General features: G+C 39.1%; 2 protein-coding genes and 3 non-coding genes across 5 annotated transcripts; 1 reads left to right on the top strand and 4 right to left on the bottom strand.

Annotated features, from left to right (window-relative positions):
- The first annotated feature begins 36,077 nt into the window (after positions 1 to 36,077).
- Positions 36,078 to 94,854, top strand: LOC124169336 (probable ATP-dependent RNA helicase DDX31). The gene is made up of 13 exons (XM_046547918.1): positions 36,078 to 36,238; positions 36,598 to 36,966; positions 37,058 to 37,207; positions 39,656 to 39,772; positions 40,638 to 40,858; positions 45,052 to 45,367; positions 45,487 to 45,693; positions 49,307 to 49,366; positions 81,003 to 81,193; positions 84,659 to 84,734; positions 86,543 to 86,642; positions 89,162 to 89,381; positions 93,755 to 94,854. The coding sequence occupies exons 1-13, from the start codon at positions 36,170 to 36,172 to the stop codon at positions 93,897 to 93,899; spliced, it is 2,241 nt and encodes a 746-aa protein (XP_046403874.1). The 5' UTR covers positions 36,078 to 36,169; the 3' UTR covers positions 93,900 to 94,854.
- Trnar-ucu lies at positions 51,430 to 51,502 on the bottom strand. Its single transcript has one exon. It is a non-coding gene; the product is annotated as a tRNA-Arg (tRNA).
- On the bottom strand, positions 53,846 to 53,918 carry Trnar-ucu. Its single transcript has one exon. It is a non-coding gene; the product is annotated as a tRNA-Arg (tRNA).
- Trnar-ucu lies at positions 58,107 to 58,179 on the bottom strand. Its single transcript has one exon. It is a non-coding gene; the product is annotated as a tRNA-Arg (tRNA).
- A 15,815-nt stretch (positions 94,855 to 110,669) lies between the features above and the next one.
- On the bottom strand, positions 110,670 to 115,110 carry LOC124168742. The gene is made up of 3 exons (XM_046547010.1): positions 114,236 to 115,110; positions 111,849 to 114,120; positions 110,670 to 111,279 (listed from the first exon to the last, which is right to left on the bottom strand). The coding sequence occupies exons 2-3, from the start codon at positions 113,906 to 113,908 to the stop codon at positions 110,670 to 110,672; spliced, it is 2,670 nt and encodes an 889-aa protein (XP_046402966.1). The 5' UTR covers positions 113,909 to 114,120; positions 114,236 to 115,110.
- Positions 115,111 to 144,179: the final 29,069 nt, after the last annotated feature.

The raw sequence follows: 144,179 nt of genomic DNA on the forward strand, positions 1-144,179 counted from the left end.
AAAAGTTAAAAAATACGATACAAAGGGAATGCTATAACGAAGTTCTGCCTGGCATTTACTTAAGTCCTTTAATATAATGAGTCCTTTTAAAAGTGATAAAACATTTATTTTCCATGGTTGACTTTCTTACTTCATAATTCATTGAACACGTGTTACTTGTTGCCATTTATACTACCCTTTTTTGGTTTACAATTAAATTTCACACGGAGTCAAGTTAGTGAGCTACTTACTAATGTATAACATGGAGTAAATTGTGGAATTTTTTTTAGGGAGAAAGTATGTACTAGGGATGAATGTAGATAATAACACTGATACAGGTAAATTTTGAATTTTTGTTCTTTTATCTACGTCTACATACTACCCCGCAAGCCGCCTAAAAGGCGTGTGGTAGGGGCTGTTAGGAAACCAGCTGTTTACACATAAAAAGGAAGTGCTCTAAGGAAATTACGGATAGTATTTATTAAAGTCCTTTATAGTGTTCGGGGGAAAAACGAATTCCGTTCGGCAAAACATCTCTGTTAATTTATCGTTTCTGTTGAATTTGGAAATCTATAACAATCTTAACCTCACCTAATTATTCTTCCAAATTTTCTGCAAATTAACTCTGATTGAAGGAATATTGTCATAATACCAAAGCTTTGGCCAGAGAGAATAAAACTGTATGAAAAGTACCAATGACTGTATTTCAATATGGACTCAGTTTGCGTCTTCATTGTAGGTTTTCCTCACGATTTTGTCTTTCATTCCAATTTTATTCGATAGATAGATCAATTTTTATCCTTATTTGTCAAATCGATTGTAAAAAACTTCAATATCACTTGGCAATATGGTTTTTCTTTATTCTTCACATCTCAATTTGGCTTCCACCCCAATAATCATTTGTTTTTTTCCTGTCACCAAAGAACCAACTCAACCAAAAAACACTAAAGCATCAAAAATCAACTAAAACAAGTGAACTTCAGAAAATGTTACGGAATGATAACGTGTATAGAAAAATTTATGAAAGTGATGTGAGTTATTCAAAGTACAGTAGATTCCGGTTAATTGGGACATATCAGGACTTCTGTACTTTGCCCCAATTAGGCGAACTCACTTGTATGTGGGCATAAAAATCATTTTAAAGAATTATAACAATTTAGTTGGATAGTAGTAGTTTATAACTGGATTGTAAATTTGGTCCTTGATAAATAAAAGATGAAAAATGACCGCATATAATAACACTTCGCGGGCATAGAACTGGTCATGCCGTCCACTTTTCTTCCTCCTTGAGTCGCATTTCACGGCATAAAGAGAACCATGGGCGAGAATGAAAAAATGGCATGGCTAGGGGACCAGCGTCGCGAAGGCCAAAAAATAATGGCGACCCTCTTCAAAATCATGTGGAATCCAGCATCTTAGCGCCTCTACGGATTCTTTTCCCTGGCTGGCGTCTCAATGACGCTCTGGGCGGGCGCTCTGAAGGGGGAGGGAGGGGTGTTCGATGGGGCATCTATTTCTTCGCCAAACAGCTCTGATAAAAAAATAAAATAGAAGTCGATCGGTTGGGTGTGGTAACAAGGGCTCCTCTTGTCCACGCTACTTTATGGGTCGGCGCTTTTTATTTGCGGTCAGAAAGAGGGGAGGAGTGGAGAGAGAGACGTGACCAAATATTAAAGCAAAGCGAAGGGGAAGGACACCCCTATTTCAGCGCCGTCACAAGACCCGTGGCTAATCCCTTACCATTCACCCTTGTATGTATGTGTAGGGGGTTGAAGAAAAGACTCCAAAAGGTCCTTATCGCATTCTCTCTCTCTCTCTCCTAGTCCCAGCTTTTCATATACGGCTCGGAGCAGGGAGTGAATTTTGATATCATCGCCCCCTTTAACCGCCGACACCATAACCTTTCCACTCTCTTGATCCAGCTAGTGCACTTACAACAATGGCCTCCGCCATTTTCACCCTCCGTGCCCCTTTTCCGAAGGCTTAAATCCCAACCCCTCCCCTCCCAGTCCCTCCCATTGTTGTGCGCGGGCACTTTTTTTGATCCGGATTCGTCGGACCCTCGCGTTCACAATGAGGAGCTCTGCCCCGCAGTGGTATATGGATGTGTCCCCCGCATCGTGTGAGATACTGGCCCAGGCATCCAATTTTGCGTGTGTGTGTGTTTTTGACGGTGGCTTTTGTGTGAGAGAAAAATACTGAAATACGTGCGCCAACTACGTACAATGTTGGAAGAGGAGGCCGCGTCTTAAATAAATGACCCCCATTATGACCTCCGAAGGTCAAAAAATCAACAATTCTGATAAATGAACTGCAAAACTGACTTAAGCACCCTTTAAAACCTACTGTTAGACACGTTGGTTGTCACGATGGCCCAACGTTTACCTCTATGACCTTTGACCTCAGTATTGGTCTTGGAGGTCAAATAGTGGATAATACGAGTATTTGGATATTACCAATGACTTGGGGACCCTTGAAAACCCATGGATCGACACCTTTGATGGTATCCTATTCTTTTTGCCACCCTTATGACCTTTACTGTGACCTTACTGGGTCAACGGTTGAGTTTTCGTGAACAAAAGTTTTATTTTCGGTTTCCTCGTGTCCGAAAACCTAAGGATTGACATCTTGATCAATGGATTTCAGACTTTTTTCTATCTCTATTTTTTTAACATTGAAACCCCACTAGGCAAATTCAAAATTTTGGTTTGGGCCCACATTGTGAGGTCAAAAGGTCCAAAATTGTAAAATTTTGCTTACACTCAACAAAACTTAGGACATTTCCCCATAAGTATACCAATTTTCACGAATATTGCTCGAGGGGAGGTTACTAAAATTAGAGGTCAAAAATGACACACGACCCTTGGGACAGTCTGTATAATCCAAAAGAATGTTCTTCAGTCTGCAAGGTTACCTAAGCGATTCTAAACACGAAATGAATCACGTGCGATGAAGGAGAATTATTTCTTCTACGACTTCATCTACATGTTACCCCGCAAGCAATTCAATCGGCGTAAGGCGGTGGGTGTTAGCACATGGGCCGCCAAAAATACGATACAGAATAAAAATAATTTTTTATAAAAACAGCGTTTTTATTGCAAAGGAAAAAGATTACAAAGAAATTTTTGTTCAATCAATTAAAAAAAACTTTTATAAACATTTGCCGGAAGAGTTGCCTTTGCTTTCTTATTGCACGTGTGTACAATGATTTTACCTATCAAGCCACCAAAAAGCATAGCAGTTTTTTTTCAAGATTTTTTGCTTTTTGACTATTTTCACTGGACGTATACAAAAAGAGTCACCGCTCAAAAGGACATATGCTAGGCATCTAGTAGATTTTTTAAACATCCAAGACATTGAGGACATTTCCAAGACTCCTAGAAGATATTTAATATATCAAAGACAGTGAAGATATTTTCTAGACATCTGGTAGATATTTTAAATACCCAAGACATTGAAGATATTTTCTAGACATCTGGTAGATAATCAACAGATTTAGGCGTTACTTGGTGGAACGATGAGATATTCATGGTTAAATAAAAAAAAAAAACACAATAGAATACACAGTGGAATAGTAGTGTTTTTTTTTTTTATTTAACCATGAATATCTGGTAGATATTTTAAATACCCAAGACATTGAAGATATTTTCTAGACATCTAGTAGATATATAAATAAAAAGAAGATCGTAGCACTTTTCCACAAAATTTTTACTGCGTACAACGCGTTTCGACTCACTGAGCCATCATGTGGTATAAGACACTGAAAAACATTTGAAAATCGCCTTTATACCCTTGAGAAAGGGGGTTGGGGAGGATTTGACATCTTTGAAGAAGGGGGTGGGAAAAGACGTACAGGGTGGAGACAGTGGGAAAAGTTACAACTACGGGATGTGGGGAACCCACGTTGGAGGGAGGACTCTAGTCGTAACAGTCTAAAAAATGTTTTCATGACTCTCAGTCACTCTCGTTCATTTAAAGGATCGCTGCGCTGCCATTATATTTTGGTGGCCATTTATCGATTTAATTAATTTTAAAGTCTGAATAACAATCGAGATACAGTTAAAATCAAACTCAAAGTGTTAGAACATTGCCCCTTTCATCTGGTTCTGAGTTATCGTGTAAAAATCAGCTTGACAGCGAATCGGAAAGTGGGTTAAAATTGAGTGGCAAGATTTGACCCGGACCCAACGAAAAGCAACTATGCGAGTTCATAAAAGCCCTATAAAAAGGAAATAATCGAACTAAAAGTTTCACCTAGGATTTATTTAAGTCCATATTTGTTCGGCAGAAAAATGTATTCCCAAACATATCCGTACGACAAAACATCTCACTTAATTTATCGTTTTTGTTGGACTTGGAAATCTATTGGGGTTCTTGAAGTAAAATCTGATGTATTGGGGTTCTTATATACGATTTTATCTCCGCATTGCTCTTAAAGATAATACTCAAGCAATCTAAGCCTGTAGCGTAGCCTCCGAGTCTCTAGCAGTTCCCAGACTAATTCTCTTAACATCTTTGTTACGCTTTCAGTACGCCCATAGCAGTTTTTGGCGAACCGCGCTGCTTTCCTTTGTATTTTTTCCTTGTGTTTACACCTTTCCTTTGTTTCGGCCCGAAGGATGACGCACGAATAGGAATATATTGCGCTATACACTATCTCTCATCCATTTATCCATTAACGTGGGCTCAGACGGTTTCCAAATTCGCTAATTTCCGTAGTAAGTGTGCTTAAACATAGGTTCACCGTATTTCCTTTCCTTTCGGTGTGATAAGTTCATTAACGCATTGGGGACGTTGATTAATTCAAATATCGCTTCGCGTTATTTTAATCGAGTTCACTTCAAAACAGTTTTTTTTAAATTCGAAAGCTCATTTTAAATTAATGCTGACGTACATGAAACGAAAAGTTTCATTATTTTTTAAATCAAATGAACTTAAATTCGAAGTAAAAATTGGATTTTCAAAACAAATTCCTGTTAATATATGCTCGGATTGTCGTGCCTCAATTGATTTGGCTGTTCCTCTTGCCTCTGACAATTATTCACGCGTAAATTTCAGGTAATGTTATTTTTATGATCGCGTAAATGTGATTATGAAGTGGATGAGGATATTTCCTACGTAATGACATGTTTTCGGCGACCCGTTCATAGCCGATTAAAAATGTAATACAGAAGCTAATGTCAGTTCTCAATCAGAAATTTAAAATATCTACTGGGTAAGTTCAACAGATTCAGACTTCAATTGGTGGAAGTTAGATATATTTAAATAAATAAAAGATAGTAGTACGTGTCCACAAATATTTTTACTGCGTACAACGCGTTTCGCCTCACTGAGCCATCATCTGGTACAAGACACTGCAAAACATTTGAAAATCACCTTTATACCCTTGGGAAAAGGGGTTGGGGAGGATTTGACATCTTTGAAGAAGGAAGTGGGAACATTTTACTGTTTTGACTATAGAGTCATCCTTGCAACGTGTGTTCCCCACATCCCGTAGTTGTATATTTTCCCACTGTCTCCACTCTGTACGCCTGTTCCCACCCCCTTCTTCAAACATGTCAAATCCTCCCCAACCCCCTTTCTCAAGGGTATAAAGGAGATTTTCATATGTTTTGCAGTGTCTTGTACCAGATGATGGCTCAGTGAGTCGAAACGCGTTGTACGCAGTAAAACATTTTGTGGAAAAGTGATACGATCTTTTATTTATTCATATATCTACTAGATGTCTAGAAAATATCTACAATGTCTTGGGTATTTAAAATATCTACCAGATGTCTAGAAAATATCTTCACTGTCTTGGATATATTAAATATGTTCTAGGAGTCTTGGAAATGTCCTCAATGTGTTGGATGTTTTAAAAATCTACTAGATGTTTAGCATATGTCCTTTTGAGCGGTGACTCTTTTTGTATACGTCCAGTGAAAATAGTCAAAAAGCAAAAAATCTTGAAAAAAAACTGCTATGCTTTTTGGTGGCTTGATAGGTAAAATCATTGTACACACGTACAATAAGAAAGCAAAGGCAACTCTTCCGGTAAATGTTTATAAAAGCGATTTAAAGTTACGATAGCTTGTTTTTTTTAAACATCTACCATAGATTCCCAGAATATGTCTGTTCTATGAAAGTATGGCTATTGCTTAGCCTTCAAAAATATCGGAATTTCAGATACTGAAAGTAATTCAACAAAACGATTACTAAAATAAATGATGCACATTTCAAAAAACAAAAATATTTGTGGTGAAAGGACAGACATCGACAATTTAAACAAAACATATTATTATGTAATTGATCAAAATCGATAGGTAACTATGAACTGTGCCAGCTTAGTTACCATCAATACACAAAGAAGAAAAAAATAAATAAATGGCAATAATAAAGCTTTAATTATGTATCAATATTGTATATTATGGTATTATATTATGATCTCATTTTTTCATTCACAGCCCCGAGGAAGGTTTTTAAATAAACCGAAACGTTGGCAAAAAACTTTTTGCATTATTTGACCTATACTCCAGGAATTTTTGATCATTAATTATAAGAGGTCAAGACAAGAGAAAAAAGAAAATCAATAAACAAATGGATTTTAATGGAATAAAAGGTAAGTCAAAATTCTAATCTCTCCTTTTTATAATTAATTTACACCTAATTTTTTTTGCTATCGTAATAAATATTGCTATAACCATTTACATATCACAGTTATATACTCATTCATATAAATATCATTCATTCATAACCCTGATGATTTTGAATTCTTCGCTAAGCAGGGCCCCCATCGTGAGCCCCTGGCGAGGGCCCACAATCACCCCAGACCGCCCCTGAATTCAATATTCGTCGTGAAAAAGGTATTGAACATCGTTAATCGGAGGAATGTCTAAGGGAACAACGAGATCGCTACATTTGTGCATACGTGAGATCACACCAGTCGCTGTGGCAACCACTACTCCCAACCCAGAAAGTGGTCCACAAAGCTCTCCCCCCCCCCCTATCCCAGCTATCACCATGATGGTGCCATTCTCTGAAACCCCCAGATGAGCTCGACAAGGAAACCGCATCAAAACCCTCGCAAAGGGATCCGAGGGTATCTCAAATGGAACGTGGTATGGGTGAGGCGGCCATTTCGTCGTCTCCCGTTGTTTGAAGGCGCAAACGTGAGACTGGAGCACTTCTAAATGGAGGCGTCGAGACGGAGATACCGCCACGGTCGCAATTTCGGCCCCTTTCACAAACACAAAGCAAGCCAGCCAGCCAGCCATCATCCTTCTCTCCTCCTTTACCCCCCCCCTCTCCTTGCGCAATTAAAAGCTAAGCAAGCGTCCCTGCTTTTGCGGTCGTCTCGCAGCGCCAACGGCGACCAACCCCCGCAACACAAGCCGACTTCCTCCTTTCAAAGCATCTCTCTCTCGGGGGTGGAGGGGGGGGGGGATGGGGTTGGGCGTGGCGGTGCGCAGTCGCTCCTGTCGCCGCTTTGGAAGCGAAAAGCTCGTCCCATTCTCTCTCTCGTCCAACTCCAGCATCATGCGCAAGAATCGACGCTCTTCGCTCAAGTCCTCAACGCTTGGTGATTATGGGCTTGGAAAACATGCCGTGGGCTGAGTTTTTATGGTAGTTATTATTATTATTATTAAATTGTTACAGGTAGGCCATTGGCCTGGCGGTACCATGTACATATGATGCAAAAACAATAGAAAACATAATAAGAAGCCCTTAGTCCTTACTTCTTCAACCGCTTCCTAAAAAAAATGTAAATTTTTCGGGAAGGACTCAAATAGTTTTGCTGGTAGATCGTTCCAGTCCCTTGTGGTCCTATTCAAGAAGGAGAACTGCTTCGCATTTGTCCTTTGTGATCGGCACTTCATCTTGAACTGATGATCTTTATTTCCAACAAAGCTGGGTTTTGAAATGTCCTTCCCAAATTCTTTCCATGCTTTTTCCCCACTCATTATTAAACATGCCACATAGCCTGCTTCTTTTCCTCCTCTCTTGTAAATACTCCCAGAACTCTGAGCATTTCTGAAACACTTTGCGTTTTTTATGCTTTCCCAACACATACCTAGTAGCTTTTCTCTGCACCTTCTCCAATTTCTTCACCTCTCCTTTAAAATGCGGGTCCAAGACAAGAGATGCGTGCACTAAAGTTGGTCATACTAGGGTTGTATTGGCCATTTCTTTGGTGGCCCTGGTTAGAGCGACATTGGCTACAGTGGCGCAGCAAGGGGGGGGTGTGGTTTGTGATGAAACCCACCACAGAGCTGAGAGAAATATTTAAGTTTAATCCATTTTATTTTATTGGATTTGGATTACTTATAGAATGGTGTTAGGATTAATCAAATATCCCTCAGAAAGCATTAAAACTCGCCATTTTGAACCATTGATCTTAAAATTTTTCTGGAGGAGGGCCATATATAGAGATCGCCATTCAAAAATCTAAGATCGTGAAATGCGTATTCCGGGAGTAACAATCTTTCGATTTAGGCTATAAAAAAATAATTGGAAACCACCATATTGTTTTCTTTTGCAAATATTTTAAATTTGAGCTTAATAAAAGAAGCATAGAATATGATAATAATATCCTATGCATTATCAGTCCTTCTGAGAAATATGTGGTTCATCAGAAGATTCACTGTCCTATGGATATCTCATATGTGCCATGAAAATAAACATTTACATAAATGATAATACAAATATCAAGATAAATTATTATATTTGTTCTATTATAAAAAACAGATTAAAAATAATTTAATAATTTACACCACAACAACGGCCAACATATAAAAAGTACTCAATTGGAAAAAATGAAAAAATAGAATTTTGACATTTCAATCACATTATTCATCAAAGAACATCATCTCAAGCCTACACCACGTATCCAAGTCCAATGGAAACGATATAATGACAGACATTTCGTGTAATTGATTAGTTTTAGAAATGCGATTTTCCCCTTAGCAAAAAAGGACTCAACAAATACTATGAATACACCCTGAAGCACCAAAACCCCTCGCAACGCGCAAATATATTTTTTCTTTTCCAGGTTAACAGATGTAAACGGCTTTCTTCGTGAAATAGCGTATTTTTTTGGGCACTCTCCTTACATTTATCAACCGACTTAATCCTATCGAGACTTATAGACGCGATAAGAAAGAGAGATGTTTTGCGAACGGATTGATATGGGAATTCGTTTTTTCCCCGAACCATAAAGGACTTCAATAAACGCTAGTCCCAACTTCGTTAGAGCACTTCATTTTTTTAAAGCTGTAAACGGCTGGTGTCCTAACACCCCCTGCCACACGCCCTTTAGGGGGCTTGCGGGGTATTACGTAGATGTATACTTTCAACCCCCTATCGGAGAGGTACGGTACAGGTCCACTGAAGTGTTGACATTATTACTCCTGGAGTACGTATTTCACGGAGTACGTATTTAATTTTAGATTTTTAAATGACGATATCTATTTTCGCGATTAAATAAAAAGGGAAAAATTTTCAAGCACGCGAAAACGTGACGGGTAAGTATGAATGCTAGGAAGAGCCCGTGTGACGTCATTTTGGTTTCGGCTGCCGCTGTGTGAGGCCACCTTGGTGCGATGCTATGAGCGTCGCTACGATGCAGGCTGCTAGAAGGTAGCGCTTGGCTACGCTATCAAACGAAGGAAACTTTCCGACTGTAGGCAGATTTAATAGGTGGAGGAGGGAAAATGGTCAAATAGATAAGCGAATCCTACGAATTCAAGTCTAATTCATGCGAGGAGATATAAAAGGATCTTAGTTCATCGAACGATACCCCGTTGGTTAAGAAAAAAATATTTTTTCGCAGGATGTTTATTCCTCCCATGATCGTGCCTCGCTGGAGACGTTTTTGTCAGGCCATGGAGCGGACCTTCCACGCCACCGTGCGACTCCGCAGATTGATAAGGATGATCCAGTCTCCTCCCCGACCACCCTCTCCCGCTCATCCCTTTGAAGATGCGGTTTCCCTCAGATGTCTGTCTCTCTTGGGCTCCAGAGCGTTCTCTACCTTGACGCCGCGTCCCCTCTTTCGAATGAAAGTTCCTTCGACGTAGTCTCTTGGGGGCGAATGCCAACCCCACACAGCACACGAGACTCACTCTCCTGCTTTTTTAGCCCACCGACACATGTATATTTTTCCTCGCAGGTAGGTAGATTTGGTAAATTTTCCCCAAAGGTGGAAAGATTGAGGTGAAAAAATTGAATTTTGATCGGTGCCGCGTATATATTTTTTGGGATTTTCCCGATTCCCCAATACGCATTTTGATTAAGAAGAGGTTGGAGATGCTACAGGGTGGTAGGATATCTACATTTTGGTTGAATTTCTTGGAGATTGCTCTTTGAAAATGGTAAATTTGAAGTGAAAGGGATTCCGTAAGAAAAAATCAGCGCCAGAGGATTGGATCGTTTTGTGATGGTTACCTTTTTGCGGCGCGCCGCGGCGTATGGACACGTGCCTGTTGCCGTAAAATCACACGAGTGTTCTGACGAATAATTCTCGGGTTCTCAGCCAGGTTAATGCTTTTATATAAGCCGACGTTTCGGGAGACGACTTGTCTCCCATCCTCAAGGCTGTGTTACTTAAAGTTCAGTGTGAAATTGGACTTGCATAAAGTAACACAGCCTTGAGGATGGGAGACAAGTCGTCTCCCGAAACGTCGGCTTATATAAAAGCATTAACCTGGCTGAGAACCCGAGAAATATTCGTCAGAAGTATTCACTCGGAAAAATTAAAATCGTTTATCGCACGAGTGTTCTCCATTTGATACTGTGACCTTTTTTTGGGAGGAGATCAACATTGCGTCAATGCAATGACTGAGTTACCACTAAATTCATATTTCTTGAAACTTCAATCGTCATCTTCTAGGTGCCTTAAAATAAGGATCCTGATTTCAATCGTTTACATTTGACGAGTAATGAATTTGATTTTAATTTGAGTTTTTCCAAGATCATGGTTTGAAGGAATAATTCTCGGGCATATATAAATAAAATACCGACAAGAATTCGGCTACACGTTCTAACCCCGAAGATGATTGCAGACTCAGCCTTCGAAACGTTGGGACCAATTAGTCCGCGATTCTTCCGGATTTCCTTCCGCATTTATCCATTTTACCGGACAATATTTCGCCAACGCTCCAATTGTCTTTCTCAGGTCCACTGAAGTGTCGACATTATTACTCCTGGAGTACGTATTTCACGCTTTTAGATTTTTTAATGACGATATCTATTTTTCGCGATTAAATGAAAAGGGAAAATTTTCTAGCGCACGAAAACGTGACGGTTAAGTATGAATGTTGGGAAAAGCCCGTGTGACGTCATTGTGGTTCCGGCTGCCTCCCTGTGAGGCCACCTTGGTGCGAGGCTTTGAGCGCTGATACGATGCAGGCTGCTAGCAGGTATCAGAGTACCGTGTTAGCAGGTAGCGCTTGGCTTAAATAAGTATTATTAATACCCTATCAAACGAAGGAAACTTTCCAACCTTAAGCAATTTTAATAGGTGACTTGCTTTGCTCTAAATCTAGTGATTTGGACCCACATGCACGACTACTATTACTAGCTCATGGATAGCATGAATACACTGCTAGCGAGAAGTTACTCTGAAATGCAAATTGAAGGGAAGAAACAACTATCCGAACTCCTATACTTCATCTGTTAAAGTTAATTTAAGAATGGTGCAATAAATATGCGCATGAATTGTTGTCTGCGTATCTATGCGTAAAATCCTACCTAAAGCCATTAAAAATGCCTGAAGTTTCAAATTTAAAATTCGACGAGCTATTGAATAAGCGGAATTCTAGGGTAAGCTATGCCTATTTTAGATATGGTACTCTTGCAGAAAATTCTTCAGCATGCTGAAATTGGCTCTGTATAAATATTTTTTTCGTTTTAAGGCAGCGTTAACATTTTTTGGAGTAACGGAAGTGTTGAAGGGGATTAGGCTGTTGTTCAAATAACAACGCTGTTCTTTGTCTGGTTTTCCTATATTATTCGCTAGAATAGGGTGGTTTCCTTTTTTTATATTGCCTAAATAGAAAGATTATTACTCCTGGAGTACGTATTTTACGCTTTTAGATTTTTAAATGACGATATCGATTTTTTGCGATAAAATGAAAAGTGAAAATTTTCAAGCGCGCGAAAACGCGATGGCTAAGGGTGAATGCTGGGAAAACCCCGTGTGACGTCATTCTGGTGCCGGCTTCCGCTGTGTGAGGCCACCTTGGTGCGAGGCTATGAGAGCTGCTACGATGCAGGATGCTAGAAGGTAGCGCTTGGCTACCCTATCAAATGAGGGAAACTTTCCGACCATAGACAGTTTTAATAGGTGATTATTAAGAAATGTTTCCCTGAACCCTGTGCCTCATGCATGCATTGGTAATCTCAGACGATGTAAAACTCCTATCTACTCGTATAGTATCTAGGTCTCTGTGACGTCACGTGGAGTGGCATCGCATGGGCGCCAATCTGGCCTTTTTTAAATGAGGTTAAAATTGACCATTGCATGGCCAACTCTAATACAGGCCGGAACATGCAATTTGGCGACAGCGCTTTACGTGACGTCAGGGGTCCTACTGCCTGGGGTCCGGTGGATCGGCCTCTCAGCTGTTGACGTTGTGTGATGGATAAATACGGATGGACATCCGTTCACCCTCCCTAAAGTTAAGATAAAAACTACGGTAGGGTTGAGTTATTCGAGTGGTTGTATTTCGTATTATAACAGCTGTTTATTAAAAGTAATCGTGAGAACTAATAACAAGGCAAGGGATACGAGATTATGCACGGAAATATATTTAAGTACCGCGATCGACGACCCAGAAATTCAGACCAAGAAGGAAATACCGCTTAGATTACCGCTTAACCCATTGGTTGTTTATATAGAATAGCACCCTATAAAATTTATTGACTTAGAAATAAAGAGCGGCTTTAAAATAAACATCATTTCACCTCCCTGAATAACCTAATAAATTAACATGTTAAAAAGTAATGCGTTATTTTATAGCACCTTTCGCCACGGTATTTCAGGAGAGAAAAAAATGTATGACGTTTAACAACATTTATTTAAAATAAAAATCAGATATATACATTTTCCGGTAAACATTTCATATTGAAGAGGTCAAACAACATATCAAACAACCTCACAATGTCACAAGGCATGGCCATCAAAGCATAAATATTACTCCAGAAAGTGGAATAAATAAAAGCTGCCACAGGTTCTTAATTTCAATTTCAGCCGGAAACAACCTCCATAGATCGTGCCATTTGAAGTTTACCGATGAACCGTCACCAGCAACAGCTATCAGTTTCACAGGCACCACATTATCTGATGGAAACATTTGATGAAAAAAACATGATTAGTACAAATGTAAGGGCTAATTAGAAAACTTTATGTGATATAACAAAAAAACTAGTCTTAACATTCTATGTATTAGACAAAAATGTGTAAAAAATATGAAGCCATAAGGAAGATAAATATATTGTCAATCTAATATTTCTAAACACCAAGACCAGTATAATGAAATAATAATGACTTCCGAATTGGAGAAATGTCTCAACAAATAACATTATACTACCGTATAACTCAATACTGATTAAAATCAAATCAAATTTTACAAATGAAAGGAAATTATTGAATTAATCTCGATAATGGTAGCCACACCAGGTTCTTAATAATTGATTATAAGACCAAATTTTCAAAGTTCACTCTAAAGGAAGTTTTAGCTGCAGAGAAAATTATTATGTTGTTCTAAATACCACATATATACATAATTTCACTCAGCACTCATGGATTTTCCAATATACTTACTGTATTGGAAGGCGGCTAGACGTCAATTTACTAAGTCTTTCCAATATGAGAACTTGTATCGTCATTTCCTCGGCAGTTCTTTCATGTTCTCACTAATTCATACAATATTCGTTCATTTCATCTCCAAGAAATAATTCATATTTAATTATTTCCACAGATTTTCATGCTTCACTGATCACAATAAGGAGTTTTACCTGCAATACAAAGATGGATTAGTTCAAAAATACCACGCATATATGATATCACTCACAATCAGTACCCTTGGATTTTCAACATACCTAGAGTATAGTACGGCAGATAAATATCAATTAAGGTACCCTTATCGATACGAGAACAATTATTGACATTTCATCAATGTTCTTTCATGTTCCACTGATTCATAAAATATTTGTTGATCTCATTTCCAATATCTTATCTACTTATGTTCACAGGTTTTCATAGTTCACTGATCACAACAAGAAGTTTTACCTGGAAGGGAAAGATGAATTAGTTCAAAATACCACTTATATATTCCATATCACTTAGTAGCAATTGATTTTCCAATGTACCTTCAGTATTAGAAGGCGGCCAGATGTCAAATTAGCATGTCTTTCGGAAATAAAGATATATATTGTCATTTCATCAGCAGTCTTTTCATGTTCCACTGATTCATACAATATTTCCTGATTTCATTTCTTAGAAGTACAACTCATCTACTTATGTTCACAGATTTTCATGGTTCACTGATCACAATAAGAAGTTTTAAGAAGAGGAGAGGGCCTGAAACACTGTGGGAGTAGCACCAGGGGACAACTTTAGGCGATCTAACTCGTAACTTTTCACTCCACCGTTCTTATTCATGTAAGTTATTCGGTGTAGGATATCCCGCTCAGCAAAATGCTTGACGCAAACTGTTGCGCTTGAAGAAAGATTCCAATCCTTCCGAGGGATATTCTTCAGCCACTTCTGTCTACTGCGTTCATCTTTGGTGAACTGGAACACAGTCACATACCCCTTGTTTTTGGTGGATAGGTAGTTGCTTCTGCAATATGCACACAACAACGCTTGGGCCCCTTTAATGAAAACAATGGAAAGTTGCATTAATAAAGATAGTTTCGCTGATCACAGAAAAAAAGCAGTGCATTCATGATAAGTTTGGAAAATATGAATAACATCAGTACCTGGAGACATATATTAACAGAGTAAACGAGAAGCCATTCGTCGTTCAATAATATACGACGTTATTATAAACACAACTACACATAGTTATTCATAAGGCACACCAAATATAGCAATCACTGTTAACCCGAGAATAATAAAATTGTAAAAACAACGTAGCATTTATATCCCGACAAATACGCCTCGTTTCATTTGTGTACTCTCAAGGTTACTTCGTGGCCGGCCGCCAACAGACGCTATGCTTTGGATGAAATACTGTTGAATATCCACTCACAACTCACTGAGAATATCTTTAAACTATTTTACTTACCGTAAGGCAAAACAAAGTACAGAAAAATAATTCTTGTTCCCCCTTTTAAACCAGTATTGTTGCACTCTCAATTCCCCACCATTTATGGCCGGCCGGCATGTGACCGCGACACTTTTGAAGTAATAAACGTGATTTTCCCCCTCAGCTCCCAAAAATTATCTTAAAACTATTGTACGTACCTTTGGTCAATATGATATCCACAAAAGAAGTCCAGTTCTGCCTTTTTAACAAGAGATTTAATGCTTCTTCGGTTACACGGATACTCTTCACGCATAAGTCGCCATGCTCTCCGATGCTCTCAAACAAACACGATAGGACCCCGGCACAGCGTTGCCAAAATTCCATGTTCCGGCCTGTTTAAAGTTGGCCATGACCATTGCCATTCGTCTAAACTGGGATTTCTAAAACCAAATAATTTGTATATTATGAAACACTAATGGTGGGTAAAGAATCGCAATCAATGCCTTTCGTTTTCTTTGAGGAAGGAAACTACCCTATTGAAATCGCCAAAACACCTGAGAACTTCAATCGTGAAGACGGCTACACTCTCTCCAGCGCGTGGAAACGGGCCTTCAAAGACCTCTACCATTCAGGGCACACCTCCAACAAAAATTGACGCCAAACAGGGTGCACGACCAAAATCCCGCATCGACACTTCAGTGGACATGAAGAAGCCAACTGGATCGTTGGCGAAATATTGTCCAGCAAAATGGATAAACGCGTAAGAAAACCCGGAAGAATCGCTGCCTATCGTCATAATCTCCGCGGAAGCCTACTTGGGAACGTTGGGACCAATTACCCAAAACCACTCCCGGTGGGAAATCAGAGAATTATTTCTTCAAATAATAAGATTGCTTATACAATCGATCAGGTATAAAACGATGTTTATTCGTCGACTTTTACCCTAAATTAGAGAAAAATACTTTTTTAAATAACAATATTTGTTTCTCCCGCAATCGTGCCTGGAATTATTTAGCATTTCAACGAAAAAACAATTTTTTCCGGAGGGGAAAGATTTGCTGGATGCTCTCTATACCTCTCCATTTGGCAAAATTTATCTCTTAATATCAATAAAAACATTAGAATAGATCTGAAGCTAACCCCTGTTCTTTGCTTATTGAAATCTTATCTTCCCCGTTTCGAGAAATCCTTCCCGGCAACCAACAATGAACTCCTGACATCCCTTTGGGATTATACCTAGGGCGGTACGAGACTCTCGACCATTCGAGAGTCTCGGCGGTCGAGACAAGAATTCCGTTTCTCTGCATTGTCGGGACGAGACTCTCGGCGCGGCGAGAGTGTCGCCTGGGTGCTTGGTCAAAATTATATGCTCAATTTAATTTTAAGCCCTGATAATGGTTTGGAAATAAACGGAAACTTCGGCAAAATGTACATTTCAATTTAAAGACCTACACTCCAAGATTCAAATTTTATATTAAATATTGAGGTCAGGAAAAGGAAATATTTTTTTTCTCTCTCTATAATCTCTCGTTGGGAACTCTATTAGCATCATGCAAAATCTTTAAAAAATTGGATGCAGAGGGTAAATCATGAAATAAAATATTTTTATAATTTGAATAAATCCGTAAAAGTCGTAAGGGATACCTTCGTAAACTTTATCAACGAATGATTTCGGTATTCATCGGAAATTCTTACCTTGCCCGATAGTCTCGACCGGTGTCGAGAAATCTCGAAGCGGCGAGACTCTCGACCCAGGCGAGACTCTCGCCGAGCCGAGAGTCTCGTCCCGACAATGTCGAGAAATGGAATTCTCATCTCGACCGCCGAGACGAGACTCTCGCACAGCGCTAGTTATACCCCACCACCATCCGCCAAGCACAAAGTCCCCAAGACTGCCCTTATCCCTTCCCACATTCCCACCCTCACCTAATTGACCTTCGATACTATGCCATGATATAACCGCGAATGACTATCAGCTGAAACCATCCCAAAAGGAAACCCTATACAGCTGGAAACATGAGCTCTAAAAATGCCCGTGAAAATTCAGCGATGCGATCTCTTAATTTATCGTTACTGACGGACGTGGAAATGTAGTGGGGTTCTAATATGATGTTCAAGTGATTGAAAAACGATTGCTCTATGACTCAAATTAAATTTGTTTAAACGTAGCCCATAAAAATCAGGTGAACCCGCTCCGATAGAAGACATGGATCATAAAGGTACTGGTTGTCGGGGTGTTTTGTGACTCAAGATGACATACTGCGTTGAAAACCTGGTTGTTTTAATTTATTTACATGTTTTTGGCAATGAAAAACTTTACAGTCACAATTTGTCTACGAATTCAAGTCTTAAGGCCTGTTCACACGATACATTAACACGTACGAGTTAATGTCTGATTGCATGAATGATTTTTGTGGGCCGGAACGGAACATGTACGAATGCATTGACCAAATTAGAACAGGCTCTATTTTCTGTGCATGCATTTGCATAAGTTGGGTGGCTACACGGTGCATTTTGGCGTTCATTCTCGCGTTCATACATTTAGACATTAATCCGTGCGTGTTAATGTACCGTGTAATCAGGCCTTTAGACAACCGAACAGAGATAAAGCGATCTTTAGTCATCGACCAATACCCTAATAGTGAAGAAAATATATTTTTTATGATAATGTTTATTTATCTCATAATCATGCCTCTAGATCTCCAGTATTTTAAGGATAAGCCACTTTGGTTCCAGTAGGGGAAAGATATAACATCAAAAGCTCCTTCTTTCTACTCAGGCATATTCTCGATCTAATAAATCGATAAAAAGTTATTTAATTTGGAATACTCACGATTTTTTAAGGTTCCTGTTATTTACTTTTGCAATTAAAATGTGATAATTTACATAGTATAACTTAAATTACATTATCATATGTATTATTGTACCGTTATAAACAGTTTAAACATAATTTGATTAATTCACAAGTACATCTGCCATCACAAAAATTGCACAATGGAAATAAAATTATAAAAATATGGAATATTAAAATTTCATTCGCATAAAATAATGAATTCATAGTTCTTGAGAAATGATGCATTAGTCAAAGTTATAAATAATACTTGGCAGTAATATTTTTTTAAAAAATTGGGTGATACATTAGTTAAGAATAAATTATTCATTTTAAATAACCTCCGCTGCTAAATTTCATTAATTTTTTTATATTTTTTTCTTCGAAACATTAGATTAAAGATAAAAGGATGTCAATTGATGAAAAAAAACTAATAGATGAAATATAAACATTTCCGAGAATAATTTTTCGATGGTCGTGCCTTAATTGGATTTTGCATTCTATCGAAAACCCACTTTGGCTGAGAGGGAGAGGATTAAATCCAACATCCCTCCTTGGAATAGCACCCAGAAATGTCTTCAGTCTTCCATTGAGGATGTTGTATTTAATGCAGGATAACCTCTGATAAATTATTATCCTTATTATGTACCCAATTGTGGGGGATGTGACGGGGAGCTGGATTTATGCTTCGTCTCGTCCGAGTGATTTCAATTCCCGCAGGAGGGGGGGATGGCGCTGCTGACATCGTCGTTAAGTCCCCCGGTGTATTTTTCGCAAATGGTCCCTCAACAATGTCGACCTCTCGACCCGAGCCGTGGCGAATCGCCGACCTTAGCACTTCGATTCTCGTGGAGTGAGTGCGATCCATTAGTCCATTTCGTCACGGCCGAATGACAACGCAGCGATTTCACGCCAGACCTCTGGTACTGTTTGAGGGCCCGGGAACAAAAGGGACTGGAGGAGTTGGGGGTCGATCGGTCTTTCTCCTGAGCTGCATGATGCTCTAGATGACTTCTGAGGACGGAGGGAGACAGGCGTTCGTTTCTCGATGCCGTGTGATATTCCGTTCGCGAGGATTGTAGCCGCTACGCGGGTATTGGTTTCACGTCAGTTCTCACGTCTCTATTACTCCTCGATTTTGAAAGCCATGGACACAATCCTCACGCAGCCCTTTCTTTGATCTTGTTTAGTGGAAAGTCAGCTTGAAAGATGGGTGAGATATGAAAAGCTGTGGTAATTTGATAAGAACTACATCTGTGACCAATTTGCCAAGAAGAAACCTATAGTAATGGAATATGAAATAAATTTTAAATATTTTTCAGATTTATCAAATCAAGTGAATCAATGTCAGTCATATGAAGATGTTGGATGTGTCAGGCTTAATTATGTTCCTGTTATGAAAGCAGTTGAACTTCACTGTACGCAGTGGAAACTGTGCTTGGCTGCTCGGTTGATAAAGGCCGATAAGGAGAAAGCAGCTCAGTTCAGATGTGAATTGCAGAGTGTGGAGGAAGATCTTTGGAGACAAGTATTCAATCGAGATGAATTGATATTTGTCCTTCAAATAATCACCAGAGTGAAAAATATGTCAATAACCGCTGATTTGAATTTCCATGACATTTACTGCTGTTATGAAATAATTCGGCATCATGGAATTGAGATTTCCAAAGAAAGTAGTGATGATTATGAGGAACTCAAGAAAGAATGGAACCAGATGCACCTGGCAGCTGCTTATCGCTATCAGTCCTTGGAAGTTACAAAAAAAAGTTTTGCGCAAGCTGCTGTGAAAGAAGTTGAAGATTTTCTGGAAAAGACTTAAAAGTTTGCTACTGCCAACCTAGAGGTCGCGGGTTCGAATGCCGCCTGGGCGGATTAACCACCATCCTGGGCATGGATGCATGTGGTTATCAAACTAGCTTATTGTAAGAGAGGAGTATTTGGTTCTATATTCACTTGTAATAATGACATTATTATTATTATTATTGCCACGGCTGATATTATTATTATTATTATTACGGCCATTGCTATTATTATTATTAATGATAAAATAGTTCTCGGAGTATAGGTCAAATGTATATGATGCAAAAAAGTTGTTAGCCAACGTTTCAGTTTATTTAAAACCATCATGAGGGCTTAGCTTTGCACACAGTTATTGATATATATCAATAAATAAATATGTGCAATATATCAATATATATCAATAAATATGTGCTATATATAATATGTATGTAATATTATAGCCGCATATTATATAAATATATGCAAAGCTAAGCCCTCATGATGGTCAAGATAAGAGGAGAAAAAAATCTAAGAATAATAATAATTATTATTATTACTGTGGTGGTGACAACACATTTGAGTCCGGTTTGAGGATCCTCTTTTGTAATATTCGTGATTATAATGGTGTGTTCCAGTAATGTCCTGTCTGTATATCTTCACTCTGTAGCATAGGTCTACTGATACACGTATCTTTTATAGGTTTAATAGCGCGTAGAGGAAACAAGGCATATACAGCCAATTTCCACGTGACTCCAGTTGGATGATAGGTACGTGAATTGCCACTTATATGAATGGCGAAGGGCCAGATAAGTTTGGATAGGATGTTCCACGGAAAGTTCACGAGGGAATGACAGGGTAAGCCATCAGGCAAGACAACGGCACTATATGTATTAAATTGCTCAGTTGGAATGACCTTTGAGTTATATCAAATTTGGAGCAAATTTAACTTATTTTCAAGATGGCCGCCAGGCGCATTTTCCATTACATGATTATAATAAAAGGCGGTTGTAAATATCTGGAGGGGGCACCACTGGTTTCGAGCGTGGAGCGAAGTGTGTCCGGAATAGTGGTGCTTGGGTAGGACAAGCCACGCCCACTTTTACCAAAGCATTGTCAATCCCATAAGGGTCAATGCTTACTATTTGGTGACATTTTTGGTCATGAATTGATAATACATTGAAATAAACCATGGAACGCACAATGTTAACCTTTGTTACTGACTTTGTTACTGGTAGGCATCGCAAAGTTATGCCTCAAATATCTTTTACAAGGGAAAAAATATTATCGATCACCACGGCTACGTTCTACAACCAGCTCAGCTGAAAATAAAATTTTGCTAAAGTAAACTAGTCATTTACCTGCAATTATACTGGTATTGAATCACATTATAGCCAACGGAAATATAATAATTACAGTAATAAAGTATATTTTCAAGGTTATCCCCACCAGAAAAGTGGCTGACAGAAACTGAGTTATACATTAATTGAAGTATCGCGAATGATAGGGAAAATCCGATGACAATCATCGGCGAAATACTAATGATTATGGTATCATTTTTCACTCGATGTAGCGCATTTTCAGAGCAAAACTTAGCCACCTCAAAATATCAGTCGGAGACCAAGTCCAAAAATTGTCAAACCAAGATGGCGGAATTTTGACCACGCTAAAAAATCGGAAACAGCGCCTCCACATATTCACAACGTCCTTTGGGTGAATTGATGTGCAGTGGCTCAGCGAGGGGGGGGGTTTGGGGATGAACCCCCCTCCCCCCCCCCCCAGAGCGCAGAGAAATTTTTAAGCTTAATCCATTTTACTTAATTGGATTGATATTACTAATAGAATAGGGTAAGGATGAATAAAATATCCCTCAGAAAGCCGTAAAACTCACCATTTTGAACCATTTATCTTAAAATTCAGCAATTTATCAATCTCGCACCTACCGCTTATCCTGGTGGGTTTTCCATATCCCCACACACCCCGGTATTAGTTGTACCTTAACCCCCCCCTAAGCCTTAATTCCTAGCTGCGCCCCTGTTGATGTGGTATGCTAATTGACGATACCAATCACTGTTCAACTCTGCATAATCAAAACAAAGACTTTTCCTATGAGTTGTTTAAAGTAATATTTGGCTATCACAACCTATAATAAATAAACTCCAGATATTTAACTCCTTGATTATAATAGTGTATTCTAACAGTTTGCTTTATGTGTTTCTTCACTATGTGGCCAAGGTCTACTAACATATATAGGTTTAATGGCGCGTAGAGGAGACAAGGCACCTATAGCCACTATTCACTGTGTCTCAAATCGGATGATAGGTAGCAAGTGAACGGCCATTTACGAATGACGAAGGGCCCGATGAGTTGGAGAAGGATGTTCCACGGAAAGTTCACGAGGGAACGAGAGGGTAGGATATCGTGGGAGGATTCAGGGGGGCTCTTAGCGGCAAGGCTCTCCGTAAAAGGGACGAAGAAATTGCCGCAATCCATTGGACACGCCCCGCGTTACTCGCTCCGGCGGACGCCCACAAAAGCGACGAGCCATAGGGCGAGCAAGATTTATCGCCTCCGCATGTAAAGGTTATGCCGAGAACCATAACATCCGTAATGAGGAGGATATGGAGGAGGAGGAGGGGAAAGAAAAAAGAGTAATAGCGGGGTGAAAGAGAGGGGGAAAGCCAGCTCCAGTGGCTCCCTTGGTGCATTACATGGACGACAGAGCAAAGCCTGGGAGACCATGCCCGAGTATCCATAGCAATTGGTTGGAAGCCATTTAAGCTGGATAGCGTAGTGGACCAGTGGGCAGAGTGTTGTAATTATGGCTCTTATATACTTATTTAATGTCGTCCCAAAACTGCACAAGGCCAATAGGGTAGTCACCTTCATCAAAGAAAACGAAAGGCATTGATTGCGATTCGTCACCCACCATTAGTGTATTCATATAATATACAAATTATTTGGTCTTAGAAATCCCAGTTTAGAAGAATGGCAATGTTCAATTTTAACCTTATTTGAAAAAAGGCCATATTGGCGCCCATGCGATGCCACTCCACGTGACATCACAGGGACCTAGTTTCTATACGAGTAGATAGGAGTTTTACATCGTCTGAGATTACCTAAGCATGCATGAGGCACAGAGCTCAGGGAAACATCTCTTAATAATCACATATTAAAACTGCCTATGTTCGGAAAGTTTCCTTCGTTTGATAAAGTATCAATAGTCCTTATTTAAGCCAAGCGCTACCTGCTAGCAGGGTACTCGGCTACCTGCTAGCAGCCTTAATCACAGAGCCACATATATCCTCGCCCCGAGGTCACCTCACTCGGCGCAGGGGGGAACCAGAATGAAGTCACACGGGGTTTTCCCAGCATTCATACTTAGACGTCGCCTTTTCGCGCGCTTAAAAATGTTCACTTTTCATTTAATCGCGAAAAATAGATATTGTAATTTTAAAATATAAAAACGTGAAATTCGCACCCCATGGAGTAATAATCTTTCGATTTAGGCAGTAATAATTATAGGAAACCACCCTATTATGTAGGACTAGTAATAACGCAGAAAACAATTAAAAAATTGTGATCAATACACATCTGAGACCCTTCGGTCAGAAGGCAATCGCTCTAAGCTGCAACCATGGGAGGTCAGGGGTGATTTAGGGCTCTCGGCTGAGGCCCTTGATGGAGCCCTCCTTACCGGGGGAATCGAGGATCCTACCTCGGAAAAGTTTAGGAAATTCCATCCCCGATTTTGACGCTATTATGGATCTTAAAATCTAGGCAAAATTTATTAAAAATTTGCTATATTCAGCAAAGATACTACGAAAAGAGATTATTTCATCGCTTATAAAATTAACAACGTATTTTTGTTCTATTATCTAAATAGTGAATTTGTTCCTTGAAACTGCACTGAAATCTATAAAAACCTCTAAAATATTCTTTTCGAATAACCCTTTCTAAGAAGAGTCAGGTTCTCATTTATCTTCAAACAACTTTATTTCAAAAAAGGCTATTTGGGCTTCCAGCCGGGTGGTCTCCCTCCATCCTGCCGACGTTTCGGAACACGAGTCGGGTTCCATCCTCAGGGCTAATGGAGCCAGCGTCGGCAGAATGGAGGGAGACCACCCGGCTGGAAGCCCGAATAGCCTTTTTCTAATATATTCGCCGGGAAAGCATCAGATTTTACTTCAAATTTATTTCTATTAGTTTTTAATAATCTTTTTACACTGAGTATAATGTAATTAAAGCAACTAATGAAAACTTAGATTATAATGTTAGCAAAAAATAGGGTGGTTTCCTATTATTTTTTTTATTGCCTAAATCGAAAGATTATTATTCCTGGAGTACCCATTTCACGCTTTTATAATTCTAAATTACGATATCTATTTATCGCGATTAAATGAAAAGTGAAAATTTTCAAGCGCGCAAAAACGCGAAGGCTAAGTATGAATGCTAGGAAAACCCCGTGTGACGTCATTCTGGTTCCCGCTTCCGCCCTGTGAGGTGACCTTGGGGCGAGGCTTTGAGCGCTGATACGACGCAGGCTGCTAGCAGGTAGAAGAGTACCCTGCTAGCAGGTAGCGCTTGGCCTACATAAGGATTATTAATATCATACCAAACGAAGGAAACTTTCCGACCTTAGGCAATTTTATTACGTGATTATTAAGAGATTTTTCCCTGAGCTCTGTGCCTCATGCATGCATTGTTAATCTCAGACGGTGTAGAACTCCTATCTACTCGTACAGAGACCAGGTCCCTGTGACGTCACGTAGAGTGGAATCGCATGGGCGCCAATCTGGCCTTTTTCAAATGAGGTTAAAATTGACCATTGCCATTCGTCTAAACCGGTATTTCTAAAACCAAATAATTTGTATCAAGGAAAAAACCCTTTTATGGTTCAAGTAATCTGAGCTTTTTTAAATTACTTTTTATATACGCTTCACGATAGTCTCAATCGTTGTGGGGGACCCCTAAGATAGGGGCCCTCGGGGATCGCCGATCATAAGAGACCGCCCCTGGCTGCAACGCTCCCCTCCAAGGGACTACGAGCACAAAATCAATGGAGTATCACAAAGGAACCCTCTTGATTCGCATGGGATGGACGAAAGTGCTGTTAGCGACAGCTATAAAGGAAAGGCTTATGTCATCTCATCCTCAGACATCGCTCCGTGATATCGCAGCGATGTGAGCGCTGAGAACAGCGATTTTTCCGCTCGCGGGTTAGAGACCCAGGGAGACGGAATAGTGACGGAAGGGAGGTGGATCTTGCATTGTGGGAACACAATCGCGATGAAGAATTCCGTGTGCAATCCATTCCTGCACCATAGTACGATCCTGACTCAGCCCTGAGTACGCAGCCGGATAGAAAGACCATTTAATTTCCCTGAACAATTCGCGCCGCGGAGATATACGTCGATATGTCGTTTCGGGATGTTCTAAGGCTTACTCCGAACTGAATTATCTGTAGATTCATTATCGAAATATATGATTAAATAATAGGCCCCGGTTGGTTTTTAAATTTTTATGGAAATTCAAACAATATGGAGCGAGAGGAATGGGAAAGCCATGAATGTATAAAATATTTTTCGAATCCAAACAGGAGGTGATTGTCGAAGAAGATGACGATTGTGATCCTTTGATAGCACTTGCGTAAGAATATTTCCCTCTAACGTCATACTTCTGGAAACAAACGCCACAGCGCCGAAGTATGCGTAAGAGCGCATCTGTCTACGCACATGATCTAAGGGCTGCTAGGAAAACAGACGAACATCGTTATTATTCTCAGCGCACTCAATGGAGATACCAAAAGATGAGACGGAGAGGAGTATGAGGGTGAAATTATGGGAAGGAACTCACGGCGGGATGCTTTGGGGGTAAGAATCCTTCTCCAAAGTTAGGGGATAGTAAAAATAATTCATTCATTAATTTTCCTGGGAGTTTGAATTCCCTTGGAATTTAGTATCAAATTACAAAGTGCGCATTGACAATAGATGTAAGGGTAACGAAGGAATCATTCAACAATATGAAAAAGAACAGGATTTCTTCGTGTAACGCTAAAGGAATATAAATCGTATCCATAAACAAATGGATAAATTAATTCAGTCAGTAACGATTTAATTAGTCTGCATTCATGAGTCACTAAAAAGTGTGTGACATTCTTTCTCGCTGAGGCATGCGAAGGATCGCATGTGTTTACGCACATGATCTAAGGGCTGTTAGGGAAACAGAAGAACATCGTTATTATTCTCAGCGCACTCAGTGGAGATGCCATAAGATGAGACGGAGAGGAGTATAAGGGGGGGGAATTGTGGGAAGGAGCTCACAGCGGGGTGCTGTGAGGGGTAAGAATCCTTCTGCAAGGGTACGGGAGTGAGGGGAAAAGGGTTTTGCGGACGTGGAGACGAAATAGGCAGCACAATGGAGGGAGGGAGGGAGAGAGAGAGAGAAACCTTTCTTCTCCTCCGAAATCGATTCCCTTTTCCCATAGAAGCAAATCCCCGGATGGACCACTGAGGGCTAAGAGCGGTAAGAAGGGGGTCGAATCTGTCGGATCGGGGGGTTTGAGGGGGGAGGGGGGGCAGGGAGGTTAGAGCGTGGGCCGGAAGGGAGGGGGCAGAGGGTGGGTGGACCCGTGATTCAAACTCCGAGGGAATGGATTGAGAGAAGAATCAAACGAGGGAGGACGTATGCATGCAGAGTCGGCATTCGCGACGACAAACAGTTGCACTCAGCGGCGGAAATTTATTTAAAGGGTGGCACGGGGTGGGAGAGAAAAAGCAAAGGAAAGAGAGGAAAAAAGAGAGCCTCAATAGCTATCAAAAACATTTCCCCATCACTGCCCTCCTCATCCCCTCCAAAAGAAAAAAAAAACCCTCATCCTTCCGACCCCTCTAGTAGGTCCTCTCCCCAGGGTAAGGGGGTGGCGAGACCCCTTGCATAAATCCTGGCCGCTGCGTAGAAAGGCGAGGGTTAGAGGGGAGGGTGTAGGGTGAGCGACTGTGGTCATGAATATAAAGTATCCGGTGGGCCGCCACCACCACCGCCGCCGCCGACGGCAACAGCCCTTCCTCGCAGAACAGCACGTTCCACTTGCCGCGGATCCCCCTGGGAGGAGGAGGAGGAGGAGGGGGCCAAGGGGGATGAGGTGGGAAGGGGTCGGGGGGGATGAAATAAAAGGGAGTGCAGGAGGAGGGGGAGGATGAGGAGTTCAAGTGTGGAGTGCGCAGGGATAATGGAGACGAGTCGAGAGGTAATAGTCGCGATGGATAAACAGTACACGGAGCGGGCGTGTAAACGTGACACATTATCTCTACACACAACACGCTCATATGTAAGACAATGCACACGAAAGATCATGGATAGAGATGCTTGAAAATAGCAAATGCGATAAATGCGATATAGTTGCGATGGAAAAAGATACAGTGTCCGGCGTGATACGGTGGAAATCTTTGATAGTCAGATTATTAAAACCACTTGTCTGTTTCCACACACTTTTATTCACACCGACCATGGTTTGGGCAAAGTTGATAATGGCACAAGTTGCGGAAACCATGGTCGATGTAAATAAAAGTGTGTGGAAACAGACAAGTGGTTTTAATAATCTGAATAGATGCGATGTGCGCAAATGAATGCGACATAGATGCGATGACTGGACTTTTATGATATTTTTACGCAAATTTGCCTTTTCGACGGCACAATTCGTACATTTTGTGCCGAGCGCAGTTTAAATGCTTCGCCGACACTCACCGCTTAAAGGATGTGAGCGACTGGCCAGCTGCTAGTTGGCTGGGACTCTACGTGGCCGCGAACTACAAGTGGGCGCGGGCAAGCTACACCTCCGTCACTATATGTCTTCTCCCTTAATTTATTATTTTTATGTAACGCAATTATTTAAAATATTCTGTATTTTGTTACATAGATGTGTTTCACTACATTTTATCGTCTACCTCATATTGAAAATAAAAAATAGACGCTACAAAATGCGATAAACTGTTATTGAATTTCACGATTTTCACGTATCTCTAATCATGGGTAACCCCAGTTTACATATCATCACCATTGTTAGTCAACATTTTAGGCTTAATAAAATACGGCGAATCAAGCGTATTGGGGTGGGATTTTTCCATATTGAAATAAACCCTTGCTATTTTCCACGATTATATAATTCCTTCCGACCTGGATTTCAATTTTGCTACACCTTGAAGATGACATGCTTAGTAAAAAAATTTATTTTTGGCTTAGATTGCTTAATCAATTGAGAATGGATATTGAATGAAAATTAAAATACGTTTTTCTACATAAAATATTTATTGATAAATATTTTCATCATCATCATCATCATCATCACTGGTCAACAATCCTAGGATTGGTTTGACGCAGCTCTCCTCTCAGTTCTCCTATCAGCTTATCTTTACACACCTACGTATTTCTTCTCTTTCACATCTCTCTTTACTTGTTCCATATATATTTTGTTCGGGGTCTTCCTTTTCCATTCTTGCCTTCCACTTGTCCTTCGACGATTGTCTTCATAAGGCCATCATGTCTCAAGATGTGGCCTATAAGGTTGTTCCGTCTTCTTATTAAGGTTTTCATGAGGCTTCTCTTCTCTCCTACCCTTCTTAGGACTTCCTCGTTACTAACTCGGTCGATCCATTTGATCTTCATCATTCTTCTGTAGCACCACATTTCAAAGGCCTCTATCCTTGCTTTCTCCGCTGCGGTCATTGTCCATGCCTCACTTCCGTATAGGAAGTGCTTTTCCCAGCATTCATACTTAGCCGTCCCGTTTTCGCGCGCTTGAAAATTTTCACTTTCCATTTAACAGCTAAAAATAAATATCGTCATTTAAAAATCTAAAAGCGTGAAATACGTGCTCCAGGGGTAATAATCTTTCGAATTGGGCAATAAAAAATAATAGGACACCACCCTATTCTGTATTTTGTACGAAATTCATGATCTGTTCGCCAATGGCTCCATGAAATCAATCGTCTGTGCTTGTTCCCACAATGGAATACTGAGGAATGAATAGACTGTGTGCCCAAAGGAAGTGAAAATCTCTTCCCTCCCTTATTCCGTCATTTTTTCCGTTCCCCGCATCGAAGGAACATTATAGAACGTAATGGAGACGGCCATAAACCCTCGTCCGATTCCAACTGTATAATATTTTCTATTGCTTTTGTGCCCATGCACTAACCCTTCTACCTCCCATCGACCCTTCTCAATATCCCCACTTACCCTTCCTTTAAGAAGACTCATAATTTCCGCTAGATTGGTGGTTTTCTGTCATTTTTCTTGACGTAGGTGTAACTTAAAACTAAAGCTAAACTTACACGAATTGCCATGAGAAAAAATTCTCCTCGGTAGGGACTCGAATTCCCTCCCAATGGTCAATTGGTCAATGGTCAATTTTAACCTCATTTGAAAAAGGCCAGATTGGCGCCCAACTCCACGTGACGTCAAAGGGACCTATATGCTATACGAGTAGTAATATACAAATTATTTGGTTTTAGAAATCTCAGTTTAGGCGAATGTTAATGGTCAATATTGACCTCGTTTGAAAAAGGCCAGATTGGCGCCCATGCGATGCCATTTTATGCTCGTTTTGGGATCTCTATTTCCATTATTTTTAATGTCTTTTTTATGAAAAAGAAAAATATTCCTGTTTTTTCTCTAAAAATGCATTTTCTCGGTTTCAGAAGACCTTTTCAAAAGAAGGAGTCAAATTTATATTTGCGAAACTTATCGTCAGTTAACTGTTGGAATGTTGAGATAAAACACGAAAGAGTTCTATACCATCATTTCAAAGAAGTGAATGAAAATCGAGTTCACAAAACGAATATTGAATTATTTGCCGAGATACATCTTTGTGGGTAGATATTCTGGCATACGATTTAATGGGTGAAATCTCAGATACAATAGGCAGGATGAGATATTGCTCAATACGTTCCATGAGTTGATAAAATAATGGTAAATGATAAAGTTTACGACTGATTAAGGTCCATAAACAAAAATGGGGTAGTTTCCTTCATCAAAGAAAACAAAAGCCATTGATTGCGATTCGATACCCACCATTAGTGTATTCATAATATACAAATTATTTGGTTTTAGAAATCCCAGTTGAGACGAATGGCATTCGTCAATTTTAACTGCTTTTGAAAAAGGCCAGATTGACGCCCATACGATGTCACTCCACGTGACGTCACAGGGGCCTAGATACTATACGAGTGGTTATGGAGTTTTACATCGCATGAGATTACCAATGCATGCATGAGGCACAGAGCTCTCGGAAACATCTCTTAATAATCACTTATTAAAATTGCCTGTGGTCGGAAAGTTTCATTCGCTTGATAGGGTATGAATAATCCTTATTTAAGCCAAGCGCTACCTGCTAGCAGGGTACTCTGCTACCTGCTAGCAGTCTGTATCGTAGCGGCGCTCATAGTTTCGCACCAAGGTGGTCTCACACGGCGACAGCGGGAACCAGAATGACGTCATACGGGGTTTTCCCAGCATTCATACTAACCTGTCGCGTTTTTGCGCGCTTGAAATTTTTCACTTTTCATTTAATCTCAAAAATGGATATCCACCTTTAAAAATCTAAAAGGGTGAAATACGGACTCCAGGATTAATAATATTTCGATTTAGGCAATTAAAAAGATAGGAAACCACCCTATAATCTCCTCAACCTCCTCCTGAAGTATTACTAATCCCTCCTGAAAGACCCTGAAAAAAACTGTTTTTTTAAACCAACACGTGCAAATAATTAGAATGAAGAGCTCGTTTTGAATTTCCCATACAAGATGGAATATCTTTAATGTGAATTGGCGTGAGAAGTTCGCTTCCAGCATCCCTGGATGTTAATCCGCCGGTAGTCCCTCAAAAAGATTCTAATCACGGATTGCGATTAAAGGAGCCGTTCGCCCCACCAAATCTCCCCCAACCTCTCTCTCTCTTCATTCTCAACCCCATCCATCGGCGTACACTACCAGCAACCCCCCTCTCCAACAAAAATAGGGCTTATTTATTTATTTTCCCCGTTTTTTTCTCTCTCTCCAGCCTTTTCCTCCCCAGTTCCCCACTCGGAGAGGGTTTCCCCGGGTGTCTCCTTTTGTGCAATTGTCGTAATAATGTATCGATCTAATCGGACAAGACGAAATCTCCCTCTTTTTGCCTCCAAAACCAACCCTACACTCTACTCTGCTCCTATTACTCCGCTACAGGAGGATAAAGGGTCTTTCCTCCCACGAGCACCCCTTCAACGTTTCCTGGGCGAAACTCCTTCCTTCCTGCCAACCCCTTGGTTCCCTCATTTCCCTTCCACCAGCAACCCCCCATCCTCTGCTCGCCACGGAGGCTTGGGGAGGAAGAGAAAGAAAAACTCAAAGCCCTCCCCGAGTTAGATCCGCTCCCTTGACGATCGGATTTTAGTGTACGGGAAGCTTTTAGTCCTGCCCGTGTATTTTTATTTATCACACAATAAAAAGGGTCGGAGGAATGCATTGACTGAGCTTCTCGATACGGACTTCGTTTATCCTTTTCCGTTCCCTCAAAATAAAAAAAAATAAAAAAATAAAAAAAAATAAAAAAACCTGGCGAAAAACCCATCCTCCTGGTCCTGGCCACGTGATCTCCATTTCTGTGCCCTCCCTTTGGTGTTATTTTCCTCGGATTCATGTTTGCGCCGAGGACGCGAGGAAAGGCGGGTGAATTCCCTCTATGCATTAAGATTCCATGCTTTCCTGGCGAAAACTGTGGTAAACTCTTCTCGGGATCAGTGGCGGATACATATAGGGGGCGCGCGCCCCCCTTTGCGGTGCTGCCCGCATTGCCGAACATTGCAGAACCACTATAGGGTAGTTTCCTCCATCAAAGAAAACGAAAGGCATTGATTGCGATTCGTTACCCACCATTAATGCATTCATATTACACAAATTATTTGAATTCCCAGTTTAGACGAATGGCAATGGTCAATTTTAACTGCATTTGAAAAAGCCCAGATTGGCGCCCATGCGATACCACTCCACGTGACGTCACAGGGACCTAGTTTCTATACGAGTAGATAGGAGTTTATACGGCGCACAACATACTCGGGCGAGTATGTTGTGCGCCGCTATGATGCTGCTATCAGGTAGCAGAGTACCCTGCTGGCAGGTAGCGCTTGGCTTAAATAAGGATTATTAATACCCTATCAAACGAAGAAAACTTTCCGGCCATAGGCAGTTTTAATAGGTGATTATTAAGAGATGTTTCCCTGAGATCTGTGCCTCATACATGCATTGGTAATCTCAGACAACGTAAAACTCCTATCTACTCGTATAGAAACAAGGTCCCTGTGACGTCACGTGGAGTGGCATTGCATGGGCGCCAATCTGGCCTTTTTCAAATGCGGTTAAAATTGACCATTGCCATTCGTCTAAACTGGGAATTATATAACCAAATAATTTATGTATTATGAATACACTAATGGTGGGTAACGAATCGCAGTCAATGCCTTTCGTTTTCTTTGATGAAGGAAACTACCCTATTGGGTCCCCTCTATACAGTCCCCTCTAAACGAAATATCCTTTTCCGTCCGACGTCGCTCCTTGAAAAAAAAAACAGTGACGAAAACCCCATACTTCCAGCCCTTGCTATGAGATCGCCATTTCCGTGCTCTCCCTATGATGTTATTTTTCCCGGATTCATGTTTTCTCCGAGGATGCAGTGGAAAGTGGTGAAAAGGCGAGCGAATCCTTTCTATGCATTGTCGGAATGATTTTTCACTTTGGGAGGGTTATTCGATCGATCATAACATTGTCTAGGAAAGAGCCGTGAGCCGATTTAAAACGCAGGAAAGATAATCTACGATGCGCTATAATGGCACGTCTAAAAGTGGATCTGTGACAATGAATCATTTCTTAAATCCTTTCGTGGCAATAAATCAAATCCTTCGCCAATATTCGATTGAGAAATGTTAAGTGCAGTGGTAGTGGTGCAGTTGTATTGGTAGAATGTGCTAAGTTAATGGGAGCATTTCTCATGCATTTACAAAGGTTTTTTTTAATACTAAAGGCTCGTGTGATGTCTAAAATGAAGGAATGAAATCTGCTTTTATGAGCTTTAGCAGTAAATGGCAGAAAATTATGGCCATTAAGAATAACTTTGAGGACTTTGGGTAGAATATAGATTCCCTTCAAATCAACTTTTTCACTTTATTTTGGAACAATACAATCGTTTCTTTGTCATCTGCAACTTTACAAATCCCCGTATTCGATATTTTTATGAAACCGATATTTTTTTTACCTCTCATGTAATATTTGAGAGATTAGCGCATGATGGCATGTATTAGGGATCAGTTTCATGTGGCGGATATTTTTTTGGGTTCATACCCCGTGGGCCCAGGTTCAAATCCGGATTGTGGCAGAGATTCTTCTGACTGCCTGATCCCTGATTGAATGCTGTGTGGGGGACATTTCAAGCGCAACACTCCGTCCGTCGGATGGGACGTTAAGCCGTGGTCCCCTTGGCGCCTTTCGTTAAAGTCCGTATGACACTTTCCAATGTATTGGCCAATAAATCGGCGCGCAATATTGTTTAAAATGTTGGGCGTTACGTGCCGCATGTCACGTATTGATATTTACACCATTTTGGCCATAATAGTGCTCTAATGTCCTGCTAGAGAACGCCATTGTATTAAGATGATTTTACGTTGTATAGCATTCGTGTGATTTGTACGCTTCAATCATCAGTGAAACAACTCCTTTCGGCCACATTTTAGAACATTCAATTGAATTTTCGAAAAAAAACCAACAATATTTTACAGCCAAACCCGATGTTTTGCAAAGAGTTTCTTCTTTTGGCCACTAGGAGTCAACAAAACTGACTTCTGATTGGAGATTGGCCGCGAGAAAATAGAACCTGTTCTAAATTCCAAATTGGTTGAGAAATTGTGTCCAATATTGTGAAAAGGATATAGGACTAGAAATTGGTGTGTGTCCGTTGGACCTCAATCCAATATCCAATAGATTGGCCAATGAATTGGGAAGTGTCATACAGGCTTAAGTATTGTTTCAGCCCTGGGCTTTAAAGATCCAATCACTTTACACCACTATTCGTTCTTATTTTTAATGGTTAATGTATTTTCAAAGTCCATCAAGTTGATCGGAGCTCTTTTCGGCTAATAATAGCTGTTAAAGAAAAGGAAAATAGAAATGCCTATTCAAATGACCTCAGCTGTTGTTTTCCTCCTCCTAATGCCATACGATATATTTACGTAGAAGGTATTCGTAATTGCGGGTACTGAGGTATTTAGGCTATTTTCTCTGAAAAAAACTCGGACACTTGCTGAGGGCTATAATGCTCCATTAATTTACGTCACTATTCGCACTTATTTTTAACCAGAAATGTATTTTATAAGCCTATCAAGTCATGGGTGTACCCAGCGAGGGGCAGAAGGGGGCGGCTGCCCCCCCCCCCTCGAAGCAAAAATCGCAAATGTCTTTAAGAAAAATGATATTTTTCTCAAGTAAATAAAGTTAAAAACTAATAAAGAGCTTTTACAGTTTCCTTAAAATATTGATTTCATTCACCTTTTCCATGCTTACATCTTACCTGCAACTTGAACAACCATGGATTGCCCACCACCCCTAGTTTTGATCCTAGGTACGCCCTTGTATCTAGTTGAAGGTGACTCTTTTTGGTGCAGCGATAGTAGATAAAAGAAATAAAAAGAGAAAATATCAAAAATAGGTCATTTCATGGTGAACCGCTATCGTAGACCCTGCGGTTCCATGAGTAAGCTTTTACTGATGTATCTAATTAAAAATATATATTACTTCATTTTCGTTTACTGTATCTAAGTGCAGTATAGTGTATGATATGAATTCATAATGATGGAGTATCATACCCAAGAGTTTCCTTTAACAGGAACTCTGGTATCTGTAATAAAAAGACAGTTAATTGGTTCATCAGTTGTTTCAAGGAAGTTGATCGGGGCTGAGATTTGATTAGCGCCGCGCGCGTAAATTACAACTTGGAGACTACGTGTGTCGTTTGTATAAATGGTTCCAAGTTCCCTGGGACTGTATTTGAGTTCTCTCTTGTACCTGCATCGGATGTAACTCTCATGATGTATTTTCAAAACCATTTTTCAGTCTCACGAATGAAACTTTTGCCTACGAGTTGTTAAGGGTAGGGAAATTGCATACTTTTTATAAACAGTATGCTGATATACTACAGTAAACACTTAGTACCGCAAAATACTTTCTTCCGCTTAAAATTCAGTTTATACACTAGAAAATGACTCCCAAAAGTCTCCCGAGTTTCGCGGGCTAAAAAATACGGATAGCTTGAAGGAGGATTGAATGCTTTCCCGGCGAGTAGGCTGTGTGAAAAACGCGGGATAGCCAACGAGTTATGAACTGGAACGTTTGCTGCAGACGTTTGGACGACAGACTTAGTTATTAGTTCTGACTAAACCCGAAAAACACTCGTTTATTTATCATATTATCGCTGTAAGTACAAGTAATGAAAGACACTCAAGAAGCAAAATGATGTAAGCATTCAAAGAAGAACAGGATGTTTTTTTGAAAACTTATGAATTGGATTAAATCAGGATAAACGTTTAGAAAAAATTGCGTACGGCAAGAAACTTAAACTACTCCAATCTAATTTCACGCAGTTAACTTTATAACTGTACTCAGGTATCCTCAGATATATGCTCAATAAAGGCACGAGATTTAGATTTTTAATTGAATTGAATGGAAAATGTATCATTTAAATACTTTTCAGGGTGCGAAACTTCGCCTCAACCTTGGTGCCTTTCGAGAGGAAATATTTAAAAACCCCGATTCTCAAAGACATATGCAATGCATTACGGCATTTCCCCTGCGAAGACCCATTTCACTCAAGAAACTTCCTATTCTTTATTTCAAACCTCCTCTTACCATTCTTCTTCAAGGAAGTACGTTTAATCTACCCTCCCCCAACTCGGCCACGAACTTCTCTCAAGATTTTCCACTTCCGTTGCATTACAAAAGGCACTTCACAGCTTCCCCCTTTTCCTCTTCATTTCCATTTACGTCTTCGCATGAAACTAATTCAGTTTTCTTGTTCTTTGGCATATCCATTAAGAGAATGTAGCTTGTTTCTTACAAGGTTAGGGAGTGGAGCAGTAAAATATCGCAACTAATTGCGGAAATCCTCCTGCATAGGGTATTTGTCTGCCGCCAAGTTTTGGATTCATCCATTTTCGTTATTCAACTGTCTGCGGTCGATAAGTGAGCAGCGCATCCGCAGCGAACAAAGCCGCATGGGTTTGTTTATTATCGTGCAAACAAACTATTCTTGTTATTTGTTTTAAACAATAGCGAAGAAGATGGATGACGGTGGGACTGATATTTGCCTGAATGTATTTGACGATGACCGAAGTAAAAGTGATTCAATGGTACGCAAAAATATTTGTTGTTTTAATGCTTTGTTCTAATATAATTTTTAATTTTATCTTCATTTTTGTGCTAGTGATTATTTTTGAGTTGCCCCTTCTCGAATGTAGAGTTATTGTTAACATTAAGTTAAGTTTTTTCGACATTCAATTCAGAATAATGGTAAAATGCTGAGATACAAACAATTGATCACGTACAAAATTTTGATGGATGTATTGATTTAATCCTTTTGATGACTTGGACATTGTAATGAATGAAAATGCCTTAAGGAGTTTGAGTTGTGTGATTATTATGTAAGTTTGTGGTTATGTCTACTACGTACTCCAACGTTATTGCTATAAAATTGTGAAATTCTTTACAGAAAGCCACATCCGTCGACAAGGTTCCTAAAAAGCTTGAGAAGAAGAGTAAAGCTACTGGCGGTGTTTCACATCTGTTGCCGTCAAAGAAGTCAATCTTGGCCGAGAAGCCAATCAAAAGAAAAGCAGCGGGAACTCCTGCTTCCCATCATAATGCGAAGCGATTCAAATCCGACGAAAAGATTCGCATCAACAAACCTTTTAGAAATAAAGAAAAGGGCTCACATCCAAGGAAACCTCAAGTGAATGCTGCGAACAAAATTGATCTGGATAGTGGATCTGAAGAGGAACAGAAAAGTGATGAACAGCCGGACAGTGATTCATTGTTTTCCTCGTCCAAATTTTCGGACCTCGAATTGCATCCGCACATGGTAACCAATATTTACTTTGTATCTTTATATTTCATATCTATAAGTAGTATAGTAAGAAAACAATAGATATTTATGTGATGATTTTTTCTAGGCCGCAAACCTCCAGCAAACTCTGGGAATTGAAAAGTTGACCCTGGTGCAAAAACTAGCGATTCCAGTCATTTCAACAGGTCGTGATGCTCTGATCAGGTCCCCAACTGGTAGTGGAAAAACTCTTGCCTATGCTGTTCCTTTAGTTGAAGTAAGTAAATTTTTTTCTCAAAAGCAATGTGTAGTTATACTATTCTCTGGTATTGCTTAAATGTGCTATGTTCATGATTTTAGGTGTTTAGTGATATGGGCCTCCTTCTTTTTAGCCTTAAACATCTTTCATGCTCATGTTGTTGTAGATGATATTTTATTGCCTAGAAAAGTTCTTAAGGTTTAGATTTCTTAAAATTGTCTGTAAACTTGTCACCCAGAAAATACTTCCTGAGGTCCCGTCAATTTAGAAAAAAGGTTAGTGTAGTAATATGAAGGAGAATTAACATCGAGGAATGCAATCGAGGCACTGGGTTTGTAAATAGTGTAATGCAAGCTATATTGTAGGGATCGGTAATGTTGTGAACATCATTTTTATGGAGAAAACGTGCTTGTATTTATGAAGATCTTTTTGTCTGCACATTGCTATTCCTCTTAAAGAAGAATCTAGCCCTCAACTACTCAATCAATAAGAAACACTGGTGGTTTTGGGAACTTGTCAAGATGGGGGGCTGCCTTGTGGTTTACCCTGCCCCAATGACCACTTACACCAATTTACAAATTTGACAAACAGATAATACATGGCAGAAATGTTCACCCGACAAATTTCTACATTTACAATAGAATACATAATAACACAATAAATACAGGTATATTATGAGAAAATGTTTAACACAGTAACGATGTAACAACACATAATTCCCTCAACAATACAGAAAAGTTTCAAAAAAGATATAACATTCATTATACTAAAATAATTTCTTCAAACTTGGTAACAATAAATATCTTGGAAGTAGCTATAATAGAGGTTCCAGGGTCGGCCCTAGTAGGTGCGGGGCTAGGGGCGAACCTTCAGTGCGGGGCCCTTCTCTTAAAAAACCATCACACGACACAGCGGGGCCTGGGGCGGTCAAACAAAACAATAAAAAATAAAATAGGTATGCAATATAAATAAATAATTAGACTAAAAGCGATTATTAGTTTTATAGATTCAAAAATAATAAATGAGATGCTCAAACATTTTGGAGCATACATGCAGTGAAGATAGCCGTAGTTCTATTAATTCATTATCAGCTCTAGTCAATATTATGATAACATCAGTGGCGCCGACTCCATGGGGCCTGAGGGGGCCCGAGCCCCCTCAAAGATTTGTTTGGGGGGGCGGAGCCACCTCAATAATTCAAGAAATAATTAAGTTATATTATGCTTTGTGAAATCACAAAAATATATTGTTAATTTTCACTTCCCATGTTTGACGATAGTTACTTTTTAAAATAAATTCAACAATGTGTTAAAACAAATAATTATAAGGTTAAGCAGTTTAACTGAATCAAGTGTTGTGAATCATGATAGTTTCGGTGCTGCGACACACTTTGAATTGAACCTCTTCCCGGGGCAAGACCTCCGATATGGCCCCCCCCAATATTTTTTATAAGTCGGCGCCCCTGGATAACATGTATATAGTAAAACATTTCCTGAAACTTCAGTAACAATAAATATCCCAGGAATCAGAAAAAAGTGCATAAAAAATAACAAAAAATGGAATAGGTATAAACATGCAGAAATAAATAAATAAATAACTTCTTTAAAACAAAATCAACGGTAAATTATATAGGTTTTAAAATAATAAATAAAGACACTCAAAACATTTTGGAGAATTATGCAATGAGTAGGTAACATTATGTTTCTATTATTAGTTGGTTTGCTAGTTTGCTAGACGCATCATAAAATTGTTAGCAATAAGTACCCAGTTACAGCAATGATATTGTTATTGTCATACTCCTTTTTCTTCTGATTCAAAGTATTATAAATATTATTTACATTAACTAGACTGTGGAAATTGTTCAACTGTCAAAAATACATAACATCTGGAAGCCATTTCACCTAGTGTTAAGATCAGACTCAATTTGGGGGGTATATCCATGCCTGCGAAATATATGTATTGCTTTAGCTCTCATGGAATTGATTAGGATGAAATGATGCTTTCTACCTCTTGGGTGATGTATAGTTTTATCTATGAAGTACTTGTTGGTCAGGATTTCTGTTTTGCTGCTTATGAATAAATTCCTCAATTATGAAACGTTTAAGGAATCTCTGAAACATGCGTTTCAATGCAAATCCTCACACATGCATATTTTGTTTTTTATAATTAATGTATTGAGTTGTTATAAATGAAGTCATTTTATCATTCTCTTTAAGTATTGAAAAAAATTGTCACTTCAACTCATAAAATTAAGGCTGCTTTGCTATGGAAGGAAATATGTAAGTTCATATTAACCTACCAATTTTTCAATTTCTTTCTGTCTTACTAATATTTTTTTGCCCAGAAATAAGAAATTTTTTCTTCTTATTTACTGCTATAATGAGCAAGTGATTTTGTAAATTTATTTTTATGAAATAAAATTAGTTTAGTTGATATCATTTCTGTAATATTTTCTTCTCTATGCAGGCTCTTCATTCCAAGAGGCCAAAAATATTGCGCTCTGATGGTGTTATGGCCATCATTGTTGTTCCTACGCGGGAATTGGCTTTACAAACTTATGAATGGTTTCTGAAGTTGGTGAAGGTAAGTTGTAATCATTTTGTGCATGATTGTAGTATTTTGCTTTTAAAGCCAGTACTTACAATAAGTGGTGTAGTATAAACTGCTACTCTGATTAAAAGTCTAGAAAATTAGATTAGGGAGTTTTAATTGTTTATCAGAGTTCATATCTTTAAAGATTCAAAGCTGCATTTGATGGAAATATAGAACTATCTTATGGCCCCAAGATAGAAAAATAGACAAGACCTAACTGGCCTATCATCAAGAAATATTTTTTTACTTTGAGTGTTTACCACTATTGCTACTAAATTAGTACTTAACCATAAGGTGTCTAAATGTTGGTAATCTCTGAACCTCAGCTTGAAATTGTCGTAGATATGTTGACTTACTTTTATAGGGCGTATCTGTAAGTAAATACAGTGAAGCCTCGGTTAGCGTACGCCTCTGATAGCGAACAATTCAGATAACGACCAAAAATTTTGCTAAACATTTGCCTCGAATAGCGAAGAAAATTTCGGTTAGCGAACAGATGTGTAGCGGCCATATTTGTGTTCGGTGCTGTGCGATCTCAAATGGATACAGAGTAATAAAATAGTATGTCTACAAGTAATACAATGTGATACAATACCTATATACCCTGTAACTGTCATATAATAGCGAGTCAATAGGAGCTAGGAACCAATTATTCCTATTTCCTTTATTTCTTATGGGGAAAATTGTTTCGGATAGCGAACATTTCGGATAACAACCAGCTCTCTGGAACCGATTGTGGTCATTATCCGAGGTTCTACTGTATTGTTATTGTGTTTTCATTTGTACTTGGTTTTTATGATGGAGAGACATATTAATGATTTTTTTTTCTTGTTTTGTAAATGGTTTTATCGACCAGCCATACACGTGGGTGGTCCCAGGTTACCTTGCCGGTGGAGAGAAGCGGAAATCCGAGAAAGCTCGCCTTCGTCGCGGTGTGAACATCCTTGTTTCAACTCCGGGGCGATTGGTAGATCACATTGATCACACAAGAAACCTCCAACTCGCTGATGTGAAATACCTAGTTTTGGATGAGGCTGATCGGATGCTGGATTTGGGCTACGAGAAAGATATATCAAGGTAAATTATTCATAAGGTGTCATGTTAGGAGTATTTCCCATTTCTTTTTTATTTTGAAATTTATCTAAATAACTTGCCAATTATATTTTCCCTGTCTGGGCTAATGCTGATAAAAAAGTCTTTAAAATTTGATGCTAAATCTACAATTCAAATTTGATTTCATGTTTTACCCATTGTTCTAGCATTCTTATTTGTCAACTTTGTCCCATAACAGTTTTCACTGTTTGGATATTGTGCTGTGAGAAGCAAATATTTTGAGGTTATTCTTAGGTTTTGTAAAAGTTTTGCTGCACAACATTGACGGTATTTCAAAATTGAATCAATGCTATATACAATTGAAGATACATTAAGTTCCTAAAGAGGTGAGGCCTGATTCACGCGTATGTGTTAATATGAATACATCAACAATTTTGTTGGATCAGTATGGTGCACATAAGAATGTACAAACCTAATAAGAACCAGTGTAACTTTCTTCACATGAATTTACTCAAGTTTGGTAGTGTTATGGTACGTTTTTGCGTCCATTCTTATGTTCAAGCAATCATACATTAACTGGTACTGATTAAGCTGTATAGTAATCTAGCTTTTTAGAAAATTTAGTTATGTATATCTTCGCATGAGAAATGTCGGTGTTGATTTTATTTTATTAGTAGCAGTGGTATGACTGGTTTTGGTTTCTCTCATGGTTCTATTACTTGATTTCACTCCCCCTTCACCATTGCGAAGGAGTTATTTTACACTGTATTAATTGTCAAATTTAGATCAATCTAAGTGTACATAAATCTGAAAATACCTTTGTAGAATTCTCAAATGGCCTCATCATCACTGGTCAACAATCGTAAGATTGGTTTGACGCAGCTCACCACTCAGTTCTCCTAATATTTTCTCACCGACGCATTTCTTATCTTTCACATCCTTCTTTACCTGTTCCATATATTTCATTCGAGGTATTCCTTTTCTGTTCTTGCCATCTACTTGTCCCTCGACGAATGCTTTCATCAGATCATCATGTCTCGAATACGTTTGATGGCCTGGTTTACTAATAAAAAATGAAAATGTTTGTACCATTTATTTCAGTGGCCAAAAATTCTCAGCAATTATTCATTTAGGCCTGTTTGACACTACATATTTTTTTTCTTCTTTAGTTGAGTACCTTTAAGTCGATATACCTCATTGGTATTTAATTCAGTTTGTTTGAAATCATTATTCGTACATGTTCTTATGAAAGTAATGTTAGAGTGTTACCAGTGGTTGGCGAAATCCAAAATTTTATTGATTCAGAATACTTTTTTATCAATCCCAGACCAAGAATCCTTGTACCAAACATGGACGATGAAACTGATGATATCATGCTAATTTTTTTGGAATTTTCTATGGTTAAATTGGATTTGATCGGTGAATTTCCTTTGTTGAATGCATTTGTAATGGGTTATAGCCATTTCACCGGAATAATTGCTTAATATGAAATTTTTTTAGTGCATTTAATAGTCTAGGAACAGGCTGTGGAGAGAAATAAGAAAAGAATTGTGAAGTTCACCAGAGGGAAAAGGATTTGGAATTGTGATTAGTTTTTGGCTTTTCTTTTATAACTGAAATAAATAGAGTTAGGTTTAAAAAGATGATGACACTCAGTAGTTCTGGGCCTTTGGTATGATGACCGTTCTCTTGCTGTCCCCAATCATCCAAATTATGATCTTTGCGACCAAATACTAGATTAGGGATTTGTAGGAACTGTGAAAACCCTTTTCAGTTTCATTTTCTCTGTCCGTGGTTTTAATTTTCATTGTTTTGGAAACAGAATATCATTCTGTTATTGTCGTGGGAAGTGCTTCTTCTTTTTTGTCTGTTAATTTCGTGGGGTAGTCATTGCAGTTGATTTTATATAATCCTATTTCCTGATAAGATTTGAAGACAGTTGGCATTGGGGTATTTGAATTTCTGTCGTAAATTTGAGATTCAAAAAAGTCTTTTTGAGCCACATGCAATATAGCTTCGGGCACATATCTTGTGATTGAGAGTTTTTAATATTTGGTAGAGTGTATTTGTTTGACAGAGTACACATTACTGGATGCTCCTTTGCATTCGGTTTCTGGCCATGATGGTATTTACAATGACTTCATCGAATATGATGTTATGAGACATCAGTTGTTAAATTTGAGTTTTATGTCAAAATATTAGGAAGGGAGAGGGATGTTAATTAAGCTTAAGGATGTCGAGTTTTCAATGTGTAGTACTGTGGTTTTGTATGATGAAGGTGTAAGTTGGTGGATGAATACTTCTAGCCAGTTTGCCACTGCCTTGGACAGTATCATGAACAAAGTAAAAACATGCACTCGTTTATTATATGCTGTAATTTTGTATTCCGAAATTCATAACTACATGTGTACACAGTTTTCATTCAGAGATAAAAGATAAAATTTTATGACCCTTGTTTGGTATCGTACTTTTTGAGGTCAAAAAGGGAGTTATATTGAAAAAAAGACATTTTTTTCAATTTCTCTTTTGAAACATAGGTTTATTATTCCATGATGCTACAAGTGTCTGAGGGCCAAAGTTAAGCTAAGAAATGAGATATTTTGATGGTTCAGCTGCTACACTTACCTTTTTCCCTAGTGAACCCACCTAAAATTCTTTTTGTGTACCAATTGCTGAATTAATGGTTGAAAGTAGTGGGACCAGTGGGAATCATTATAATCTATTCACTTTATGTCTGTGGGTGAGCTTTCGTGAGAGCTCCGACACTCTTGGATGGCTTCGGTGAAAGGGGAGGGGTAGTACTGAGAGAGAGGAGGAGTGAACATAACGTTGCCAAATGTACATAGCCACTCTACTTTCTCATTTAAAACGTGTGAGTCATGGGTGGCCACAGGTATTTTGGCCCCGGCGCCAAGACAATATACCTCCTCATTTGGAAGGCATTGGGGCCAATCATTTCACAGAAGCCCATGACATTTTCAGCTGCTACGCTGAATGAGGCCCCGTTGGTGCAAGGCATACTTAAATACATGCAATGAGAACTTCGGGGTTTGGCAACACTGCTCCATGAGCAGATTCACGATGTTCACTCTGCGGAGGTCTGAGAGCGATTGACTGAGGCCATGCCTACAGTCCCGCCAGCGAGAGTTGTCCAATGATAGCACAATAGGAGGGGTGGAGAACCCTGCACCAGCATGGTTTCCAGCCAATCGCTGTTCCCCAAATGCACCTAACTCCCTTGCCTAGTCATACAATGTTGTCACGTGCATATGAAGCAATGAAACAAGCCTGAACCACCAAAACAAGCCCTTTCTGCGAATCGCCAAAACAAAGGATTCTTCCTTTGTATCCTTCACGCTCGTCATCCCTTCCGGCTGCTTTCTTCACGGAAACTTTCTGTTTACCAGTGAGGTGGGCGTTTTCCTTTCTTACCTGGCTACCTTGCCCCCTACCCCGATTTAGACCCTTCTAAATGCCATCCGATGACGCTCGGCAGCTGGATTGTACTGTTTGCTGATTGGCAAAGGCAAAGTCACATGTCGAGAAACTTTCCCTCCCCTCATCTCCACTTGCTTTGGCCACACCAGCTCACCCGCAGAGATAAAATGAACAGAGTACAATCTGTGGGTCCAGTACTTATCCTCCAGGTGCTATAGTTATAAATCTTGAAAAATAATGCTGCCTTCCATTTGAATTCTGTTTTTCAAATCAAGTTATGTTGACTTTTTTTTCGTAAAATTGCTAGTTTTCGCTGAAAATGAATGGAACTACATATGCTATACCTGTACATTCCATAAAATGCAGGTACTATGCATTCCATGCTATCCCAAATCTACGAAAGTGACAAAATTTATACGTTTGTATTATGTCATCCTTGACCCATCTCTAGAGCAGTGGTGTAGTGAGGGGGGTGATCTGGGGGGTCTGGACTCCCCACTAAATATAAAAACGCAATTTCTTTCCTCAATAAAAGAAAACAAAATATTGAAAAATTACAAATTTGAAAATGATTTCTTCGACAAATGAAGTTTTTTTTCGATTATATAAAGTGTTGCAATTAGTTTTAAACCCTCCACTTAGTACCCTGTTTAAAAAAAAATTCCACCCAGGTTTTGGACCACCCAGAACGAAATTCCTGGCGATGCCACTGCTTTAAAGATTTAAAAATGTTTATTAATTGTTTGGTTTTTTCTATGAATTTTTCTTTATTTATTCAGCATAGTGTCTGCATTAAATAAGTACCAGCCTTGGAATAGAGCCAGTGCAAATGTTGATGAAAAAGATGATGAAGAGATCTGGAACTCTAATCAACTTCCGAGGCGGCAAACAGTTCTCCTCTCTGCTACATTGACTGCCGCTGTGAATAGGTTAGCGGGGTTGGCTCTCAAGGACCCAGCAAAGGTCGAGGCCTCAGAGGGCAACCCTGAAGAAGATTCATTCGTGATTCCCAAAAATATTAGGCAGTGGTACATTATTGTGCCTCCAAAGCTTCGCCTGGTTGTATTGGCTGCTTTCATTGTTTGGAAATGCAAGGTTGGTACATTTAATAACATTTTTATTGCTCTTATTATGCATAATAATGTGTTATTTAAGAATATCATGATGTTTTTTTTATATGTTTTTATAAAATTATTTCTTACATGCTTGGTTAGATGACTGAAGAGAAGAAATTACTGGTGTTTTGTGGCACTCAGGATATGGTTGATTATCTCACTGATCTACTGGCTTACGTACTTGGAATTCCAGCGTCATCCAAAAATGAACATGCAGTTAATGATGACGATGACGACGAAGAGTTTGAAGGGGAGCGCCTTACGGATGTTGAGTTTTTTAAACTTCATGGGAACATGACGCAAACTGTGAGTATTACTCTCATGTAATATCTGTATAAGGCATATTTATTTACTTTTGCTAGGCCTATTGTGTACTCAAAATGTAAGGGTCTTTTTATGTTTTAATATTTGTAATTGCATAATTAAATCTATGGAAAATGTAGCATGACTGTTGAAGGAGGCGAGATATGGGGGTATTTAAGTGATGCATGATATGCTTTATGCTGGTTGTAAAATGCTGCACTGATCACAGTCTAATTATTTAACATTTCTGGCGGTAATTATCTCACATGGTTTTGTCAAGAATTGTAAGTCACATGCAACACTTTGGATCATCTCAGGAAGGCCACTGATTGGCAAACCAAACATTTATAAACATAAGCACATATATTACGGTTGCTATTGATACAGTTTTGTTGGTGAGTTATTAAAATGGAAGTTGGTTGATTCTATAGATATAAAGAAAGTGTACCATACATACTTAAAACCTTTTACTGCCAGCCCATTTCAGGTGGTATGTACGAAGACTGCCAAGGCTATTTTCAAGAATTAGCAACATTTCAGATTTAAAAATTTTTCAGCTACTTAATGTTAATTAATATGTCTAGATTTTTTTCCCATTTCTTAAGATATATTTACATCTAATAACCATAGATAGATTATGAGGGTTTTCATAAATTACAGCTGTTGAAAAGGCCACAATCAAGAAAAAAAGTGAAATAATTCAGACCGATAGATCGGCCCCTGGCATTTTTCGCTCAACCAGCGAGGGCCGATATATCGGCCCGGTGGCAGGAAAAGGGTTAAGCCACATTATGGTGGGCCACACTATGGCCACAATTTGGCCGGGGCTCAAAACCATTATGGGGCCATAATGGCAACCCACTATGGCCACAGTACGGCCACATTGTGGGCACAATTGTGGTGTTGACTGGGCATGAATCTTATGGCGGTAGGATGTACTTCCTCCTGTACTTCATTCAACCATACTTCTTACTCGGTGTGTGGGTCAAAACTAAACTGTTCAACGGTGAAGCACATTGTCCCTCAGGTGCAAAACATTATCTAAATTCGTTTCATCCCAGATTTTTAGTTTAGTTTCAATCGTGGGTTTAGAACCCCAGGTTAAATCCATTGCGTTTCGTTTCCACATTTTGCTTCCGGGAGCGAAACTTTTGAAATTTTACTGGTTTTGACTTACGTTTAGTTTCTATTGTCATCCCAGATTGTGATACGTGATTGTGATATTTAGGCCAACAGAATAACTGGTGAATGGATTTCTTTCACTCAGAAGAGAGAGTGATTTTTCATGAGGTCTAATTGTTATATAATATCTCATGTTGTTTCATTGGCAGTTAATTTGACGTTGAATGTAGCTAGTTTTTGTGGTCAAATTCTGTGTAAATATTCACACCAATTATTATCGGTTACGATGGTCTGTTTAGTTGCTGGTAAAAGATTTGTTAATCTAAGGCCCTTTGTTGTTGATAATTACTACTTGTGTCCCTATGCTGTTTATTTTTTGAATCGAGGGAGAATCATTAATTGAAAAAAGTCGACGATCGCGTTCTATTCATAGCTATTTTCCGAATTGAAGGCGAGTCTCTTAAAAGAGTCGTCTCTCCTATTCAATAATTTTTACGATGCAACATCTTATCAGTTTTTCGCCGTACCTATTCCTCTAAAATTTATCGATGTTAAGGCCGAAGCTGTTATATTTCGCGTAGAATCCCGTGTTTTCAACTCGCATTATATGATCGGTTTTTACATTAATCGATTAAAAAATCGTTGAAGAATCTCATTTTGAGTTATAAATACTTCTTAATCTATCGCTTTTATGTAGTCATTATCGTCAGTACTGAAATAAAAACTTTGTTTCGTATAAGAATACCGAGGTTGTAACACTTCGATGGACTATTGCCGACGCCTGTCACTTTTATTCCAGATATGTGCACATTCGAGTCTGGATCGGAAAACCACTTAAAGTGATTCGGAGAGCGCCAAATGGTAGCCCGAATTCTGTTGAGGGGGTGCTTGATTTTCGGCTTGACTTCGTTAAATGTTTCCAACCGTGTGTGACATAATTGTCCAACTCTTTGTCCAAAGAGTTGCCCTCCGGGAGAGGTTGGTGGTCGCATTGAATCCGTCCGTCCTTTTGCAGCTTCCGGGGATTTGTCCTGCGAACACGAAGCGGGCGTGTGCGCGCTCGCGTATTAAGCGACCCCAACGGTGGCGTACGGGTCACGGTGCGTGAAATGCGTTTGTTCCTCCCATGAGTGAGTCACACTTTGAATGGATGAAAGGGAAGGATGTCAAAGGGATAGTCAGGCGGTAGGTGAAAGAGGGGGAAGGGAGGGGTATGTAGGGCGAGGGGTTAATGGCCTCCCGATTGTCACCTGGTCGAATGTCAACTCGTATCCAGACAACCATTCCGCTTATGTATCAAAAATTTAAAGATGGCCGACTTCACCGTGATAGCTTTGTTGCAGCCGGCCGCGATGCGGCGCCACCAGTCCATGCGAAGCTAGATACAGACAAATGCAGTGTAAATCATAGAGGTGAGGTACAGTGGTGCAGCGAGGGGGGTTTTTGGGGGATAATTTTTATGCACAGGCATGTTAAAGGGTTACATCAATGTTTCTTATTATAGTAATATAATAAAAAAGAAACGTTCACCTGTAAATTAACAAAAAAGAAGAGATCATAGTCTAATTCTATAGAATTTTATATAATTCTTTTTGCTAGGTTTATTTATGGTAATTAAGATTCATATAGTAACCTGTCAATTTTGGTTAATTAAATAATAAAATATGTTTAATTTGTCAATTTCGATTTTATATAACAACTATTTTTGGTTTTGGAAATATATAACATGTCTTAAAATAATATTTTTGTTAAATAATTATCAATGTCTAAAATAGAAATAGTTTTTTTTTCGAAGAACCGAGAGTCTCGACGGGTGTCGAGAAATCTCGAATGGGCGAGACTTCTCGACTCTCGTCAAGACTCTCGACCCAGGCGAGACTCGCCGCGCCGAGAGTTTCGTCCCGACAATGCCGAGAAATGAAATTCTCGACTCGACCGTCGAGACTTCTCGGATGGTCGAGAGTCTCGCACAGCCTCACAGTAGAACCTCTTTGTTGTAAACTTACGGTTTCAGACCAGCAGTGCCAACCTACTTGTTCCACAGTCAGGTTGACCCTGCTGCGCTTCCTTTGCGATGTGATCGCAAAAGCGATCGCGTTCACTATAACCAGCGTTTCTGACACTTTTTGGCCACTTTTTTTTTTAAATTTGTCTCGATAAAGAGGGTTGCCTCGCGTAAGCCGTGTAGTATATCGTGGTGCGGTAAAATATCGTCAGTTTACGTCCTACTCAATGGAAGTTGTACGCTTATTGATGCTAATACATTAATAAATTGAAAAAACTCAGTTATCGTCATTTGTCGTCTTATTTATTGCCAATAAAACTCTGAAGTAGTATCTCTGTGCAACAACTTTCCAAATTTTCGTAAAATCTTGGTTACCATGTTTTTTGCTGTAGAAGTTGTCGGGGAAATGGATACTGGTCTGGATTTCAAATCAAAGCTAATATAAAATTTCCCCATAGCCTCATGCAACGATGTGTTCTTCTTTCTCAGGACCGGACAGAGGTTTTCAAGTCCTTCCGTGAGGTCGACGCTGGCGTTTTGTTCTGCACGGTAAGTCTTCATACTCCTTCCTTTCGCTTCCCGTAGAACTGTCGACACTTATGTTTCAAGCTCATTCTATCACCAAACCTCGCTTTGCTCAATAGTGTGGTTTCCTATTATTTTTTATTGCCTAAATCGAAAGATTATTACTCCTGGGGTACGTATTTCACGCTTTCAGATTTTTTAATGACGATAACTATTTTTCGCGATTAAATGAAAAGTGAAGTTTTTCAAGCGCGCGAAAACGCGACGGCTAATGATGAATGCTGGAAAAACCCCGTGTGACATCATTCTGGTTCCTGCTGCCGCAAGTGAGGTGACCTTGGGGCTAGGCTTTGAGCAGTGATACGACGTAGGATGCTATGAGGTAGCAGAGTACTCTGCTAGCAGGTAGCGCTTGGTTAAATAAGGATTATTAATACCTTATCATAGGTACTCCAGGAGTAATAATATTTCGATTTAGGCTATAAAGACTCGTATAGAAACTAGGTCCCTGTGACGTCACGTAGAGTGGCATCGCATGGGGGCCAATCTGGCCTTTTTTCAAATGAGGTTAAAATTGACCATTAACATTCGTCTAAACTGGGATTTCTAAAACCAATTAATTTGTACATTATGAATACACTTATGGTGGGTAACTAATCGCAATCAATGCCTTTCGTTTTCTTTGATGAAGGAAACTACCATATTCATGTACCTTTTTGAAGGAAGTATACGGGATTTATTATTTATGTTTTGGCTTTTCCAGTCTTATTCACTCGAGACTTCTAGTCCAAAAAGTGGCAATAAAGAATTCATTCCATTATTCTCATTCGTATCTTTCTCATAATGATAATGGCATATAAATTCAACCAGTTCAGGCGTAACATAATGTAAATTCGACTTATTACAAATAAAAAAATAATTGTATTCTTCCACCTTAGTGATCCAGATGGTGGCTCTGGGAGGTGATACTTGTGGTGCGCATTTAAATAACCGTGGAAAAATTAATTACTTTTTATTTTGATGTGGTACTTTCTGTCGTTAAATATCTTCCAATTATTAATCGGTAACCTTCACTATCATAGCGAGTGTTTAAATTGGAATTAGTATGAACACGAAATAGTCGGTGGTTAGAAACCTTGATGCCCATTACCTATTTTAAAATGTTTAATTAGACCGCTATCCATAGGGTAATTAATGTGGAAAGTTGCTTTTTAATTCGCTGGTGGGTAGTGGTAAACCGACACCATATCGATCGCAGTGCCTTTGAACTATCATTTGATATCCATATTTGTTTGAAAAATTTCTGGAATATTTCTTGCATTAGACGTTCTAGATTTCGGGCGTTAATATCTCCAATTGGGGAACTGGTTGCCAGCTGTTTCATTCCCATGTTTAGTCTCGGAGGAGTCAGACGATACAAAACGCGTTAGAGGCCGATTTTTTAATATTCATCGTCCTTTACGGTCAACGCTTGAATTAATTAACGGTTGCTGATTTGTGGTAAGTAACGTACTGTTAGGACTAATTTGTGTGATAAAAATTTTCATCCCTGGTGGGGTTCAAACCGTTAGAATCGGTGCAGCCATTCTTGAGTAATAAATTATGCGACTAACACGATTTACGATTTTTTTGTGTAAGTGTAAAATACAAATATTTATCTGGGAGGTAACTGCCGTTGAACGTTCCTATTTGTACAACATATTTCACCGCTTAGCGTCATCATCAGGTATGTTTATAATACAGAATTGTTTGTTTTTGTGACGTTATTGTGTGAACCTAGTTACGTATGCTTTTCTTTTTTTTTAATGGTGACAATAACTGTATGAAGAAATGCATACGGTATACCATAAAAGGGGTCATCATAATGATCAGGGTCCTTCATCATCTTTTCGATATCCATGTGGAAATTACGCAAAATCGCCATGGACTCATTGTTTCAACCGTTAATGTCTCCAAGTAATTGTGGTGTCATAGATTCATGGCGATGGCTAAAGCTCAAAAACTCGAGTTCAGTAGGAAGATCAACTTTCCTCATATGTCACCATTGTAATTTAGGTTATAATTTGTAATGTGTTGAGAAAAAATTTCATCCCTGGTGGGATTCGAACCCACGACTTTTGGATTAGAAGTCCAACGCGCTATCCACTGCGCCACAGGGACATGTTGTGTAGGAGGTGTTGACGGAAGGTGTATCTTTACTTGAATCCTTAAGAAACTGAAGCATGCAGCCTACCATGCTTTAGTTTCTCCTCATGTATGCACTGCATAGCGTATTATATAATTTGTAGGCGTGACGGCCGGAAATCAAATAGGGTGGTTTCCTGTGATTTTTTATTGCCTAACTCGAAAGATTATTACTCCTGGAGTGTGCATTTCACGCTCTTAGATTTTTGAATGGCGATATCTATTTTTCGTGATTAAACGAAAAGTGAAAATTATCAAGTGCGCGAAAACGCGACGGGTAAGTATGAATACTGGGAAAACCCCGTGTGACATCATTCTGGTTCCCGCTGCCGCCCTGTGAGGTGACCTTGAGGCGAGGCTTGAAGGCTGATACGACGCAGGATGCTTGCAGGTAGCAGAGTACCCTGCTAGGAGGTAGCGCTTGACTCGAATAAGGATTATTAATACCCTATCAAACGAAGGAAACTTTCCGATGTTAGACAGTTTTAATAGGTGATTATTAAGAGATGTTTCCCTGAAGTCTGTGCCTCATGCATGCATTGGTAATCTCAGACGATGTAAAACTCCTATCTACTCGTATAGAAACTATGTCCCTGTGACGTCACGTGGAGTGGGATCGCATGGGCGCCAATCTGGCCTTTTTCAAATGAGGTTAAAATTGGCCATTGTCATTCGTCTAAACTGGGATTTCTAAAACCAAATAATTTGTATATTATGAAAACCCTAATGGTGGGTAACGAATAGCAGTCATTGCATTTAGTTTTCTTTGATGTGGGAAACTACCCTATTGGTTGGCGTAGTTCTTACTTCTCTCTACGTATTAGCGCGCTTTGCAGTGGAACTTCTATGATCGGCTCATTTTTGTACGTTTAAATTATTTCTGCTCACTTTCAAATCTATTGTGATCATTTTATTCTTAAATCTGTGTCAGCTTGTTGTCAGGGAATGGAGATAGTTAATACTCAACGTTACTTGGTGTGGTGTAATGAAGTGTAATATTCTTAGAATTATTTTAATAATATGCAGTAACTCGTATGTTATGTGCTTTTGAAGAATTCTGCATGAAAAATAATATTTCGACTTAATGTGTAATAGATTCAAGACATAACCTAGGGAAATTTTTTTCCTTCAGCTCCAAGTACTACAGTGGTGTTTATGGTTTTAAATGGATGGAGTGATATTTTTGTTACGACATGTCCGTTATTATCGGTATTTATTACTACCCACAAAAATAGTTTTCATTTATGTATCAATACGATTTTTCGCTCAAAAATAATGGAGAAAGGACTGTACGCATCTGAAGGCCACTTGCTCTAAATATGCTGACTACACGATTATTACGACCTGGTTGAAGGAACGGAAGTAGATATAATGTATAGTTCACGTATTTCAGGTCAATTTGGATGTTTTCCTCTTTGTAATTTACGCCCTGCGTACTGCGATGAATCTAATCTAATGAGGAAGTAGGGACCTACGTTTTAATGACCCGCTTGAGGTAATTGTTTCTCCGACTAGAGCATCATTAATCGTCCCAACCGTATGTAAAAATGGCTTACGGTAAGGTTACTTTCTTATGTTTCCCCTGGGACGTTGTTGTGGTCTTGCTTTTCAAGTGTGAACTCCTCTGAGACTTCTAAGTATCCTCTTCATCATATTGCAACTCATCTTAGCGGAAAAAGCTTCACTGCTTCTGCCCAACGAGTAGTTCATCACATGTGCTATTTCGTTGTAATTTATTGACATGCATCTTCAACATTGGAGTTCTTTGAAAATTTACTCGTACACATAGTTCCATTGGATATTTATTGGAGAATATTTTAAGTGTGGGCTTGATCTCTATTCGGATTGGATGACCAAAAAGAAACCAATTATTAAATAACCAATGGAGTCTACTTAATTAGACTTGAAGAAAGATAGAGAAGAAGTAATCTGACTTTTTATTTTGTATTAAAATTTCAGGCTTCACTTGGTGTAACCACATATTTATTTTTATATATTTATTTGGCGCAAATTTTTATTTTGTATTTGACTGAAAGCTTAACTCCGTTCACAAGTTACCACAATGTGTTTCGTATGAATGTGTGTCGTTCATAATATTTATTTTTGGAAGTCGTCATGGACGGATTTTTTTCGGCCGTTAATGTCTCCATGTTAGAACTTACCATAGTGATTCACGGTTTAATGCCGTTGTCAGTAGGCCCAAAATGTTTGGTGCAGTTTGAAGTTTTTCTTACCTGATCTATTGCCTGCTTGCTTGCTATTACCTGATCTACCGCCATTAATATTGGCTACAATTAATTATGAGATAAGAAAAAAATCCATCCCTGGTGGGATTCGAACCCACGACTTTTGGATTAGAAGTCCAACGCGCTATCCACTGCGCCACAGGGACTTGTGTGTTAGGGATGGATATTACTATGTAGCATTGTCAGTAGAATGCCTAATATGCCTTGGTAACTCCTTGAGTTGGTGACCCTCAGCCCTTGCCGTGATTATTTGAGACCACTTGTTTCTCCTGTTGATCTTCCGCTGGTACTTGTAACACGAGTAAACATGGTTGAGCTTGTTATTCAGGTTTTGGCCATAGAAAAAATACTTTCATACTATTGTGTGAGCTCTTTTCTTCGACGATTCGAAGTCTAACGCACTATCCTATGCGCCACATGTGCTGGCGTTAGTGGTAAGGATATTCCTTGGTGTAGTATTGTCAGTAGAATACCTCATATTCCTTAGTTACTCCTTGAAACCCTCATACTTCGGTATGTGTATTGAAGACAGTGGCGTAGGCAGGGGTGGGAGTGCGGGGGGTCCGGACACCCTCCTAAATATAAAAATGCATTTATTTTCCTTCGTAAAAGAAAACTAAATATTGAAAAATCATGAATTTACAATATATTTATTTAACAGATGAAGTTATTTCGACAATGAAAAGTGTTCAAATTAGTTTAAAACCCACTACTTAGTACCCTGTTTTTCAAAAATTTTTACCCCTGGTGTATTTTGACCCCCCCCACGGACGAAATTCCTGATTACGCCACTGATTGAAGGCCACTTGTTTTTCCTGAATATCTTCCGCTGATACTTGTAACACGAGTAAACATGATTGCGCTTGTGCTTCAGTTTTTGTCTTTAGGAAAAAACTTTCATGCCAATGTGTGAGCTCTTATCTTCGAAGATTTGAAGTCTAAAGGCCTGGTTACACGATGCATTAACACGTACGGGTTAAATGTATGTCTAAATGTATGAACGCGAGAATGAACGCCAAAATGCACCGTGTAGCCACCCAACTTGTGCGAATGCATGTACAGAAAGTAGAACCTGTTAGAATTTGGTTCATGCATTCGTACATGTTCCGTTCCGGTCCACCAAAATCATTCACGCAAACAGACATTAACTAGTACGTGTTAATGTACCGTGTAACCAGGCCCTAAGGCACTATCTTATGCTAGTGGCGGATAAAGATGGGGGGCCTATGGGGCGCCTCCCCCTTTATGCGGCCGCCACTATTGCCAAACATTGCAGAACCACAATTTTTACTTTTTTATATCATAAGATGGCATTGTCTTGTATTTTACATAATCACTTTAATTAAAACCTTCTTAAACTTTGCATGTGACTTGATTACTTTTTATTACGATAAAAGTAAAGGTAACTCAAGGTATCTTTTGCGCCACCCCCCTTGAGTTTATTTCTGTATCCGCTACTGTCCTATGCGCCACAAGGACTTCCGCTAGTGGGAAGGATATTCATTGTCGTAGTATTGTCGGTATAATACGTACCTAATACGCGTTTACTACTCCTTGAGTTGATCACCCATACCATGTTGATTTGAGACCACTTGTTTTTTCTGAATATCTTCTGCTGATACTTGTAACACTAGTAAACATGTTTGCGCATGTTCTTCAGTTTTTTCCGTAGGAAAAAAAACTTTCATGTTAGTGCGTGAGCTCTCATCATCGAAGATTAGTTGCCGACCGCACCTTAAACATATATTATGAATCCGGCACGCATTTTCGCGACCACAAGTTGTTGGCGTATGCGACGCAAAACTCCTCTTCACTTCACTCGATTTCCGGGTAGGGGGGGGGGGGGGTGGGATAGCCGCGATATTTTTCGAACGCAGTTCCTTTCGCAAAAAAATACACTTATGAGGGAATATTGTGGTCGCGGTTAACATCGTCGTCAGGAGTAACGAGTTGATCGGTATTACGCCTCGTATTTCCTTCCGCGACGGTCCAGTCACCTTTCGGAAGAATCTGGAGCTTCGCTCGTTTGCTACAGAATCGACTTTCGAGTTTGTCCTTAATGGGGTAAATCGTTTTTCCCCCTCACTAGTGGGCATGTTAAGCTATTTCTTATGGAAGTTCATATCATCCGTATGGAAGTTTTAAACAATGGTAACCTCGTCATCCCTGGTCAACAATCGTAAAGCCTGAATCACACAATCATTTTTTTCGTCGCAAAAAGCTAGTGGTAATTTTTCTGAATCACACGGTCACTCCCGCCGTCGCTTGTCGCATCATTTCCACAGGTCGTTGTCATTGTGCCCGTATAACAAAAATATAGCCTGAATCCTGACGTGGAAATAATTCAAATTTGGTGGTGCCGTAATAAAAGATCACTATAAATATGTTACATAGTATCCTTTTAATACGCAATTCGCAAAAACATTTACTAATACTTGACACTGCAGCGATTTTTGGCCAGATTTTTTCGATTTCATCCCACTGCGACGGCCGATCTTCTTGAAAACTCTAGCAAGCACTAGATTTTTCACAATAACAAAACTCCAAATTATCACAATAATTCATTGCGGGAGAGTAGTGTAAAAGAGAGAGATTGTGAATTTGTGGAACCTTTCCGTCCTGGAATTTCCGCTCAAGGTTTGTTATTGTTTACATCTCACAGTCGTGCATGTTTATGTTTACCAATGTCGTTCCCACAATTGTCAAACGTTGTGCCGCAATCATGCCATACGGTCATGCGTTCTGATTGGTTGATATGAGGTTTTAGGGACGGTTTTAGCGACGGAAAAAGCGACCGGACGAGTGATGAAAAATAGCGATGGGAATCCTGATCGCGATCGCGAAAAACAATTGCCGGCGACGATCATTTTCAAGTGGCCACTGTAGTGATCACGATAGTGATTTCAATAGGAAATGACGGATAAAATGATCTTGTGATTAAGGCTTAATATTGGTTTGACGCAGCTCTCCAATAAGTTTTCCTATCAGCTAATCTTTTCACACCTACGTATTTCTTCTCTTTCACATCCTTCTTTACTTTTTCCTTATATTTTGTTCGAGGTCTTCCTTTTCCGTTCTTGCCTTCCAATTGTCCCTCGACGATTGTATTCAACAATCCATCATATCTCAAGATATGACATTTAAGGTTGTTCCGTCTTCTTATCAAGGTTTTCATGAGGCTTCTCTTCTCTCCTACTCTTCTTAGGAATTCTTCGTTACTAACTCGGTCGATCCACTTGATCTTCATCTTTCTTCTGTAGCTCCACATTTCGAAGGCCTTTATCCTTGCATTCTCCGCTGCGGTCATTGTCCATGCCTCACTACCGTATAGGAGCATACTCCAAGTATAGGTTCTTATAAATTATTGTTTCTTTACTTCCATATTTAAGTTTCCCGCTGTAAGCAGATCTCTCTTTTGGTGGAATGCTCTCTTCGCTTGGGCTATTCTACTGATAATGTCTTTCGTGCTAGGTAAATCTCAGCTTAAAATTTTTTAATTACTCTACAACACACCACAGTTATGTTTTTCGACATTAATTATTAATAAAATAACTTAGTGGAGGTTTTTTTATGGACTAGCTGACCCGGTGAGCCTCGTACCGCTGTAATAATTTAGTAAATTATGTATGGAAAATAAAAATAATTTATTAATAATTTAGACACCAATTTAGCAATTTTTATCGACTTGACAGCTGTTGCAAGGTTACCAAATTCTAAAAAAATAATACCTCTAAAGTCATGAAAAAGTTTTGCTTATTGGTTATTCTGCTACTCGAGGCTGAGACGAATCAATAAAAACAAAATATCATTGGAATCGGTGCTGCCATTCTTGAGTAACAAATTGTGCAAATGACTCGATTTACGACGTTTTTTGTTTGAGTGTAAAATACAAATATTTTTCTGGGAGATAACTACCGTTGAACTTTCATATTTGTACAACATGTTTCACCGCTTATGGTCATCATCAGGTACGTTTACAATACAGAATTGTTTTTTTTGTGACGTCATTGTGTGAGCCTGGTTACGTATGTTTTTCTTTTTTTAAATAATGGTGGCAATAACTGTATGAAGAAATGCATACGGTATACCATAATACGGGTCGGGCCATCATATCGATCAGGGTGCTTCATCATCTTTTCGATATCCATGTGGAAATTACGCAAAATCGCCATGGACTCATTGTTTCTACCGTTAATGTCTCCAAGTAATTAGGGGTATCATAGATTCATTGCGATGGCTAAAGCTCAAAAATCGAGTTCAGTAGGAAGATCTACTTTCCTCATACGCAACCATTAAATTTAGGTTAAAATTTGTAATGTGTTGAGAAAAAATTCCATCCCTGGTGGGATTCGAACCCACGACTTTTGGATTAGAAGTCCAACGCGCTATCCACTGCGCCACAGGGACTTAAGATGATAGATGGTATATGCATTAGTATGTCACGTCGTCGATTTTTCTGTCTTGGTGAAAATTCTCTCATTATTTGATGATGATATATGTTGTGTCGGGTATTGGAACATAGCTTTTATATACTTTGGTATTTGGGAAATCATATTGGTAGACATAATTTTTCAGCAAACACGCATCGGTATGTATTGCCTATAATTCCTAATAACAGTGATAATCTTATTCAATTATTTGGTATTACTGGTTGGGGCAAAAAATGTGAAATTTTAAAAGAGCAACAAAAACTTTTTCGGAGATTTGAATAATTTCTTTTTAGGATATAATAGTTTATTTGCTATAATTTTTTTTATCGAATCCTTCAATCGGAAATTGTCGATTCTATTCGAAACCTTTGTCTTTAGATTCCACGATTCCGAACGTAGTTTTCATAGTGCGTCGCCGTGTGCCATACAGTACGTTGACGATGCTTTCCTTGATTTATTTCATGAACCGGAGGAATAATATTCTATTATTCAGTTATTATATTAATAACAGTAAGAATATTCTACTCGATTATAAATATTGCGATAGCTACATATTTTACCATTAAACTTTACTGCGAAAAAGAACACGCAGTTTAAATCTTTTCTGAATAGAGCTAAAAATGTAGGTTTGAATATTTTCGCGGCGTTGATCAGATGATCTCCGCATTCTCTTCGGGTTTTCACCGCGTCCATTGGGTTTTGGCGACAACAGTTCCGCTGACAATGCAGTCAGCGTGTTCAGGTCGAGGGTGAAGTAACTCGGAAAATTCCGCCTTGTATAGGCCTCTTCATCCCGCTGCTGCTCTCTCATTGGTCGGTGGTTGTCCATCTCTCATTGCTGGTCTCCCATTGGTTGGTGGTTGGAGAATCATTTTCCATGCGTTATGCAGGTAGTAGCCCTGATCCCTGTTAAAATTTGTCGGCGTTTTTGCTATCTCAATAGCTTCTCTGATGAGGGAAGTATTTATTTTCTTTTGCTATTATTTTGGCGTCGGGGATCGGGTTGGTGTGGTGGCTAGAGTGTTGACCTCCCACCCGGCGGGCTCGGGTTCAAATCCTGGCAGTGACAGAGAATTTTCAGAGACTGCCCGATCCCTGCTTGAATGTTGTGTGGAGGGCATTTCAAGCGCAACACTCCGTCCGTCCGTCGGATGGGACGTTAAGCCGTGGTCTCCTTGGCGCCTTTCGTTAAGAGCAGGCTAACGCCGACGCCGGGTTTCTCTCCACCCTTTCTTCCACACCCTTCTCTCTTTGCGCAAATGACCTCTGCTGTCGGTCGCCTCCTTCAAATACCATACCTATTTTGGCGTCTTCAAAGAGCACGTTGTGTCCAGGTTCACTCCAAGAATGCTCAAATATGGCTGAGAGTTGGTAAGGCTGATATGGCTGAGGTTGGTACTTGGTGGGAATTTTCCGAGTTACTTCACCTTCGACCTGAAGACGCTGACTGCAATTTCAGCGAAACTGTTGTCGCCAAAACCCAACGGACGCGGTGAAAACCCGAAGAGAATGCAGAGATCACTAGAGCTAAAAATGATACATTTTTGATGTTACTTAAAAGCAACATTGGGTCAATCGGCATCCGGAATTGGGAGTTGAATAGGGTAGTTTCCTTCATCAAAGAAAACGAAAGGCATTGATTGCGATTCGTTACCCACCATTAGTGTATTCATAATACACAAATTATTTGGTTTTTGTAATACCGGTTTAGACGAATGGCAAGGGTCAAATTTTATCTTCATTTGAAAAAGGCCAGATTGGCGCCCATGCGATTCCACTCCAGGTGACGTCAAAGGGACCTAGTTTCTACATGAGAGGATAGGAGTTATACATCGTCTGAGGTTACCAATGCATGCATAAGGCACAGAGCTCAGGGAAACATGTCTTAATAATCACCTATTAAAACTGCCTAAGGTCGGAAAGTTTTCTTCGTTTGATAAGGTATTAATAAACCTTTTGTAAGCCAAGCGCTACCAGCCAGCAAGGTACTCAGCTACCCGCTAGCATCCTGCGTCCTATCAGCGCTCAGAGCCTCGATAAAGGTCACCTCACAAGGCGGGAGGGGGAACCAGAAATGCGTCGCACGGACTTTTTCCCATCATTCCTACTTACGCGTCGTGTTTTCGCGCGCTTGAAAATTTTCGCTTTTCATTTAATCGCGAAAAATAGATATCGTCATTTAAAAATCTAAAAGCGTGAAATACGTACTCCAGGAGTAATAATCTTTCGATTTAGGCAATAAAAAAATAAAAGGAAGCCACCCTATTGATATCCTCATCATTGTAACTGACATCATTGTTGCTGGATAGTTTGCGGTGGTCCTATCCTGATGGGCACATGTGTAAATGCAAGTATTGCCGCCCTCAGTAGCGGCGGGGTAACGTCTTCGCCTGCCAAACAAGAGGTCGAGGGTTCGAGTCCCGCCTGGGTATGTTTCTCCAGTCCAGGACACGGTTGTTCGTGTACGTTTACTTGTTATATTCGTTGAATACTCCGGTATAAAACGGCCAATAAGAGCTCTATCCGGTGGTTTGAGAATAAAATAAATAAAAAATAAAGCATTGGGAACGCAACCGAAGCCTTCCGAGAAAAATGTTAATGGCACTTTTAATGTTTAAAATGTTTATGGTTAACTGCACTCCCCAATTTCGATGAAACATTAATTTCAGCGACAATTGAAAAAAAATCCTGTCTTTTTACATTTTATTGCATATCTGCAGAGCTGCCAATATCAAATGTAAAATTTCCTGTTTCTTCCGCGCCGCCTTCTTTTAAAATCTTCATTTTTGATCTTCCTTAACATCTTTTCTACAAGTTGTAAGAGAAATATTTTAACTCGGTACAAGTAACCCCTTGTTCCCCTCCGTAGCAGTGTTTATTGTGGTTGGTACAATACTCGATGGACATGATCAAAAGGAACGTAGAAAGTGTCAATTTCAGCATATCAAGAAATAATGCGGCGGTCGTATTAATTAAAAGCCTTAACCGATAGATAGCTGTTGAGAGAAAAAAGCAGGTTAATTACTAAACAAGAAAAGTTAATTACTAAACCTGACGTGTCATCGACTTTCTAAGCTACTTATTTTATAACGAAGGACTCATGTTCTTTGGAAATTTCACCGTAATAATTAACCCAGTGGCCTTGAGAGCTGAATTCTCATAGAGAAGCTTGCGAGACGCTGCTGGGATAGGATTTGCTGAATTAGGTGAGATGGTGCTGAAGTTAGCACATTCAGTAGTGATGAGAGACAAAAACTATGTAAAAAACATAATTAAGGAAAAAAATAAAGGAATGGCCTCTAAAATTGGACAAGATGTAATTACGTTGGTAATAAAGAAAAATCCTTCAAATAAGGCCAATATTATTATTGTTGTTAATAATATTATTAATGCCAGTACTTCGGGAAAATCGAGATAGCGATATCGACAAGAAGCACAAGAAAATTAAAATACTGGCAGAGAATTGAAATAAATGGAGGTATATCAAACGGTGGTTGGTCAGTCAATGTTGAAGAGGTGACCCGCGTAAGGTGTATGAATAGTAATCAGAAAGGCCGATTTACACGTGACACGGAATCGCGTAGGTTAGAACCGCATTGATTTCTCTTTAAAGCGTGAAATAGCGCGATTGCACGCACGGAATTAGAACAGGTGATATTTTGCCATCTCACGTCCACGCATTCTCGCATGTGTTCTAGCAATTCACCGCTTTACACGACGCAATTTTGACCACGCCTTCGTACACGCGTCACATTATGCAAGTACTTGCGTCGTGTAAAATGGCATTAAGAATGCGTTGCCACATATTTATGCTTGTAGTTTCGATTGATCGAATCGTTGTTTGACATCCACTGTGCTGAGTTGTACGCAGCTCCTTTATTTTCAAATCGAGATATCTCTCCTCCAATCCCTCCCACTGGATTCAAGGATATATACGTACTCCTGATTCAGCCCACACCTCGTCTCCCCCTCCCCCACCCACCTTCCCCCTAATGGCGGTACCCCGTTGATCCAATTAGGCACTGCGACTGTAAATTAATGTGGACTGCTCGACTCTGAATTGATGCCTTCCGTTCCTTAATGCGCTTCTGTCTGAGACGCACCTCCTACCTCCATCGCACAAGAAGTACGTCCTACCCCTTCCACGGGCACGACCAGTGTCGCGGCTAAAGGCGGCACGACGTAAAGTAAAAAAAAAAACCCTCGACAGAGTTTTTTTCTCCACCCTTCGTTCCCGTCTAAGCGGTACCGCATAACAATCTTGGTCTGCCGGCCAATGATTTGAGCTCTATCACCGCGTGGAGCCCTCTCCAGGTTTTTATTGCCTATAAACACCAATTCAGTCTCGCGAGTGTGGTATTTTTCTCCACCATAATATTGTTTACATTGTTGCGGATCGGTTATTATTTTCATTCCCATGGTTACAGAGTCTTGAGCTGTGCTTCATGTCGATTTTATCGCGTTTCCTGTGTACTCGTGATATTTTTCTATTTGAAAGACTCGAATCATTTTGCTACCCATTGTTGAGGATAAACATCTCCTTAGTTATGTCGGTGTGAGTGAACTGTTTTTTTTTCATTACGTGAACATGTGAGTACCTAGCGTAATTAGACCTCGTAATGACTATCATTTGGAAACTTCATCAGTTAACTTCATTTAGCAGATTGACTGCACGTTAGGGTGTTGACCTATGCATCAGGCGAGTGTTAATATACGTAATGAAAGCACCGTTTGAGTTCTGCGTAAAAATATAGCGTCTCTAATTTGAACTTTTCATTACCTACATATCGGAGTAATCCACCTCCTTGTCTGTGAGAATGCAGTTCTAAAACTTAGTGGGTTATAATTAATGTAGACTTATTGGTGCCCATAGAACATGAGTCCTTTGTTACAAAATGGGTAGCTTAAAATTCGATGACACGTCAACTTTATCTATTAAACTCTGAAGATTAGACTTAGAACGCACGTTAACTTGGGTAATAATTTATCTCTAAGTAAGAAACCTATAATCACTGATTAAATTGTAGTAAGCCATTAAAATCGCCCTATTAGTCTGTTTTTGTAGTTGAATAAATGTTTTTATTGCTGTGAGTTTATGCAGCTTAAAATACCCTCGTTTTTTTAAACACGCTCTTGAGTAATCGGATGTTTTCAGCCGAAAGTATATAACTTTTTGTCTTAGGAACTTTTGAAATGGCCGCATGGACACACTTGTCAATGATTTTTGAGAATGTCATGCGTGATATCTTACTTTTCTACGCACGAAAAATTGCCTTTGCGTTTGCGAAATGACCTTGGATTTATTTTGAATGATATAACTTCAGTTCCAATATAGTAGAATTCACTTGTATCATTGTGGTAGCATGATTACTTTTGATTCTATTCGGCTGGAATTCTGGGCGGAAACTTATTTGTGGATTTCGTTCCCGCTAAGTGAAGTAGGTACGTTTATGACGAATATTTATAGAATTTTCTTTCTTCGTATTGAACTCTTCATCCGTTGAAATTTCTGCGCTTTCAGTTATTTGCGTTTTTGTAGAAACAGGTGAGTTGACATCAGATACCGCTGTCATATAATTGACTTGTAATTGACCATAAATATTACTTGCAAAAATTTCATCGTGTTTGATTACTATCACTTCACTTAACTCGTGTACTTTCATATCCACTTAGGTACTACTTGCACAATATTTGTTTAATTTTAAAGGACCTAAGTGGAAGGGCAGCCCTTATGAGGAATATTCTTCAAAATAAGTTTGTTTTTAAAGGATACGTATTATTCACTATATATTATATTCAATTTACAATTTTGCCTTCCATTATCATCCTAATTCCGTGACCTAATTATGTTGTATTAGGTATTTTAACTGATTCGTTGCAGAAAATGTCATAAAATTCCTTGTAAAAACTGATGAATATACTTTTGTGGAATTCCTCTTTTTTTATTTAATACTAACCGCTTCAGTTCTTATGTGGCCATGGATTGAATGTGGCTATTGTTACGAAGTCATCAAATTCAAGTTTAATTGCAAGGCCGTGTATTTCAACCATCGCTATAATTAAATAAGGCGTGCTTTTGGGTAATGAAGTTATTAAAAGACGTTTAAGAAACTGCTCCTGGTCATGACTTCGTAGTTGCTGAAATTTTCCGAACATTTAGTTTTCTTTCCTGTCTCGAAGTAATTACGTCAAATTACTCGGTGGAATGATGTGTATGGCGTCAAACTTAAAGCATTTACGGCTATATGTAATGGTTATGGCTCCATATTTCCATATTTCTGAGGCCTCTGATGTTTACTTCTTGCGCTAATTTGGTTAAAATCACTGACTTCCTTCTTTGCGATAATAATTCGGAACCGCGCGGAAGGTAATAAGCTAATCTCTTTTTTTAATGCCGTTAGACCCAGTGTTGCGTGCATATTAATATTAAAGTACAATGGGTTCCATTCCGTGGGTTAAACGTTTTCTTGGCATATATTAACTTTTGGAGCTATATACAGTAATTAAAGTTTATTTTACGGTAGCTGTCTGGATGGGAAATTTTAATTCGAAGAGTTTCGTTTACGAAAAAGATTTTATCTTAAAGCTATGATGTGTACTACGTTGTTGTTTTAATCTGAATAATTTTTTTTGGAAAGGAAGTGATATTTTGGTCAGGAAATCGCTAATTTTTATAATTTTTCGTCATTATTTCATGTTCGTTCACTTGGAAAAAAAAATACAGCCGATATCGCATACCAAAGCCCTAGGCGTGACAAAGCCTTGTGTTAACCAGTGTAGTAACTAGGAATATGCTTTGGGAGGACTAAGAAGGGGAATATGCTTTACCTGGGGACGACCCCCCCCCAGGCAAATTTTTTCTAGGTAAATTTTTGAAAAGTGACCTGTCTGGAAATACCTTTTAGATAATTTTGGCACTTAAAATTTTACTTTGAGCAGATACATTTATTTAATATCAAATTCAGATGAAAGTCTTAAATAAAATTTTTTCTCCGAGGCTGAAATCTATCCCCTAATCCCCTCCCAATAGTTACCCCATTGGTGTCAACTATTGGGTCAGGCTTATTATTGCAAAAACATTTCATCTTTGGTCCTGATCTATTTTTTATTTTTGGACGGCTTATCAGATTTCAGGGAGCTTTTTTTATTAGTGTATTATTAGTTTGTTACACTACTTAAACAGAGGTGATGAAAGTTGTTCTATTTTCCGAAGCGCAGTGATTCATCCGAATGTCTTTGTACGTAAATTTTACACCTCAAAAGGTTTCTCTAAGGTAGAATAGGAGGCCAGATTGAAAATGTTTGAGAGGCTTAAAACTTATGTTACAATTAACGTGTATCTTTTTATGATATTTCTTGGAGTATAGGTCAATGTAAACCAAGTTATAGCCAACGTTTCGATTTATTTAAAATCATCCTCAGGGCTATGAAAGAGAAAACATGAATAATATAGAATACAAAGATGACAAACGATATAAAATATTTTTGCATAAAAAATATTGTATATTGTATATTTTTTATGTAAAAATATTGTATATCGTTTGTCATCTTTGTATTTTATATTGTTCATGTTTTCTCTTTCATAGCCCTGAGGATGATTTTAAATAAATCGAAACTTTGGCTATAACCTTGTTTACATTGACCTATACTCCAAGAAATATCATAAAAAGTTATTAAACAAGGTCAAGAATAGAAGAGGAAAAGTATTAATAATACTAATTAATTAACGTGTATGGCATGCCAGATGAGGTAAACTCGAAGATACATCATATTAATACCTTAGAGTCCATCCAAAGGAAGTCAGTTCGAATGGTTTCCATAAAGTTTCGTTTATTCGATAAGGACTATAGCTATTCTGCTATCTTGCCTTTGTTTAATCTCCCATCCATGTTTAAGCGGAGAATATGCTCTAATGTTATCTTCCTATATAAGCTGTTAAATAACCTAGTTGATTCCCCTGTCCTATTAAGAGAAATATTCATGAGAGTTCCTTCTTACTCCACTTGATGTGACACTCTTTTTGACAATAGCCATCACGATGACTGCTAATTTTCGGGTTCACCAGCCGCGTCTGTCGTTTATGGTTGACAACAGTTTCGGAAGCCATCCTGCTTTCGTATTCAGGTCGAAGGTGAGAAGTTTTCATTTTTTGCCGTCTTATATAGCGCTGGCCGATCTCCTCCTGTGCGCTTTTTCGAAGCGAAGATAGTGGCAAAAGAGAGTCGCTACTACCCAAGGAAAATCAGGGAAGCAATTGAAATTCACAAAACACAAAATATTAACAGGGACAACGGCTACCCAATCAGCAACGTGTGGAAGAGAGTTCTGACCAATCAGCGCACAGGAGGAGATCGGCCAGTGCTATATAAGACGGCAAAAAATGAAAACTTCTCACCTTCGACCTGAAGACGGAAGCAGGATGGCTTCCGAAACTGTTGTCAGCCATAAACGACAGACGCGGCTGGAGAACCCGCAAATTAGCAGTCATCGTGAACGACGCCGCGGAAACCTACGCACGTATTACGCACGAATAGCCATCACTCACGCAACTACACCTACTTTTCCCCATTACAGCAAATAATGCGTGACGGCAATTTATGTCTCAAAGTGGACATATTTTTTGATTCTTTACCTTCTGTAATGATGTACCTGAAAGGAATACCAGATAAGATGTTACCTTATACTTAATTAACTATTACAATATGTATATTATTGTCTCTGTTATGATATTTTATGGCATTTTTATAAAGAATTTTTGCTTTGTAATTGGGCCTTGGCCCGTTAATTAATAAAATATGAAATATGAAATACAATTTGAAAAACTCGAAGGTGAAATTTTTTGCCGAGATATAGTTCGTCTCGGTGTTTTATTAGTCGTCTTTCACCTACGTCAATTATCATCATTCAGGATCATTTAGGACGCCAATGTTGAGGCTGCCATGAAAGTTAATAAATCATTCTGCTAACGGTTGTGCCCTGCTTGTATGCCCCAAAGATTTCATTATTGTATGCAGTGGCGTAACTAGGAATATGCTTCGGGGGAGGTGGGGGGGGGGGGGGATGAGGGGCCTAGGGGGCGACTCTCCCCCCCCCCAGCATTCGGGGTCCGAGAAAACTTTTGAAAAATGACATTCCTGGAAATGCATTTTACATCATTTTGGTGCTTGAAATTTAACTTTAAGTAGATGCATGCATTATGTATCAAAACTAGGCATTAGTTTTATAATATTTTTTTCTCTGAGGCTTTTGGGGGGGGGGTGATATCAATCCCCCTTACCCCCCCGTAGTTCTGCCACTGATCGTATGTAATATATCGCAGTTAAACATTGGCGTTACAAATTGCTGGAACTATTTTACATACGGTTTTAACTTGTTTCAATCCTTCCACAGTTGGATGAAATTTAGAATTTCCCGGACATATTAGTCGTGGATTCGTGTCCGTTTGTATTTTATCTCTAATTTTCTGACGTTCCGGACAAGATTCAGGTCCATGTCGGACGCCGAAGTCATGAGTAATATTTGAAAAAAAAGCTTTCTGTTAATGTCTGACTTGTAGCTCCCCAAAAGAAAAAAAAGATTTCAATTCTCTGTCCTACATAATGTTTCGAAGTTGAATTTCCGACTTCACAAATCTGGGGAAGCATTTTGAAATTCGGTCATAATTCGATCGTATCACACTCCCTGGAATGGATAAAATCGGGGATGTTTTCCAAAGGATTGCGATCATTAGGGGAAGAGTCGGTGGTCGCCGGACGAGAGGCCTTCCTCACCCCGGGAGCGACTTGGTTTTATTCACGACGGGGGGACACGGGTTTGAATGTAGCTGCCTAATGGCTGAGAGCGTGTTGATGGTCAATCGGAGATTTGGTCCATGGCACCCTCGCCCGCGTTTACCTCGCTGCGGGAGACGGTCGACTGGGTGTCTATTCTGCTCTAAAGGTCTGGGCGCTCACGGAAAATAGTTGGTCCCAGCGGGAGTGGTGAGAAATAGGAAACCTAGGATGGGACTAAACGGAGGGAAGTGAGCTATAATAATTTTACCCCTAGGACAGTATGATCGTTTAACCTGAAATTTGAAGGAAAGAAGATACCTTGAGAGTTCACTGAAGATATTTAGAGAGTTCACATGGTAACATATCAGTTTTGACCCCCTGTAATCGGATGGATTACTCATTCACGCTTATGGAAGAATTATAAAAAGATATTATCAGCCATAACGTCGTTCTGATCACTGCAAGTGAACTTTTGGGAGTTTTGGTGAAATACGCGTGTCTTAACTGTTACATGATCATGATATGCTCTGTGTAGTATAATGTATCTATGCGATTACATAGAAGTAAAAACTTCAATATCACCTGGCGCTATTTTATCTTTCTTTATCCCTCACGTATCTATATGGCTTCTTTCACAATAATAAATGGCTTAAATAAGGATTATTCCTTCCTTGGCTTAAATAAGGATTATTAATACCCTATCAAATGAAGGAAGCTTTCCGACCATAGGAAATTTTAATAATTGACTATTAAGAGATGTTTCCCTGAGCTCTGTGCCTCATTCATGCATTGGTAATGTCAGACGATGTAAAACTCGTATATACTCGCATACAAATCATCTGGCCTTTTTCAAATGCGGTTAAAATTGACCATTGCCATTCGTCTAAACTGGGATTTCTAAAACCAAATAATTTATATATTATGAATACACTAATGGTGGGTAACGAATCACAATCAATGCCTTTCGTTTTCTTTAATGAAGGAAACTACCCTGTTAACATAAAATGGAAAATATATGGTGCCAGCGCCCTTAAAACAGGTGAAAAAAGATAGTATTGAATACTTCTGCGTTGATTATTTTTATTGTTTCACCCAAAATTAGAAGGAAAGATAACTTAGTGCTCAGGAGGTTCACATGGCGAGAGATAAATTTTGACCCTTGTAAACGGTATGTAAAAACTCACTTATGCGTATGGAAGAAGCAGGGGATGGCAATCAAAACTAAACGAAAGTCAAAACTTGTGAAATGTCAATAGTTTCGTTCCCGGGAGTGAAATGTTGATCAAATTTTGAAAGAAAATTGCATGGTATGCCCAATTTATTAAATCAACACCCTAATTAGGCCTTTTTGTATTTTTTTGCGAAATTTGACGTTTAATTTACTTCAAATGTGAGCCTCAATATTTCTATTATATTATATTATGGCTCTCAGGTTCTTGGAAGGGCAAATCGATGTATTATATGGAGATTGTTTGTAGTTTTTTACCGTCTTATCCGGGTCACCATCTAATTACCTCTAGTATGGTATAAAACCTCATTTGGCCCATGAAAATTTGCTACCGCATTAACTTTCTGATCTCTTCTTAGAACCGTCGCAATAAAATGCTAATGAGGGTCAATTGTCTTTGAAGGACATTGACTAAGTATCACCGTAAAACCATTATGCGATTCTCGATTTCTTAGTATCATGCTTTGAATAAACTCATCCTTTTTTTCTGGAGAGATATCGTTGAACAGCATTTCAAATGGTATACAAAGATATCGTGCTGCTCACTTAAATTTATTTCATAGGTCTACAGCAAGTGTTACGACTTATGTACTTGATGATGGTTGAAAGCCAATCGAAAAAGATGTTGTAGAGTGGTGGAATAAATTTAAGTGGGCAATACGATATCTGCATCTGTATACTACCCCGCTGGCCGCCTAAATAACGTATGGCAGGGGGTGTTCGGGCACCAGCCATTTACACATAAAAAGAAATACTAAAAAAATTACGATTGGTATTTATTTAAGTCCTTTATGGTTCGGGGGAAAAACTAACTCCCATACCTATCCGTTCGGCAAAACATCTCTCTTAATTTATCGCTTCTGTCGGACCTGGAAATATTGTGGGGCCATAATATCATGTTCTTCGTGTCGTTCTTAAAGATATCCGTTCTCAATTGTTCAAGTAATCTAAGCCTAGCGTGCAGCCTCCGAGTCTCCAGCGCCTCACAGCCTAATTTGCTCAACATCTAGGTAATTCTGTCTGTACGCCCGTTGCAGTTTTTGACGTACCGCGCAGCCTTCCTTAGTATTTTATTCAGTTCGCGGATTAAGTCTTTCTGCTCAGGATCCCATATGCTCGCTGCGTATTCAAGATGCGTTCGGAGGAGTGTGAAATAGCACCTTTCTTGTACTTTCTCATCCGAAAATCTTTCCTCATACGCTTGACGCATCCTAACTTCTTCAGGGCTCTTCTACAAATCATACACATTTTATTACAGTAAGGTGTTTTTCTGTCATTCCGTATATGCTCCGTAAAAACTGCACCTACAGTGATAAATGAGATATCATTTGAATGTTAAATTACCGGCTTCTGAAGAAAGATACTATCTCAATATCAAATTTCACTATGTATCCATTAATTTGACTTAAAAGTTTCGATTTTTACGTGTAAATTACTTGCTCGAAGTACATCGACTGCACACATTTTTTAAATCCTGAACTTCCGAAAAAGGCAGAAAAACATTTTTAATCCATAAATAAGCCAAAGAAACGCAGGAAAAGAAGGATCAACAACCTTGCTATTTCCACAGATTAATTTATTGAGACGGACCATGGTTTCGTTACAGAGTAACATTTTCAAGGTGTTATCACCTATCATTCTCACCTTGATAATGCTACTCTGTAACGAAACCATGGTCCGTCTCAATAAATTAATCTGTGGAAATAGCAAGGTTGTTGATCCATCTTTTCCTGCGATTATGGATTTCAAACAAATTATGCCCGCTACTATTAATTATTAGCCAAAGAAAGGTAACAACAGCAGGAAAAAATATTAAAAATAAAGTCTAAGAACTATGAAGAATGTTTGACGCTCTCTGAAAGAGACATCGAGCGTAAGGAACTTAAAAGATAACCTCAAGTATAAAGAAAGTGGACCTTCTTATGTATGATAAACCTTCTTCTCTATTTAAACCCAAGAGGGTGGTTTATTTTTTTATTGCCTAAATCGAAAGATTATTACTTCCGGAGTACGTATTTCATGCTTTTAGATTTTTAAATGGGGATATCTATTTTTCGCCATTAAATGAAAAATGAAAATCTTCAAGCGTGCGAAAACGCGACGGCTAAGTATGAATACTGGGAAAAGCCCGTGTCCGTCATTCTGGATCCGGCTACCGCTGTGTGAGGTCACCTAGGAGCGAGGATATGAGCGCCGCTACGATGTAGGGTGCTAGAAGGAAGCAGAGTACCCTGCCAGCAGGTAGTGTTTGGCTTAAATAAGAATTATTGATACCCTATCAAACGAAGGAAACTCTCCGACCATAAGCAGTTTTAATAAGTGATTATTAAGAGATGTTTCCCTGAGCTCAGTGGCTAATGTATGCATTGGTACTCTCAGACGATGTAAAACTCCAATCTACTCGTATAGAAACTAGGTCCCTTTGACGTCACGTGGAGTGGCATCGCATGGGCGCCAATCTGGCCTTTTTCAAATGAAGTTAAAATTGACCATTAACATTCGTTTAAACTGGGATTTCTAACTCCAAATAATTTGTATATTATGAATACACTGATGGTGGGTAACGAATCGCAATCAATACCTTTCATTTTCTTTGATGAAGAAAACTACCCAATTACGCCGTGCCTCAACATTGTTATTCTCTGATAGCGTGAAAGGGTGGCATTTTCGCACTGCTTACCTAGTATGTTTACATGTTTATTAAAAATTGTGACCTTCATAGTCATAATACGAGAAGCCAAAATGGATTCCAAGTAAGTCAGCACAGAGTAAATAAAGCGATCAAAGGAATAGATCATCAGGAAATACTTATGTACAATAAATTGACTACTTATATTAAAAATATCAAAAGTTCCTTTAAATTCAAGTGTGTCGTGAAAAAACTACTTTTATGTAAATCATTCTATAGCGTAGATGATTTTCTAATGCAAACTAATTTAAATGCATAATTGAAATGTGTTAATCCAAAAAATTGTAAATTGCACATATTGTATTTTTCATACTATTTTGATATTGTGCATAATGATTTTTTATTTATATGAAGTGTAAAACATGTAATATATTGACAAAGCCATGCATAATTCATATGCTTATGGTGACTGAATAAATAAAAAAATAAATATTCCTTACATGCGTTCCTATATCCTTATTTTCCTTTGGCTTGCTATCACTTTTGGGTGTGGTGTGCTGCGAACTGTCGTGAATTTTTTTCTCATTAGCCGAGATTTAAAAGCAAAACGTTTTATGGACGTGTGATTGAAAAGGCGGACCGAAAAATTCTCTCTTTCCCGGCTTGGAATGAATGCGATACCTATCCCGTCTCTCTTGCGTGACGTATCGTGTAACTTCGGGCTCATGCTCAAGAGCCGTCGCCTCGTGTTGCGTGACTTCCGGAAGCCCCCGCTCTCAAAAAGAGTCGAGTTATTTACAGTGGAAGTGACGAAGGTTTTTGCGGTTGATACGGGGTCGGGGGTTGGGTGGAGGAGAAGGGTTGTGTCTGCCGGCAGGGGGTGTGGAAGTCGGATGGGTGCGGTGCCATGGGCACGAGGGGGTGGCGGCAAGAATTAGGGGGGACAGACGCCCCTCTTCAAGCTCAGAATGATGCAACACATTCATTCGTAAACGCGATCGATATAGTTTTCATCGTAGGCTTTGTTTAGAACTCTAAAGGCAATTGGTAAAAGAGGGAGTTTTGAGCATTTTTTTTCGACTATTTCCAGTTGTGGACATTGAATAGTGGCCATATTATTTCTCCTACTGTGGCCATCTATCCATTTACGTGTCCTAATTCGACTTTAATATTTGATAAAAGCATCACTCTTGCTACAGCACATATTTCCAATTCATTTGGTAATCCTCCAGTCTTGTTGGTATCAGATGACACAATGTTGTCCATTTTAACATTTTCAGTGCGTGAAGTTTCAACTAATGTATCTTGAGCTTTTATTTTATAAATTCTCACTCCTTGAGTTCGATACTGTTCAAGGACTGCCTTGTTGTGCGATTCTACTTGATCACGAGTGGGATAAATACGAATTGTCTTATCCACAGCGAAATCACCAGTCTTTTCTGTCAATTATTTTGACATCGAAATATCAAAATGTTCGGCACTCATTTGTCCAACTCTTAGAGCATTAAAAAGATCAGCGAACGTAATATCTCCTTTTTGGCGCATGTTGTCAGTGAACTCTACCAAACTGAACAATCGCCAGACATGGCATGTGTGGCATGCATAAATCTTGCTGGGTGTCTAAATACTGGTGATATGGGTGGAATTGGCGGTAGCTCAGTGCCCCGTGTAAAACGGCCTTTAAAATGTGTAGAATTCGAGCATGGGCGTACCCAGCGAGGGGCAGGAGGGGGCAGGGGTTGAAGCACACCCCCACCTAGAAGCAAAAATCGCAAATGTCTTAAAGGAAAATAATATTTTTTCAAGCAAATAATTTTAGAAATAAATGCAGCTCCAACCTGCGCAATTCCGTGCCCCGTGTAAAACGGCCTTAAGAGTTAAAAGGCTAGTGAAGCTGTAGTGTTGCGATTTACGGCGCGGAAATTTGTACAACCAGGAAGGAGGACGAGAGAAGAATGGAGGCGTTTGAGATATGGGTGTAGCGAAGAATGGAGGGGGTGAAGTGGACGAAGAGGAAGAGGAACGACGAAGTGCTGGACATGGTGGGTGAGGAGAGGCATTTGATGCGGAGGAGACAGAAGGTATGGATGGAGGGGGTACTTAGCGGAGTGGGGATGTTGAAAGCAGTGTCAGAGGGTAGAATGTTAGGGAAATGAGGGAGGGGGAGGAGAATAGTATTTTAGATAGAATGAAAGCGAGTATATTGAATTGAAGGAAGAAGTTCATGGAGTTGGGGGAGAATGCCAATACTTCTTAAATACTCCATTGGAACCTACCTTAATCGGTAGAATACTTGAAAAATAATATCTAACTATTTATTAGCCTTTGTTTTAATTTTAGTCTACAATACTCATATCTGTTTTGCCTTTCATATACGCCTCCTTTGTTATTTATGTTATTGCTTTATCCATTTTCCTTTGAAGCAATTCCGAAGTAATTAAACCATTCTACTCTCTCTATTTCCTAGCCTTCATAGCTTCTGAAAATTGCATGACTTCGGTCCTCGTCTTATATTATTTGCTCGCCGTCATGCCGTATCGCTTCATCTGTTTTACGAAAGCGGCGACCAGTGTGTACATTCCTATCGCCGACTGTATTATATACGTCTGGTCATCCGAGAATGTGATTTGATTTGATGAAATTTTAACTTCAGTAATTAGAGTGTTGGCTTCCCACCTCGTAGACTCGGGTTCAAATCCCGGCGGTGGCAGACAATTTTTTTAGACTACCCGATCCCTGCTTGAATGCTTTGTGGAGTACATTTGAAGCGCAACACTCCGTCGTCGGATGGGACGTTAAGCCGTGGTCCCCTTGGCGCCTCTCGTTAAGAGCAGTCTAATGCCGACGCCGGGTTTCTCTCCACCCTTCCCTCATGGCGCGAATGACAATAAGCTGTCGTCGCCTCCTCCAAATACAATACCATACAACTTAAGTAAAATGTTTAAACATATGTTATTTTATGGTATTCCGCCGGTATATTGTGTTTCTTTTTGAAGTCCTTTAAACGTTAAAATTTACCGCACTCTTCTGTAGAAAATATCCTCTTGCTTAATTTTGGAACGACTTTCGCCTGCGGTGCCAAGCTCCTGTCTGATGTCCAGTATGGATGAATCATATTCAGTTTAATAAAAGCTTAGTTTTATATGCATAGCATCTCATTGAAGAATGCATATTTGTTGAACATTGGTCATCTACTTGTTTCAGCACCCATCGGCAAGCCAATTTCAATTTGGTTTTTCAGATTACCTGTTTTGAGCTCAATATAAAGATCGGGATTGGCAATGAATCAGTCAGGACCACAACTACGTGGGGATAGGACCCTGTAGTGATCGCCAGTGATTCATGTGAAATGAGGTCTTTAAATGTATCCAGCAGTGATTGAATTGCACGGAGGAATTGGAATTAGGCACACAGAATGCTTTGGGATACGTCGGTGGACTGGTTGCGTATAATTGTGACGGGGCTATTAATATTTTCCGGATCTTTTCCGATCGGCCCCTGTGAAGGGGGGGGGGGGGCTGTCTGGCACCTGGTCGTGTATGGTGTAGCACCCCCCGCCAAGATGGGTGCCCAGAGAATTAAGTTCGCGACGCGGTCGTAAGTCCCGGCGGGGAAGAGGTCTGACGTCTTAAGGTCTTTTCCCCCATCAAGGCTGCTACCTCCGTTAGTTATAAGCATCGAGTGTAAACTCAGCAGGTAGGGCACTCATGAATGTTTTTTTATTAGTTTTTTTTTCTTAACTTGCCTCGTCTCTTTCTCTCTGTCATCGATGGAATCCTGTAATTGAATTGAACCCACATTGTCGTTGTTATTGTCGTTGCTATTGTCGTATCGCCACTCGCGGCGCCACCTGTCACTTTAGGATTTACACTTTTCGCAGGAAAATACGCGGCAATAACACGTGACTGAGCCACTACATCATATCAACCACATTTTTAACGGATTCGAGACAATAGGGTAGTTTCCTTCATCAAAGAAAACGAAAGGCATTGATTGGGATTCTTTACCAAAGCATTTTTTTGCGTCGCGAAAGTGATCACTACCTAGTTTCTATACGAGTAGATAGGAGTTTTACATCGTCTGAGATAACCAATGCATGTATGAAGCACAGAGCTGATTGACTTTAACGCAATTAAGCCAATTAAACTCTATCTCAAGTTCCATAATAAAATAGAAAACAGCGATATTAATTTCCACACTCCTTTATACCACTCCACTACAAACCGTGGTTTCGATACCCTTAGGGGATATACATTAATTACGTGAGGCGTTTAAGGGGGTGAGGGGGTCAAGCCGATTCTCGCCTAGTCTCAAGCGGGGGAGTCCGGGTATCCTGGCAATTATCCCGTAATTTTTTTCCGCGAATAAAATTGCTATCTTAGTAATCTTTAATACTAGTCTTAACTAGTCTGAAATAAAAACAATCAAGCAAATTGTTTTTTTTGTAACCAACGCAACGAAGCATATATTGACTTAATTACACTGAAAATACGCATGTTGAACGATCTCACGTGAAATTTGAGGGAAGCAAATCTCATGGTATCTAACTAAGGTGGGAGGGAGGGTGCAGAAATCTCCAAAATCACCTCACGTATTTAATGGACCCGCCTTAATCAGCATCCACTATTTATTCTCCTACCGATGAAAACCAAAAACGTGCTTTTAAAAATCTTTTTTGCTTTATTTTTTATTTATTGCCGATTCTCGCTTTAAACCAGCCTTCGGGCTCCAGGAACGTAATCTATATGTCGAATTCTTCAAAGAAAATATAAAGCCTGAATCACGCGATCATTTTTTTTCGTCGCGAAAGAGATCACTATTGCGATCACTAGAGTAATCACTCAAATGATCGTCGCCGGCAATTGTTTTTCGGGATCGCGATGAGGATTCCCATCGCTATTTTCATCACTCGTCCGGTCGCTTTTTCCGTCGCTAAAACCGCCCCTAAATCACCGTATCAGCCAATCAGAACGCATGACCGTATGGTTTAATTGCAGCGCAGCGTTTGGCAATCGTGGGAACGACAAAGATAAACACGCTGTATATTATCGTGATGCGGGTGCTATGACAACGAGCTGTGATATCGCGGAAATGATGCGAAAAGCGACGGCGGGAGTGACCGCGTGATTCAGAAAAATGATCACTAGAGCGATCGCTTTTCGCGAAGGGAAAAGTGATCGCGACAGTGATCACTTTCGCGACGAAAAAAAAATGATAGTGTGATTCAGGCTTAACCTACAATCAACGAAACCAATCGAGTATATTGTTCATTCGTAAATGAAACAAAATCCCCATTGGTGTTGCTACGTTTTATTTCCGTACATTGATACATTACTGCGATGCAAACTCTCAACCTCCAGAATCACCATAGCTTTGAGACGATCGTTTTAGGAGCGATGGCGTAACTAGGTATGTATATACTTTGGGGGGGTAGGGGGTGTGATGGGGAAGGCCTTTGAGCGACCCCCCCCCCCTCTCCAGTAAATTTTTTGAAAAATAATATGCCTGGAAATATATTTTATATCACTTTTGGGGCTTGAAATTGAACTTTAAGCGAATGCAGTTATTATATGTCAAAACTAGAGAATAGTTTTTATTTAATATTTTTCTATTTCTCTGAGGAAATGGGGAGGATCTATCCCCCTCATCCCCCCATATGTACGCCACTGGTTAGGAGGATGGAGTGATTCTCTTTTGCGTGTCTTCGGGAGCGTTTTTCGACTGTTTTATCGCCGCTTGGTCTACTCAGATTCCCCCCTGGGCGCGTGTGGAATGCTTGGATTATGTTTGTCTGAAGGCGGCGGGGTTTGGGGCGAAGTTTATGCTCTCGTAAGGGACTGAGTGGTGGTGGTCGGTCGCCCAGCCGGGTGTCCTGTATCCTGCAGCAAGCACCGATTTCCCTCCTCGCTGATCTTGTCCTCCCTCGGCTGCGAACCGTCTCGATTCCTATCTGTCGGCGGTAGTTGGACCTTTGAAAAGGGCAAGTCGCAGCTGTCGGATTATAAGGACGTACCACCTTGGTTGGCTAAATCTTTGTAACCGAAGAAAATATCTACTCGGTGCTCTTCTTTTTAAGATTCTCAGGGAGGGAATCCCTAATCACCTCCGGGAAATTTTTATGAACAGATCAGTAACCACTCACGTGTCATCTCGCAAAAAGGACTATTTACGTTATCCTACTCCACGTACCTACCAGAAATCATTTCTAGTGACGGCATCTAAAATTTGTAATTCTCTCCCTGAGGATCTAAAACAGAAGGGCTCCAACCATGCATTTAAATATAAAATATACATGGCTTTACTCAATGGAGAGTGAAAATACTCCTACATAAAATACAGCCAACATATTCCGTGTGTTGTCAAATTTCAAGCCTTGTTTAAGTGTCATTTCTTTAACACTTGTGTATCAAACAACTTTATTGTTATTACTTGGTATTTTCATGAACTTTGTGCTTTTAATGAGCCAATTATTGTAAGTTGTGTTTTTCTCCGAGGGTATACCCAAAGCATGAATAAATATGTATATTCTATATTCTATTCTACCTTTTGATCGACCTTTTTCCCAGACGAGCTACCAGTTTGGGCTCTATCAACAAAAACAAGACAATATTTGGATATAATTTTGTTCAATAATAATTTCCTATTATTGTATTCTTATTGTATTTTGTAATGGTTCCAAGTTTGTTCACATACTTGAGAATGAGCTATTGATAATGGATATCTTTTAGAAAGACAAGGAGAACATCATATTAGAACTCCAATATATTTCCAAATGCGATTAATTAAGAGAGATATTTTGCCGAACGGATATGTATGGATGATGTCTCCATGCTTCTGGGTTTCACCGCGTTGATTTTCTTTGCGACGACAGTTTCTCCGGTATTCCAACCGGCGTCTTCAGGTCGATGTCGGGATTCAATTTTTGGTGACTTATATAGTGAATTCCTGGCGCCAATTTTTCATGCTGGAGGCTTATTGGTCCACCTCCTTTTTTCTCGTATGACCCTCTTCCAAGAGTTGTGGAGAGGGTAGCCGTCTTCTCTATTCATGCTTTCAGGTGTCTTGAATATTTCGATAGCCTCCTTTATTAGCCTGGGATAATATCTATTTTCTTTTGCAACAACTGTTGCTTCGTCAAACAGTATCTGGCGTCCGGGTTCACTCCAAGCATGCTCCGCTCTAGTCTATTTAAGTCACCAAAAATTGAATCCCGACATCGACCTGAAGACGCCGGTTGGAATACCGGAGAAACTGTCGTCGCAAAGAAAATCCACGCGGTGAAAAACATAAGCATGGAGACATCATCTAGACAACGCCGCGGAAAACTACGCATCAACTTCAGGATATGTATGGAAATTCATTTTTCCCTGGAATAGTTGATAACTTAAATAATTACTAGGCGGAAATAGGCTCTAACATTTCCGTTTTATTTGTAGACGGCTGGTGTCCTAACATCCCCCGCCATATCCCTATTGAGGCGGCTTGCGGTGTACTGCATAGATGTACATGCCTCTTTGTCTTTTCCCACCCTATCCTTTTCTATAACCACTCCGTTTTACTTGCCCTCTAATTGAGTACGCCCTTGGGGAATTATTTCACTCAATTGTGTCTGCTGCGTTATCCAACCCATTTTCAGTCGCAGTCCCGCTTGCTCTCATGCCAAACTTAACGCCTCAGCGCCCAACTCCCTTCGGAGTGTCGTTTGAAATGAAATCACCGTGGAATCTGTCACTCATCGCGGGAGGACCCGACCTTTCTCATTCCTCTCCTCAAAGCCACGTTCAAGTTCATCCCCTTATTGCCTAGCAGTAACGGCGAAAGCAGCTTATTCGGAAAATTATGACGGTATGTGTCGATTGATGGCCATGAGTGGAATTTTATAATTGCCCTCAGAAGTAACTTCCTCGATGGGAAATTTATCTAGTCCTCTTTTTAGCTTTTATTATAATAATAATGTTTATGACTCTATATTATTTACATACAAAGACATAAAATATTTGGAGCTCTAGCTAGAAGGTGGATCTGTGTTTAGGTTACCATCAATGTATTAATGGTCTTCCATAAATTGATTTCAATAACGGAAAAAAGAAAATGTACCAGCATTAACAAAAATAATATCTTTGACCATATATATTATTATCAAACTTGACTGAACAACGTATTTCTTCAACTGTAGGAAAAGTAAACAGCCAATTTTTTTTTATTTGTAGAAAAAGATGAAGATTTACCGCCCTTCTGTACTCTCATGGTAATAAGTTACAGACGTTTGGCCCAATGCATATGAACCTTTTTCAGCTTATTAAAACAACTTGTCTGTTTCCACACACTTTTATTTTCACCGACCATGGTTTCGGCAGCTTGTGCCATTGTTAAGGTTGTCAAGGGTGCCATTGTCAATGGCACAAGTTGCCAAAACCATGGACGATGAAAATAAAAGTGTGTGGAAACGGACAAGTTGTTTTAATAAGCTGAATATCAAAGATTTCCACCATATCACGCCGGGCACTGTATCTTTTATGAACCTTTTTCCGAACAGTGACAATTTGGGCTTCAGTTAGGGTGCCAACAGTCTACGAAAATGCTACTTGCCCGGCCTATTTGAAACCGGTACCTTTGTTCCATTCCTCACAAAATAGAGTCCAGGCACTTCATACACAAACAAGTGTCTGAGACCATTAAACATTTTTGAAGAGCGGAAAGGACAACTCGTAGTAATTCTGTTTTAGCATCATCCGAATGAGCCTCTTTTTTTAGGTTTATAGCTGGTTTAATATACGTCAGATGATCTCCACCCTATGCAATTACACCAAATGTCAATTTAAAGTTTACTAATGCATATTTTGATACAACCCATTAATTATTAATTGATGCAACCCATTGTTGATTCTTTTCCGTTAGGTATTAGTTACTTCACGAACACATAATATGCATATTTTCACAAATATAATTAGAAAAATCAGAAAATACTCAACAATCTAAATTATTTGTCAACGTGTTTTTCTTTGGTAAGTGCTTGGTATCCTCGGAGCTCTACTTCCAAATTCTGCCGATAGTTGGCGTATTGCTTGTCTGAATTCTCGAAGAGTTTTAAATCAACGTTTTCGTGGAGTCTGGCAAAGTGATGCAATAGTGTCTAATGGGTTACTCAATCCTTTTTCTCCGCTTATTAGGACGTGGCGTCTCGCGGTCTGGACTTGCCCCGCGTGGACTGGGTGTTGCAGTGGACTCCGCCCCCAACGCCCACCGACTACGTGCACCGGGTGGGGCGAACGGCCAGGGGGGGCAACACGGGGGCGGCCCTCCTTTTCCTCGCCCCATCCGAGGAGCCCTTCCTCCGCGAACTCGGACAAAAGGGAATCAAGTGAGTAAAATGTCTTCGAGAACTTACTTAATTACATCAGACAGGGTGTGATGTGAACCTTTTTCTTTCTTGAATCGCAGCCGATTTGCACGAAAGTTTTATGATATCATCTTGGCATCATATTTGTCGATTTTCACATTTTGTAATCTAAAAAATCTTAAAAAATATCTATCTATATCGATTTTCTCACAAATCGGCGGATTTTGTGCAATTTTCTTGCCTTTATACGGCATATTTTTTTTTCTTTTTGGCTATTTGATACGCTTATTGACGCAAAATTCGAACATCATGATACAACAGTGTCTCAATCCCCATTAATGCCCTGTTGTAAGAATGAAAGCTCCAAAAGTACTCATTTAATCGAATTTCAGATGTTGTTCGCTCTTCAGAGTTTCTCAAACTGTATGGAAAACCTTCCTTATGTTTCTATCAAGCTCATTTTCTCTGTAGAAGGACTTTATTTTGGCTGTGAAATTGGTATTAATTGCCTCGGAAAATATTATCAATTAATTGGACCGGAAATGGAACCAGGGTTATTTTTCTAAGGGCCCCCGCGCACTAGCAACTTTAATCACCGGCAACTAAACAATTTAATCACCCAAGAGTTGCTCGCTACCGCGCACTGGCGATTAAATAGTTGCCTCTCAGCTCAGTTTACAATGGATCTCGTGGAAGCTAGTTGTGTTGTCGCGCTCATTCTGAGACAGCGAAAAAATAAGCAAAGGAACAAAAGGTTTTGGGTGCATCCAATAATTAGTTCCAGACTTCTTGATGGACAATTTTATAAGCTGTTTGACAGATTGAGAGAACACCCAAATAAGTTCTTTAATTATTTTCGAATGAGCATAGAAACTTTTGATCGACTGCTGATTAGCCTTGTACCTCGAATAACTTACCAAAATACATCATTAAGACAGGCTGTACCACCTCAAGAAAGATTGGCGGTGACTCTAAGGTAAAGACATTTTTAAATTAAAAACAATAAATAGTTTAAATATTTTAATGCCTAAGAAATGGAAATGCAACGCTTTTATTGATTTTTAATAGTAGTTTCTGAAGTAAAATAATTAATTTAAGTTCAAAATTGAGGACTTGTCGACGTATTTTCCCATACATTTTGAGAAGTGATTGCAGCTGGTGGCAGAAGCTCTTGAAATTGCCCTCTTGGTACAAACGTAGTCAATCAACTTTGTTATTGAGTTCTTGCAGTACAAAACCTGTGAGAGTATATTGTAATTCATATGGATTTTGTCTAATATCTAATAGTATTTTAAGGAATATAAACGACTATTTCTAAAGCAATTGCGAATTAGAAATATAACGTGTCCCGTAACTCACAAAACGGTGAGTAACGATAAAAATTGTATACATGCTCAATATTTTAATTTGGCTAATTGTTGTTGAAGACAAAAAATAACTAGAAATTAATATTTAAAATCACTGTCACAACATATATAAGGTTACAATAATTCAAATATGATTTACCGCTTTATTCGTTCACTTGCAAAATGTTAACCTTTAGATAAATTAAGTATATGACCTATGATTTTTACTTTATTCTAATTTGCCATTAGTTTTGATCCATTGAGTCGAGTCGTGATCTTGAAGTTTTTCCATCCAATCACTTACTTTACGTTAAAAGTATTTCTCTGCCGACGCTAAAGAAATTTTAAATACTTCATTAAATTCATCATGAGGTAATAAGTTGAAGAGACAAATTCTTTGTTTCAAATAAATGCTTAACAGTATTTGTCCTTGTGGACTATCCCCTTTTTGGAGTAATTTACATTAACTCTACTGTATGTAAAATTGGTAGGAGAAGTTCAAAGAACTTTCGTTTATCAAGTTACTGAAAAATGATCACGAATTCAAGCACCTTAATATAATAGATATCTTAATCAAACTAAATAAATCTGGTGTATATAGGTACCAGGAATGATCTTCAATAGCTTTAATCGCAAATTGGGCTCCAGAGAAGCTGTAAAAATGGTGGAGTGGCTATGTAATATTGGACCAGATATCAGGGGGAGAGATACATCCATCTAGTTATCAATGGAAAGGAGACTAAACTATTGAAAAGAGACTAGGTTGCATCGAGAAACACATGATAAGGAAACTCAAGAAAATAAAATATGACGCGAGCTAGAAAGGATTGGGCTGCAATCAGTGGCGTAACTATGGGGGAGGGGGGGGGGGAAATGAGGGGATATAACCCCCCCCCAAACCATCAGAAAATTAAGAGAGTTATTTAAAAATATTGCCTAGTATTGACGTAGATGGAATGCGAGAAATTCCAAGGCTCAGCATTATATAGTCTCTACAATAGAGATCCGTGGTCCACCATGTAATATGCTGTGAAGCAGTGGTAGCTGGATAACCAGAAAGAAGAAGTATAGGAAAGTGAAGAAAAGAATTTCGAAGAATCTCAAGAGTATGAAGAAAATGTAATGAAAGGAATCAAATGAAGGGAAGGTGTAACTATGTAAGTAAAATATTCTGAGGTAGTTGTTTACTTACATAATGCAAGTAAGTGAATTTGTAAATATATGGCTTCCAAATACAATCCAGAGCATGTTCAGTAATTAATATTACCGTAAGTAACCCCAAAACTTAAAAACTATGAGACCTTTGCGAAACGCGTCCAGCAAAACACTTTCCAAGATGCGCTCCGAACAAGGGCCGTCAAGCAACTGAAAAGTTGCCAGTGCGCGGGGTTGGGTAAGCATCCACGCGATCTATTCCTGCCGGCAACAATTTAATCACCCTCAGAATAGGTCCGGACGCAATTATTTAGTTGCGGCAACTAAAAAATCGCCCGTGCGCGGGGCCGCAGTCAATTTCGTGTGTTTCATTTGAACTTCCACAAAGCAACTAAATAGTTGCTTTGAAAAAGTTGCCAGTACGCGGGGGCCCTGTACTATCCGTGTTCCTCAGTTACTATGGCGATTTAACTGAGGTCCATTCTTGTAGGGGTTTACATTGTGACTCGGAACACCTTGTTCCATGATCCGTGGTAAAATCGCTTGGAGAATTAAGGAGTCTAGATGGCATAGTGTTTTGCGCAGTGGTCAGAATAGTTGTAATATTCCATTCCCTCTTTCTGGGCAAGTGGAATTTTATAGTAATTTTAACGTTCTATTAAGGCCTGTTTACACGATAAATTAACACGTACAAGTTACTGTCTGTTTGCGTAAAAGATTTTTGCAGACCCGAACGGAACACGTGCGAATGTATGAACCAAATTAGAAGAGGTTCTATTTTCTGGAGATGCGTTCGCACATTTTGGGTGGTTCCAAGGTTCATTTTCGTGTTCATTCTCGCGTGCAAGCACTTATACATTGACTCGAACGGGTTAATGTACCGTGTTAACAGGCCTTCAGAGGGGCTACCTTGGAATTATATTATTTCTAATTTTTTGACTTTTAGAGCCTTTCTTTTGACTGTCAATGAATTGATTCTTTGCAGGCCAAAGGAGGAGAGCATTGACCGTTGCTTGGAAAACCTTCTGGAAGTGGGACTATCCACCGGAGTATTGGATGTAGTAAGTATCTCTAATACTTGATTATAGGTAAAAGTCATGTGTCCAATTTGCTCCTATTAAGTTATTTCCCGAAATTTGAAAATTTTATATTTAATAATGCTTCATTCATTCACATGACGCCTTAAGCTAAACTGCTACGGGCGTGCATACAGAATTACCCAGATGTTAAGCGAATTAGGCTGGGAGCTGTTGGAGACTCGGAGGCTGCGTCCTAGGCTGAGATTGCTTGAACAATTGAGAATGGATATCTTTAAGAGCGACACAGAGAACATAATATTAGAGTCACACTATATTTCCAGGTCCGATAGAAGCGATAAATTAAGAGAGATGTTTTGCCGAAAGGATAGATATGGGAATTCGTTTTTTTCCTCGAACCATAAAGGACTTAAATAAACGCTAGTCCCAACTTCGTTACAGCACTTCATTTTTTTTAGCTGTGAACGGCTGGTGTCCTAACAACCCCTGCCATACGCGTTTTAGTCGGCTTGCGGGTCATTATGTAGAAGCGCAAACATTAAAATAAATTCAGAGGTAAGGAAAGAAATTGATTTGAGCTTGGTATTTTCATTATTTTATCTTGCCTTCCGATCAAATTTGGCGCATAGTCTCCACTTGATCAGAAAACGAAAATGTCGAAACCTTTCTGTAATATGTGCAACAGTTTTCAAGATATTGCGATGTTGTGAGCAATTTTGAGAAAACGTCTTTCCATCAGACGTCATGTATCCGGTGATAAGGAATTTATAAAAGCATGCAATAAAATATTGTACAGATCTTGAATTGAAATTATGAGATTATGGATATATTGTTTATATTTTGTATACTGGAGTATTGAATGTCGTAAGCATCTCAAATACGTGGTTTTAGGTAACAGTCGTATATTCAATATGCTCCTGTAAAGACATTCCCTGTTATTTGATTTTTTACTTAATTTTTTTATTTGCGCTCGGTCTTTTCATTGTTTTATCATACAACGGCTCACAAGATATTGCAATGTTGTAAAACAGCAATTTTACGGAAACGTCTTCTGATTAGACGCCATGTATCCGGGAATATATAAAACCATGAAATATATTATTGTACAGATCTTGAATTGAAAAGAGATTGTGAATATATTTATTGTTTCATGAAATTCAAGCAATTTTATATTGTGTACAACAAATTGATTGCTTGAGCCGTAACTTTGTGAAAGCGATTCATTATTAAAATTAAAAAGAAGAACTTTGTGCTTTCACATTAATATTTATTCACGACCATGGTTTCAACGTTAGACGTTATCATCAGGTGAACACTTCAGGGGTCCATCACATCCTTTTATACCAGGCTAGGGCGGGCGAGGGAGGAAGGTAACTAGGACTTCTGTAGAGTTCACCTGATGATGATGTCTAACGTTGAAACCATGGTCGTGTAAATGTGTTAATAAATATTCATGTGAAATTACATAAGTTCTTCTTTTTAATTTTAATAGCGTACAACAAATTCAAGCGTTCTAATTGATTTTGACGATGTTGCTACATCCATTGATGTTTCTCAATATGTCCTGCTATCCAAATTTTCTTAATATTTTGCCTTTTTTTCCAGGAAAATATTGATTTTCCACGACTCACTATTTTCTTGTAATGACCTAATTTTTAATTTTTATTTATCATGATAAGAAATGGGCTCAAAGGAATGTTTTTCTGGCAGACTGCTGCTTAGTAGAAATTCCATCGCCAATTTTCCTGATTTAGGTAATGTGGTCCCCGCACTTACCTGCCATCACTTTATTTCTTTGAGTTTAAATAATTTCCCTTTCTTCGTTTTGACAGCATGACGTCGACTCCGGAGATTCTGCAGCCGTGGATCTTCAGCTTCAGTTTGAGAACGCGGTCCTTAAGAGGGGTGACCTCCACCAATCCGGTTGCAGAGGTAAGGATCACTGAAAATTGTGGCTTACGGATTTATAATAAATTTAACCGATTCAGACGTGATGTAGTGGAAGTTCGGCATGTTCAAATAAAACGTGATTCATAAACATTTCCACAATTATTTTAATGCATAAAACGCGTGTAAATAATTTCATTATTAATAGGCTGATTTTAATTTGTTGAAGTCGATTTTATAATTATTTGGTTGATCGACGGTCAATAATATTATTAATCAATAATTAACATTTAGTTGATATTAAAAGTAGGTTCAACAGATTCAGGCTTGAATTGGTGGAAGTTAGACATAATTAAATAAATAAAAGATTGTAGCACTTTTCCAATAGATTTTTTAATGCGTACGACACGTTTCGGCTCACTGAGCCATCATCTGGTACAAGACACTGCAAAACATTTGAAAATCTCCTTTATACTGTTGAGGGGTTGGGGAGGATTTGACACCGTTGAAGGAGGGGGTGGGAACGGGCGTACAGAGTAGAGACAGTGGGAACCGATACGACTACAGGATGAGGAGAACCCACGTTGGAAGGACTCTACCTTTCTCAAGGGTATAAAGGAGATTTTCAAATGTTTTGCAGTGTCTTGTACCAGATGATGGCTCAGTGAGCCGAAACGCGTTGTACGTATTAAAAAATCTTGTGGAAAAGTGCTACGATCTTTTATTTATATAAATAATATTAAAAGGTGTAAATACAATGTAATTTAATTGTCTGGATTTATGATGTTGGTCTTTGTGCTTGTTTTTCGTGGCACTAACGGAATGTGAAGGTTTGGGCGAGGCTAATCCTTCAACTGTTTTCAGGATCGAATTTGAGGGATATCTCTCCTTACCAGAAATAAAATAAAGCCGTGAGCCCTAACAAAATGTGCATTCAAAATTTGCTGTTTCTTCTACGAGGTGCGTTCAAATTCTAAGGCCACCGATTTTTTTTCCAACGGGCTACTCACCCAATAACTAACAAACCGGTATTACTTCTCGACGTAATCTTCCTGCACATGTTCACATTTTTCACAATGTCGATGCCATGATTACATGACCGCGGCGAAGTCTTCTTTAGGAGTCTGTTTTGATCGCTGGTCAATTTAGTTTTGGTTTGTAGTCACTTGATGTTCTGCCTTAATTGAAATACCTATCTTATTCATGGACGGACTTTAGACACGTCCGTAACTCATCATCACATGTCCCTTTCATCTGTCGATGATTTTTAAATGGTGTTACTCTGTGAAGATTCAGAAAACGAATGATATCAAGCTGTTCTTATAAGGAAAACGTCCTCATTTCAACTATCTGAAACAGTTCTCATTCTATAACAGTTCTCATGTCGAAAGAGTTCTACCTGTTCTACAGTTTAGCTCTCATATCTGTCACGTATTGACAAAAGAGTGCGCGCTCATTTTAAAACAATATACATTTTTCTATTCGTTTTCAGTCTGGAGAAAAAAATTGGAGGCCTTGAACTAGAATGCACCTCGCACTTTCATGAGTTTAATCAAGACCGCCTGCACATAATACTCAACTTTTATCTCTTGTAATTCAGTTGCTGTCGTGTCCTATTCAAATTTCTGGTAGCTGATATGTAACTTTGAAACCGAATGCAACAAGGAATCAGTAAAATGATAGCTTAGCGACCGATTCTGACTAAATACGTGTGGAAGTTCCTTCTTAGAAGGAGGTGAATATTTTCTCTTTGATAAGCTTCTACTATTTTTCGAGCTTCTCGATTTTCTCCGTGATAGTGAGTCTCCATAAATTTATTATCTCCCGTGTCCATGCACGGAAAAAAAAGTTTAGTTAGAACTATTGAATTCTGATGAAATTTATCAAACTTTTCTGATCATATGGAACGTTGAAAAATTCAGTAATTATTACCCATCCAGTTTGATAAATCTATCAAAATGGTTTGGTATTTGGTACCGAAATGGCCACAGCAGCTCGATAAAAACTATCAAAATCGAAAGGATAATAAAACCGACGTAGCGTGCACATGTGAAAGATTTTCAACCCAGAAAACACTGTTCTGATTGAAAATCATAAAATTAGGAGTTTAACGTAAGTTTCTGCGAAAGAAATACAAAAAAGTGGAAAAATAAGCCTGTTTAAGAATGTTTCAACTGCAAATGTGTATTGGTATGAATAAATGAGGAACGACAGACCGTTCGATAGATTACGAAACACTTAGTAAATTCAATCAAACCAAATTTGCATAACAATGTAGAGTTTGATAATTTTTACCAAACAAGCAATCACCTTCGTAAAATTAATCATAACTTCGATGAAAGTTACCAAACTTAGAATCCTATTGAATTAATTCAGTTATTTTTACCAAACTCTTTCGTACACTTGACCATTTTATGAAATATCAAAATGTTTGCTGAAATATATCAATAGCGTATGGTAAAATAAATCGAATGCTTAATAATTTACATCAAAGTTTAAGTATATTTAACAAAAGCCTATCACACCAGTTTGATAGTTTTAATCAAGTATTTTTTTCCGTGTAGCATATACGTCTTTCGTGCGATTCTACGCCACCTATCCGAAGGAGTCCAAAGAGGCGTTCTCCGTGAGCAACCTTCACTTGGGCCACTACGCCAAGGGGTTCGCCTTGAGGGACCCACCCTCCGCCATCGGTGTCTCCGTCGGCAGGGCCTTCAAGAGGGATCGTGCCGCAGCCAGGGGCGGAGGCAGGGGTGGCGGAAGGATGCAGATGCACGCGGAACGGTGAGTTGGCCTCTTCCTTTCAATCTAGTGATTTTGACCCACATGCACGACTACTATTACTAGCGCATGGATGGGATGAATGCACTGCTAGTGAGAAGTTACTGTGAAATACTTCGCCATACGACTACTGTCTTATTGTGGACCTTGCACGGCTAATGCTATCCTAATGCTAACTAACGATTTTAGATGCACGAAATTCCTCCGGAGGTTTCCAAGGCGATGTTCTTGATCAGTGTAGTTTTACGGATACTCCAGCCGCCGCTTAAGCACAGCATTTTTTTCGTGACGAATTTAATATTTCTTGTATATTAATTTGCACCTACAACAAAATGAGCTTCTGAGAGGATCGTTATCTACGAGTTTAAAGAAAAGTTTAGTGAAAAGTTTGATTTGGAGTGTAGCTCTCGTAAAACGTGGACACTGAGGAAAGAAGACGAGAGAAGATTGGAGGCATTCGAGATGTGGGTATGGAGAAGAATGGAGACGGTGAAATGGACGGAGAGGAAAAGGAACGACGAAGTGCTGGATATGGCTGGCGAGGAGAGGCAGCTTTTAGATGAGATACGGAGGAGACAGAAGGTATGGATGGAGTTAATGCTTAGCGGGAAGGGGATGTTGAAAATGGTGTTAGAGGGTAGAATGTTAGGGAAACGAGGGAGGGAAGGAAAATAATAGGAATTTTAGATAGATTGAAAGGGAGTAGGCCTAACAGTGAATTGAAGAAGGCTGTGCTGGAAGGAAAGGGAGGCTCCCAGACCACTTCTGTATTACTCCATGGAAACCTACCTTAATCGGTAGAATACTATAATTATAAAATAATAATTAACTTGCTCCCGGGCGCGTCTCTGCGTACACTTCAATCGTTTCATGCCGTGCTTTTTGCTACGCAAGGAGCTAGGCAGGTCATACGATTGATTTTGAAAAGGCAAAGATATTGGAGAAGGAGGGTTTCTTCTATGCAAGGCAGATCAAAGAAGCCTTGGAAATCCATAAAATAGAAAACTAAACACGTTCACCCTATCACCAACATGTGGTAGAGTGTGCGAGCCAATCAGCGTTGGACAGAACGACGGAATGCACAATATAAGGCGGTGAAATAACTCCTCTGTTCCTTACGCCAACGAAAACCAAGACATCCTTTCATGGTTCTTAGGTATTAATTCACACTTTTATCCTCTCTAACTTCAATAGCCGAAAAAATTCGTTTCTACCGTCACAACTTCTCATTATCCATTCTCAGTAATTGCTCAGGCTACAGGGTTATATTACAACTTTTACAGACATTTAATCAAATACAAATTACACTGCCTTAATTATTATTCACGACTATGTGCCTTTCGTATGTCTTACCTTCTTCCAATCACAGGTTTTAAATTGTTCTTACTTTTTCAAGACAATTATTTTCCATTACGCTGTAAATGGAATTTCAAAAGAGACAAAAAATAAAAAATATATATATTTTAATGCTTGCAAAGCACATGTTGTACTCTCTAAGCAAAAGAAAAAATGATATATTATGTAATTGAAAATTTGTAAAAAAATGTTTCATAATCTTTCCTTTTCTACACAAACAATCATTTACACAGACAACGGTACACATGCGCCTATTTTAATTAATTTCTTTTTTAAACTAGCTGGTTGTGGTGAGTTTTGTCCTCACCGGTAAAGCAATAGTATACGCGCCTTCGGCGCTGACATTTAGTGACGTCCGAGCTTCTCACCTTCGACTTGAAGACGTAAGCAGTGGAGGTGGGAATTACGGTTCGTTTGGTGGATTCGGTTCATGGGATTTGATTCGTGGCATATGAATCGGATCTTTAAATCGATAAATACGTTAAGTTTCACATATTTCAGATTTTTAAATGACGATATCTATATTTCGCGATTAAATGAAAAGTGAAAATTTTCAAGCGCGCTAAAACGGGACGGCTAAGTATGAGGAAATGCTGGGAAAAGTCCGTGTGACGTCATTCTGGTTCCGGCTTCCACTGTGTGAGGCCTCCTTGGTGCGAGTCTATGAGCGCCGCCACGATGCAGGCTGCTAGCAGGTAGCAGAGTACACTGCTAGCTGGTAGCGCTTGGCTTAAATAAGGATTATTAATACCTTATCAAACGAAGAAAACTTTCCGACCTTAGCCAGTTTTAATAGGTGATTATTAAGGCATGTTTCCCCGGAGTCTGTGCCTCATGCATGCATTGGTAATCTCAGACGATGTAAAACTCCTATCTACTCGTATAGAAACTGGGTCCCCGTGACGTCACGTGGAGTGGCATCGTAGGCACGCCAATCTGGCCTTTTTCAAATGAGGATAAAATTGACCGTTGCCATTCGTCTAAACTGGGATTTCTATAACCAAATAATTTGTATATTATGAAAACGCTAATGGTGGGTAACGAATCGCAATCAATGCCTTTCGTTTTATTTGACGAAGGAAACTACCCTATTCCCATTTTTTTTCTCTATTAGCGTGAGATAGGGATGTGGAATGTGCTTTCTGGTAGCTGCATCCATGATAATTCTTACTATCGCCTTGCCGTGCATTTTTCTTCTATTTAAGATGAAGAGGAAGTGTAGAAGTGACGTCTTCTCTTTCTGAAAAAAATCGGGGGGCCTTTGTTTGTGGTGTAGCCTGCGTCCTCGCAAATCATTGTTTTGTGACGATTTTCGTCGTAAGGAAAAGTAACTGGCGTTTATTGCCGTCTCTCTGTTCGTCATGTGGTGTTGAAATATGCACGTCGTCGGCTTTACAAATGTGGCTAGTCGTTACCTGACTGTCATTTCTCTAAAGATTAGTTCACTTACCTTTTCCTAAAGAATTCACCGTTTTTGCATTATCTCTTATGAAACTGGCCTATCCTAGTCGTAGTTTAACAAAATATAATGAGACTATTTGATCGGAAGGAAGAGGTTTATTTCTATGTAAAATTTAATTTTAAGTTATTTTCAATGCTGATGTGGAGTTACTCCGAAACGACTTGGCCTCTGACAGTCATGGTTCGCTTGTTCGATTTACTCGTGTTTACACTTGCACAATCTAATATCCGTCGAGCTGGAAATTCTCCAAATTCTGAGGAATTCTCCTTGTTTCATGCGTCAGATTGAGTGGACCCTACTTTTCTCTATATCTTCGTCACTGATCTCAAGTTTTAGGAGTGAGCTCGTGAATGTATAAGAATATTTATTTTGTTATCGTTTTAAAGATGTGTGAATTTTAACTCTGTGTTGTTAAATTCATCCACATTTCTAATAACTTATTGTAGTTAGTAGTATTATTTAGTTAGTAGATTTATTAATTATGTAGCAATGTGGTACTTGGAGAAAATGCATGTGGTCGGTTCTCCATTGTATGTTTCAGATGCATAACACTTTTGGACGTATTTACATGAACTAATTGTATTTTGTTTTGTATAGCAATGTAATGTATCTTGTTAAATGCTAAGATGATGCCAAAACCTCGTAAGTGGCATGCTGGTTATAATGTAGATGTAGTTTCATAAAATAAGTGTGTTTTTAACTAAGAATGTACACCCTGGGAATTTTCTTTGGACCTTCCGTATCCCTGCACACGATTCACGTGATAAAAATTGTATTGTAACCGGTTGTGTTTCTTAGCGTATTAAGGTAAATTGTCACTCAGTAACAATTGCATGAAGAAAAATATATTCATAATAAAACTGTAGGGGCCATGATTAAGTTATTTTAATCCATGGAGATTCACTATGAAAAGTTTTTCACAAAGTTTCCTTGTGATTGGAATGGAATAAAAATGAATCTGTCCATGAAACCACTGGCTATAAATTGGCAGCCTCTCAAATTACTTCTTTTCAGGGCTAAACATGGTTAGCATTGACAATTTCATGTAACAATGATTTAAACGATGAAAGAATTTTTCTTGTCCATTAATCGTTGAAATATGATTTTATGTTATCATCTAATTAATCTAAAGAAAGCGGTGTTTAATATGGATAGTTTGAGGCGTGAAATCGTGAAATGGCTTCATGTTGAATCGAAAAACCCAAAGTGTGACATCGCCAGGTCATATTTAACATTATTTTTCATTGAGAAACCCTTATTCTGTACCTGACAATGTCGTACAGCGACGAAAGTGGTCGAGATTAAAGTTATCTATGTGAAATGTACAAAGTATTTTGATTCTACAAATCTTTATTTAACTAATACAGTTTTTAATAGATCATTATCGACTGTTGAGCGTTTGTGTAGTGCAGGTATCGTTATGTAGTTAGTAGTATTTGACCTGCTAGTTGATAATTATGTAGTTGTATATGTGTACTAATATTTTGTTGGTGATCTTTTGTTTATTGTCGGTACGGTCTTCTGTGGCGTCCTTGCTGTTCATTGTGGGCGTATTCAGGAGACAAAGGCCATCAAGTTCCGGGGGGAGCGAGAAAAATCCTGATCGGGAGAGTCGCTCGCAGATGCTCATGGTCTCCGAGTACGCGAGCGGAATGGACAAGCCCAAGCGAAAGAGGAAACGCAAAGATGATAATGACGACTGACCATGACGCGACACTGGTGCCATCTAGCGCCATCGGCTGTTCTCACTCTGTGTTGGTCGCTGGCCGGTATACATGATCCAGCCTACAATGAGATGCCGGGACCAAGTGGCGGGCTCTACTGGCGTTGTCCCAAATTGAGTCGTCGTTTATGAAAATCGCCAATGCAGTGTTGCTCAAACGTTATGTTTACACTTTCAATATTTGTAATTTTTGTGCTTTATGAAAACTTTTTTCATGCTTTCGTTCATGTATGATGATCCTCTGGGATACATGTTTTGTCGATCTCGTAACTTTGCTTGGAAAAAGTTTTCACCTGAATTCGTGGGCGAAATGATTACAGTTTTACTGTTTTTTGTGTTGGAAATTTTCTGTCTTAATTTGAGTCACTGGCATATCATTTTTGACTGTGACGCGGACTCTAACGTGGTGTGAAAGTCGATGATTGTTGATTGGACCGAGGGTTCATATGTAACATGAGTTTTCATTGAGATACCCTTATTCTGTACCTGATGTTTTGAACCGAAACCCTTTAAATTCTCCGCTTTGATGTTGAACTATGTAAAGGTACGGTGAAATGATGTCAAGTGGTGCAGTATTTTTTCAAACATGATTGAAACAAGTTGCATTTTTGGTGGTTGTTGATTCGATCAAAGCGGAAATGATTTACTGTCAGCCCTTGAGGACTCCTGAAGTTGTGTAGTGGTGATAAATTCTCAATCTTGATAACAGTGTGTGGATGAGTGAAATATTTATATGCGTGATTTTAATGCACAACTGCGGAAGTTATTCGAATTAGTCTAGGGTGAGTGATATTGAATTTTTAGACGCAGTCGTTTTGTTGCAGAAAGTATGCTAGACTTCTGTAATATTCAGGATTTGATTTTGTGGTGAAAAGAATATTTTGTTAACATTCATGCCTGTATGAATATTGAAATATATGAAAGAAATTGTTAAAGAATTTTTTATCTCAATTTCTATTTTGCTTTAAAATTTTGACGCTATTTATGTAACGTTTTATAAACTCGCGTTATTTTTTGTCATCTTGTCTGGGCCAAAATTTGCAACTCATTTTTAACCCACTTTTCAATTGCCTATCAAGCTGAAATTTTCGGGATAACTCAGAACTAGATGTCAATGCAATATTCTAACACTTGTATTATGATTTTAAATTTTATCTTGATTTTTATTAAGAATTTAAAATTACATGTATTGATTAGTTCGAAAAATGGCCGCCAAAATACGATTTCAGCGCTACGATCATTCAAAGGAGTCATAACAACACATTTCTTTACATCAAAGTTGATTGAAAAATTGAGTAAACAAAAATTTACGAACGAAAGAAAAAAAGGCTGTAACAAAAACAAAGGAGACAGATAAGGTAGGAAATTTACAATGTGATTTTTAAAAATTCCAATTTTGCATGGTGAGAGCCTAGCGTTGCAAGGTGTAAACGTGGGTTTCACATTCTTGATTGTTTCCATTGTATTAATTTCATCGGTGTTAGTTTTTAAGGGGTATACTGGTACAATTTCCCATTAGGTGGTGGATCTTTCACCATATTTACGGTGGAGTCCTGCTAATCCGAACTAATAGGGAAGTGCACTAATTTTTTTTTATTGCTGAATTTGAAAGTTTAGCCAAAAAAAGAAACATTAGTATAGTCACTTTTATTTTCTGCATCTGGGGTATGCACTTTATAACGTTTTGAAAGTCGGAAAATTTCATGTTGCGCTGAAACACGGTGCCTCCATCTTGATTGAGATGTGACGTCACAAGGCAGTAGCCACCAGTGGAGTATCGCTGTATTCCGTCGCCTTCTTTAGCGCGGCGAGAGTTTCCGGGAATCGGTGGAGTTTTCTTCCTAAAAATGTCGTTTAGTACCGAAAACATGAATTCAAAATAGAATTATATATGATTTTTTGTTTCAAATTTCATCTCGACGTCGAAACAAAAGCCTGGAGAAGATATTCATTCCCGTGCCTTAAGCACAAGCTATACGGAATAAATGGTTCAAGGCTGCTCCTGACTCTTACCTATCGATGATATTCTGTTTTGAAGATCATTTGAAGATATTGTAAGATCAAATTGATAATTATAATAATTTACTTAATAGGTACCTCAGTCACATCAGAAAGTGTGTTGAGTCAATATATAGCATCTTCCGCGTAGACCTATGTAAAGTATAAACTGAAAGTAGTTTGGTTAAAGAATTATGGCGCGGCTGTTATTTTACACGACCGGGCAAAATGCGTACTTTGCCCATGATATGTGCATATATGATAAAAAACGATTTTTGTAACAGTTAATCTTTATTTGTTGAAATTAGTACATTTATAGGTGATACAGATATAAAGGTACACGGCAGGTCGCGCGGCGTAATTTGTACTCCACTGGTGACGGGTTCATCTTGCTGATCTAAAAAATTAGCTACAATGCCTTGAACTTTGAAAACTCGCAATATAGGCAGTCAAAGTAACATTGTAGGAATAAACGAGACCATTCTAGCCCAGAATGTACGTACAATGTTGAAATCCTTGGTTTTCAAAGATTGACGTATTTTATACGCCAGCGCGCCCGGTCCAGGGTTATCAACTTTTATTTCATCCTATTTGTTAATTGAAATTATATTTCGGAATGGTTCTTTTAGCACTGCTACTGAGGTAAACTGGTAGGTACTGAGTACAAGGTACTGAGGTATGTACTGAGTAAGTAAACTCCCTTTGGAGTAATGTGAATTACAAGTGTTCGAGATATATGGCATTTCATATTCGCTTTGTGTTCATATTAATTATGTCTGTACGCATATTGTTGCTTGCCGCGAGCCTTTAATGGTATGTGCTCTTGCAAGAGTGGTTTTCATTTTTAATGTGGAAGTTGGTCAATATAAGCAAAGAAAAAATTGACATTTTAGCGCACACCAGCCCTTGTAGTCATCGTATCTCTGCGTTTGTAATGCCACTGCAAAAATACCTTAACGCCATTATGATGATAAAAAAATTGCCTCATGCCAATGATTGCTGCAATTATAATTAATGATAAACTTGACGCCGTATGATCACAACGAAGGCAACAAAAAATAATGCCATGATACAGTCTTGAACCCTGGTTCTTATGAATATTTTCCAGACACCGTACACGCTACCACTACCCCAACCGTACCATTAGATGACATAGGATATTTTGCATTTATATGTATGACTTGTGAAAAGTAACGCATGAAAATTAATTAATTACAGCATAACTAAGGCCCTAATTGAAAAAGATGGAGCAAGGTACGTGGTCTCCCCTTGTTAGCCTTAACGTCTCGCATTTCTATGGAGCGTTGAACCTGTCCTCCTCATTCAAAAATTCAGTAACCATAAATACATCAAAGTTTGGTATACCATTTATAAATCGTTGGAATTTTCCTTCTCCCAACCAAGATTATCTTTTCTTGAACCCATCCTGGACAGCGAACCATTGCAACCACCAGCCAGCACGGAAATAAGGCTAACATCCCATGATTCTAGTTGCGAAGGGCGAACGTTCCGGCCGGCGTGAATACATACGCAACGAATAAGTCTTTCAGCAAACGTCTGAAATAGGTTTATTAGTTTGACTCGATTCTTACAAAAAAAGTTTTGGCATGATAAACGGCATTGTGCCAAAATATACCCAGCGAATAATAAATATCATCATCTATTTATTAAAGATTCAATGTGCTATTCGTACTACTCTTTCCAAACTTGAAGTTGACACGTGAAATGAATATTAATATATTACTCAATGATGAAGTCATTTACTCAAAAGAGAAGCAGCCACATATATATTCTGAAGATATTTTATGACAGCAAAAAACGGATACCCTCAAATTCAGTAATTTTTCTATGCAATAATAGTGGTAGAACTAAACGGCGTAGAAGCTGCCTTCTGCTACTGCCTTGTGACGTCACGGCCAATATTCAACATGGACACCCGTTTTAGCGGCCTTTGAATTTTTCCATATTTCGGACGGTCATCTCGAATCAAGTATTCACTATTAGGATTTAAACTGTGTTTTTACGATATTATGTTATTCTGAACTCTAATTTAAAAAATGTGTTTGGTGCATTTGAAACACTAGTGTACTTCCCTATTGGAACCGAACGGTGTTCGGATAAATATCTCCGTTAAAATTCGAGCGAGTAATGCATGTACCTACCCATTCTCTTCCCCTTTTTCTGACGTCCGTTTCAAAATTCAGGTCTTCCGTTACGTAACCAAGGTTACAATTATAAGATAAATAGATAATTAGTTACGGCTAATGATGATGATTATTCATCGAAACCCGGGTCGCTTCATTGAAAATAATTGGTATGAGTAATTGTTATCCATTTAATCAAAACAACTTAGCGCAGTGGAGTGGAATTTTTCCATATTGAAAGAAGCACTTGTTGGATTTCTACAAATTTGTACCTTGAAGATTATGTAGTAACATTGGAAATGTGGATAATTGAAAGCGTTTCTTTCAATATAATAGGTATCCAACCTACAAATCTTACAATAACAATATCAGAAAATTGGCGAAAGAGTCCATTTTAAAGTCACGCCCTTCGTCTGTGGCGTTGCCAGGAATTTCGTTCCCAAACAAGTGGTGGAAATTAAAAAAAACAGGGTACTAAGTTGAGGGTCTGAAACTAACCTTGACACTCATAATAAAAAAATTTCATTTTTCAAAGAAATATTTCAATTCATGATATTTCAATATTTTGTTTTCTTTCATCAAGGAAAGTAATCGTGTTCAAATATTTCGGGGGGGAGGTCCGGATCTCCTGGACCTCCCCCCACGCTACTTCACTGCTCTTTCGTAAACTTATAACCCCAATTACAACGCAGCCAAGTCTTGAGGGCTCTTTGTTTACATTGCTTTGGCTTTGGTACCGCTGCCCTGTTCACAATAATTTCCACACCCTCAGCTGTTGACAAACCCCTCCTTTGCCCATGGCAGCAGCATCATCATCCGCTCCCCTCGGTCCATACACAGCACAACCCCCTTCACGAGAGACCTGCGCAGACGATCCTCGTGGTCCCCCCTCCCAAGAAGAATTTCAGCGAGGGGGAGAAGCGAATGTAGGGGGTACGAGCATCGAGCAAACGAGCGCCTCCCGCCTCCGATCGTGAACATGAAGAACAGATACCTACGCCCCTTCGTACACTACACTTGATACCTCCGTGATGTTCCGGAATATGCGAATTTCGATTGCCATCTTTATGAAATTACTATCAGGCCACCCGTCGTTACTCGGGATGAATAGTATATATCATATAGTATACTTACTATATGGGATATACTTACTCTACGATAATACCCAGAGTTGGGGGAAGTTATAACTTGTAATTCATGATTATATTGACCTCCCAATGGTAAAACTAGAAAGAACTTAAGAAGAAACACGATTTGTGGGCATGGATAAAAATGGACAGCAAGGATATTTGTGGGCCATTTACCTGTGAACGGTGAATTTACCAGAAAAGGCAGTACCTATTGGAACTGGTAAACGCCAAATCGTCCTTAACTCACACACAGCGGGCACTGGTCGCGTTCAGCAGACTCAACAGTTGCGGAACCGTTGAGACAATTTCTGGTGAACGCCCTCTGATAGCTCACCGGTGTTACTGATCAGACTCTATTTTTTCCACCGGAGAAAATCACCGATCACTGGTTGGAACATGTTGAGAATCAATATGGCTGCGCCCAGTACCAGCACGTCTTGTGGTGCAAAAAGATTTGCGCACGGAGGAATGACGTATGAAATTCAGGATACTGGAGACAAACAAGTAAAACTGGCTTCAGGTTTGTCATCGGCCAAGTAAGCTATCGTCCTGAAAACGAGGGACTATCCTTACGTAATAGTTTTCATTCCGCGGCTTTCTGAGGCGTACTAGGCGACTTTCTGAGGCGCCTATTTCTTCTGAGACGTACGGCTTATGGATTTCTTCTAAAGAATCTCGTCTCGCGTTGAATTAAACACAACAAATTGTTCACAGTATCATCGTCTCCTGCAGTTGAAATCGCCAGCGCTTCTACAGGAATCACATTACCGCCCATTTAAAATGTTTCTGCTATTTGGTCACGTGACTGATCACTGCTCAGCAACCGTTCAGCAGATCGCAACGACCGGTCGCTCATCGGTGAGGGATCTCTTGATCCTGGTGAGTGTCTGCTGAACGCGACCGATATGCAAACATGGCGAAGTGAATGGGGATGTCATCGGAAGGTGGGAGAGTGAGCAGATGGTGGGGAATTCTCCCGTCAGCTAATCTTTTCAAACCTACGTGTTTCGTCTCTTCCGCGTCTTCCTTTACTTGTTACATATACTAGGGTCGTTCAATAAATCCTTAGAATATCCAAGAAATTACTCTCTTAGCATCATAAATCAATGTTGAATAGAAAATAGCACTCGTGACTAGTCAGCTGTTAAAGTTTCTGCTGTATCCATCCCATAGTTTCATTGTTATTGCCGATTGTGGTGAACAACTTTCATTTGTTTATAAAAATGGATAAAATTGAGTTTTGTGCGGTGATCAAACACTTTTTTTTGTAAAGATTTAACGCCGAAATATAACAAAGGTAACTTGAATGAATCTTATGGAAGATCTGTTCCTGTTTTGAAACTATTTACAATTTGGTAAATGAGTTAAAACTTTGCCGTACATACAAAGAAAAGAACATTGTTCCGAACGCTTTGTGGAAGTGTCTACTCCCCTAAATGATTGACAAAATCCACGATATGGTTTTAAGTGCTAGACGTATCAAAGTGCGCGATATAGGTAAGGCCACAAGCATATCGCAAATCCATATTGCTGTAATTTTGCACGAAAATTTGGGTGTGAAAAAAATATCGGCAAAATCGCTGCCGCGTTTTCTCACGCATAAAAGTAACCTTGAGGTCAACTCAATGGCTGTTTTGGCGCTTTTCCTTTGCAATGCTGAGGATTTTCCGCATCAATTCATAACTTTTGATGAAATATGGATTCATCACTACCCTACAGAGACCAAATAACAGCTTTAAAAAATAGAATTTTGAATATGAATGGGCCCAAAAGCAGGCGAAGGTGTTGAAATGGGCCGGTCAAGTCATGGAAACGATATTTTGGAATTTATGAGGATTATCTTCATCGATTACTTGGAAAAGGGAAAAACGATAACAGGAGAGTATTGTGCATCGTTATTTGACCGGTTGATGCTAGAAATCAAGAAAAGAGCCCTCGTTTAGAGCAGAAAAACTTCTTCCTTCAAGAAGACAATGCATGTCTGCCATTATGTGCGAAAAATCCACAGAGGAAAACTCATTCTCCTTGACCGGGATACGAACCCGGGTCCCTCGATTTCTGGCCGAGTTCTTTTTCAGATAAGCTATCGAGGCGTCATTCTCTCCTGTGGAAGTTTGTCGGCTTTACCGGACAAGGTGGACTGGACTGCCGAGCATATTATGCCACAAGCAGTCCAAGTCGTGCGCACAGCGCCACAGTCGGAGAGCAAAGCCCGAACTTTGAACACGAAGAGGTGTTCGCTCTAGACTTGTTTAAGTATACCGGGACTGGCCACGGTGATAACTTCTACAGAGTCACCCGCAATGCACAAATTGCGCGAAAAATCCGCAGGGAAAAAATCATTCGCCTTGACCGGGATCAATTTTTCACACCCAAATTTTCGGGTCCCTTGGGAATTTGATACACTACGACCGATTTCAACGCTGCAATGTAATTTTATCGAGGAAATGCCAGGAAATGTCAAGGTATTGCCAAATAAAGCTGTAAAAACCTGAAAATTTTCCACCAAATCAGCTAGCATGCAATTAAAGATATGGACGGTCTTGCACAATCTGACTTGTGTACGAAGGAGCAGTCAACATTGTATCGTGTAAAGCGGTGAATTGCGAGAATGCGCGGACGTGAGATTGCAAAATAGCCCCTGTTCTAATTTCGTTCATACAGGCTGCTGCCCCCCACCTAGAAGCAAAAATCGCAAATGTCTTTAAGAAAAATAAGATTTATTCAAGCAAATAATTTTAAAAACTAATCAAGAGCTGTTACAGTTTCCTTAAAATGTTGGTTTAATTCACCTTTTCCCAGCTTAAATCTTACCTTTAACTTGAACAATCATGGCTTGCCCCCCCCCCCCCCTAGTTTTGATCCTGAGTACGCCCATGGGTGAGAAAATCGATATAGACAGATATATTTTCAATGTCGGCCAATAACAAAATGTGACACTCGACAAAAATGATGCCAGATTGATATCATGGGCGTACCCAGCGAGGGGCAGGAAGGGGCAGCTGCCCCCCCCTAGAAGAATAAATCGCAAATGTCTTTAAGGAAAATAATATTTATTCAAGCAAATAATTTAAAAACTAATAAAGTGCTGTTACAGTTTCCTTAATATGTTGGTTCAATTCACCTTTTCCCTGCTTAAATCTTACCTATGACTTGAACAATCATGGTCTCCCCCCCCCCCCCCTAGTTTTGATCCTGGGTCCGCCCTTGCATTCGAAGTTCATTGCCCTCTTGAATCATCCGTGTGTATATACGTATTCTTTCTCCTTCAATGCGGGAAAGTTGGCTCTCCTTGTTTTCGGGCGCTGCCGGAGATATTAGGGGAAAGGAAAGGAGTTAAGAGGGAGGAAGTGGGGTTGGGGGAAGGGATGCGCGCTGTATCGCACGGAATGCTGGGAAAATGGAGAGAGAGAGAGGGTGTAGAGCAGTCAGTCAGTCAAGAAGGGTACGGGTTGCGCAGAAAGGGGTGCGTGGAAGACTACGGGTGGGGGTGGGTTAGCAGGGGGTGCAGGATTGGAGAGAAGACCCCGGGGGGGTAACGGGGGGAGGAAGAGTGGGGTGGGATAAGAGGGGGGCGTGACCAGTCATGCGGCACAGGGGCAGGATTAGGGGGGGGGGGGAAGGGGTTCGCTACTGCGCCAGAGGAAGTGGAAGGTGTACATATCTACATGTGAGTGTGTGTATATATGTACCCGTGGAGGATGAGGGGTTGGTTTTGGGGTGTGAGAGAATATTAATGGGTTAATGAAAGGGGATGAAAGGGGCGAAAGGGGAGGATTTTGGATTGGCTTGAGTGGCGCGTGGGGTTTTGGGAAAAGGATAGGAAGTGGTTGGAAATTGAGAGAATAGAATTGCAGATAAACGGAAGGAAGGGGGGTGAAAGTAAGAGTTTTCGGGGGGGTGGGAGGCGGTCGTTGAGATGGATAGCAAGAAGACGCAGGGCGGGCGAGTTGGAAGGGTGAATTTTTGGTGGGGTATTTGGGGGGGGGGGGCCTTTGGGCAGGGTTCAGTGGCTACAAACTGCGTGAAAGAAGGAGTGGGAATAAGTAATTGATGGAGAGAGAAGGTTAGGCTGTGTGTTGAAATGGTCCGTGTTCCTCCCGGCGGAGGGAGTGAAAAGCGTAAATTCAATGGAATGAATTATATACGGTGGCAGCAGCTGAATCAGTGGCGCCTCCCGATGAAGGGAGCGGTGGAAGTGGAGGAAGAAATCGGGGAAAAGGTCGCTGCCAGTCTCGGTGCCAAAGATCGTGAGATGTCGTCGTTTTGCCCTTATGTTCAGTGGCGGCTTGCCCATAAAGGACTCTCGGACGCCGCCCCTCCCAAAGATTTGAAAAAGGAAAGGAAAATCAAACTCCCATTCAATTATAATTATACATCTAATTAACCAAGGTATTTTTTTCAATCGCATGCATCAAAATGTTGGAAAAACACGCAAAAATAGCGCGAGAAGTTCGCATTTGTAGCCGCAGGGCGCTTGCCAAAACGTCCCAATCCATCGCCATGCAGTTATATGAAGAGTGGCAGTGGTGGGGGCTGCTGGTGCTATGACGCGTCTAAGCTTTTGCCTTATGGAAGTCTTGGGACACTGTCCGAGCATGCGCAGAGCGACGTATCTAGTGAGTTGTAATCGCCTTAACGGCCGGCGACCGTATAATCTTGGTGTTGCAGTGTTGAAGAATACCATGTTTTGGTGACCAGTTGACGTATTATGTGTACATTGTTTTAATGAAAATAGGCCTGGTTGTAGTTGATTAAATCGATTCTGTGATTTTTGCTTTAGTGAGTCATAATGGTCTCTTGGTTGCCTTAAAAACTCATTAAATTACACAAAATATTAATAAATTTTGCCCCCCCCCCCCTCGGTGGAGTGTGTCCCTCCCAGAATTTGACTCACGAGCCGCCGCTGTTGATGTCCTCGGCCGGGCTCCCTGGAGATGGTCTCCATGTCGACGTTGTCGCATAAAATGCTTTGTTCTGCGCTGGTAAAAGGCGGAGTGCTTTGATCTGTGTTTTTTAAAGCTAGGATTCTCCCTTTAATCCTTTTATGCGTACAGTGTACATATAGCACCACCACCAGACGGACTTAATATATAAACCTTAATATATTAACGTATAAATACCTTGAATATAAACCTTGAAATGCGCTCAAAATCTAGCTCGGTGACAATTGCGGGGATGGCAACAAGGCAATTTTCAATGTTCATTATACATCTACATCTACATAATATCCCGTAAGCCGCCTAAAAGTCGTGTGGCAGGGGGTGTTAGGACACCAGCCGATTACAAATAAGAAGGAAGTGCGATAAGGAAATAATGACTAGCATATATTAAAGTCCTTTACGGTTCTGGGGAGAAACGAATTCCCATATCTATCCGTTCGGCAAAACATCTCTCTTAATTTATCGCTTCTATCGGACCTGGAAATATAGTGTGGCTCTTATATTATGTTCTCTGTATCGCTCTTAAAGATATCTATTCTCAATTGTTCAAGCAATCTAGGCCTAGCGCGCAGCCTCCGAGTCTCCAGCGGCTCCCAGCCTAATTCGCTTAACATCTGGGTAACACTGTCTGTACGCCCGTTGCAGTTTTTGACCTAATCTGCGCAGCCTTCCTTTGTATTTTATACAGTTCGCGGATTAAGTATTTCTGCACCGGATTCCATACGCTCGCTGCATATTCAAGATGCAGTCGGACGAGAGCGAAATAGCACCTTTCTTTTACTTTCTCAGGTCTTTTTCTGCCATTCCGCCCTTCGCCTGCTGGTGACGTGGTCGCACGAGCAGCGTTGTCTTCAGGAAGTGCAGTTTTTTTTTCAGCCACTAGAACACACGCTTGCTTAACCCGGTTGATTGAAACCTTTATCTCCTCTCCCTTGATCTTCAGCGTAACCGTCTTCTTGTCCTGTGCAGTAATTTCATGTGGACCCGATTAGGTTGACTGCAACGATATGCGAATAGGACCCTCGCAATGAAATGCATGTCTGCAACTCGATTTTTCATTGAAAATAAACTCTTTTGAACATGTCTAGAAACCTGCAACGTTTTGTCGAGCTTATAATTTGATTTTTTTAACGATCATTTTTATTTGTGATCATCAAAGTTCGAAATTGTGCGATTTGTGGTTCAATATTTTCCGTTTCAGGCGACCCTATCTGATAACTCGAAAAATCTCTGAAAATAAATAAAACCTTTGATTTCTGTGTCTAGAAACATGTAGCATTTAGTCGAGAAATTAATTTTATTTTTAAACGGATAATTTTTCCTAGTTTTTGTCAAAGTTTAAATTTTTAAAATTTTTAGTTCAATATTATCAGATGGAGGTTCGTGGGTCTACGTTAAGATTCTCTCGGAAAACTCGACAAATCTTTGAGAATAAATAAATCCTCCGATTCAATGTGTCTAGAAACATGTAAAATTTTTTTCGAGATTTTAAGTTGATTTTTTTACCGATAATTTTTCCTAGTTTTTGTCAAAGATTAAATTTTTTTTAAACGTTTAGTTCAATATTTTCCGATTCAGGCCCCTGGGAGAACGTTGCGAATCTTTCAGACAACTCGAATAATCTTTTGAAATGACTAAATCCTCCGAAATAGTGTGTCTAGAAACACGTAACATTCTGTTGAGCTTTTAATTAGATTTTTTTACCCAATCATTTGTATATGTTCTTTTCAAAGCTTGAAATTATGTGTATTGTAGTTCAATATTTTCAGAGTCAGGTTCGTGGCAGCACTTCAGAAACCTCTCAGGATGAAGCGGGCCTTTCGGCAGATGTGCTCGGCAGTCCCTATCATGCGTGACGTTCCTATCGTAAGGCAATCGCATTTCCGTTGGGATTGATTTATTGGTGGGTATATCCGCGAGGCATTTTGGTGCCCGTTTTGCTCAATTCCTGCTCGAATATCGCGTGTAAATTCTGAAACATGCCATCTTCGGAGATAAGCGTTGAATTACGCAAACCTTTTGACCTTTGTAACAAACTAATGGCCTCATTTCCCACTGCAAAATTGTGTGAAACTGATAAAACGTATGTAAATTTCTAAGGAAATGACCTCAGCGTTATCGTGCAATGATGAAAATTTAATGGTTTCCTTACCTGTTAAGAAGAAACGGTGCCTCAATGATGGCTAACTTCCAAGGCCAGCACTCTCTACATTGTAAGGAAATTATTTTAAAATGTTTTTGCCCTACGTTGTGCTTTTTTGGTACTGAACAGTGGCACAGCGAGGGGGGAACCCCCCCGAAATATAAAAACACAATTACTTTCCTACATGAAAGAAAACAAAATATGGAAAAATCGTGAATTTATGTAGGATTTCTTTGACGTATTAAGTTTTTTCGATTATGATAAGTGTTATAATTAGTTCAAAACCCTCTCTTTTGTAGCCTGTTTAAAAAGAAAAACATTTCCCCCCTCTATTTGGACCCCCACAACGAAATTCCTGGCTACCCCACTGGTACTGAATATAGTGTTTACGTAGTAATGGACAACTTGGCGGTGATAATTAAGTGGGTCTTTATAGAACAGGAAATATTCTCAAAATCTATGGAGTGAAATGAATTTTTATTTTAAAATGACACTGAATGATGAGATTTGAGCAACACTACACGACGCAAAACCCAATTTTGAGCTATCTCTCAAATCATTAAATCACAATCATGTACATAGTCTACTGTTTTATGTGAAACATGAAATTTATCGAAAAAGTTTAACGTTAGTTCGTTTATATCATGTGCAAATAATCCACGGAGAAAAAATCATTCACCTTGACCGAGCTTCGAACACGTATCCCCCGATTTCAGGTCGCTTTAGCCAGTTAAACTACCGAATCGTCATTTCCGTCTGTAGATAATTGTGGACACTATCGGATATTCCAACAATTTGTGCATTGCGAGTGACTCCCATAAAAGTTATCATCGTGGCTAGTCCCAGTATACTTCAAACTTGTTAATAACATGTTGAGATCTTAAAAAAAGTGTTACTTATAAACATATCGATTAAAGCTTAGTGATTGAGTTGGTGTATGCGTACTATTATAATAATTCTACAAATTGCTACAAGTCGACCTTGTGGTCGGGTGGTAACAAGTAGCAAAATAATATATTAAGCCAGAAATACAACACGTAAAACGCTAAATACAAAAAGGTTCTAATAAATTCATTTTTTTTCGGCTTCGCCATAGTCCGAGTATTAATTGGGAAGTGCTATAATTTTTCCTCGGGTAAACCATTCCTGTCTTCCATTCCTAGGTGATGGAAAGAAAAGTATTCGAGAGCTGCGAATATATATGTAAAGAAAGCTTCCAATGAAAAAGTCGATGTGAGACTATTTTGAATACCGTATGTCATTGTTTGATGCGCACAAAAGTACTCATTTATCTTATGTCCAAATGAAGAGCCATTGTTAAGGCCCCGGGTCTCCTTTTAGGGTCTCTACGATTAAATGCTGCCTTCCCCCACCGCTTTCGTTTGTCTACTTACCGATAATTAAAAGTCCTCTAGGGTGCTTGGCAGGGGGTCACAAATCACCAACATGCAGTATACAAGAGGACCGCCACATGCACACCGCACGGTCATAGAAATATTACGCACACTAGAAAAATATACATGCTTATTCATAAAAAAATTGCTAATGGTTAGTAATTCCAAGTGCAAATACATGCAAGGTTAGAACTATGAAAAAAACATGCAATGAGTGATCCCAGCGAGCGACGACATGAATCCTATCAATTGAGACAACGTTGGTATCCTTAATAGTACGAGGGAAGAATGATATTTTAAATCTCTCTGTTTTGCAGTCTATTTCTTTTATTTTATTCTCATGATCACGTCCACTATAGTACGATGGTAAACGAAGGATATGATTCACGTCGTCTGAGAAAATATTTTCTTCGAATTCCCTAAGTAAGTTAAGCCTATACTTAGATCTACGCTCCTGTAAAGATTTTTATACCACGGGCGGCGTGGCCAGGCCATGTAAATGCTAGGGGGAGCCACCACAACGTTCGTGTATATTCTAAAGCGTATCAGAAAGGTGTAATTAGAAATCAAGCAGATCACTTGAAAATAGTTTTTTTGCAATTATAAAATTCTATATTTTCATTAGTTTCTTTATTTACAATATACTTAGTGCATAAAGATCACAAGAACAAAATAAATAAAATAAAACTTTCAGAAGATAAAAAGGAACCTGATGTTTTTTTTAGAAAGGGTTGTCCTCAAAGGTTATTTTAGAAGTTTTACTTTTAGATTTCAGCGCAGTTACAGGGAAGAAATTCGCTAATTAATAGATAATTGAACTACAATACACTTTTTGACCCTTAAAAGACGGAACTAAGTTACCAAGGGATTTTTATCATTTTTTTGCACATTCTATTTATTTTACCACTAATTAAGACGCGAGAAAAATTTTTAAATGTGTTTTATAGCATGCTCCCAAATCCGAGCACAGCACAAAATTTTGATTTTTCTTGGAAAATAAAAGTACACTTGACCAAAAAACTAAAAGTTTTAAAATGTAATATATATTGATTTTTTAAATAAATGCTCCAAATAAATATTTGGATCACTGGAGAGCGAGTTTAGGGAAAATATCGATTAAACCGCTTACTCACTACAAGGGTGATGAAAATAACCAATGTTGAAAAGGCATAATTAACGACCAATTTATACACAAATCATGCGATTCACTTAAAAAAATACTTTCATTTTTATTTACAAAACAAAAGTTATAAAAGTAATCTCAGATACGAAATATAATTTTCATGAATTTTTCATAAATCCTATCCCAATAGTATGGTTTCCTATTATTTTTTATTGCCTAAGTCGAAAGATTCTCCTGGAGAATTTTACACTTTTGATTTTGAAGTGACGATATGTATTTTTTTGCGATTAAATGAAAAGTGAAAATTTTCAAGCACGCGAAAACGCGACGGCTGAATATGAATGCTGGGAAAATCCCGAGTGACGTCATTCTGGTTTCCCGCTGTCGCAAAGTGAGGTGACCTTAAGGCGAGGATGTGTGCGCCGATGAGATGCATGTTGCTAGCAGGTAGAAGAGTACCCTGCTAGCAGGTATCGCTTGGCTTAAATAAGGATTATTAATACCTTATCAAACGAAAGAAACTTTCCGACCATAGGCAGTTTAAATAGGTGAGTATTAAGACATGTTTCCCTGAGGTCTGTGCCTCATGCATGCATTGGTAATCTCAGACGATATAAAACTCTCATCTACTCGTATAAAAACTAGGTCCCTCTGACGTCACATGGAGTGGCATGGCATGGGCGCCAATCTGGCCTTTTTCAAATGCGGTTAAAATTGACCATTGCCATTGGTCTAAACTGGGATTTCTAAAATTTAAATATAATTTGTATATTATGAATACACTACTGGTGGGTAACGAATCGCAATCAATGCCTTTCGTTTTCTTTGGTGAGGGAAACTACCCTATTGGTCTGTAAACGGTTAATTTCATATGCTGTGAAATTCTGACTTTTTATAGTTTTTTTTCCTCACAAAATTAAAATTTTTATTAACTCTTGCCTAGATTTTTTAGAGCAAGAATAGCGTCAAGTTCAATTCCCTAGTGTGTATTTTCCTAAAAATATCCCCCGGGATGGGACCTCCGGTAAGGCGGTCCCCATCATTAGCCCCAGCTGAGGGTCCCCAATCATCCCCATAGCCACCCTGGTTTTACCCGCCGCTTATAGGGTGGTTTCATATTTCTTTTTTATTTCCTAAATCGAAAGATTATTACTCCTGGACTACGTATTTCACGCTTTTAGATTTTTAAAGGACGACATCTGTACGCGAGGGGTACAAAGATAAATGATAAATATATAAACGAAGGACCAGGCGGTTTATGATGATTGAAATTGCTATATATTACAAAAAAGGAGAACTCTCCCGTTCGACCGTTCTACCTGGCGACCAAAGGCTGACTGACTACCCTCGTGCCGGAACACGTGGGGGCAGTTACAAAATTTGACTTAACACAAATTTGACTTACTCTGTAAATAAAAGAAGAACGAATTGAATTGGTGGGAATTCAAACTGGATTACAAAGACTTCAAACATTCCGCTCACCTTCTCTTCGAAGAAGAAAACCATTACATAACAACAACAAAAATATTTAAATGAACAGATTTTAAAGTCAGATTACAATATTCATTTTAAAATTATTAGATTATTCACTGGTCTTTTAAGCACTGAATTTGCAGTTTGAATTGTCACAACTCGGACATATCCATCATCACCCGGGTGAACTTTTATTACTCTGGCTAGTTGCCAACGCGCTGGTGGAGTGTTGACGTTGCAGGCAATCATGAGATCCCCAGCCTTGAAGTTTGGGGTTGATGTTGCCCATTTCTGTCGTTGCTGTAGGGATTGCAAGTACTCCCTCGACCAGCGTCGCCAATAATGCTGAAGCATTTGCTGTACCATTTGCCATCTCTTTAAAGTCGGAATATTTTCCTCAATTTATGCTGACTCTGGAATTAGATAAGATGAAGATTGAATTAAAAAATGAGCAGGAGTCAACGCTTGGATCTCATTAGGATCATCTGATAAGGGAACAAGCGTGCGGGAATTCAAACATGCTTCCACTTGACACAATAGAGTTGACAGTTCCTCGAAAGTCAACTTTGTTTCCCCGATAACCCGTCTTAGATGATGCTTTGTTGACTTGACTGCCGCTTCCCAGATCCCATCAAAATGTGGGGCTGTGGGGGGATTGAAACGCCACTCCGTTCCATTAGATGCTAAGGCCTCAGCGAGGGTGCGGGTGAAGTTGGAAGATCTCTGGAACAGTTCTTTTAATTCTCTGTCAGCACCCACAAAATTAGTTCCCTTGTCACTTAATAACAAGGAGCAATGACCTCGTCTCCCAAAAAATCGTCGGAACGCTGCAATAAATGCTTCAGAAGTGTAATTAGAAACTGCTTCCAAATGCACAGCACGAGTGCTCAGACATACAAAAACACATATGAAACCTTTGTATGAACTTCTACACTTTCCTGGTGAGGTCTTAATGTTCACAGGTCCAGCATAATCAACACCAGATTTTGAGAAAGGTCTGTTAGGCATTGTTCTGTATTGTGGAAAATTACCCATGATTTGATATGAAGTACTTTTTCTGTAACGTTGGCACACAACACATTTATGGCTTATCTCTTTGATTTTCTGCCGTCCTTTCAATACCCAGTACTGTGTGCGTAGTGTTGTAAGACTTAGCTGTACCCCACCATGCTGTGTACGTTTATGGCAGTCTTCGATGATTAAGCGTGTGAGTGGATGATCACTGGGTATATGATCAACGGATGCTTCTCATCCTCAGAAAGTAATGAATGCTTTAATCTTCCTCTCACTTTTAATAACTTTTGATCAATAAATGGCGTTAACCTGATAAGCACACTGTTCTTAGGAATAATTTCATTTTTCTCCAAGATCGAAATTTCTTTAGAAAATGATTGCCGTTGTGCTATGTACACTAACAATAAACAAGCTCTGATAACTTCACTTGGATTCAAAATTACATCAGCATTCATTAATTCAACATTAAACCATGATGCACTGAAAATTGGATGCACTAGTTTTTTTGCTTGTAGAAAACGTATCACATAAGCCATGACATGCACTGTAGTTTTTAGATTAGAGTACTTTTGAAAGATATTAAAGCCACTAGCTTTAATTGTTGCAGTATTTGTTGATAAAACAATAGGAACTTTAGATTGTTCATTAGTTCTTCTATTAAAAACTGTTTTTGGCCATAGTTGGTCACACTTAGAGAGCCAGTCCGGGCCTGACCACCTAGGCAATTTGATACTTGAGATTTGAGGTAAATCGCTGTAGAAAGTTTCCCATTGCTCAGCTTCCGTTCGAGGCAAAGGTTCATCCCAATCTATCTTAAGGAGCCAAAGTTTTTGAAGAAAGATTTTGGCCGTAATTATCACTGGCGCAATCCAGCCTAATGGATCAAATAGTTTAGCTACCTTGGATAACACTAATCGTTTAGTCCATTGCTCTACCTTTTGATCAATTTTAACATTGAAGTTAAAACAGTCTTCACTGGGTTGCCAATTAAGTCCCAAAACTGCAAATATTGAATCATTCGCAAAGAGTGATTCCGGTTCACTGGCTAATAACTCTTGTGGCAACCACTGAAGTAGAGTAGAACTATTTGAATGCCATTTGCGAAGGGAAAAACCGCCCACCATGCACAAATTAATGACATATTTTTGCTTAGCCAATGCGGTGTGAATCTCATGATCATCTATTTGAATCGTAAATACAGCTGAAGTGTACGGTAGGACCGCATTTGTCTCACCAGATAAGATCCACCCTAGGGCTGTGGCCATGGCAATCGGATGGTTTGCTTCCCCTTTGACGACTCTACCTTCCACGACTCGGGCGTGCACCGCGGCTCCAAGGAGTAGATCAATTTGTCCAGCCTGGAAGTATTTGGGATCAGCAAGCTCCAACTCCTTCAGATGAGGCCAGTTATCCCTGGTTAGAAGACTCGGTTTGTACAACGTTACCTTGGGTACCACCAGAGCTTCAGTGTGACAGCTAAAAGTAGACATGAATCTTGGCTTAATTATAACACTAACAGAGCCTTTGCATTTCATATGAAGACTGTTACCAAGTCCACTGACAACCACCGAGGCTGATTTTTTATCAAGTCTAAGTCTTTGACAAAGTGATTCCGTGATGAAACTAGACTGAGCGCATTGATCAAGTAACGCTCTAGCTGACACAACATTTCCATGAGGTCCTAGCACTTTTACCCACGCAGTGGAAAGAAGTACTGTCTCAGGCTTGCTATCGATCGCATTAGTTAATTTACGTTCGATAGATTCTTCAGTAAAAACAGGAAAAGAGCTTGTTGATTGGTTCTTCACACAGTTTTTCGAAGATTCAGAATTAGTTGAAGGCCCATGTAAAAATGTATGATGCTTTTTATGGCAAACCTGACATCTCTTTTTTGATATGCAATTTCTCAAAACATGTTGTCCAAAACAATTGAAACAAAGATTCTTAGAAAGGACAAATTCCTTCCGTTGCTCTACTGATTTATCACGAAATGTTTCACAATACGCCAACCAATGGCTGCGGCCACACAAAGCACACAAGGGATTTTTCATTACGGTTGATCCGCCCATATGAAAACTCTTTGATTTGTATGATCCACTCTTTTCATGAAATTGACGTCGCTGTTGCATGCCCTTGGGAGATCCCGAAGATTGTTTATTACCACAACTTTCCAGACTGTCCAAACTCATTATTTTTGTTTTTAGGAAATTTTTAAGCATCTCATTAGTAGGAGGTGCAGTTGAATTCTCTAATTTAATTTCCCAATCACGTCGCGTTTGTGGGTCTAATCTCCTTTCAGTTATAAATACAATTAAATCATCCCAATGACATACTGGACGTCGCAACGCTTCAAGTGAGAGCAAGGGGTTCACTGTGCCGGCATAAATGCGGCGTAATTCAGATGCTGACTCGTTTTGCATCGATTTAAGATCAAACAGAGCAGCAAGGTGAGCGCTAGTTATGCGTCTATTATTCTCGTAATAATTTTGCAAAGATTGCCACGCAAGAGTAAAATTTTCTTCTGTGATAGGAATAGTTCGTACCAGGTCAGCAGCTTCACCAGAAAGACAGCTTAACAGATATTGCAATTTTGCAACCTGCGAAATATCTTTGCGATCTATTATCATAGACTTCAGGAGGTCTCGAAAAGTTTCCCAATTTCGGAAATCACCTGAAAATTTAGGTAACTCCGGGACAGGTAATCTAACAAGGTGATCACCCTCACTATGGGAAGTTTTATTCTCACCATTCCGTTCACTTTTACTTGATGCTGATACAAGGTTTATCAGAAATTCTTCAAACTCACCCTTTCGTTGTAAGTACACTTCCTCAGCATTATCTAGGAAATGAGAGCAAAAATAATCATGCTGTAAATCTAAATATTCACTTTCAAGTAATTGTTCATGAGCATCATTAATTTTTTGCCAATAATTGTCAATGCACTCCATTCGAACCTTACAAGATCCGCGATTCATTTTTGTAGCACCTTCTTTTTTAAAGTTTATGAAGGAATTATTAATTTTCCTTAGATAAGTCTTTTGCTTTTCGTAAAAGCCTTCCATTTTGATATGTCACTCAGTCAATCAGATTAGATAGTTCTGCTTGAGTTCGGCAAAATTGCGTTCACAATATAACACTTTGATATCATTTACTTAGGTTAAGCCACCTTAGCTAGATAAGATTTTCAATTTAGATGAAACTTGCTAAGTAACTTGGGCGTTATATAGATAAATTGAAACAATCTTACTGATTTTATGATGACTGCTAGCCCCAAAGACGCCCTCTGTTGTCGATGTACGATGCCTTCGTAGACGTCCGATGATAGTACGAGCGGGGATGAATCAGCCGTTGCAAGGACGACGGCACGATGCACTCCTTCCCCCTCCGATTTCCTCTTCTCCGAGCTGCTTTGAAGAGCTGTCCCTCGTGCATCCGTCATGAGCCTCACGGTAGATAGGGATGACCAGCGGGACTTCTTTTTCGTCGATGAGTTCCATTAGTCCGCCGATACGATTTTTCTCCGATAAACGATAAATATATGAAACATTGACCGCCAAGATTCGCTAACAACTCCGTTAACGAGTAAACGGGACCGATAATTTAGTAAAGATAAATCTGGCAGCGATATAACCGGAAAGATATGTCCCGAGAAGATAAAACCGGTGATGATACGTACGACCTCTGCAATGCGATGATTTTTAATTTGGCGATGCTGAGATCAACGATACTGAGTCCGGAAAGATAGGTCCCGAAAAGATGAGATCCTATGTAATTCAGCACTATCCGTCGCGATCCGATGAGTTCCGATATGATCCGACGTATCCGATGAAATCCGTTACATCCGTTGACATCCGGCTCGAAGGACCAAAAAATATGTACGCGAGGGGTACAAAGATAAATGAATAAACGAAGGACCAGGCGGTTTATGATGATTGAAATTGCTATATATTACAAAAAAGGAGAACTCTCCCGTTCGACCGTTCTACCTGGCGACCAAAGGCTGACTGTCTACCCTCGTGCCGGAACACGTGGGGGCAGTTACAAAATTTGACTTAACACAAATTTGACTTACTCTGTAAATAAAAGAAGAACGAATTGAATTGGTGGGAATTCAAACTGGATTACAAAGACTTCAAACAACATCTTTTTTCCGCAATTCAATTTCAAGCGCGCGAAAACGCGGCGGCTAAATAGGAATGCTGGGAAAATTCTGGTTCATTCATGCCGGTTCCCGTTGCCGCCGTGTGAGGCCAATTTGTTGCGAGGCTATGAGCGTCGATACGATGCAGGCTGCTAGCAGGTAGCGTTAGGATTAAAAAAAGATTATTAAACCCTATCGAAGGAAGGAAACTTTCCGAACAAAGGCAATTTTAATAGGTGATCATTAAGAAATGTTTCCCTAAGATCTGTGCCGCATGCGTACATTGGTAATCTCAGACAATGTAAAACTCCTGACTACTCGTATAGCATCTAGGTCCCTGTGACGTCACGTAGAGTTACATCGCATGGGTGCCAATCTGGCCTTATTCAAATGAGGTTAAAATTGACCATTGCCATTCGTCTAAACTGGGATTTCTAAAACCAAATAACTTGTATATTATGAATACACAAATGGTGGGTAACGAATCGCAATCAATGCCTTTCGTTTTCTTTGACGAAGGAAACTATCTTATTAAATGACATTTTCACACATTAGCTCACTCTGCGAAGTCTACCAAAGTATTACCAGCCTCTACAACACTTTTTGAAAAGCTTTTTAAACAGGCTCTTTGTTCAACCACTTGAAAATGAAATGATTTCTTTTATGTCCCTGTGACTCATATTAATGTCCCTCAGAATTCTCAGTGAATTCGCGCGGATATTTTTCAGCGTCTCTTTAGAAAGAGGGGAATCATCACGTAATTGTCTCAGTTTTTACGACCGATATAAGGACGGCATAAACGTTAAATGGCCGCGCGTAATAGGGTGGTTATTCAGCTGGGCCGAATGGTAGAATGGGGGAAAAGAAGCCGAGGTCGTCGACCTAGAAGAAGAAAGACGCAAAAACAAGCAAAATGACCGGTGGTTGACCGTTTCATAATATTGCCGCCATTAAAATCGTTCTGCGTCACTCCAATCTTCGGATTGTTGACTTTAGTCGATGATTATCATTTTAATCAGTAATTTTATCAAGTTACTAAAATTCTGCGTCGTTTCATGGATTTTTCATTTATCTTCATGAAAAATTGCAGAGCATTAGGTTTTACTGAAAAAAAAACAAACATTTCCATTTACGCGAACGGTTTATTTATAATGCATCTTTTTTCTTTTGCCGACTCTTTATGATTTCAATTTTTTTAAATTAGGCAGATAGTATAAAAGGTATGTTCTGATCATAAGTTTCGAAATTACTATGGTAACGAGATGTTTTTTGTATTTTTAATGCGGAACATTAAGTTTTATTTGTAAATACAAATATTTACTTTTATGCGGGCGGTGTATTTTTATTTATGTTTTCCTTGAATAATAAAATGCATAAAAAGTCGTAGTAATTTCAAAAATATAATCATCATCGTAAGTCAACTATCCAAATATTGGAGTGAAGCAGACTTAAGGCATTCCATATATATTTTTCGATCACTCAAGTGTGAGATTCAGGTTCGAATTCCGGGAAAAATTATTATGATTGCAAATTCCGTCTTTTTACGAGTATCTATTTGAGAAAATAGATTTAATGCTCTAGCCTATGATTAAATGGGAGAGGTCTTAGTGATCCCGGTGAGAGAGGTGACCTTATAAAACCGTTCTCTATCGCACGTCAATAACCATACCCGAGAAAGTTTGACGTCATAAGGGCCCCTCTGTCTTCTAACCTCTTCCCTCCCTCCCTCTGCTACAGTCCAACGCTTCCGTGAAGGCGAAACCTACTCCCCAGGCCCGTCAGTTCCTCCGGAGATGCATGCACAGAAATCACTCAGCAATTACAATTAATCCTACGGAAAAAAAGATTTGTTAATAATTACCGAACATGTATGATAGGGAGTATGTTTGCCAAATCTACTTAAACTTTGATGTGTTAAATAATAAAGCAATTGATTAATTTTACCCAGCGTTCCTCCTGAATCTCATCGAACATTCCGACATTTCATGACATTGTCAATTGCACGAAAGAGTTTGGTAAATATAACTGGATAAATTCGGTACGCTTCAGAGTTTGGTAACTTTCATCGAAGTGATGATTAATTTTACGAACGTGCTTGCACGTTTGGTGACAATTATTATCAAACTCTCTATTGTTTGGTCTGATTGAATTCACTTAGTCTATCACAGCGGAATCTATCGAACTGACAGTCGTTCCTATTTAGTTGCCAAGACACAATTACACTGGAAAGACTCCCAAACAAACCTTCCTTAAAGGAACTAGAATGATACATCTACATCTACATCTACAAATTACCCTGCGAGCCACCTCTAGGGTGTTTGGCAGGGGGTGATCAATCACCAGCATGCAGCATGCATTTGGACTCCCACATGCACACCACACCGTCCAAGAAACGTCCCGTATAATAACAAACTATACTACTATATGCTGTTAGAAATAGAATATAGAATAGAAATTCGGAAACATGCAGTAAGTTTTACATAGGTTAGTAGGCTACACTACAAGTCATGCAATCTATTTACGCGTTCTATTGCTGCCGTTATAATCTCTTATTGATCGTGGAAAAAATGACATTCGGAATCTGTCTGTTCTGCAATCTATCTCTCTTATTTTATTTATATGATCTGATCTTCCGTAGTACGTTGGCGTCCGCAAGATATGGTTAACTTCGTCAGAAAAGACACTGCTCTTGAATTTATCTAAAAGGTTTAGTCTATTTTTCAATCTACGGTCCGACAGAGATTCCCATCCGAGTTTATCTAAGAGGTCAGTTACACTAACAAGACTATCGTAACGACCTTTCACATACCTGGCAGCTCTTCTTTGCACGCGTTCTAACTCTGTTATTAAGCCTTTTTCATGAGGGTCCCAAACACTGGCAGCGTATTCCAAATGTGGTCTAACCAGGGAAAAGTAGCTAATTTCTCTCACTTTGTCGTCGCACTTTCCTAATATTCTTTTAACAAAACCCATTTTACGATTAGCTTGACCGGTTATTTCTCGAATATGTTTATTCCACGATAGATCATTATTGAGTCTAACCCCTAGATATTTCACAGATTCAACTGCCTTTAACTGCGTGCCCCGAATGACATAGTTACGCTGTAGGGAGTTATTCTTCTTCCAGAAATTCATTACGACGCATTTTTCCAAATTTAATTCCAACTGCCAAGCATCGCACCAAGCTTGGATAGCAGCAAGGTCATTCGTTAGTTCATCTATATCTTTGCTGGAACGGATTTCTCTGTAAACTACAGCGTCGTCTGCAAATAATCGTAACTTACTCTGCACTACTTCGCCAATGTCGTTTATATAAAGAAGGAATAGGAGTGGGCCAATGACACTACCCTGAGGAACGCCAGAAGTGACTCCAACCTCATTGGAGACTGCACCGTCTAATACTACTCTTTGGACGCGGTCGCTCAAAAATTCTCTAATCCAGGAAATGACATCTTCGTCTAGACCATAAGATTTCAGTTTTATTATTAACTTTCCGTGGGGTACTTTATCAAATGCCTTTTTGAAATCAAGAAAAATCGCGTCTACTGGAATGTTGTCTTCCCCGGAGACTAAAATATCGTGGGCGAAAAGCGCTAACTGAGTTTCGCACGATCTGCTTTTCCTGAATCCATGTTGAGTTCCCATTAATAAGTTTTGCGCGTCTAGGTGTTTCATTACCGAGCTGACCACGATGTGTTCAAGGACTTTGCAAGAGATGGACGTTAAAGATATCGGCCTGTAATTAGATGGCTGTTCCTTGTCTCCACTTTTAAATATAGGCGTTACATTAGCGATTTTCCAGTCATTAGGTACTTCGTGTTGCTTGATGGATTTACTGAATATTAACTGCAAGTAGGGGGCAAGTTCTGAGGCTAGTTCTTTATATACGCGAGAAGGGATTTCGTCTGGACCAGGTGATTTATTTGGACTAAGCGATTTCAATATATTTTCTATTCCGAGCGTACTAATGTCAATAGCTGGCATCTTATGTAGACAGGGATTGTCATCGGTCTCGGGTGAGTTTTCGGAAGGCTCCGTGAACACGCTCTTAAAGTAGGAATTTAATAAATTGGCTTTATCGTAACTGCTTGTCAACACATCTCCATTGTCGTTTCTCAGCGAACATACGGTAGATCGTTTACCTTGAACTTCCCTAACATATGACCAAAATGCTTTTGGGTTATCCTGTAACTGCTCTACTAGTGTTTTTCTTTTAAAATTCGTGAACGCATTCCTTAACGCTTCCTTCGTGGCGGCTTTAGTCATCCTATATTTTTTAATTATTAGCTCGCGTTCATTAGCGTATAAATCCGTGCTGACTTTTTTCATTTTAGCATGACACGCTCTCTGTCGCCTCAATGATTTTCTCACTTCCGCGTCGTACCATCTCGGTTCGCTGCCTTCTTTTACTATTTTACTAGGGATGTAGCTATTTATTCCCGAAGTTACGAGCGAAAGAAAAGCTTTCCAAGTATTCTCTACATTTAACTTTAATACTGATTCTTGGAACTCGGGGAAAGCATTTTTCATATGACTCTTAAACCCATCAAAATTAGCTCTTTTAAAAATGAAAACTTTACGCTCTTTTTTAAAGTTTACAGCGGTATTTAGAGAAAACTTTGCAGTTACTACCCTATGGTCACTTATTCCTTCGACAGTGCCAACGTTTATTACCTGATGTGGTATATTTGTCGCTAATAAATCAAGAATATTTTCTCCTCTGTTTGGTGCGGATGCTATTTGAAACAATGAATTAGATGTGAAAGTGTGTAATAAAGCCTCGCAGATCACTTTATCCCTCCCACCAGGAATGAAGCTATAAGTTTCCCAATCTATAGAAGGTACGTTGAAATCTCCACCCACAATCAAGTTTCTTTCAGGATACTTGGATGCTACGCTGTTTATTTGATTTTGAAAATCCAACATTGACGTTATATCTGAGTTAGGTGGTCTGTAATACGAACATAATAAAATAGTTTTGAATTTTGGACATTTAATTAAACACCACACAGATTCAACGCTGGTCTCAGTTACGGTTATCGCTTGGCTGACGATTGAATTCTTTACAGCTATAAAAACTCCGCCCCCAACTCGATTAATTCTATCTTTCCGATAAACAGTGAACGATTTTGGGAAGATCTCATTGTCTGAATCATCATCTGTTAGCCAACTTTCTGTTCCAAAAATGACGTTACACTTCGTACTATGAATTAAATGGTGGAATTCGGGAATCTTATTTCTTAAACTACGGCAATTAACCACAGCCACGATTAAAACTTCGGAAGTAGTAATATTGCGATTCGGGAATAATTCTGATTTGCTTTTGTCGAATAGACTATTCACAGGCTCTGTACCGCTGATAAATGGAAATGCATGTCTTATTGTCACACTATCAAAATGACTTGAGCCTTGACTGCCTTTGAACGTGTTGCTCGTCTGACGCTTCTCGTGCTTAAATGTAATACCTGAAACGCTGATTTTTCTCTCTACTTCTCTATTCTCATTTCTGGAAGAATCTTTGTCTGTGAAAAGTTTTGAACTTACCCCTTTATTTTTCAACCCACTAATATATCTACACTCTGCCCTACTCTCTACTCTAAAAAAGACCTACAGTGCTCAAATATGCTACTCGCTACACGACTAGCCGACTCGGCCGTGTAATGGACTCCCGAACGGTTCAGAGGGATCCGACACGATCGGATTGCCGGCCTAAGGTCCACGAAGGAGGCTCCGATGTCCGTGCAGAAACGACGCAGCCTCTGGTTTATGCCTTCCACTCGGCTCCAAACCAGAGAACCACGATCGATCCTCGGGACAAGACTACAAATCGAAAGCTCAATGCCGACTCCAATGGTCCCACCCACCCGCTTCACTTCGGAATTCAGATCCCGGAGGGAATCTAGAATTTCCTCAGATCCACGGAAGGTGGCATCATTGACGCCGACATGAGCCACGACCCGCAGTCTGGAGCACTTCGTGCCCCGTACCGCCGCACCAACCGCCTGCGTCACCTGAGGAACACCGCCACCAGGGATGCACCATGACGTTACACGGTCGCTTACACCCTCGCGGTCTGCCCTCTCCCGTAACGGGACCATCACACGACGGACATTGCTACTCCCTAACACTATGATCCCCCCCTTCCCACTCTGACGCCCCTTCCTAGGTGCCGGTTTCGGGGTAGGAGTAGGCACGTCAGGCACCTCGGAGTTTCCATCCGACAGCAACTGGTACCTGTTCGAGACGGGGACGGGATTTGCCTCAGCATCCCCCAAACCCCGTCTTAGAGTGACACTACCACCGTCCCTCCGAGACACGACCCTCCAAAACTCAGATTTACGGGGTGACGTGACCCCGTCATCGAGAGATGGACCTCGAGGAAGGCTCTCGATCGACCAGCCGCTATTTGCAATCGGGCGAACCCGTGCAGCCCCTGTGGCACGGCGACCTTTCGAAGAACCACCCCTCGGACCATTCCCCTCAGCGGTATCAGCCACCCTTTCAAACTGGGCCCGAAGTTCCCGCACCATCGTCTCCAACGCGGTAATGCGGTCTCCGAGAGCCTCGCATTCACCGGCGTTTTCAACTCCGGCAACGGGTGACCTATTCGAAGGCATCCTATCACTATCGCAACTTTGGATTTCAGAAAAGCTTACCTGACGGGAGATACGCTTAATAGATATTTGAGAGAGTAAAACAAACCGATAAACTTACTAGCTTGTCTCTTTTTAATAGATATTTACGCTTAATAGATATTTGAGAGAGAGTCAAACAAACCAATAAACTTACTAACTTGTCTCTTTTTAAACGTAAATAAGGGAATGTAGTTACCTGGATATGGATTAAGTCGATTAATGGGTTTAAAACTAGAAAACTATATAGTTCCAAAGAAGACTAATTAACGAAATTAAGATATAACTTAACGTGGGACAAATAGATTAACGATAATAATCAACAAGAGAGCAAAGACGAAACTAACTAGCTAAAATATAAATTCCCCGCAATATGATCCCCACGAAAGAGCAAAGCTATAAAAAGGGTGATACACTAACAAAAATGTATAAATAAGGGTAAATAAGTAATAAAAGTACTAACAACAATATATAAATACGCGTAAATGGACTTTAAATAAATAAGTATAAATAGACTTTGGATAAATAAGTAAAAAAGAGTATATGAGTCCTTGAGATAAAAGTGTGATCAGTTGCAATGCGTTTGGTGAAAGTATATCCTAACACATGAAAAACGCTAACAAGGCAAAAATATCAAAACCGCACTCGAAAATGCAATGGAAAATAACTGAAGAAGAAAAAGGTCAACCTCCTACCCTCTAAATAGTCACTCGAGTTAACCGAAAGTGGAAGAAACGGATTAGCAAAAGGGATTGATAGCAGGGGGGGAGGTGTGCCTAGCTCTTCAAGGACGCAGGTGTTGTTTTGAGAGGGCTAGGAGTGAAGGGGTGAGTCAATGACTAACAACAAGAGGGACGGAAGAAACTACCTGTGTTTCAAGGGGAGATATGTGCTAAAATGACCACTACTGGAGAACGGAACGAGAGTTTTCAAGATCACAATGAGAGTGCTGCGCTACGAAAATTACAATAAAAATCCTAACAGTCAAAATAGACCTCAAAACAACGGTAAAACAAATAATATATGAAGAGCTTTATAACAGAAAAAAATATATTAAAACAATATGTATATATATCGTTAGCCTATAATAAGAATTAAGAGTTAGGATTACACACCTGATGTAAAAGAAAGAGGGCAACTATCACAAAATTACTTAAATAATATTAAGACACTATTCCGATAGAAAAATTAAATCTAAAGCAGCCAAATATATATTCTACTTAACGACCGTAACACCAGATTAGTAAAGGCGCAGCGACACAAATAAAGATAACGTGCAAATAACTATGCAATAAATAATACTAAAGGGAAGAGAAAAATTTGAGATATACGTAAGTTTTCTACTTATCACTACTAGCAGATACTCGATAATCACACGTCGCAGGAACCGGGATCAAACAAAATCAGGATATTCACTCACTCGCACACACCACACACAAAACCCACACCAACTAACAATTAATATTGCACCCCTATATTAAAACTAAGACTAATTTAAATATCCTACGCTAATAAACAAATAAGCTACGACAATATATGTCACTGCACTATATTGCACAAGCAGCAAGACCCAAGCAAGCAGCAGCAAGCGCAGGTAGCAAGAGCAGGTAGTCAGGTGGCCCTGGGGAGCGCGCAAGGGATGCGTCCGTTCCGGTCAGGAGCTGGAGGCAGATGATAGAGTCATAACAATTTGTTTACAAATATAGTATTGTACTGGATCATGCGCCCGATGTTTTTCGTGGTATATGAAGCAAATAATATAGAGCTTCTATCAGAATATAAGGCAATTTTTATATTTATGTTAGTTATCGATAAAAACGTTGCTTTTTTATAAAATTTATTTTTATTTTGTATTATTATTTTATTCAACCTTTTTCTTTGTCAAATTTCGATGAACTCATTTTAGGGGCTTTTGAATCATCTAACTACACATTCGAGACTCAAATCACCGATGGTGGCGCTGAAAGCAGTGACGTAATTTGCCAATTTGGCTGACGCATAGAGGATATTATTGTGATTATAACATAGGTGCATTAGGATGAGTCGTCGAGCCACTGCAATAATTTAAGTAAAAAATATCTAGGAAGGTTTTTTTGGCTTTGAGGAGGTATTTCAATTCCCAAGTGCAACGACAAATAGCAGTTAAGATTAAGGAATTAATAAATTTCAGCTGAAATATCCTCTACTATCTCACGGACATACTCAAAGGGTTCCTCATGATCATAAATGAGTGACTGCGATAAAAATAACGTTATTCTCAGGCGGCTAGAAAAGAAAAATTGCAATACGTCGGTACCCCATGTGCATTAAACAGACAAACCACCGTCCCAGTAACAGATGAATTGTAGCAAAAAAATGTTAACTGAAAAGGCATTTTATATGAATATAAATGCTTAAAATATATTACTTGCGACGTTATGATGGCTTAATACCAAAAATATAATTGGAAAAATCAGTAAATTCCCAGAAATACCAATGATTTGTCAACGCGGTTTCCTTAGGTATCCTTTTAGCTCTACCTCCGAATTCGGCCAATGGTTGGCGTATTGCTTGTCTGGATTCTCGAAATGGTTGCATGGAGCTAGAACTCCCGCCAATCAGCTACGAGTGCTGAGGCAAGTAGCTGCCGAAGAGACCGCTCCGAGAAAGACTGAGCGTGCACGGTGAATGAAAAATTTATCAATTCTTCTGGGGCTACATCCCTTAAGTACAAAAACAATTAGTAGCATTTGCAATCTATAAAAAATTAAGACATATTAATTACAGTGAGAAAAAAATATAAATTAATGCCATGTGCAAAATTAAAAAAAAAGAATGCAAAGATTTGTGGGCATCATGTAACAAACACATATGCATACATTTTATCTCATAACACTGTTCTGCAAAAAAATAGTTCAAAAAATGCCCGGCTACAATTTAGGGTGTTTCTGGCTAATTTTGGGTCGCTGAATACGAATATGACCTCAGTTTTTTTCTATCACTCTCCATTTTTACGCAACCCCTAAATTGGGGAAAACAACCCCTTATCTAAACTTATCGCTATTCAAGAGAGTTTTACTAATGTTCTGCTTCTGTTTGAAAAAAACTGACGTTATAAGGCTTTAAGGGTCAAGAGAGAGACAAACTTCACTGGGATTGAAAAGATTTAGGGGGTGAAAATTGAAAAAAAAACTTAAAAAAACATTAAAATAACCATTTGTCTTCGTTTTTTATGACATTTGATATGGTAGCTAATGGAAAAGGTTTTAAGGGATGAATACATTGTTCACCCCACCTATTTTGTAATGGATTAATATAACATAAAATATAAGAGGGGAAGGGGGGTGTACGAGTGGTATAGGAGGGGGTTTAGGTGGTGGTATAAAGAGCTGCCAAAAAATCTGGAATATGGGTTTCCTTTAAAACAGTGGCACATCCAACAGGAACCGAAGGTAAATCGTGGCCGTTGTTCAGTAAAACAACCAGTAAACCTGTCTTCGACGAGTCTATGAATAGCCTCCATTGGTCTGGATCATTCTTAATCGCTATTTCCCTCATCAGTCCTTCATAATCAGTGCAGTGCGTTGAAGCTTAGTGTTAAGTTCCGCTGTAAGATCATAAAATATCAGACAGCAGTTTTCGAAGTGTGGAAACATTAGTGAGGATTTGACTTAATACATGAATAGGCAGTAGATTTTTTATGCATTATCAATTACTAGAGATTAGCATTAACTTTATTTCAAGCACACAAAATGTGAAATTTACTGTACAGAGTATTGTAGAAGTTGACACCTAAGATTTCAACTGTTTTGGAGTAGGTATAGAAATTACGTGGACCTAAATAATTGGTATTGGTATAAAAAAAATTGTCATGTACCCATGATACAATTTCAGGTACATCTTCGTTTTCTAATCTAACAGCCTCTGAGACTTTCTTTCTTTTTCCCTTTTCCATTCATTATTCAGTGAATGAAGGTTATAGCTGTTTTGCAGTAAAGTATGAAAATTCCCTGGACCTCAATAATTAGCTCATCGGCAGTATTTAGTCTAGAAATAATCCTAAAGCGAGCCATTTGCAACTTATTTGGTTTCATTACCATTAATTTTCAAAACATTGTCATATACCCATGGTACAATGCATCTTCGTTTTCTAATCTCTTTTTTAGTCTATATAATTGAGACTATTAGATTATTATTATGGTATAATAATATTGTAAATAATAGTACAAAAATGTTGTAAACTATTTACCTATTCTTCTAGGAATTACTGGTTAATTTTTAAAAAAATGTTAACACTTCTCCTGAAAAATAAAAGGAAAACGAAGATAGTATATTTTACCTCCGAGGTACATAGTCTAATAGTCTCATATGATATGTGAGACTATTAGATGATATGTATAGTATAATTTATATGAGACTATTAGATTATATATATCGATGGCTAACAATAAGTTCCAACAACACTTATCTCAAAATTTGGCCGGTCTGAGTTAATACTGTCAATAAAAAATAAAATTCAAGCAAAACACAACTTTTTGCTTGCGAATGTATCCTTCTTTTTCAGTTTTATGTATTTTTGGTTTTTAATTTCAGTTAAAATTATATTTACAATTAAAAAAGAAAATGTTTTTTTTTCTCTCCTGAAAATTTGCTATTTTTGAGTTTCGTGTTGTTAGAACTTAGCCATCGATATAGTACATATGAATGTATTACATTATATATAGCATGTATGTGGCCGATCGAGGCGAACGAACAAAAATTGCACTAATAAAAACATAGACACACGTAAAAAAGGGGACACTCACAAAAAAACGTTCAGACGTTTCAGCGGATTGATCCGCTATCCTCAGTGCTGAAGGTGAACTGTTGTGAACCAGTGAACCAGTTCACCTTCAGTACTGAGGATAGCGGATCAATCCGCTGAAACGTCTGAACGTTTTTTTGTGAGTGTCCCCTTTTTTACGTGTGTCTATGTTTTTATTAGTGCAATTTTTGTTCGTTCGCCTCGATCGGCCACATACTTATTATCGCTTAGTGCGCTTTCATCAAGATTTTATATTATATATAGCATAATATATAAGAAACTATTAGATTATATATGTAGTAAAATATATATGAATCTATAATATTATATATATAAATATTATATATATGAGACTATTATATAATATATATTGTAAATTATTTTATATAATACTCTCAGGGAAACCGTGCGGTCTCCATTTTCCATCCGTTATGCAGAGAATGAAAAACGGGGAAGTAGTAAATGTAGTCCAAATTTATCAAAGGCTCGGCCGGCGTCCCTGAGCCAAGATCGTAAAGGGACGTCGTGCGGGTTGGGGGAATTTTATTTCGACTTCCGTCGGAATGCCTTTTCCGACAGAAAACGATAATAATCGTTTGAAAAGGTCTTGTCATTCGGTGCGATGCGGGGATCTCGCGTAATGGGTGTTCGGATTTCTATTGTATCGTCCCCGTGACGAATCCCTTCCGGTTCATAAATCTGACTCTCCCATTCTCCTACTCCTGCCTCTCTCTCTCGGCCACGAGAAAATATATACACAGCCACTCTGAATATTCCTCCGTCCCCCCTTGGCTATTTCGGAATCGCTTATGGACCCTTAAGTGGCGGAACTGTGGACAAATTTCCGGGACATTCCCTATACTTTCGCTCCAGTTTTTCTCCAGGGCATTTGCATCTTTTTTTCGTGTTGGGGACGCGAGCGGGTGATTTAGATTTTTATTGTCCCAGTATTTCGTTAGCGCACATTAGAACATTGAAGGAATCGAAGCCACGAAGTACAAAACGATATAAGTACGTTCCAAAGGAATAAGGGAAGCACGTTTTTCAATTAATAATTATATATTTTTGAGTAATATTTCGAAGCCTGCCAGTGAAATATGCTTGAATCACCATGAGAAAGAATTCACCTGGAGCGGGAATCGAACCAGGGACTTTAAGCTTTCTAGGTCGAGTTCATCTTGTACTATGGGCCTCGGTACAATTGCCATGTTAATTCAGGATGCTGAATAGCATAAGCGCAGTGGTAAGCGCAGTGGCTTTGAGAGTCAAAAGGATTTTTAGATTTGTATGGATAGTTTCAAGTGTTAAATATGAAAAAAGAAAAGAAATCGGAGATAAACATATAATGTTAATAATTCCGGGTTAAGCTTTTGGGCAACTCAAACAAAAATCCTCGAAGTGCTAGGTTGCCCAGGGAATAAATTATAATTATTTATTAATTTTTTTATATTTTTGCATGGCAACAATATGCACAGTATTACGATTGTATTTGATCTGAAGGTGATCTCTCCAACAGGCAAGCCTCTGGCGTACCTAAATACCCTAAATTGTTTTTATATCTATGATAATTAAAACTTCAATTGTTTAAGGAGCAATAATGTATTATTATTGTTATTATTTTAAATATCCCCCATCAATGAATGTGTGATATTCTCACACCAGTGTCTTTGGGCTCTGCTCTATACTCGCCTATCCAAACTAACCTTCGGGTTGGTTTGGATAGGCGAGGGTAGGTTCGATCGGTTGAATCACTGAATGCGTGAGTGGGATTTTACGTTTAGTTTAATATGTATTCATGGTAAAAAGTCGAAATAATAGCCTTTGTAACTTTGAAGATGTATGAGTAATAATAGTCTGTCTCAAAAATTTGCTAATCGGTCAAGTGCTGATCCGTGGTTTCAATTGTAATCCTTTGTGTAAGTGAATTGACACAGAGTTATATTTTTATACCTAGCAAGTAGTAGAGTAGACGACACAGTTTTAGCTATTGTGTACATTATTTTGCCATTCCTAATTCTGGCAATGGTGACGTAATGTGGCAATTCTGACCTTGGTCATCATGATTTTATCCAAGATTCCGAATGATATCCGGAAAAATCTACAACCGGAAGGGAGCAGATTGATAAAAAAATATAATTTGCGACCATAGTACACTTGAGAGTGTTGCTATTATTTTTCCACGAGTATTAAATATATGGATGAAAAGATGGACCTTCAGAATACAATGAAGGAGATGAAACGTGTAATGAACTGAAAATTTCTTGGACGTGTATCCTTTCTGCGTAGATTAGAACTGGTATCAGTAAAACAGCATAACGCTTTGTGAGTACATACGCCTGTTTAGCTGATTTCTTTGTTTTTTTTCCTCAAATACTCGGCACTCTAAATCGAGTGGTTATTTTTCGTCTGATTGTCGTTTTCAACTTGCATGTAATGTTATAGATCTGTTGGCAGCGATACCGATTATTTCGATATAAGTACTGCTTTCTGTAACAATTTCAGTGGGCAGAACAGAGTATATCGGATATCGGATCACTTGGGAAAAAGATTCAGTGGTTAATTTTATGATACTGGATATTATAACCTACGGTTCGGCATTGTGTCCTGAAAGGTTATACTACGCTAGAATTAGTTATTGGCCAATTTACAATGAAAATGCAACTTGGTGTAAGGCCGCAGTTTATCTGTATTACCTATATTTTGGATAGAATTTGGGAGGGTGGGTTATAATACATTTCAATAATGGACAGAATTTGAGGTTTTAAAAACGGGGAAAAAAGGTTAAAACACTACTTTTAAAGCAAAACATTTTAAGAGTGTGTTACTTTTTTTTCATGTTTGGAACTTCCATATGTTAGTTTGGCTTCATTAGGGAAATGTCTTCGACTTCGTGCTTTCTCATCTATCTTGACAATGCCTGCGATTTTGTGGGCATTATTCAGCTGCTCATTAGTTTTGCTACATTTTATTAGCATCAATATAACCCCTAGCTGGACGGTTAGAGCATAAGAAGTGGCTTAGAAATTGTGAATACTTTAACCGTATTTTGAATTTAACTGTAATGAAATTTGTGATTTTGTGGGAGTTTTTAAAGTCTTCTTAAATTTCGTCCATTGTGGACCGGAACTATGGCATACTTATGGACGAAATTTCAGATACGATGATATTGCTTAAATTTATACTCACGGTTTTGTGGATTAGGAATTCATGATACGCCTGAATGGAATTTTGCTTTTTGATTTTGATAATTAATAATGATTAAGATATTTGTATTGATAAAAGCTGAATGCTACTTATTTTAATGTTTATTGCAGTATTTCTTTCATCGAAATAATTCGAACATGTTTAATTTGGACTGTAAATGCAAAAATATTTTTTAGTTTCACACTACGGATTTTGCTAATTGAGACATGCTCAATTTGGACCGAAAATGCAAAAATATTTTTTACAGTTTCACAGTACTTTTCGGCTCGGAGCGGTCGATTAGTGATTTTGTGTGAGTTCCAAAGTTTGCGGCATCTGTTTTTCAGTTTTCAAATATTATTTCAGCACCGTAGGTATATAACTTCGTACTGTTCTGTAACAGTGTGAAAAATTTGGGGCTGAAGTGTAATGACATTTAAAAAATCAAATTCAAGCAAAAAATCAATCTTTGTTTGCAAGTGTATGCTTATTTTTCAGTCTATGAATTTTTGGTGGTAAATATCGGTGTGCAATTTAAAATATAAAATGTTTAAATTGCTCCCCTGAAAAGTTGCTATTTTTGAGGTACGTGTTGTTAGAACTTACAATTAGCCATCGATATGTCTCTTGTTAACAATGCAAATGACCACTTCTCTTATTAGTTTTCTAATTGGTTTATTACCATAATCATTTTTTTGCCCACCACTGTAATAATTTTTATGTTCCAAAAAATTTCTATGTTCTATGAGTTCACTTAATTATTATTAATTTCCTTTTTCCCTGTTGCTATCTTGCAAGGTTTGTTCACAGTGAACGGACCAGGTCAAGTTCAACTATGTTTTGTTATTAGTCCAGTTATCATTCTATCGAAAGGAACCATCGTACAATATGACAGGTGTCCAGGATGAGTGATTTTTGTATTTTTGCTTGAGTTTTCTCCAAGTTTAGCTTCTTTAGCTGGTGTAAAACTTCGCACGGTGTGATTCCTGTTGTTGTTATCACTATTGGGTATATATTTACTGACTGCATCTTCCAAAAGGCTTTGATCTCTGCTGCAAGTTCTGAATATTTATTAATTTTGGTGGAGTGTGCTTTCTGTACGTTATGGTTTAAGGGAATAGTCACGTCTATGAGGGTGGTGTGGCGTTTTATTTTGTCTATTATAACTATGTCCAGTCTATTGATTTTAATTGCTCGGCCAGTTCTGACTTCTGCATTCCAGTATAACTTGCACTCATCGTTTTCCATAACATCAGGTGGATGGTATTTGTAATATGGTGCGTCGGTGTCCAGGATTCTATTTTTTCTTGCCAGTTCTTGGTGCATGATATTGGCTACATTGTCATGTCTACTGGTATATTACTATTGTTATTATTATTTATTTTTCCACAAGATTTATTTGGAAGTCTGCCAGTGTAGGGCCTTGCCAAGACACTGCCTCAAGTTACAATTCATTTTAAACAATCTAACTGTACTACATGTATCCAGTATTACAGATTTTTGAATGTTATATATTGTATTTATTTTAATTTTTAATTGTTCAATTCCAAATTTAAGCGATGAATGTGTTATTCCTGTTGATGATATTAGTATGGTACTGGTATTATAATTATTGTTATTAACTTCGATGTTTTTTTTCGGGATTTGTATCGGGGGTTCGATAAACTCCGAGAAAGAGATGGAAAAGCGAGGGAAAAAGGAAGGGCTTGTGTGAGTTGCGGCGAGTGAGAGAGGGCAAGGCAGGCATGGACCCTGGGAAATAGGGGAAAGGGAGGGAGGGTGGGAAATAAGGGTCATGAAGGGGGAAGGGGAGATACCGGGAGTCCATTTTCGGCACGTGCCGTACATTTCTATGGAAGTGAGAGTGCGTTGATTTGTTATGGTCGCGTGTGTTGAGTGGGGATTTCTGGGGGGGTACAGGGGGGTGGGGTTATAGAGGGGGGGTACAGGGGGGTACAGGGGGGGTGGGGGTGAAGCACGTCCCGCCGCCCCATTATTATGCACTCGAACGCTGCCACCCCCTGCCATCCCTCGCAACCACCCCCTTCGCCCTCTTTTCATCTCGCCAACAACCCCCTTCCCTCTCTGGCCACTTCTCCACCTCCGACAGCCACCACCACCCCGACACAACCAACCCTTGGGACCCTCCGGAACTAACATAAACTCACGCACATATTCGGCCCCCACCCCGTGCACGAAACGTGCATTTATAAATATTTGTGTGTTTCTTCACGGTGACGAAGGGTAGAGAGTTATCGAATGCAGTTGGAGAAGGACCCAAAGTGTGGTAAGATTACAGTTTATTTGATATTATCCGAATTATGAATCCTATAAAGAAGCTCATCTAGTGAACGAACTTTGTTTTTATAAATATTTTTGCCAATATTTTGTGAAGACAGAAACAGAATTAAAATTCACTAATTCTTGATTTACTTTAAGGTATTCCATTATAAGTTTTCCTGGATATCAGACAATTAATCATACCATTTATTTTTTATCAGAGCGCAAATAGTACCTATATTGAAATCATAATTAGCGCTCTGATAAAAAATAAATGGTATAAGTAACTGTCTCATATCCAGGAAACAGAGTTCTCGTGTTGAAGTAGGATGAAGACCCCAAGTGTGGGAAGCTAAACTGTTTTTTTTTGTATTAGCCGACTTTTGAACCCTGACAGAAATAGCTCTCTTCAAATTATAATAAGTATAGTTCGAACTGTTCAGGAACCATCTATTTATTATTATTTGTGTTCCTTCAGTGAGGAAGGTACGGGAGTTATCGAATACGGTAGGAAAAGGACACCAAGTGTGGAAAAATTACAGTTTATTTTTTATTATCTGAATTTTGAGTCCTTATGAGTAGAAATAACTCAACTCGCGAACTATTTATGAATATTTGAGCATATATTCATTTAAGAAGGGCAAGGAGTTACCATATACGGTAGGTTTAACATAAGAATATCAAGTGTCGGAAGCTTACAATTTATTTGGTGTTATCCGATTTTTGAATCCTTATGAGTAGAAATAATTCAACTCATCCACAAACTATGTATTTATATATATTTGTGTTTTTTTCGGTGAGGAAGGGTAGGGAATTATTGAATACAGTAGGAAGAGGACCCCGTGTGGGGGAAAATTACAGCTTATTTTGTATTACACGAATTTTGGGTCTTTATGGGTTCAAATAACTCATCTCGTGAACTGTTTATAAATATTTGTACGTATATTAATTAAAGAGGGGCAGTGGGTTACCATGTGCATTAAGTTTAACGCAAGAACATCAAGTGTGGGTAACCTGAATTTTTTTATTATCCGATTTTTGAATCCTTATGAGAGGAAATAATTCAACTTGTGAACGAACCGAGTATTCATGAATATTTGTTTTTTTCTTCCGTAGTAAAGGTTATCGAATACTGTAGGCAAAGGACCCTAAGTGAGGAAATCTTACAGTTTAATTGGTATTATACGACTCACATTATTTATCGTGTCGTAGGCGCGTTACCGCTGTATCGGTAAACCATGTTTACCACAACTAGCCAGCTAAAAATAAAATAATTATTTTGGGCATCTTTTTGCACTGCAGGGATAGTGAATTTAGACTTCTTATGGGTAGAAATTAAATATCTCGTTCACGAACTATGCATTTATAAATATTTGTGTCTTTCTCCTGTGGGAGTACCTAATCTTTTTACAATAAGAAAAGGACCATAATAAAAAAAGCCATAATAAAAACCCAGAGTAAACTTGAATAATTACTTCGTTTAATTGCAGTAATTTGAAAATGCATTTGGTTCCGAAAATATCCGATCCGAAAGATCCGGCTCCGAAAATCAAGGATCCGATCCGAATCCGGATCCGGAAAAATCCGGGATCCTTCCATCCCTAATTGCTACATGTTATTTCATAATTTTTGCTATTGTTTTTTTTCTCATCATTCTAAAGTCACACGATTTTGGGCTAATGAAGGGTATACCTCACTTAATTAATCATTAGCTTTAAATATGGTTGAGGTTTTTTTAACCTAATTTTATAGAAAATTCGGAAGTTGAAAAGCACTCTAATCCTGACAAGTTCCTCTTCTGTGTGTGCACTTATATCAGATTTCGAACACATATCCTCCATTGAGTTTACGGCCGCCTTGCGCCAGTCTAGGCCATCACTGCGCAACGCGTACCGTCAGTTATCTATCAAAGGGAGCAACTCCCTCATCACGATGCCAGTTCTCTCTCTCCCCCTATACCGGAAGCTATAGCTTCCAATTCGTCCCTCGAGAGCGCGCGCCAATTCCCGCCTCGGGCGCAAACACTTTTCGTCCCCATTCTCTTTTCACACAAAGCACGTGGCGCGCTCTTTTTGGCGGTCTCCACCCTTGAAGTGGCGGCGCGGCCGTCGGCGTCATTTGCTTTGATTGTTGCTAACCAAACAGTTGTACCTATCTCATCCCCACTTAATGCGCTCTTCATCGTGTATCTGTACGTTATCCCTGACCCCACTTGCGACTACGCTGAACCACTGGAAACCCTCTCATCTTATTTCCTATTGGGTCCCCTCTTCAATCTCTCGTGGACCAACTCTGGAAACCCTTGAAGACCCGTTACCCAAATGTCCTTTCGAGCGGTTTTTCCGGGTCGAACACATTCGATTTGCCTCGTGTTATAATAACCAGCTCCCGTGTCGAATTGGCTTCAATTAAACCGTGGTTTCCGCAGTATTTATGTCTGCATTATTCTGCTACACCCTATATCGACCATAAATTACTGACTTCAACTCTGTCGGTATATGGTTCAAGGTTAAATCGACATCGATCGTGCTCTTTAATTGGTGCATTAGGCATACGTTTGTCTAGCCAAGCGTTTCTTGGGTCAAAGGCCCGACATAAATTATGCTCATTGAGTTTTTTTTTCGCGCTATCCATATTCCCCACTGAGCTGACTTTGAGCGCAAGCCAAATAGTTTGCTACAATATAGAATACGCTACAAAGAGCCTTTTTTGAATACCAATTATTAAAAAAACTTCTTAAGTATGTATGTTTGACCTTGTCGATGATATGACTTTGGTTTTCATTAGCTTTGGTCATTGATTTATGAATAGACGCCGCTTTTCGATGTTCATCAACATTTATTTTAGTTTTTTAAAGGCATTATGGTGAATAAATTCATACTTAATGATACGGGAAAAGAAATATATTTTCAGCAAGGTTGTGCTAATGATTATGTTAAAATTACAAAAACTATAAACATTTTTTCCGAACGCTCACAATAGCATAGACAACGGAGTAAAGTATTGTGGTACCCACGCCAATTCCGAAGATACTCGATCTTAAGCCGTCATGCTGCATGATATGAAATTGAATAATAGTCTGTCTTCTTATTCACCTCAGGAGGATAATAAAACCCACGTAGGGTGCTCGTATGAAAGATTTTTCCACCAAGAAAAACATGTTTCTGTTTGAAAATCATAAAATAAAAGGTTTAACGTAAGTTTCCGCAAAAGAGTTACAGAAAAAGGAAGAGAAAAAATACGCCTTCAGTACGAATTGAACGTGAAATCCCCGCGTGGTAGCAACGGAATTCCTTTGACAAAATGAATCTAGTGCTTCATTAGTTGCATAAACGTTTATGTATATTTAACAAAACTACTTACTACCTTACCAGTTTGATAGTTTTCAAACAAATATTATTTCCGTGTGCTGTTAAGGTTAAATGACAATAAAATATTAATTATTATCACATAATAAGGTGGTTTCCTAATATTTTTTATTGCCTGAATCGAAAGATTTTTACTCCTGAAGTACGCATTTCACGCTTTTTGATTTTTAAATGACGATATCTATTTTTCGCGATTAAATGAAAAGTGAAAAATTTCAAGCGCGCGACAACGCGACGGCTAAGTATGAATGCTGGGAAAAGCCCGCGTGACGTATTTCTGGTTCCCTCTGCCAACGTGTGAGGTGACCTGGGGGGGAGGCTTTGGGCACCGCCACGTTGAAGCCTGCTAGCAGGTAGCAAAGTACCCAGCTAGCAGGTAGCGCTTGGCTTAAGTAAGGATTATTAATACCCTATCAAACAAAGGAAACTTTCCGACCTTAGGAAATTGTAATAGGTGATTATTAAGAAATGTTTCCCTGAGCTCTGTGCCTCATGCATGCATTGGTAATCTCAGACGATGTAAAACTACTATCTACTCATATAGAAACTAGGTCCTTGTGACGTCACGTGGAGTGGCATCGCATGGGCGCCAATCTGGCCTTTTTCAAATGAGGTTAAAATTGACCATTGCCATTCGTCTGAACTGGGATTTCTAAAACTTAAAAGTTTGTATATTATGAATTCACTAATGGTGGGTAACGAATCACAATCAATGCCATTCGTTTTCTTTGATGAAGGAAACTACCCTATTCTGCCGCTTCACATATCCATAGAGGACATCGGCCTCTTTGCGTGGAGTCCTGTGATACTACGAGATTGTTTGTGTGACTGTGAATGAAGCTGCTATAGGTGGCGCCTTTTTCACTCGCACTAGTCTGGGGGGGTATCCATCGCTTTCGTCTTCATCGATTTCGATCCCGCCTCGATGCCGTAGTCGCTCGTTTATCACGCCCTGCTTTCTGGCCGACGAGTTCAGATTTCAGCCATTTATTGTACATTAGTTATCAAGGTTTCGTTGCGGTGCGGTCCAAATTGATAATGTAGTGCCATATATTTCGCTATTACGGTTAAGTAGTTTTATGCCTGCTCGTTCATAAATAGTTTAAAGCGAATTCCGGCTGTATAGCATTAAACATTAGTCAATAAAAATCAAGATAATTTTTTTTCGATCAGCTTCACTTGAATACTAAGTGGTCGCCAACCAGTAGGGATAAAAGAAGGAAACATCATTACTGAAATTTCAAGCATCAACGTAGCCAAACGTTTAACAATGTTTTTCCCGCCATCAGCGGACGAAACTTTTAAAAACGTTCCTGCAGTCTAAGGGTTAAAATGTCTGAAAATAGTCAAGAACATCACTAAAAGAAAAGCATCAATGTTTGACACACATTAAAATGATGATAACATTCAGGTACCCATACTTATGAATACCTCACTTAATGCGCTGAAGAGCCATTGCGATTTGAAAATAAGGAATTGTTTACCCACCATCCTATTTTATTTACATTTTTTTTGTGTCGCCCGAAATTAGGATTACCTCCACCTTACTCGGGACACCTTTGATTTCTAGTGCCTGTACCATGTTAAAACTAAAATACCCTATCTTGGTGTATTACAGTGTAGTAGGTTTTTAATTACATTTAACAGTAACAAAACTTTCCTGCAAAAACACATTGCTTAAAAAATATCTAATGAATCAACACTACTTTTTGAACAACAGATACAACAAGCAACAATTGATACTACACTGAGCACTTACACTGCTTACATCATTGTGGCCAACCTGAAAAAATAAAAAGTACTCTTTGTCCCAAGTTATATCCCTTTCCTAAGTATGTTAATTTGTTGCTCGAATAAAAGGATCTAGGCGATGGTATATTTATTTTTTTGGTAATCATCTCTTGCGGTTGAACCTAAGAAATTTCGAATTTATAATAATACGTTTATTGCGGTAATGCCATATTAAGTGTGCACATATCGATCAAGTCGCAAATAATATATTCTCTGAGGTAGTTGTATTTGTGTCACACAAAATGAAAAATGTCCTCCACGTTCTCATGGGATAGCAATCACAAAAAAACAATATTTTCTTAAACTTGCTGCTCCCCTATTTATTTTTTTTTCGATCAACAGTTCCCTCAAACCAACGAATGATTTTCTTTTGATGAAAAGCCTATTCGCCGTTTACAAGGCGTTCATATTTCGGCTCCGATTACAACTTTCACAATCTTTCCGACTTTTCTTCCCTTGTGAGGAGAGGAAGCACTCTGAAAAAGCAATCAAAATCATTAATGAACCCCATTACGCCAATACAGTTTCCCTCGCATTTGTAATACGGCCATCAAAACATTCTACCCCCAGGTTTTTTTTAATATATCAAAGCCTCCAATTACTCTTTTTTTTCCCTCTTTTTTTTCTCCGGAATGAGAAGTTGCTCTCTTCCTCCCCATAACTCCCACGCGACCAACCCCACTCCCCCTTCCGATCCCCTCCACTCCCCTTACCAACCGGTGCCTTCTTTGTCGGCCGGCAGGGTGGCCAACCTCTCGGGAAAAACAAGGGAATTGTTAGCGTGCGGGAATGATTGGGGAAATTCACGGAAATTTCCTCTTTCGGGAAAATTTCTCAATAATTAATCTTATGAGAGAGATAAAGATGTATAAAGAATGATGAAGATAAAATGGATGGACCGTGTAAGTAATGGGGAAGTGCTACGAAGAGCAGGATAAAAGAGGTCTTCTAAAAACCTTAAGGAGAAGACAGGACAGATTACTTGGGCACACTATGAGGCTTTATGGCGTGATGGAAGCAACAGTGGATTCCTCCAAAGAACAGAGCATTTTTTTGCTTCAAGAGATGTAAGTTTTCTTACCTGGCAAGCCTAATTACCAATTACGATGGAAGGAGCAAGAAAGAAATAGTCAGTAGAATATCGCAGGGGAAGAGGGCTTTCTACAGCAAGAAGAAATTCTTATAGCTGAGACTAAAATGCATAGAAGTAAGGAAACAATTCATGAGATGCTACATATGGAGTATGTTTCGATATGGAATCGAGGCTTGGACGTTGACAGCAGCAGAGAAGTCAAGAGTGGAAGCATTCGAAATGTGGTGCAACCGAAGAATGATGAAGATAAAATGGATTGACCGTGTAAGTAAAGAGGAAGTGCTAAGAAGAGTGGGAGAAAAGAAAAGTCTTCTGAAAACCTTAAGCAGATGACGGACAACTTACTTGGTCACATCAAGAGGCATGATAGCCTGATGGAAACAATCGCAGAAGGACATTTGGAAGGAAGAAGGCAAGGGACAGCCCTGAATAATTTACATAGGACAGGTTATAAAGGATGTAATAGATAATAAATACGTTGCTATGACAAGGTTAGCGGATAGGAGAGAGGAATGGAGAGCTGCGTCAAACCAATCTTACGATTGTTGACTAATGATGATGACGATGAAAGAAAGAAAATGACATGAAGAACTTTATTCTTGATTGCATTTAATTATATCTCGGAAATTAATATGAGAAATTGCGCTGCAATTTAAATAATTATTATAGTTAAAATTGAATGTTTCATTCAATTACTGCCCTACCGGAAAACGTTGGAATACCAAGGATTTTCTTACGCTATTGATGACACTTCTGAATTCTTAATCTTTAATTATACATTACAATTGGAAGCACATTTTCTGATTAATCATTGGGAAATTTGGTTCATAGCGTACGCTATATTCGTATGTTTTAATGTTACTGAAAACTAAGCGGATTTAGATTATATGTACTGATATTTTAGAAGAGTATTACCAAAATTAATCAAACATTTCCTCAAATTTCGATGCCTTTTTAATTCATTGTGTTTAATGCCATTTACAGAGCAAATAGTTACATCGTAAATAAAAAGCATGGAAAATTAAGGATAAAATGGAATTTTCAAACATCCTGAAAATTGTGACATCTGCTATGCAAGTAGCTGATCATTCGTATTTTACGGCATATAAAGCAGGCCTTATTGTGTTTAAATGATAATATTACAAAAAACCAACGTATTCTTCCTTCTTGGTGCTACACACCTCGACTTATTGCTGTTAGAAGTACAAAAGTTTTGAAACTTATTTCGAAGTAACCGGTAAACACGTTATTAGACGTGATATGATCTGGGAAAATATCAAAATGTATTCCGGAAAAGCGGGAGAAACTCGGGAAATGTAACCGAGTCGATTCCCAGCGTTTGGTTCCCCAAACTTCCTGTTTAGTAAACCTCCCACCATATCCACAGCAGCGCCATCCCCCACCCCAGCGGCGAGCGACCCAACAAATGCCTCACTTCATCGTTCCGGTTTTTTTTTATCTTTTCCCCTTTCCGAAAATTTCAAGTCCTATCAAAACCTATCAAATATTCCCTCCCCCGACTTCTTCGCCGTCATCTACATTCCATCCCCCAACTCACCCCAAAGTAACCCCGAAACCACCCCCAACCCCCTTGAAAAACTGCTAATATTCCGGCATCTCATCCGAGCGTGTTTCTCCTCTATTGCTCCTTTCCATCTTTTTTAAATTCGGACCCCAATCCTCTCTTGTAAAGGGTAGGCGGGGGCAGGGTGGATAGGGGAAAGCATAATGATATATCCTTCCCGAGCAGGATTCAAGCCAGAAGGGGTTCTGATTCGATAGTAAAGCATCGAATGTTATATGTGTCACTATCGAACATTCGATGTTTTGCTATTGATGACATCAATTCAGGGATATCGATGTTGCTATTTGATGTTCGATTGTGATACATCGAATATTAGATGTTTCATTTTGTAACATTCGATGTTTTACTATCGATGAAGAATATAATGTCGAGGATATGGATTTTACTATTCGAATTTCGACAGTAAAACATCGAACATTCGATTATAAATAATGGACCATTCGACGGTTTTCTGTCAAACATTCAGTGCTTTACTGTCGATGATTCGATGATATCAATTTCGAGGATATCGACTTTACAATTCAATGTTCGTTAGTAAAACATCGAACATAAGATGTTTTACTATCGAAAATTCAATGTTTTATTATGGGTGATTCGATATTTACCATCGCTGATTCGAAGATATAATTTTCGAGGATATCAATTTTATTATCTTAAGTCCGATAGTAAAACATCGACTGTTTAGTGTTTTACTATCGAAAATTCGATATTTAAAAATCGATGATATCAATTTCGAGGATATCGATTTTAATATTCGATATATAGCTGATGATTCCAGACTTAACTCTGTGAAACCTTTCCACTATGGAAAATAAAAGGATAAACTTTGTAAGGTTCACTAATGCTTATATTTAAAGTACCTACATTCTTTCACTTATCTACTACTTGAAAGTAAGACATGGATTGTTCTATGTTTCATTGTCGAAATTCGATGTTTTACTATCGATGATTCGATGATGACGATTCGAGGGTATCGATTTTACTATTCGACGTTCGATAGTAAAACATCGATTTTGGTGGACCGGAACGGAACATGTACGAATGCATGAGCCAAATGAACAAGAATATTGTAAAATGTGCAGTCCCCGTGCAAATTAGAACAGGTTCTATTTTTTGTACGTGTTCGCAGAAGTTGGGTTGCTACAGGGTGCATTTCGGCGTTCATTCTCACGCTCATACATTTAGAAATTAACCCGTACGGGTTAAATTATCATGTAAACAGACCGAAGGATACGATTTTATTTCGACGTTTCGACCAAAATCATCGATTACTTCTTCGAATCGACGTGGTGCTCTTAAAAGCCACCCTCATATTTCACCATTCCACTAGCCACATCCCCATTTTCCGCGCCCATAGCGACCCCTACCCAACCGCTATACGAATACCCCTTGCATCTCATCCCCAAAGAACACGACTTCCCATCCTCCACTCAATTCGTCTTCCATCTCGCCATCAAATTCATTATTTTTCCTCTCCCCTTCCCCAATCTCCCCAAAACTCTTTCCTCCCCGTAAATAGCCAAACTCTCCATCCTCTCTACCCACAATGCCCCTTTGCTTTTTCGCCCCGGTGGAATTTTTACGGGGAGGAGAAAAAAAAGAAGATCGAATCTTCGTGCATCGCGTTCCAAGTCGATGTGATGACTTCATGAATTCGTTTTATTATTTTTTTAATCCTTCCTCTCCGATGTTATATTTCTCAATGTGGAACTTCTCAAGCGAACGCCTTTGTACCTTTTCTGTCGTAAGCAAATCCGCTCGCTGCTTGTGAATATTTCCACCGCTTCGATTCGGGATAATTTCCGAATTGCGATGTCCACTATTTTTTTATTTCTCAAGAGAGTAACTCTACTCAAAGGATTTTAAAGCTGATGGAAGTTTATTTTTTCTTCGTAGATACCTTATTCAGATTTTTTTGCCGTTGAATCCGATGAAGAGTGATTTAGCTAACTTGTTTTTTGTCGTGGAGTGGAGGTTTTTTTTCCTATGATTTTGATAGAGCAATTAAAATTTTCAAAATCTCGCCATCATACTATTTTTTATAGTATTCAGAATCATGTTGCGCTTTGAAAAAAAATACTTTCAATGCAATGAAGTTTATCATGGAAAATCGAGAAAATGAGGACAAGGATGCTCCTAGTATGATAATGGTGATTCATTCGGATATTTAATGGCAAATCTTTTTCTAACTCTCTTGTTATGTCGAAGATTTTCCTGAGGAATACTCCTTGTCCTGGGATTCCGACAGAATTTTCAAGAAAGCTGTTGTCAGCGAGCTGACTTAACCGTAATTTCTTAGTACTACCCAGTATATTAGATGCTATTGGAATTTGCAGAAATCATCCTGCTCTTTTGAGTACACTATTCGCATTGGTGATAAAGATTTTGTTGGTGTAATTCGTTATGAGCTCCTGTCATTTCTTTTAGTTATCACATTAATGTTTAACATTTTATCTTTTCAGTACACCTTATGACTTCTCTGAACCGTCCTAAGTCATTTCCGTGCTGATAGATAAAATATTTTTTCTATTGTATCCAAGCATTGTCCACCCAAATTCTTTTATCAAAGGCGTTCTCCTATCAAGTCGTAAAAAAATTGAGCTTATGGTTATGAGATTTTTTCTGAATACTTTGCGAGTCACCAAAATTTGCAGCTTTACAGTATTATAATTTGTATATTAAATGTTGAATTATATATTTTGATTAAATATTCGCCGGTTTGGCACCGGGTAAGGCTGTTTAAGGCCAATCTATGAGAAACATCCTCATCGTCATCACGGCTAAGTAAGACTGACATCGTCATCCGAGTCAGTCTCGGCCCTAATGACGATAAAGGAGTTTCTCATCGAAACTTTGGCCTTAAAGAACATTACCCGGTGCTAAATGCGTGAAGATTTCATCAATGATATTCGGCTGGAAAGCTTGCAATTACATATTTTCATCAAATATGGATGTATGCATGAAATCAGCACGTACATTCGTATGCATTTTTACGAAATGTAATGAATTTACTGGACTTAAGGTGGATTTTGCGTCTTAGTAGAATATTCCATTGGTAGGTCTGTATGGTATTATTTAAATTATCCCTTAAGGGTGTATAATCATCGATCTTAAAGGTACGCCTTTTATTTTTGCAATAGGGTAGTTTCCTTCATCAAAGAAAACGAAACGCATTGATTGCGATTCGTTTCCCAACATTAGTGTAATCATAATATACAAATTATTTGGTTTTAGAAATCCCAGTTTAGACGAATGGCATTGGTCAATTTTTACCGCATTTGAAAAAGACCAGATTGGCGCCCATGCGATGCCACTCCACGTGACGTCACAGGGACCTAGTTTCTATTCGAGTAGATAGGAGTTTTACATTGTCTGAGATTACCAATGCATGCATGAGGCACAGGGCTCAGGGAAACATCTCTAAATAATCATCTATTTAAATTGTCCAAGGTCGGAAAGTTTCCTTCGATTGATAGGGTAATAATAATCCTTATTTAAGCCAAGCGCTACCTGCTAGCAAAGGTACACTGCTACCTGCTAGCAACCTGCATCTTATCAGGGCTCAAAGCCTCGCCCCAAGGTCACCTCACTTGGCGGCAGCGGGAACCAGAACACCGTCACACGGGGTTTTCCCAGCATTCATACATAGCCGTCGCGTTTTCGCGCGCATGAAAATTATCACTTTTCGTATCGTCGCGAAAAATAGATATCGTCATTAAAAAATCTAACAGCGTGAAATACGTACTCCAGGAGTAATAATCTTTCGATTTAGGCAATAAAAAATAATAGGAAAGCACCCTATTATATCCAGCTCACTATGCATTTTTCGCAGTCATCTTTCGTCTTTAATGCTGGTATATATTACTGTCCAATAAGTGAGGGCGTGTAAGCGATCAAGGCTCGCTCGATAGCCCAACAGTAGCCACAAACAGCAGCCGGGCTCCGGGCGACCGCGTACGCAATGATGAGCCACGAATCGTACTGAAAATTTATCACATAGTAGTAAGCATGATGTGTAATTCTTTATTATAGTTTTGATTTC

The sequence above is a fragment of the Ischnura elegans genome, chromosome 12, assembly GCF_921293095.1.
Source record: "Ischnura elegans chromosome 12, ioIscEleg1.1, whole genome shotgun sequence".
In the NCBI taxonomy this organism is placed as follows: Eukaryota; Metazoa; Arthropoda; class Insecta; order Odonata; family Coenagrionidae; genus Ischnura; species Ischnura elegans.

Excerpts from the sequence above, each read along its gene's own strand:
- LOC124169336 (XM_046547918.1), top strand. The coding sequence starts at position 36,170 with ATGGATGACGGTGGGACTGATATTTGCCTGAATGTATTTGACGATGAC. Across the intron at positions 84,735-86,542 it reads CCACCGGAGTATTGGATGTA|CATGACGTCGACTCCGGAGA; the intron begins GTAAGTATCTCT and ends TCGTTTTGACAG. Across the intron at positions 86,643-89,161 it reads CCACCAATCCGGTTGCAGAG|CATATACGTCTTTCGTGCGA; the intron begins GTAAGGATCACT and ends TTTTCCGTGTAG.
- LOC124168742 (XM_046547010.1), bottom strand. The coding sequence starts at position 113,908 with ATGATAATAGATCGCAAAGATATTTCGCAGGTTGCAAAATTGCAATAT. Across the intron at positions 111,280-111,848 it reads GGCTTTAATATCTTTCAAAA|AACAATGCCTAACAGACCTT; the intron begins GTACTCTAATCT and ends TCCACAATACAG.